The 144,150-nt window shown below is 38.4% G+C and overlaps 2 protein-coding genes and 2 pseudogenes across 3 annotated transcripts; 3 read left to right on the top strand and 1 right to left on the bottom strand.

Moving 5' to 3' along the window:
- Nucleotides 1-7,782: 7,782 nt before the first annotated feature.
- Nucleotides 7,783-10,033, top strand: LOC117092226 (annotated as a pseudogene).
- Nucleotides 10,034-34,875: 24,842 nt separating this feature from the next.
- On the top strand, nucleotides 34,876-81,548 carry LOC117092223 (guanylate-binding protein 7). The gene is made up of 11 exons (XM_033225513.1): nucleotides 34,876-34,986; nucleotides 38,995-39,203; nucleotides 47,994-48,121; nucleotides 60,562-60,671; nucleotides 60,875-61,071; nucleotides 62,758-63,003; nucleotides 63,750-64,030; nucleotides 65,550-65,762; nucleotides 71,924-72,026; nucleotides 79,066-79,259; nucleotides 80,111-81,548. The coding sequence occupies exons 2-11, from the start codon at nucleotides 39,014-39,016 to the stop codon at nucleotides 80,327-80,329; spliced, it is 1,881 nt and encodes a 626-aa protein (XP_033081404.1). The 5' UTR covers nucleotides 34,876-34,986; nucleotides 38,995-39,013; the 3' UTR covers nucleotides 80,330-81,548.
- On the bottom strand, nucleotides 43,366-44,765 carry LOC117092224 (annotated as a pseudogene). The gene has a single exon (XR_004440674.1). The product of XR_004440674.1 is annotated as an isocitrate dehydrogenase [NAD] subunit alpha, mitochondrial-like (transcript).
- Nucleotides 81,549-84,754: 3,206 nt separating the features above from the next.
- Nucleotides 84,755-112,329, top strand: GBP2 (guanylate binding protein 2). Its single transcript, XM_033225506.1, is given in 13 exon segments — nucleotides 84,755-85,032; nucleotides 88,911-89,117; nucleotides 89,634-89,761; nucleotides 90,607-90,716; nucleotides 93,136-93,210; nucleotides 93,212-93,330; nucleotides 93,669-93,911; nucleotides 96,617-96,724; nucleotides 96,727-96,896; nucleotides 98,237-98,449; nucleotides 109,247-109,349; nucleotides 109,643-109,836; nucleotides 111,262-112,329. Coding segments are annotated over 12 exon segments (1,770 nt in total). The 5' UTR covers nucleotides 84,755-85,032; nucleotides 88,911-88,927; the 3' UTR covers nucleotides 111,379-112,329.
- The last annotated feature ends 31,821 nt before the right edge of the window (nucleotides 112,330-144,150 follow it).

Here is a 144,150-nt window from a genome sequence, read left to right as displayed (position 1 = left end):
TAATGAGTGGCAGACAGCTAGGCCTGAATGACTGACATAATTCTGTAGATGGCCAATGCAGTGGACCAGCCATAGGGTTAAATGGGAAGGAGAGAAAACAATCAAGTGAAATAAATGCTGTCTACCAGGAGGTTGAGAGGTAGCCCCGATACAGTGTCACGTCCATAGCCTTGATCTGAGCTAATTTCAGACCCTGAACTCAGCTGGAGTGGAGGGCAGTACCCCAGGAAAAGGACACTGCAACTCCAGACCCAAATGAATGATAATGATTTCCCAAGTTCTCCCCCTAGGAAACCTCTGGAGCCATTTACTGGATACCCATATACTAGGGAAATACAAACACTCAAATATTTCAAGGACCCTTGGAATCCGGATCCAAGTTGCCCATGGTACCCAGATCATGGAAAGTCATCATAAAATAGCTGTTAAAATAGGAAGTTAGGGCCTCCAGGTTATACATATAGTCTTGGCCCACATGAACTTATTGCAATATAGTATTTGTTTCAAATTAAAAGGTAAGGTTTGTTTGAAGACAGATACCTTGTTTATTTTTCTGTCCATCCCCTTGGGAGTATGTTCAGGCATAGGATGTGCTAAATAAGCTTCTTTTATAAAAACAATAGGATGGTGCATGCATGATTATTTTCAATTGGCAAAATCTCATGAACTTCCCAGAGATCAGTGGTAATAAGTTGTTTGAATTCTCGACACCAGGTTAAGGTCTCTGAGGTGATTTAAAGGCTACGAGGCCAGGTGCAGTGGCTCACGCCTATAATCTCAGCAACTTGGGAGGCTGAAGCAGGCAGATCGCTTGAGGTCAGGAGTTTGAGACCAGCCTGGCCAACATGGTGAAACCCTGTCTCTACTAAAAATACAAAAATTAACCATGTGTGGTGGCACATGCCTGTAATCCCAGCTACACAGAAGGCTGAGGCAGGAGAATCATTTGAACCTGGGAGACAGAGGTTGCTGTGAGCCGAGATCATGCCATTGCACTCCAGCCTAGGCAACAGAACCTGGGTGACAGAGTGAGGCTCTGTCTCAAAAAATAATATGCAATACAATACAATACAATAAAAGCTATGAGAAGAAAAGAAATTTTCCTGGTACAGTGTACTCTCGAACTCATGTCTTACAGTCTCTGTGAAACTGGGCCAAAGACTGAATTTTTTTTTCTGTGCTTTATGCAGTGACTCAGACAAATCTATGAGCTCACACAAATCTGTAACTTCATGTATCACAGTCTCTATAAAACTGTATCAAAGAATTTTTCTCTCTGCTTTATAGAGTGATTCACCCAGATCTGTAAAGAAATGAAGACAATTTTAGAGCTTTCAATATCTGATATTTCACATCAGGTCAAATCTGATACTTTCAAAACTGGATAGATCTATTTCGGTTAGCTTTGATGCTTGCAATAAGAATCTCATTTAACGTTATCTAAGGACTATAGTTCAAGAAGACTAAGACACTATTCAGTCGGGGCACAATAAGAACACCTTATAAGCACCACTCATCCTTTTTTTCTGAGCATGCTTTTGACATGTTTCAATGATTCAGAGACATTCTAGTGAATCCCATTTTGACAGCAAAGTGGGATCAAGAGACCCCAAGGCCATCCTCAGGATCAATGACTGTTTAGAAGACATGGAACTCAGAGATACATCCCATCAGTATCCAATTTATTGAGAGTTTTTAGCATGAAGGGCTGTTGAATTTTGTCATAGGCCTTTTCTGCATCTGTTGAGATAATCATGTGGTTTTTGTCTTTGGTTCTGTTTATGCTGGATTACGTTTATTGATTTGTGTATGTTGAACCAGTCTTACATCCCAGGTATGAAGCCCACTTGATTGTGGTGAATAAGTTTTTTGATGTGCTGCTGGATTCGGTTTGCCAGTATCTTATTGAGGATATTCACATCAATGTTCATCAGGGATATTGGTCTAAAATTCTCTTTTTTTATTGTATCTCTGCCAGGCTTTGGTATCAGGATGATGCTGTCCTCATAAAATGAGTTAGGGAGGACTCTCTCTTTTTCTGTTGATTGGAACCCACAGCCAATATCATACTGAATGGGCAAAAATTGGAAGAATTCCCTTTGAAATCTGGCACAAGACAGGGATGCTCTCTCTCACAACTCCTATTCAACATAGTGTTGGAAGTTCTGGCCAGGGCAATCAGGCAGGAGAAAGAAATAAATGGTGTTCAGTTAAGAAAAGAGGAAGTCAAATTGTATCTGTTTGCAGATAACCTGATTGTATATTTAGAAAACCCCAACGTCTCAGCCCAAAATCTCCTTAAGCTGATAAACAACTTCAGCAAACTCTCAAGATATAAAATCAAAGTGCAGAAATCACAAGCATTCTTATACACCAATAAGAGACAAACAGAGAGCTAAATCATGAGTGTACTCCCATTCACAATTGCTTCAAAGACAATAAAATACCTAGGAATCCAACTTACAAGGGATGTGAAGGACCTTTTCAAGTAGAACTACAAGCCACTGCTCAATGAAATAACAGAGGACACAAACAAATGGAAGAACATTCCATGCTCATGGATAGGAAGAATCAATATCATGAAAAAGGCCATACTGCCCAAGGTCATTTATAGATTCAATGCCATTCCCATCAGGCTACCAATGACTTTCTTCCCAGAATTGGAAAAAACTACTTTAAAGTTCATATGGAACCAAAAAAGAGCCCACATTGCCAAGACAATCCTAAGCAAAAAGAACAAAGCTGGAAGCATCATGCTACCTGATGTCAAACTATACTACAAGGCTACAGTAATCAAAACAGCATGGTACTGGTACCAAAACAGAGATATAGACCAATGGAACAGAACAGAGCCCTCAGAAATAATACCACATATCAACAACCATCTGATCTTTGACAAACCTGACAAAAACCAGAAATGGGGAAAGGATTCCTTATTTAAAAACTGGTGCTGGGAAAATTGGCTAGCCATACGTAGAAAGCTGAAATTGGATCTCTTCCTTACACCTTATACAAAAATTAATTCAAGATGGATTAAAGACTTAAATGTCAGACCTAAAACCATAAAAACCCTAGAAGAAAACCTAGGCTATACCATTCAGGACATAGGCATGGGCAAGGGCTTCATGTCTAAAACACCAAAAGCAATGGCAACAAAAGAAAAAATTGACAAATGGGATCTAATTAAACTAAAGAGCTTCTGCACAGCAAAAGAAGCTACCATCAGAGTGAACAGGCAACCTACAGAATGGAAGAAAATTTTTGCGATCTACTTATCTGACATACGGCTAATATCCAGAATCTACAAAGAACTAAAACAAACTTACAGGAAAAAAACAAACAACCCTATCAAAAAGTAGGTGAAGGATATGAATAGACACTTCTCAAAAGAAGACATTTATGCAGCCAACAGACACATTAAAAAATGCTCATCATCACTAGCTATCAGAGAAATGCAAATCAAAACCACAATGAGATATCATCTCACACCAGTTAGAATGGCGATCAGTAAAAAGTCAGGAAACAACAGGTACTGGAGAGGATGTGGAGAAATAGGAACGCTTTTACACTGCTGGTGGGACTATAAACTAGTTCAACCATTGTGGAAGGCAGTGTGGCAATTCATCAAGAATCTAGAACTAGAAATACCATTTGCCAGAAATCCCATTACTGGGTATATACCCAAAGGATTATAAATCATGCTGCTGTAAAGACACATGCACATGTATGTTTATTGCAGCACTATTCACAATAGCAAAGACTTGGAACCAACCCAAATGTCCATCATTGATAGACTGGATTAAGAAAATGTGGCACATCTATATCATGGAATACTATGCAGCCATATAAAAGGATGAGTTCATGTCCTTTGTAGGAACATAGATGAAGCTGGAAACCATCATTCTCAGCAAACTATCGCAAGAACAGAAAAACAAACACTGCATGTTCTCACTCATAGGTGGGAATTGAACAATGATTACACCTGGGCACAGGAAGGGGAACATCACACACCGGGGCCTGTCTGGGGTCGGGGAAGGGGGAGGGATAGCATTAGTAGATATACCTAATGTTAATGACGAGTTAATGGGTGCAGCACACCAACATGGCACACATATACATATGTAACAAACCTGCACGTTGTACACATGTACCCTAGAACTTAAAGTACAATTTAAAAATATTAAAAAATGAAGACATGGAACTCAGAAATAATGAAGACATGCTCACAGTTACAACTCATTACATTGAACAGCTACAAATTGAAACCAGCAAAAACAAAAGGGACATGGACCAGAGTCTAACACCAAGCATAGGCTTGCATTTGTGTTCTCCCTTGAGAGTTGCACAGACATTATCTAATTCTCCCACAAATAATGTTTGACACATGTCAACCAGGGATGGTCACACAAATTTAGTGTTTTTATTAGAGGGCAGTCATGTAGGAATGGAGTGCTCATGTGGCTGATCTTATTTGTTCAGACTCCTGCCTCTTCAGAGGTCAAACTGGTATGGTATACCTATCATAAGACTTCTACCATAAATCACATTTTTAGCATAAAGTACCCGGTATGGCCCAAGCCCTCAACATGTCCAAACATTTATTATAAGGCTGGTTGTTCTAAGGGCCTACCCTTTATGTCCCAGGAACCAGTTGAGGGCCAGACCTTTCTTACAGAATTAACCTTTTATTAGATAGTGTTAAAGAACGAAGAAGGTGATAACATGAGAAATACAAAATAAAGATTTGTATTGTCTTACTGGAAGAATATGTCTATTTTTTTCTTGACTTTTTAAAGTATAAATATTCTTTCTCTGAAAGATGTAACTAGGCTCTAGCAAAATATGCTGTAAGTATATGTTTTTGAAAGTAGTTTATTTTATTTCATTGTTATTCTGTGCTTAGCAACTTCCAATCTGATTACAGTTGACCCTTGAACAACGTGGGTTTGAACTTTGAGTTCACTATTCATGGATTTTTTTCAACTAAACACAGTATGAAAATACACTGTTTGAGGAATGTGAAACCCACATATATGGAGGGCCATCTTTTGGTATACACGAATTCTGCAGGGCCACTGCTGGACTTGGGTATGCAAGGATTTTGCATGGATTATCCACAGTGGTCCTAGAACCAATTCTCTATGTATACTGGGGGATGACTGTAGTTATTTTTCTTGATATAGAACGGAAAAAGTATTTAATAAGGAATATATGTATATGAGACTTAAGAAGTTATAACACTGATTGCAACCTGGATATGGTACAAATTTCATGGTACTAATTGGCCTAAAATCACTTGATCCAACACTGGGCCCAAATTTCCTTAATGTGTTCAAACTCTATCTGCTGGAGTTTCTCAAGGAATCATAACCCATGAAAATAAATTATCAATCACCTTTCAACAACCAGAAATCAGCACTGAAACAGGCTTTGATCAATCTTAAAAATTGACATCAAATTTTTAGGTTGATTCCCACCTCCCATTGAATTTTCTACCACCAAGGTCATGCTCTGTCACCTAGAATCAGTTTTAAGACATCCATCAGATAGTCAACTCTGGTAGTGGGGCATTGAACACAAAATGGGCATTACAGCACAAACTCCCATACAATTCAAACTAAGCTAAAAAGAAATTCCAAACTCAGTGGAGTTCTCTCCTCCACTCTAAGTGAGGATCGTGCCCTGGTTAGCTTTGTTAGTTCAACCACATAGATAGACCTTATCTAAGGAAAGATAAGCACTCTGTCTCACGATTTCCAAATATCACTTAGAAACAAGTTTTATGAACTTCTCTTTGGCCTTGTATCCTCTTATCTCCAATCTTGATTTTGAGTTATAGGAAAGAGGAACAGTCTTAGTTGCCACTCCTGTAAAATCAATAAATCATGGTGGTTCAGGTCCTAGAAGGATGCCACAGCTTCTCCTGAGCCTGGTGAGTGATGGTGCTCATGGTGTTGTGACACAGTGTCCACTCGAAAGCACTATCAGTGCAAAAATCCACAAGTCGTTCCTGCAATCAATCTAGAAAGTATATGGCAGCAAGAGATTTAGGCGTCTACTCTTCATTCATTCATTTGTTCACTTGCTATTTCAGCTAGGCTATATACACCTAGATAATGGGACAAAAAAACACATATTTTTGAAGACAGTCTTAAGTTCAAACTTCAGATGTGGATAAGTATTTCTTTAGCAAATTTTTATCAGTTATGGGCTGTATTGAGGATAAAAATGCTATGAATTAAACCCAACAAGTTTATTGTTCATCCACTAAATGCCAGGCACTGCGTTTTATTTTATGTATGATTCAATATACCAGTCTCCGCCCTCACAAAGATGACTTTCTGGTGAGGGAAATAAACAAGTAAAAACATAAATGCAACCAGGGTGATAATGTTTGCCAGAAAAGTTATGAAAAGCTACAATGTAAAAGAAAATGTGGTAATTCCAATAAAGAGGAACAAGTACTCTGTGAGTTCAGAACAGGAAGAGACTATGACCATAAAAAACAGACCTAGGCTTAAAATAACTGGTCTTTTAAAAAGTTATACAAGGTGTACTTGTAGAGGTAAAGGGACCATTCAAGTGGAAAGACCAGCATAAGCCAAGTCAGATATGTTAGAAAGTGTAGGTCTTACTAAAGGTACTGTAGAATTATTCCATTTGACTGAAGCACTGAATAGGTGTGTTGAAATGAAAGATGAGACTGGAAATGAGATTAGGGCTTGACAAGAAGGGACTTGAAGATCAGGAAACTAGAATTAGACATCTTCAAACCATACCAGAATTCTAGATTTGGCTTATAGTTTTACTGCCATCAAGAGTTTATAATTTGGTATAATTTGGGGGTTTTGGGATCAGATTCTTAACAGATTCTATCTGGAAGATTGGAAATAATTTATATTTTGAGGAAAAATCATATCCCCAGATCCCTTTGTATTATTCCTAAAGTAACCAATTTAAATTAAAAAACAAACAAAAGTAGGACTTATTTCAACAAAATCAATTTATTTTAACATTGGGAAATTATATGGGTGTTTTCCGAGATTATTATTGAAAATTCAAACGGGATTAATCCATTTTCAAAAAGTATAGGTAACCAAAGATTTATTTATGAACTGCTTTCAATTTATATTTAGAATAATGTACAAGAAAGATAAATGGTTCATTGCAAATAATGCTATAAAATTATCCCATGTACAATTTTTTCAATGAGTCAATTTTATAATATCAGACAAACAAAAGCTGAAGGATTTCATCAATAACAGACCTGTCTTACAAGAAATGCTAAAGGGACTCCTTCAATCTGAAAGAAAAGAACATTAATGAGCAATTTAAAAAAGTCAACTGACGGTACAAAACTCACTGGTGGTAGCAAGTACACAAGGAAAAAAAAGAATATTATAGCACCATAATTGTGGTGTGTAAACTCCTCATATCGCAAGTAGGAAGACTAAAAGATAAACCTATCTAAAATAATAACTATAACAACTTTTCAAGCCATACACAGTATAATAATAAATAGAAGCAACAAAAATTTGAAAAGCATGGAGATGAAATTAAAGTGTAGAATTTTTAGTCATTTTATCTTTGCTTGTTTGTTATTTGTTTGTTTATGCAGTCAGGGTTGTCATCAGTTTGAAATAATAGGTTATAAAATATTATTTGCAAACCTCATTGTAACCTCAAATCAAAAAACATACAACAGATACACAAAGAATAAAAAGCAAGAAATTAAAACATACCACCAGAAAAAATCACCTTTGCTAAAAGGAAGACAGGAAAGAAAAGAAGACCACAAAACTACTAGAAAACACATAAAATAGCAAGATTAAGTCCTTACTTATCAATGATTACATTGAATGTGAATGGACGAAACTCTCCAATCAAAAGACATAGAGTGATCCTCCACTGATCAGGCCTCCAAGCACATTCCCCAGGCCCCTATCCAGGTCTTCATCTCTCCTATTCCTGCCACTGCCACCTCCACCCTTCAAGAATGAGTTAACTAGGAACATGTCTCCTCACATCCAGAGGTCTGGCAGTCAGTTCTTCAGCAGAGGCAGAAGAGGTGGCAGAGTGGCCATGTGCTTCCTAGGTGGAGTCATTATCTCCATCATGGAGATGGCTACACAGCACAGCCTAGAGCCCCTGCCTCCACACACACATTGCTCCAACACTGAGGCCAACAAGAGTGCGAAGGTCCATCATTTCTGGAGAGTCTTTGCCCAGTTGGCTGGAGATGGCATCAAGGTCAGTGGCGCAGAACTGATGAATATTCTCAACAAGGTTGTTATCAGTAGGACTGAACTGAAGACTCATGGTTTTGGCATTGATACATGTCAAAGCATGGTGGCCATGATGGATAGTGACATCACAGGCAAGCTGGACTTTGAGGAATTCAAGTACTTGTGGAACAACATCAAAAGGTGACAGACAATATACAAGCAGTTTGATGTTGACTGATCTGGAACCGTTTGCAGCAGTGAACTTGCAGGGGCCTTTGGGGCAGCAGGGTTCCACCTGAATGAACAACTACAACATAATATTCTGACACTACTTGGATGAAGGAGGGAACATGGATTTTGACAACTTTATCAGCTGCTTGATCACATTCTTCTCTTTAGCATGTGTATCATTCTCAAGAATAGACAGTATGTTAGGCCACAAAGCAGTCTAAAAAATTGAAATTATAAATAGAAATGAATAATAAGGTGATCATTGAAAACCATACCTATATCAAAAAAGTAGAAAAATGTCAAGTAAACAACATAATAATGTATCTTAAAAAACTAGAAAAGTAAAAGCAAACCAAATCCAAAACTAGTAGACTTAAAGAAATAAGAAAGATCAGAGCAGAAATAAATGAAGTGAAAATTAAAAAAATACAAAGAACTAACAAAACAAAGTTGATTTCTTGAAAGATACAATTGACAAACCATTAGTCTCAGAAAAACAGAGAGAAGATGCAAATAAATGAAATCAGACATGAAAAAAGAGACATGACAATGGACACCACAGAAATTCAAAAGATCATTAGAGACTACTATGAGGAGCTATATGCTAATAGCTTGGAAAGCCTAGAACAAATGTATAAATTCCGAGACAAATACAATCTACCAAGATGAAGAAATCCAAAATCCAAATAAGTCAATAATAAGTAATGAGATTTAAGCCATAATAAAAAATCTCCCAGCAAATAAACCCTGGCATTCAATAGCTTCACTGCTTAATTTTACCAAACATTAAAAGAAAAACTAATACCATTCCTACTCAAACTATTCCAAAAAAAAAATAGAAGAAATCGGAATACTTCAAATTCATTCTACAAGGCTGGTATTGTGACACATCATGATACCAGATGACATCAAAAAATAGAAATAGAAACATACATCAAAAATAGAAAACTACAGGCCAATATCCCTGATGTATACATATTTTTAATTTTTATTTTTAATTTTTGTCAGTACTAAGTAGTTGTATATATTTGTGGGGAACATGAGATACTTTAATACAGGCATGCAATGTGTAATAATCACATCATTGTAAATGCAGTATCCATCCCTCAAGCATTTGTCCTCTGTTGCAAACAATCCAATTACATTCTTTTAGTTATTTTAAAATGTACAATTAAAATATTATTGACTATAGTCTCCATCTGTGCTATAAAAAACTAGGCCTTATTCATCTTTTGTAACTACTTTTTCTACCCATTAATGATCTGGGCGATGTGGAAAAGGTAAGGCAAAGTGTCATAGACAGATTCTTTCCATTCTGGATTTTCTCCTAATCTCTTCATGATCCTTGTAATTTAACTGCTGTGATCTATTTGTGAAACTTAGAAATCCAACAAGTGAGAAAAACTTTGGCCTGTTTGAATCACACTTTTCGGTAAGATTAGATATCATGGTATATTAGGTAAAACACCCTTTTATTTCTTGGCACTGTGGTGAATGATTTGATTTGATTTGATAAGAACTTGTCAAGCAGCTCAGTTCCAACAGGAGTTAGAAATTCTGTGTTTATTTTTCAGCTTTAGTGAAGTAAAACTGACAAATAAAACTGTATATAATTAAGGTGTGCAGCTTGATGTTTTGATATATGTATACATTGTGAAATGATCGCCACAATGAAGCCAATAATATAGCCATCACCTCACATAGTTACTATTTTTTTTTCTGTTCTTTTTTTTTTTTTTTTTTGAGGTGGGATGAGAACACTTAAGATCTATCCTCTTAGCAAAATACAAGGTCACAATTAATAAAATATTGTTAATTATAGTCACTGCTGTACAGTACATCTCCAGAGTTTGCCTTGCATAACTGAAATTTCTTTCTTTTTCTTTCCCTTCCTTCCTTCCTTCCTTCCTTCCTTCCTTCCTTCCTTCCTTCCTTCCTTCCTTCCTTCCTTTCTTTTTCTTTCTTTCTTTCGAGATGAAGTCTCACTCTGTCACCCAGGCTGGAGTACAGTGGCGTGATCTTGACTCACTGCAATCTCCACCTCCCGGGTTCCTGCCATTCTTCTGCCTCAGTCTCCCGAGTAGCTGGGACTACAGGCACCCGCCACCATGCCCGGCTAACTTTTTTTTTTGTATTTTTATTAGAGACAGAGTTTCACCGTCTTAGTCAGGATGGTCTCAGTCTCCTGACCTTGTGATCTGCCTGCCTCGGCCTCCGAAAGTGCTGGGATTTCAGACGTGAGTCACCACACCCGGCATGAAATTATGTACTCTTTAACCAACATCTCTCCGTTTCTTTCACCTCCAGCCCCTGGCAACCACACTATTCTACTCTCTGTTGCTATGAGTTTGACTATTTGTTTGGCTATTTTAGATTCTACAAATAAGTGAGATCATGCAGTATTTGTTTTTCTGTGTCTGGCTTATTTCACTTAGGACAATAACCTCAGTGTTCATCCATGTTGTTGCAAATGGCAGGATTTCCTTCTTTTTTTAGGATTGAATGTATGTGTGTGTGTATATATATATTCAAGCACACAACATTCTATATATAGAGAGAATCTATATATACACACACATATATATAAATGTATGAATATATATAGATATATAAAATGCATGTGTAGGTATACATATGTATATATGTGCATACAAACACACTTTATGTATCTATCTATATATATACACTTTTTTGCATTTATCCATTGATGGGGATTTAGGTAGTTTCCATTATCTTGGTTATTGTTAATAATGCTACAATTAATATGGATATGTTTAAATATCTGTACTTTCATATTTAAATATAAGTATGAAATTTTACAATTATTTAAATTTAAATGTGAAAGTACGGATATCTCTTTGAAAATACTGATTTCATTTCATTTGGATTTATAAATAGAAGATTTCTGAATCACATGGTAGTTCTATTTTTAAATTTTTAGGAAACCTCCATACTGATTTCATAGTGGCTGCACCAATTTACATTGCAAAAATTACATTCCAAAAAACAACATACAAAAGTTATCTTTTAAAAATATTCTTGTTGGCCAGGCACAGTGGCTCACTCCTGTAATCCCAGCAATTTGAGAGGCCAAGGTGGGTGGATCACCTGAGGTTAGGAGTTCAAGACCAGTCTGGCCAACATGACAAAACCCAATCTTTACTAAAAATACAAAAATTAGGCCGGGCGTGGTGGCTCAAGCCTGTAATCCCAGCACTTTGGGAGGCCGAGACGGGTGGATCACGCGGTCAGGAGTTCGAGACCATCCTGGCTAACACGGTGAAACCCCGTCTCTACTAAAAAAAATACAAAAAGCTAGCCGGGTGAGGTGGCTGGCACCTGTAGTCCCAGCTACTCGGGAGGCTGAGGCGGGAGAATGGCGTAAACCCGGGAGGCAGAGCTTGCAGTGAGCTGAGATCTGGCCACTGCACTCCAGCCTGGGCGACAGAGCGAGACTCCGTCTAAAAAAAAAAAAAAAAAAATACAAAAATTAGCTGGGCATGATGGTGCGTGCTTGTAATCCCAGCTATTCGGTAAACTGAGGCAGGAGAATCTGTAGAACCCGGGAGGTGGAGGGTGCAATGAGTTGAAATCACACCACTGCACTCCAGCCTGGGTAACAGAGCAAGACTCCATCTAAAAAAAAAAAAATCTTGTCAACAATTGTTATCTTTGGGGGGGTGGAGCAAGATGGCCGAATACGAACAGCTCCAGTCTCCAGCTCCCAGTGCCAGCGACACAGAAGATGGGTGATTTCTGCATTTTCAACTAGGTACTATGTTCATCTCACTAGGGAGTGCCAGACAATCAGTGCTGGTCAGCTGCTGCAGCCCGACCAGCGAGAGCTGAAGCAGGGTGAGGCATCACCTCACCTGGGAAGTGCAAGGGGGAAGGGAATCCCTTTTCCTAGCCAGGGGGAACTGAGACACACAACACCTGGAAAATCGGGTTACTCCCACCCCAATACTGTGCTTTACCAAGGGTCTTAGCAAACGGCACACGGGGAGATTATATCCCACACCTGGCCCGGAGGGTCCCACGTGGAGCCTCCCTCATTGCTAGCACAGCAGCCTGTGATCTAAGGGCAAGGCAGCAGCGAGGCTGGGGGAGGGGCGCCTGCCATTGCTGAGGCTTAAGTAGGTAAACAAAGCCACTGGGAAGCTCGAACTGGGTGGAGCCCACAGCAGCTCAAGGAGGCCTGCCTGACTCTGTAGACTCCACCTCTGGGGACAGGGCACAGCTAAACCAAAAAAAAAAAAAAAAAAAAATGCAGCAGAAACCTCTGCAGACGCGAACAACCCTGTCTGACAGCTTTGAAGAGAGCAGTGGATCTCCCAACACAGAGGTTGAGATCTGAGAACAGACAGACTGCCTGCTCAAGTGGGTCCCTGACCCCTGAGTAGCCTAACTGGGAGACATCCCCCACCAGGGGCAGACCGACACCCCACACCTCACACGGCAGGGTACACCCCTGAGATGAAGCTTCCAAAGCAAGAATCAGACAGGTACACTCGCTGTTCAGCAATATTCTATCTTCTGCAGCCTCTGCTGCTGATACCCAGGCAAACAGGGTCTGGAGTGGACATCAAGCAATCTCCAACAGACCTACAGCAGAGGGTCCTGACTGTTAGAAGGAAAACTAACAAAGAGGAAGGACATCCACACCAAAACCCCATCAGTACGTCACCGTCATCAAAGACCAAAGGCAGATAAAACCACAAAGATGGGGAAAAAGCAGGGCAGAAAAGCTGGAAATACAAAAAATAAGAGCGCATCTCCCCCTCCAAAGGAACGCAGCTCATCACCAGCAATGGATCAAAGCTGGACAGAGAAGGACTTTGACGAGTTGAGAGAAGAAGTCTTCAGTCCACCAAACTTCTCAGAGCTAAAGGAGGAATTATGTACCCAGCACAAAGAAACTAAAAATCTTGGAAAAAGAATGGAAGAATGGATAACTAGAATAATCAATGCAGAGAAGGCCATAAACGAACTGACAGAGATAAAAACCATGACACGAGAAATATGTGACAAATGCACAAGCTTCAGTAACCGACTCGATCAGCTGGAAGAAAGAGTATCAGCGAATGAGGATCAAATGAATGAAATGAAGTGAGAAGAGAAGTCTAAAGAAAAAAGAGGAAAAAGAAATGAACAAAGCCTTCAAGAAGTATGGGATTATGTGAAAAGACCAAATCTACGTCTGATTGGGGTGCCTGAAAGTGAGGGGGAAAATGGAATCAAGTTGGAAAACACTCTTCAGGATATCATCCAGGAGAACTTCCCCAACTTAGTATGGCAGGCCAACGTTCAAATTCAGGAAATACAGAGAATGCCACAAAGATACTCCTTGAGAAGAGCAACTCCAAGACACATAACTGTGAGGTTCACCAAAGTTGAAATGAAGGAAAAAATGTTAAGGGCAGCCAGAGAGAAAGGTCAGGTTATCCACAAAGGGAAGCCCATCAGACTAACAGGAGATCTCTCGGCAGAAACTCTCCAAGCCAGAAGAGAGTGGGGGCCAATATTCAACATTCTTAAAGAAAAGAATTTTCAACCCAGAATTTCATCTCCAGCCAAACTAAGTTTCATAAGTGAAGGAGAAATAAAATCCTTTACAGATAAGCAAATGCTTAGAGATTTTGTCACCACCAGGCCTGCCTTACAAGAGACCCTGAAGGAAGCACTAAACATGGAAAGGAACAACCAGTACCAGCCATTGCAAAAACATGCCAAAATGTAAAGACCATTGATGCTAGGGAGAAACTGCACCAACTAACGTGCAAAATAACCAGTTAATATCATAATGACAGGATCAAGTTCACACATAACAATATTAACCTTAAATGTAAATGGACTAAATGCTCCAATTAAAAGACACAGACTGGCAAACTGGATAAGTCAGGACCCATCAGTTTGCTGTATTCAGGAGACCCATCTCACGTGCAGAGACACACACAGGCTCAAAATAAAGGGATGGAGGAAGATCTACCAAGCAAATGGAGAACAAAAGAAAGCAAGGGTTGCAATCCTAGTCTCTGATAAAACAGACTTTAAACCATCAAAGATCAAAAGAGACAAAGAAGGCCATTACATCATGGTAAAGGGATCAATTCAACAGGAAGAGCTAACTATCCTAAATATATATGCATCCAATACAGGAGCACCCACATTCATAAAGCAAGTCCTTAGAGACTTACAAAGAGACTTAGACTCCAATACACTAATAATGGGAGACTTCAACACCCCATTGTCAACATTAGACAGATCAAGGAGACAGAAAGTTAACAAGGATATCCAGGAATTGAACTCATCTCTGCACCAAGCAGACCTAATAGACATCTACAGAACTCTCCACCCCAAATCAACAGAATATACATTCTTCTCAGCACCACATCACACTTATTCCAAAATTGACCACATAATTGGAAGTAAAGCACTCCTCAGCAAATGTACAAGAAGAGAAATTATAACAAACTGTCTCTCTGACCACAGTGCAATCAAACTAGAACTCAGGACTAAGAAAATCAATCAAAACCACTCAACTACATGGAAACTGAACAACCTGCTCCTGAATGACTACTGGGTACATAATGAAATGAAGGCAGAAATAAAGATGTTCTTTGAAACCAATGAGAACAAAGATACAACATACCAGAATCTCCGGGACACATTTAAAGCAGTGTGTAGAGGGAAATTTATAGCACTGAATGCCCACAAGAGAAAGCAGGAAAGATCTAAAATTGACACCCTAACATCACAATTAAAAGAACTAGAGAACCAAGAGCAAACACATTCAAAAGCTAGCAGAAGGCAAGAAATAACTAAGATCAGAGCAGAACTGAAGGAGGTAGAGACACAAAAAATCCTCCAAAAAATCAATGAATCTGGGAGTTGGGTTTTTGAAAAGATCAACAAAATTGATAGACTGCTAGCAAGACTAATAAAGAAGAAAAGAGAGAAGAATCAAATAGACGCAATAAAAAATGATAAAGGGGATATCACCACCAACCCCACAGAAATACAAACTACCATCAGAGAATAATATAAACACCTCTATGCAAATAAACTAGAAAATCTAGAAGAAATGGATAATTTCCTGGACACTTACACTCTCCCAAGACTAAACGAGGAAGAAGTTGAATCCCTGAATAGACCAACAGCAGGCTCTGAAATTGAAGCAATAATTAATAGCCTACCAACCAAAACAAGTCCAGGACCAGATGGATTCACAGCTGAATTCTACCAGAGGTACAAGGAGGAGCTGGTACCATTCCTTCTGAAGCTATTCTAATCAATAGAAAAAGAGGAAATCCTTCCTAACTCATTTTATGACGCCAACATCATCCTGATACCAAAGCCTGGCAGAGACACAACAGAAAAAGAGAATTTTAGACCAATATCCCTGATGAACATCGATGCTAAAATCCTCAATAAAATACTGGCAAACCGAATCCAGCAGCACATCAAAAAGCTTATCCACCATGATCAAGCGGGCTTCATCCCTGGGATGCAAGGCTGGTTCAACATACACATATCAATAAACGTTATCCAGCATATAAACAGAACCAAAGACAAAAACCACATCATTATCTCAATAGATGCAGAAAAGGCCTTTGACAAAACTCAACAGCCCTTCATGCCAGAAACTCTCAATAAATTCGGTATTGATGGAACATATCTCAAAATAATAAGAGCTATTTATGACAAACCCACAGCCAATATCATACTGAATGGGCAAAAACTGGAAGCATTCCCTTTGAAAACTGGCACAAGACAGGGATGCCCTCTCTCACCACTCCTATTCAACATAGTGTTGGAAGTTCTGGCTAGGGCAATCAGGCAAGAGAAAGAAATAAAGGGTATTCAGCTAGGAAAAGAAGAAGTCAAATTGTCCCTGTTTGCAGATGACATGATTGTATATTTAGAAAACCCCATCATCTCAGCCCAAAATCTCCTTAAGCTGATAAGCAACTTCAGCAAAGTCTCAGGATACAAAATCAATGTGCAAAAATCACAAGCATTGTTATACACCAGTAACAGACAAACAGAGAGCCAAATCAGGAATGAACTCCCATTCACAATTGCTTCAAAGAGAATAAAATACCTAGGAATCCAACTTACAAGGGATGTGAAGGACCTCTTCAAGGAGAACTACAAACCACTGCTCAGTGAAATAAAAGAGGACACAAACAAATGGAAGAACATACCATGCTCATGGATAGGAACAATCAATATCGTGAAAATGGCCATACTGCCCAAGGTTATTTATAGATTCAATGCCATCCCCATCAAGCAACCAATGAGTTTCTTCATAGAATTGGAAAAAACTGCTTAAAAGTTCATATGGAACCAAAAAAGAGCCCACACTGCCAACACAATCCTGAGCCAAAAGAACAAAGCTGGAGGCATATGCTACCTGACTTCAAACTATACTACAAGGCTACAGTAACCAAAACAGCATGGTACTGGTACCAAAACAGAGATATAGACCAATGGAACAGAACAGAGTCCTCAGAAATAATACTAGACATCTACAGCCATCTGATCTTTGACAAACCTGAGAAAAACAAGAAATGAGGAAAGGATTCCCTATTTAATAAATAGTGCTGGGAAAATTGGCTATCCATAAGTAGAAAGCTGAAACTGGATCCTTTCCTTACTCCTTATATGAAAATTAATTCAAGATGAATTAGAAACTTAAATGTTAGACCTAAAATCATAAAAACCCTAGAAGAAAACCTAGGTAATACCATTCAGGACATAGGCATGGGCAAGGACTTCATGTCTAAAACACCAAAAGCAATGGCAACAAAAGCCAAAATTGACAAATGGGATCTAATTAAACTGAAGAGCTTTTGCACAGCAAAAGAAACTACCATCAGAGTGAACAGGCAACCTACAGAATGGGAGAAAAGTTTTGCAATCTACTCATCTGACAAAGGGCTAATATCCAGAACCTACAAAGAACTCAAACAAATTTGCAAGAAAAAAACAAACAATCCCATCAAAAAGTGGGCAAAGGATATGAACAGACATTTTTCAAAAGAAGACATTCATACAGCCAACAGACACATGAAAAAATGCTCATCATCACTGGTCATCAGAGAAATGCAAATCAAAACCACAATGAGATACCATCTCACACCAGTTAGAATGGCAATCATTAAAAAGTCAGGAAACAACAGGTACTGGAGAGGATGTGGAGAAATAGGAACACTTTTACACTGTTGGTGGGATTGTAAACTAGTTCAACCATTATGGAAAACAGTATGGCGATTCCTCAAGGATCTAGAACTAGAAGTACCATATGACCCAGCCATCCCATTACTGGGTATATACCCAAAGGATTATAAATCATGCTGCTGTAAAGACACATGCACATGTATGTTTATTGCAGCACTATTCACAATAGCAAAGACTTGGAATCAACCCAAATGTCCATCAGTGACAGACTGGATTAAGAAAATGTGGCACATATACACCATGGAATACTATGCAGCCATAAAAAAAGGATGAATTTGTGTCCTTTGTAGGGACATGGATGCAGCTGGAAACCATGATTCTCAGCAAACTATCGCAAGAACAGAAAACCAAACACTGCATGTTCTCACTCATAGGTGGGAACTGAACAATGAGATCACTTCGACTCGGGAAGGGGAACATCATACACCCGGGCCTATCATGGGGAGGGGGGAGGGGGGAGGGATTGCATTGGGAGTTATACCTGATGTAAATGACGAGTTGATGGGTGCTGACGAGTTGATGGGTGCAGCACACCAACATGGCACAAGTATACATATGTAACAAACCTGCACGTTATGCACATTTACCCTAAAACTTAAAGTATAATAATAATAATAAAAAAGACTAAAAGCTTCAACTATGAAAATGTTAGTCAAATATCGACAATTTTTGAAATCAGGTTTTAAGGAATATTCTGTTATTTAAACTTTTCTCACGTGTTTCCCCTACATAGTGGTTCCTCACTACATTGTTTCATACATGACCTTTTAAAATCTGTAATTTGAACTTGCTTTTGGATAACTTTTGAATTAGACAAAATTATTCTTTTTCTCACTAATAACATAACCCTTTCTGGTACATTTTGTATACAGAATTATATCTTAACTAGAATTCTTATCCTTAGTAACCTAAAACTTTACTGAAATCCTAAAAAGCAAGAAATCCTGAACTATCAGATATGGGCATTTAGAGATAAGAACAATTCCACAATTTTAGAAACGTATTTCCTCATATCACAACCTTAGTTGGAAATTACCCATATATTAAATGAGCATCAAAAATAACTTTAAGATTTTAATTTACACAAAAAGTTTACCTAAAACATTTATGCCATTCGTTGTACTCAATTCTTTCACTTTTAACAAGGGAGACATGAGACATCAATCAACATAAGTCAAATGAACCTTGGTTCAGTCCAGAAAAGTGGGACAACTCAAAGTGGGGAGAGGGCTTAGGGGCTTCCAGGTCACAGGTAGGTGGAAGACAAAGGGTTCATTCTTTCGAGTTCCTGATTAGCCTTTCCAAAGAAGGCAATCAGATATGCATTTATCTCAGTGAGCAAAGGGATGACTTTGAATAGAATGGGAGGAAGGTTTGGCCTAAGCATTCCCAGCTTGAATTTTCCCTTCAGCTGGGTGATTTTGGGGGCCCAAGATATTTTCCTTTCATAAATTACTCTTATTCATCAAAAGGAAGCATACAAACCAAGATCATCTTGTATTAGCTGTGTTTATAGTTTTATAACCTTCTATGCCAAGCACTGACATCCCAAAATATCTAGCAAAGACATACATAAAATCCAGACAAAATGTCTGCTAGCAATTCTAAAGGCATTTCTATTTTGATTCTACCAATAATTTTAAAGCCAACTTGTTCAGTAAAGGTTTAAGTATAAATCACATGAACTTGAAAATTGCTTAGACTTGTTTATTTAATTTATGTGTGCTCTTTTACTTATAAGCTAATTTGGTAGACACATATAACAATAAATGTACATACAAATAAACACATCTAGACATGTATACACACACATAAATGAAGATCCAATAGCTTGGAACCTTAGTATTGAGAGAGCAATATAAGCTTACTGGTTTTACTTTGTTTGCCCCAATAGATAATCCAATGAAGGCTGTGAACCAAAATTTTGGGTAAAGCAGTTTCCATGGCAGTTTGATTTTTAGGGGTCAAACCTACCTGGACTCCAAAGAGCACTGGGGCCAAACAGCACCAAAAGAGAGCATCATACATTAATCAGGTCCCCTGCTTAGAACAGCAGCACAAAGGCCTGGATACATGCAACGCCATCTCACTTTCCCATTCAACAGTAAACTCCAGACTCCAAACAATATTGGGCCAAACAGTATTGCAACTCCAAGAGAAAATTCTAAAGAGGGCTTAGTACTAGAACTCAGAACCTCTGCAGAGAGTGTCCCCTTTGGAAAGGCTGAGATGTGGGGGATTCCCAGTGTAAAAAGTAAAGTAGAGGTTCTTCTTCAAAGACTTTCCTCCCCATCTAATTAGGAATAAATAGTAACTTCTCTTAGAAGCAAAATTTATTCAAAGATCTGTGCTCCTAAATATTTCCCCTGGCATGCTTATACTGGTCCAAGCTAGCACTAGGTGGTAGCCTGTTCCTCTTCTTTATTTAAAAGTGTTTTTACCTTTCTCAGCATTCCACAAGTTACGTCCTCCTTCCTTTGTTCTCCCCTACCTTTGCCTCTTTTAAAAAGTTCTAAGTTGCTAACCAATCGGGACACTGGAATGTGAGGTCCTGTTCCATCCAATGGAAACCGGTCACAGCCGTAGAGTGGATGCGTCAAGGTATAAATGACCCTGTCTCCTTTGTTCGGTGTACTCTTGTGGTAAAACTGCTGGCAAGTGTACCCTTTCTGCAGGAAGTAAAAATGGCCTTACTAAACAAATTAAATTTATGTTCAAGTGCTATTTCTTTACGGCACTGGGGAACAAGGATTTCAAACACCAGGGTGTCCCCCTGTGGGGTTCAATCTTAGAGTGTCAGTTGTCTCTGACCTTAGGTGGGCACCAGGGCCACGTGCATGTTTTCCCTCCAGGTGCAATGGCCTACTAGGAGCTTTATAAGGATAGCCATGAACTGTAATGATAGGAATTGGAGGTTGGGTGGGCTTCTTTAGTCCTTAGCTAGTACAGTAGGGGAAGGGAAGAATTTAGCATAGGAAAAGAAGGTTTAAGTCACCTGAAACATGTGTGAGTTTGCTCCAAGCTGCACCACATGTAGGGATCAGGGACCACAACTGGAAAAGATAAAAAAGAGTCCTTCCCCCTTCCAGGCAGGGCAATTAGCCCCGTTGACTCCTTGGCCTTCAGGCAACACTGGAGAGTGACCCCCAGCCAGTTGCCCACAACTTCCAAGGAGCTGCTAGGAAGCAGCTGCTGAAAGACTGAAAGACTGAAAAAAAAAGAGGGGGGAAAAAAAAGGAAAAAGACTCCGGTCACGTAAGTGAATCTGGAGGTGGTGGTTAGGTGCTTCCACATGGAAACCCCTTAGTTTCACTGGTCACGGCAGAAACTTGCAGTTGCCTTCACGTTTAGGTGCTGCCCACCAAGGTTCCTGAGTTGGAAAGAAAAACAGAGAGAGACTGAGACAGATGGAGAGAGAGAGAGCAATGCATAGGCGCCTTCCAACCCAAACCACTAGAATAAGTCTTGCAGCTGAGCCAGTCACCAAATAGCCATTGGTACTACTCAGAGGAATGCCCTAACACTGCCCATCTGGGTGGTCTGGGAAAGGGCAATGGGGGGCAAGAGAGAACCCTTCTTTTCCATTAATTCTCTCCAACACACGACCAGCAATGGAGATATGAAACAGTGACTAGAAAATGCTGGCATGAAATTATAGCTGTTTATACATCAGGATGGCAGCATATTGGAAAATGTTCAGTGCCACCAAGTGAAAATAGCACTCAGGCAAAAGTTTTCTCAGCAAGGCAATTTACTTCTATAGAAGGGTGTGTCTCATGGATGGAGCAATGGCGAGAACACACCATACAAGGGAGGGGAAGTGGTTCTTATCCTAACACAGCTAGACCCTACTGCTATGTCTTCCCCCTATTGGTTAGGGTTGAACTGCACAGCCTAAGCTAATTCTGATTGGCTATTTTAAAGAGAGCAGGGGTATGAGCCAGAGTGGCAGGGTGAGTAGTTTTGGTAGGAAGGATGGTTACAGAGCAGGTGACTAAGGATGCCTAAGGATGGAACAGATGACTAAGGATGCCTAAGGACAGAACAGTTGACTGAGCATGCCTAAGGACAGAACAGGTGACTAAGGATGCCTAAGGACAGAACAAGTGATAGAGGCTAAGAGAGGGTTGTTTACTGGAACTAGGGGCAAGGAAGGTAAAGAACAAAGAAGTTAAACTTTAAAATGGAGAACAAAGAACAGGGAAGCTGACATGTTAGTTCTTTAAAGAGGAACTCAGAACTCGTACTTAACAATTTTTCTCCCTCTTGAATTTTAAAGGAAGTTAACAGGCTAAACTCTGAAGAGGAATTTACTGTATCCTACAATCAGGAGTGAGAAGAAGGACAATAAAAGCAGAGAAAATGATTCTCCATCCACTTTGATGTTCAAGCATAAGTTGTCATCTCTTGAAATAAAGTTATATACATCCAAAATAAGGCACCAGGCAAAAGGCCTCTCACATACTTAAAAATTACTAAATAATTGGTTAATTGCTGAATTTCTCAGACTTTGTCTGAAGAAGAAATTAATGAAATCAACTATAACCTAATAGTAGTAGTAGTAATATAAATTTTAAAATCCTCCTAAAGTTGCTGCAAACTGTGACCCCCTTTTCCCTTACACTCAAGTTAAAAGAGAATACTAACAGCCTGTCTTCTCTCTGTGGTCAGTGGACCTTATCTATACTCCCCAACTCCACATTCCTCAAAGTTTATTCCTCAAAAGCCCAGCGAGTTCCTACTTACCTCCTGCATGGCTGCAGGGTCACAAGACTGATAAGTTTAGGTTGCAAGACATATTTCTCTCAAGATGTAAGAAATGTTTAATGCTGCCTTTGTTTCTTGCTTCTGTAACTCACTTCCCACCTCATGTAGTCCCTGCTTTAAGATGTTTAAAAGTAGGAAAAGCCCTTTGTTTGGGGCTCAGACTTTCTGGACCTATGTCCAGCTGAGTCAGTGATCACCTTCATGTAATAAAGTCTCCTGAACATTTTTTGGTCTCTTCAGTCTTTGATTGTCCCACAACATTTCTGGGGGCCCATTCAGGATTCGGGATTGGAGACAGCAGATTTTCTGTCTCCTTTGCCTGGGGGTTAGAGCCCCAGGACAGGGGAGACCTGGGGTCCTTGGCACCACTGGGAGAGTTTCAGCCCAAAAGGAGAATGGCCCTCCTGTGTTCCAGAGCCTTCCACCAACAGTGCAAATGGAACCAGTGGAAAGGGTTGCAAGACAGTCACGGGAGCTGTGTGCAGATATCTGAACGGCAATAAGGTTTGGGCCCTAAGGCAAGACCTGTCCCAAAAGGATGGAAGAGGAGCCTGATCACCTCCCAGGGCATGATGACTAGTCCGATCTGAGGGGGTTGGGACAATGGGAGAGGCCCGTTGATTCGGATGAAACTCACACCCTAACCAACACCAGATGCAGGCAGGGCTCGCAAGTCAGTCAGAAAGGAAAACCATTTTGGGGACGGGGGAGGTGTGTGAAAGTGTGTGAAAGAGACGGCCTCAGGAGAGACCAGTGTGGGGAATGGCGTGGGGAGGCACAGATCTCTTAGTGTGTACTGTGTGCTGTGAGGTGAGTGTGGGAAATACCAGACCTAGGACACTGCATACAGCCTATAGGACTAGTTCCATGACTGCATCTAACTGTGACAGGAATTAAGGCACACTCCTGGCTAAGCAGTGTCTGAACCTCCGGTGATAGGATCCAGTCTGGTGATCCAAGAGTGAAAGTGTGAGTGAAAGTGTGCCATGAGGGAGGAAATGGGAGGAAAAGGGTCAAAGCCTACTCCACTGGAGTGCATGCTGAAAAACTTTAAAAAAGGTTTTAATGGTGATTATGGGGTTAAGCTAACTCTACAGAAACTGAGAACCCTTTGTGAGATAAACTGGCCATCTTTTAATGTAGGGTGCCTGGCTATGGGGACAATAGACAGGGAGATAATTGGCCAAGTGTTTTGGGTGGTCAACAGGCTTGGAGAACAGCCCAGGCACTCAGGTCAGTTTCTATATATCGACTCCTAATTAAGTGTAATTCAGACCCACTCTAAGTGACTGCAGACCAGTATTGAGACCTACCATAAGACTCTAATGGCCCATACAAAACCATAGAAAGAGACTGCAAGGCATCAGAAAAAGAAAAGGAGTCACAGGAAAAGAAGAGGAAAAACATGTCCTACAGGCTTCACCTGTTAGGTGAAGAGTTAGAAAGTCCACCCCTCTATGCACCAATTTATCCATCCCTGGAAAGCCTTAGACAGGAAACTGCCCCAGCTGCTTCTGGAGGTTCAGACTCAGAAGAAAGCACCCCTCAGGTAACACCATGCAGAGAGGAGCCAGAGCCCTTTCCTGGAAAGCCAAGGGGATAACTCCAGGGGTTGAGGTCAGCTGCCTTAGGTCAGGCCATGCCCGAGCAATGCTGATGCCCCTCCAAGAAACACAGGGACAAATTTACTTGAATGCACAGAATGAAGTCCAAGGAGGAGAACCGCTTGTCGTTTATCAGCCCTTCTCTACTACTGATTTCTTAAACTGGAGACAACATACTCCCTCCTATACAGAGAAGTCTCAGGCTCTTAGAGATCTAATGCAGTCCATTTTCCTCTCACAATCCTACCTGGGCTGATTGCAAACAATTTCTGTCATTATTTAATATGGAAGAGTGCTGTAGAGTTATATAAACCACTCTCCAGTGGCTGGAGAACAATGTGTCTGCAGGCACAGGAGATATCAGGCAGTATGCACAACAAGACCTCTTGATAGAGGCTGACCCAGGCTGGGGCCCTAACTGGGCTCAAGGGCTACAAAGTTTGCAGCGGTATCGAGAGGCACTCCTAAATGGAATAAAAGCTGGAGGGAAAAAGGCCACCAATATTGAAAAGGTCTCAGAGGTCTGCCAGAAGCCAGATGAAAGTACCAGTGAATTTTATGAAAGGTTCTGTGAGGCTTATCAGCTTCACATGCCATTTGACCCAGAGGCTGCAGGTAATCAGTGTAAGATTAATGCAGCATTTGTAAGCCAGGTGCAAGGGAACATAAAGTGAAAGCTTCAGAAGATAGAAGGTTTTGAAGGAATGAATATTACCCCGCTTATCCAGGTGGCTACTAAGGTGTTTGTAAATCAGGATGATGAGGCCAAGAGAGAAGCTAGACGCAGAGCTAAGGAAAAGGCAGACTTGCTGGAGGCGGCCTTAGTTGGAAGAGAAACTGGTTTTGTAAGAGGACATGGTTGTGGTCACGATCATGGTAGAGGACAAACTAGGCAACCAGGAAGCTAAGCCAGGATAAAAGGGCTGACCTAGGCTTGAGAAAGATCAATGTGCAAGATGCAAGCGGATAGGACACTGGGAGAATGAATGCCAAATTGTCCGGTGCCCTTGTTAGGAAGAGACTTGCTCCAGATATTGCAAGTACAAATCTCCTTTTTACCAAAAGGGGACATGACTCTAAACCTAGGTCAAAGAAAAGCCATAATAATGATCCTTACTGTCCCAACAACAGAGGAATGGTAATAATTTGGGTGCCCCACATGGTCATCACCCTGAAGGAGCAGAGGGGGCATCACTGGCTTTCTAACCCTAGGATGTTAAGTTATCAAGGACTTTTGTGTGAAAACCCATGCATAACCTTGGAGACTGTGAATACTCTAAATCCAGTCACACTGTTGCCAATAGAATGGGTGGAGCATGGAAAGCCCCTGTTGTGCAGCCCAGGGTATCACTGTTGTGTGGAAACAGTGGATGAGGATTTTTTTTTTGTTTTTTGTTTTTTGTTTTCTGAGACAGAGTCTCGCTCTGTCGCCCAGGCTGGAGTGCAGTGGCAGGATCTCAGCTCACTGCAAGCTCCGCCTCCCGGGTTTACGCCATTCTCCTGCCTCAGCCTCCTGAGTAGCTGGGACTACAGGCGCCTGCCACCTCGCCCGGCTAGTTTTTTGTATTTTTAGTAGAGACGGGGTTTCACCGTGTTAGCCAGGATGGTCTCGATCTCCTGACCTCGTGATTCGCCCGTCTCGGCCTCCCAAAGTGCCGGGATTACAGGCTTGAGCCACCGCGCCTGGCCACGGATGAGGTTTTATCAATCTGAAAAGACTTAAAGGACCAGCCCTTAAAAGATCCAGTTGTTGAATACTTTACTGATGGCAGCAGCTTCATATCTGAAGGTGTCAGCTGGGCTGGATATGCAGTGGTAACACTAAACTCAGTAGCCGAAGCCCACCCTCTGCCAGTTGGAACTTCAGCCCAAAGGGCTGAGATAATAGCTCTCACTAGAGCATTGATCTTGGCCGAAAGAAAGTCAGGAAACATCTATACTGACTCAAAGTATGCTTTTGCCAATTTGCATGCCCATGGAGCCATATATAAGGGAAGAGGATTATTAACTACTGAAGGAAAAGAAATCAAAAATAAAAAGGAAATAGAGCAGCTCTTAGAAGCCATATGGGCTCCAAAAGAAGCAGCAGTCATCCATTGCAAAGGGCATCAAAGAGGAGGAGGTGACGAGGCTGGAGGAAACAGAAAGATGGACAAAGAAGCCAAAAGAGCTGCAACAACAGAGGTAACTAAGAAGGAAGAGGAAACACTTACCATGCTCTTACAGGAGCTTCCCCTTACAGAACCCCCTAACTACTCCTCTAATGAAAAGGCTTGGTTTGAGCAGGAGAGTGGAAGTTACCAGAAAGGAGGTTGGTGGAAGTTCTCAGATGGCAGGCTTGCCATCCCAGAAGCAAAAGCCCCCCGGTTCATAAAGCAGTTTCAAGGAAAGCATATATGAAAAACTGCATTAGACACTCTTGTAGGATGGCATTTCTATGTGCCACGACTAACTGCCATCACTTGAGCCGTTTGTGAGCAATGTTTAACTTGTGCCCAAAACAATCCATGGCAGGGGCCAATACAGCCCCAAGGGATTCAAGAAACTGGAGCTACACCCTGTGAAAACCTGCCTGTGGACTCTACTGAGCTGCCTCAAGCTGGAGACTACCGGTACATGCTAGTGTTTGTCTGCACTTCCTCAGGGTGAGTCGAGGCATTTCCCACCAGGACAGAGAAAGCTCAGGAAGTAACCAGGATCTTGCTAAAGGACATTATTCCTAGATTTGGACTGCCTCTAACTTTAGGATCAGACAATGGCCCAGCATTTGTGGCAGAAATAGTACAACAGCTAATGCAGATGTCAAAAATCAAATGGAAACTGCATACAGCTTATCACTCACAGAGTTCTGGAAAAGTTGAAAGAATGAACTGGACACTCAAACAGCTGTTGAAGAAGTCTTGCCAAGAAACTCATCTAAGGTGGGATCAGGTGCTGCCCATGGTCCTTCTCCGAGTCAGGTGCACCCCTAATAACTTAACTGGTTATTCGCCCAACGAGATAGTGTTCGGCCTACCACCCCCCATCAGAACTCAGATAAAAGGAGATTTCAAAGAAATTGGGGAATTAACCTTAAGAAGGCAAATACAAGCCTTAGGTGAGGCCATGCAGGAAATACAAGGAGGGGTAAGAGAAAGAATACCTGTTAGCCTCACAGATGCAGTACATCCCTTCCAATCTGGAGACTCTGTCTGGGCCAAACGATGGAACCCAACCACTTTAGGGCCTTTATGGGATGGTCCCCATATTGTGATCTTGTCTACCCCCACTGCTGTTAAAGTTGCAGGTATCACACCTTGGATTCATCATGGCCAGCTGAAACCAGCAGCAGCTGCCGCCCAGCACCAGTGGACCAGTCAATAAAACCCAGACCACCTGACACAGCTGATCCTGCAGCAAAACCAAGCCACTACTGACAAGGACAACTGCCCTGCTCTCACCACACCGGAGCCTGGTTGGTCCACGCACAGCTGAAGCTTGAGGAAACATCGAGCCCTGCTCCAGTCACACAACGGGAAGCTGACTAGTCTACACATGGCCGAAGCCTGAGGAAGTCAATGATAGATAAGTAAATGTGGATTGAATTTACAAACGTAGTTATACTCTTATTTGTACTGAATTTTGCTGTCATGTTATCTTTGCAAATATTGCCAAGCTTGTTGCCCAAAAGGGTGCCCATACATAGTCTAAGTTAAATCATATTAGTAATATTAAAGCCACTGACACTTTCACCTGTGGTTATAAAGGGGGACCAGGAAGACTGTCTTCATTATATGATAGAAGCCTGGTCTGGAAAATGTGTGACTAAAACTCTGTTATACCAGATCTACTATGAGTGTACAAGGACTCATATAGGAACTTGTGTCTACCATCAGACTAGTTATTCAGTCTGTGATCCTGGCAATGGGCAGCCCCAAGTATGTTATGACCTAGAGTTCTTATCTAGTGACTTCTGGTTTCAAGTCCAAATTGGTGAACCCCTAATGCCATCATATACAAACCCTACAAAAACCAGGGTCTGTAAACTTGTAAACAAAACAAAATTTCCCTTACTCGCATAAAGGGCCTGTGTCCATATATTTTGATGCCTACAAAGCTGCACATCTCAGTAAACTAAATAATATTGGATCATCTGTAAAAATCTAAGACAAAAAGAGTAAGCAGCAGAGCCACCAAGGACAGACATACCACCACCCGAATAATGGCTCTGCAAAGGTACCCACCAGTATCCCAAAATGAGTACACACCCACTCAAGAAGAAATAGCTAACTGTGGTGCTCTTTACTAATCTACATTTTTGTCGAGCACCAAAAGCGGGGAATGAAGGAATTAATGAAATCAAATATAACCTAATAGTAGCGGTAATATAAAATTTAAAATCCTCCTAAAGTTACTGCAAAGTTTGACCCCCCCCTCCATCCCTTACACTCAAGTTAAAAGAGAATATTCACAACCTGTCTTCTCTTTGTGGTCGGTGGACCTTATCTATACTCCCCAACTCCACATTCCTCAAAGACCCAGCCAGTTCCTGCTTACCTCCTGCATGGCTGGAGGGTCACAAGACTGGTAAGTTTAGATTGCAAGACATGCTTCTCTCAAGATGTAAGAAATGTTGTAATGCTGCCTTTGTTTTTTGCTCTGTAACTTGCTTCCTGCCTCTTGTAGTTCCCACCTTAAGATGTTTAAAAGTAGGAAAAGCCCTTTGTTCAGGACTCAGACTTTCTGGATGTGTGCCTGGCTGAGCTAGTGATCACCTTAATTTAATAAACTCTCCTGAGCCTTTTTCAGTCTCTCCAGTCTTTGATTGTCCCATAACATGTCTATAGCCTACCTCAGTAGTGCTATCTTCTCACTTGTTAGGCTGAGCTTGACAATCTCTCACAGACTCTATTTCTTATGAAAACTCTTCAGGGTTAGAGTAGAAGTTAGGAGTGGAACCTTGTTAGAAGTACACAGGAAAATAGGGCATCTCTCCAAGAATACTAGGGTGAACCATGAAAATTAGAGACAGGTCTTAGTTAATTTAGAAAGTTTATTTTGTCAAGGTTGAGGATGTGCACCCATGACACTGCCTCAGGAGGTCCTGACAACATGTGTCCTGGGTGATCAGAGAACAGTTTGGTTTTTTTGTTTGTTTGTTTGTTTGTTTGAGACGGAGTCTATTCTAGGGAGACATGAAACAGTGATCAGCATATGTAAGATGAACATTGGTTTGTTCTGGAAAACAGGACAACCCAAAATGGGGAGAGGGCTTCCAGATCATAGGTAGATAAGAGACAAATCGTTGCATTCTTTTAAGTTTCTCATTAGCCTCACCAATGGAGGCAATCAGGTACGGATTTATCTCAGTGAGCAGGGGGTGACTCTGAATAGAATGGGAGGCAGGTTTGCCTTAAGCACTTCCTAGCTTGACTTTTCCTTTTAGCTTAGTGATTTGGGGCCCAAGATATTTTCCTTTCACACTAGAAATAGTTCACAAAAACAAAAAGCTGAGGAGACAGTGTTGCTTGGTCTCCTTTGGCCTCCTTAGTCAGATGAAATTGTGTCACATGTATGTACATCTAAGTGGCATCATTGTCTAGATAAAGAGAAAGGAGAACAGTTGCCTCTCTTGTGAGAGAGAGAGGCACCCAAGTGGGAATTCCAACCCACAGCAGAGTGCAGCAGATTTTATAGACAGGCTTGAGGAGGTGGTGTCTGATTTACATAGGGACCACAGATTGCCTGGACCAGCTGTGATGTTTATATAACATGCCCGGAAGGCTGGCTACCTCACCCTAATCTTATTATGCAAATGGACTTTGCATTTGGCCGGAGCCTCGTTATCTGATTCTTACTGTACATGTGACTGGCAAAGAGAAGAAAGAATAGAGCCACACTTTGAACATACCTAGTCCCAGGTTCTTGGCACAACTGCTGATATTCACCTGTGCAAGCTTCTAGTTTGCTGGTATATGTTTGCTGCTCAATTATAAAGGTTGCTCTTTGTTAGAAAAGAAAATGATTTGGGGGCTACTTTTCATTAAAAGGAAAACCTTACCAACGATGCCTGTACCCTCACTACCTGCCTAAATAATTTATTCTTTACTCCTATATCACATTAAATATAAAGAGAAAGTAAAAACATTTAAGCGATGTGTCTGCTCCCAAGGGAAGTTCCCTGTCTGTGAAGCAAACACACCCCAAGGTGGACGCAGCGAGGTCCTATAGCCTAGCAGGTAGCCCAGAGACACGATCCTCTCTGGAGTGAAGGAAACTGGGCAGCAGCTCCAGTCCCTGAAATACAGCACAACTAGGATGAGCTATCACGGCTTTGACATACCTTTCGCCATATTCATAAAAGCAAACTGTGACTAGTTTTCTTTTTCTAAACTATAACTGCCCAGTGGGTTCACTTTGCCCGCTGCTTAGACAGAGCCGATTTATCAAGACAGGGGAATTGCAATGAAGAAAGAGTCATTCACACAGAGCCAGCTGTGCGTGAGATCCAAGTTTTATTATTACTCAAATCAGTCTCCCCAAGCATTAGGGGATCAGGGTTCTTAAAGATAATTTGGTGACTAGCAGCTTGGGAAGTGGGGAGTACTGATTGTTCAGGTTGGAGATGGAATCATAGGGGATCGAAGTCCATTTTTCTTGCTGGTTTCTGTTCCTGGGTGGGGTGGCAGAACTGGTTCAGCCAGATTACTGGTCTGGGTGGTGTGAGCTGCTTGGGCCAGATTACTGGTCTAGGTGGTGTCAACTGATTCATCAAGTATGGGGTCTGCAAAATATCTCAAGCACTTGTCTTAGATTTTGCAATAGGAGCAATTTGGGGAGGTTCAGACTCTCGGAGCCAGAGGCTGCATGGCCCCTAAACTATAGTTTCTAATCTTGTAGCTAATTTATTGGTCCTGCAAAGGCAGACTGGTTCCCAGGCAAGAGGGGGTTTTTTCAGGAAAAGGCTGTTGCCAATTTTGTTTCAGAGTCAAACCATGAACTGAATTCCTTCCCAAAGTTAGTTTGGCCTAGGTCCCAAGATGAACAAGGACAAGTTAAAGGGTAGAAGCAAGATGGGGTCAGTTAGGTCTGATTTCTTTCACTGTCATACTTTCCTCGGTTATAATTTTGGAAAGGTGATTTCAAAGCAACCCTATACTTTAAGCCCCATGACTTCACTATTGTATGAATCCTATGTCAACAAAAAACCCTTTGTTTTTAATACAGAAAAAAAAAAAAATACTTCCTGTGCTAAATCAGTAAATCACAAAATGTTTATTTCAGACTAGGGCAATTCACATAGTCATTAACCACCTCATGCAGCTGTATCAAACGCCTTTGATTTCTGTCCACATCAAAAGAATAAGATTTTCATTTTAAGTACCCTTTCCTACCTGACTTGCCTTAATATAAATACTTCAATTGTATACAATTAAACACTAATGTATGAGAGACTTTGTGTGTAGTCATTTCTTGTTAAATACCTGTCTTACAAATAAATGACCAATGGATTACAATACTGAATACCTAGCAGAAAATGATTATTTAAATAAGTGATCTTATTTTTCAACAGGAAAGTACTTTCTTGATGTGTATATGTTTTCCTGGGATGATAATTTAGTCATTGAAAAAAGTCACAATATGCTGGAAAGTATAAAAATAAAACATAACTTCTAATCTCATCAATGAGTTAGAAATACTGCTAAATTTACAGTAGATATCCTACTACTAGGCTTTTGTTCTTTGTCATTGATTTCTAGGTTTTTAATAAATAGAATTATATGCACCATGAATTGAATTAATCAACATATTTAAATTTATCTATAGGTAACAACTTTAGTTCTTCTGGAAATGGGTATGTAGGGAAAGTAGTAAATTTAATTCTTTCATATTGTTGGTGAAATAAAAGTTGTACCAAAAATGTTGTCTCCACAAAAATTTAGAAAAAATGGAACACTGTTTTATTATTAACAAGAACCAAATACGTGCAGATAGGTATTCCGCAAATGACTGCAAAATCAGGTTGAAAGTTTACGGTATTTATACATACTGACACATAAGATCTCTTTATACTGCACTATTTTATTTTCCTTTTTGTTGTTTGTTGTTGTTGTTGAGAGGAAGTTTCACTCTGTTGCCAAGGATGGGGTGTAGTGGCGCGATCTGGGCTCACTGCAACTTCCGCCTCCCAGGTTGAAACGATGATCCTGCCTCAGCTTCTCAAGTAGCTGGGATTACAGGCGTGAGCCACCAGACCCAAACCTGTGCGAGCATTTCTTACTTACACATTAAAATTACATATCAAATGTATATAAAATGCAGATGTAGTGTCTTTTCTTATTCATGTTTTATAAAATAGCTTTTTGAGACAGACTCTCACTCTATCACCCAGGCTGAAGTGCAGTGGTGCTATCTTGGCTCACTGCAACCTCTGCCTCCCAGGTTCAAGTGATTTTCCTGCCTCAGCTTCCCTAGTAGCTGGGAGTACAGGCATGTACCACTACGCCTGGCTTTTTTTTTTTTTTTTTTGTATTTTTGTAGAGTCGGGGTTTCACTGTGTTGACCAGGCTGGTCTCAAGCTCCTGACCTCAAGTGATCCGCCCACCTCAGTCTCCCAAAGTGCTGGGATTACAGGTGTGAGCCACCTCGCCCAGCATTTACACTGCACTGTTTTTAGCTGGTTTATATAACATGTTTCCTTAGGATCAACGCCATCCTGTTTTCCCATGACAGAACTGACAACATAATTTGCTGTTACATTCTGAACTTTGCTATACCTTCCGTGTATTCATCCTATGCTCACCTTGGAAATGTGGTAGCTATTTGCTTATCTGAAAGAAAATTAACATTTATCTCCCTTGGAAGAAATGGCTACAGACAGGATAGGCACGGGGCTTAAGCTCCCAAAGTGTCAGGAAGCCTGGATCTCTGTCTTTCTGGATATTTCCATTTCAAAAGACATGGAGTCCAGACTCCTGAAGACATCTCTGGGTTGTAAAGCTGGCAATGATATTTAACCTCTAGAAAGCTCTATTTATATCTAAAGGTTAAAGAAAGGACTCTGGCCCACTAGTCTCCAAAGAAACACTCTAAAAACAAGTTGGGGTCTGGCATGGTGGCTCACGCCTGTAATCCCAACACTTTGGGAGGCCGAGGCAGGTGGATCACCTGAGATTGGGAGTTCAAGACCAGCCTGACCAACATAGAGATACCCTATCTCTACTAAAAATACAAAATTAGCTGGGCGTGGTGGCTCATGCCTGTAATCCTAGCTACTCAGGAGGCTGAGGCTTGAGAATCACTTGAACCCGGGAGATGGAGTTTGCAGTGAGCCAAGATCGTGCTATTGCACTCCAGCCTGGGCAACAAGAGAGAAAAATCCATCTCAAAAAACAAGTTGGGAAAGTGGAATCTTTTTTTCTTATAAATTTATATACCCTTAAATTATACATAATTCACAAAGATTCAATTTTGCCTGGGGCTATTTTTTGTTTGCCTGATATAAACAATAGATTTTATTGCTTAGAAAAAGCAGGTGATTTCCTAGCATTAGCTCTGTTTTGAAATAACCTGCCTTACTTTCACTTTCAATCTCATCAATATTCACACACACAAACACACACACACACACACACACACACACACACACATACAGGTCTTACTCTCTGCTCTCCATTTCTCTCTCTTTCTTCCCCTTTTCCCACCTTCCTCTCTTTTAGAGACAATATACCATAGAGAATCAATGTGATTTTAATCAAACGGATTTTCAAGTTTGAATCTCACTCAATTACTTGCTACCTCGGTGTGTAGCTCAATGGCTTTAGTTAGACATATTAATTACCAATTTTCTGATTATTTTTCCCCCTTGGACAATGGGGATAATAAACACCCTTTATCTTGAGGCATTTTGATATTTAAAATGGTATGTGTAAAGAATATGGCCTAGAATGGAGCTGATGAGGAGAAAACATTGTTACTGTACACTAAGCAAACACAGAGGTATTTTAATGAAGTGATTGACAGGAAGACTTCTTGAGCCCAAATCTTATTTAGTAGCTCTATAATTGTAACAAATTATTAAATCTCTCTTTTTAAATTGTGGTAAAAGTATTCATGATAAGAGTACAATGGGATAATCTATGTAAACAAAATGGGTACTGTCTTCATTATTATTAAATGTTAAGTGCCAAGACCTGAGTTAGGTGCTAATAATTCAAACATGTATAAGACGTGGACATTCCCTCAGAGCACTTACAGTCCTCATTTCTAAATGCAAATAATGAGGTCCATTTTATTTTATTTTGTTGAGACGGAGTCTCGCTCTGTCGCCCAGGCTGGAGTGCAGTGGCCGGATCTCAGCTCACTGCAAGCTCCGCCTCCCAGGTTTACGCCATTCTCCTGCCTCAGCCTCCCATGAGGTCCATTTTAAAAGAGTCTAATATTCAAGCGAATTGAACCTAAATAATATTATATTAAGCTTTCTCATTCCTGCACTTCTCAACGTGGCCCACAAACATGAGATGAATGTCATTATTTTAAATGATTCAATGAAGTTTTTTTTTAATAATTGCAAGCTGTCTCTAAGATCTCTTCCAATAATAAAATCGGAAGATTCTGTTTGAGAAATTATGTCAAATCCTCTCACTAGTGCAGCTGTCAGCAATTTCTTTTATCGTTGCTAAATCACAGACTGTCATATTACTCTGTTTATTTGCAGAGGTTGCGTTGCTTTTTACACGTATAAATACAGGTCTCTAGAAAGTCTGGAAAGCCCCATGACATTGGAGAGGTAAGGTAAAAGTCCAAAGTTCCAGCAAGAAAAAAAAAGAGGGAGAAAGCAGTGCAGCCAAATTCAGAACTAAAAAGAAGAGAATAAAGACTCTTAACTTTCTCACTGAAACTGCCTTCCTACCAACTCCAGAGGATCTCTACTCTGGGTAAGACTAGGACTTATAAGGATTTTGTGATTTATAAGGATCCATTAGTTTTCTCTAAGTTGACCATCCCCAAGATATGCAGCAGTTGAGCCAAATGCAGGATACAAGTCTAGATGAAATCCTGGCCTTAGGTGACTGCATGTACCTTAGTATGCTCTAATTCCTGCCGTGTCAAATTAGGCTTCAGTAGAGGTGGAACAGATATTCAGAGAAGTTGATGTTCTAAGATTGTTATTTCTTTTCTGGCACCATCTTGAATTACCGTTATCTTTAAATATCTGCCTAATAGACTCTGTCACTTTCTTTATTACCAACATTTATAGCTATAGGTAAATGAAGGTAGTTAACTTGGGATCTGCAAAAAGAGGAAACACATTATTATAATGGAGGAGCTTATAACATCTTTATGCCACCACCTTTTCTGAGCCAATGATTGATTGATTCCTATTTTATGGTAGCATAGTACATGCTGTGGAATTGGACAGACCCATACTGTGTTTTCACTCATCTTCCATAGATACCCAGTCTTTTTAGTTTCTGGTTTGCCCTTCTTGCTTGCCAGCAGATCCTGTAGGACATTGCTGTAAGAGGAAATGGGTCATGATCACAGAAAAATAAACGGCGTTTTTGCCATCTTCTGCTGAAGCGATGGGAAGCCAGATAATTTAATAGAAGCCTCCAGTGGAACAAGTCAGAAGTAACCAGCTCTATAGTGGAAGCAAACCACTCTTTATTATAGGATAAAAATGAAAACTATAGTATCTATCGTCTATATTTGCTTGTATCTTAAGGAGATTATATATTTTGCATCATGATCACATAAGTTATAAGGATTGAGATATTCAACTTAAAAACATAAAATGAAAGCATTACTAGAAGAAGGCTGTTCACTCCTTTTAACTTTACAAAATTATCAAAATATTTAATTTATCAAGTCCCAGATAAAGATAGCAAGATTACAATTGTGCACATGCTACTCTCTATACGGCAGAGATCAGACAAAAAACAAGCCATGGTTTTTCAAAGAATGTTTCCTGGTGTGACTTCATTACATGAAATAATTAAAAACAATATGCAGACTGATATACATGGAGGTAATAAAGAATCAATCTTAAAATGCAGAGAATTCAAAATCTGGTAACATGTTTGAGTCAAAAATCAACAGATAAGTGTCAGGTGCGCACTATCAGGCTTGCATGAATAACGTGTGAATGCTGATGCACAGTGAAAGGAGGAAATCATTGGGTAACCTGAGTCCCACAGTCTGATCAGACCCTGCCCACAGAGGGGCTTGGAAGAAATCAGGACCAAGGATGGGTTAGAATGGTATCTATGTTTCAAAATATGTAGATATGTGTGACACAATGTTCCCTAGATGAAAATTACTATTACTATACACATGAGTTCAGTGAGCTCAGCTTTGCTCAATCCAAAGATCTAAATGTGAACGTGAAAAGCTTCCAAAGGAAATTTTGTAATTAAGTCAGAAGAGTAAGCGGGGCACCTCGGAAAAATTCCATTTTCTGGAAAATGACATACAAGATGAGCTGGTGGGAATGCAACCTTTTACAACCTTCTGTAGAGGAACTGGGCAATATCTACAAAATTATATACTCTCATCTTTTGACCAAGCAGTCCTGTTGGTAGAAATCTATCCTGAAATTACTCCTGTAACAATATAAAAATACACATGCATAAAGTTAGCAGAGTTATTCATTGCAGCATTGTTTGTAATTGCAAAATATTTGAGACAATCTAAATGCCCATACATTGAAGAGTGATTGAATAAACTGGGGTATAATCCACATAAAGGAGTAGATACATGTTAAAAGGATTTTCAAAGCTTTCTATGAACAGATGTGGAGGGATTTCCAAATTTCTATATGATATGATCTTCATGTTAGAAAATGTGAAAAAGAAAATATGCACATTCTCATTTGTGGAAAGAAAATCCAAGAAGGGTAAACCAGAAACCAACAAGAGTGAGTATCTACGGAGGATGGTTTGGAATGTGGTAGAAAGAATAGAAGACCAGTGCAATGGGAGTGTAGTGGTAAGATGAAGGAAAAGTGACACTCCTCTGACTGTAACTTTTTGAAAAGCTCTGAATTTAAGAACCATGTTGTTTCACAAACTCAGAAAATAAATCATACTTAAAATCAACCAAGAGACCAAGATGTGAGGGAGGCCAAAATGAAACAGAAACAGTAACAAATATAACTAACTGTTTTACAAACGAAGAATTTAACCATACTGAAGAAGGTGGAGAAGGAAAAAATGAACCTAAGCAACTTCGAAGTGCAATGTTTTGCATGTATATATAAGGCTAAAGACCAAAAGAACTGTACACTAATAATTTTCTGTAGTAAGTAAATTTATTTTTCCACAGACTTATTATCAATTTTGATACCACTATATGAATATACTAGGATTGAGCAAGGAAACAAATGTATTACATATTAGGAGACCAAAGTCTAGCTTATTTAGAGAAAATAGTTTAAAAAGGAAAGTCAAAAGCTTGAATGAGCTCAGATGTGTTGGATTGGAACTGGAAATATCAACAGAATCTCAAGCTTTATGATAGAAATGTACAAACAAAAATAAATATAGATGCGTGCTAGTATACATATATATATTTCTCATATTTGCCCCTGAGTGGGTCTAGAAATAATTAACACACCTAGAGAGATATCTTGGTGTCAAAATACCATTATCCAATGAAAGAAACCAAAGATACTGGGAGAAATGGTGGATTCTAGGGATAAAGCAGGAAAAATGCAGATATGTTTTCTAGAATACATTGTGAAGCCAAAAAGAAAAGAAACACTGAAAATATGATGGAAGCATGTGAAAAAGAAAAAGAAAAGAAAATGGATCCAGCTTGAAGAAACTCTCAATGATGAAATCTAGGACAAGTTGAGTAACAAAATAAATATTGATTGTAAAGTATTGAAACCCTCAGAGTAAAACTAATATCTCTGAGTCTGCATTGATACAAGTAAATGATTAAATGAGCAAACAAAATAAATAAAGAAGGAACAGCCCTTGCTCATGTTAGAACTCCAGTTAATAGACATAGAAAGAATGACTAGAATAGAAAATCTATTTAGTCAAACACCACAAAAAGAATCATCAATAAAAACTAAAAGTAGTGGCTGAGAAAACAACAACAACAACAACAAAATATGATGAGATTGTATTTGCATAGTCTCCGACTGTTTCTCAAAATGGAAACTTTTTAGTGACAAAGTGGCACATAACTCTTTACTGTGGAGAAATCTGAAATCTGGCAGCAAGCACTTTAACCAAGTGATCAAAGTGAAGGTCACAGCACCAGAAAAAGTCATGTCAACATCATGAATCCCTTAATACAAGACTCTGAAAATGGCAGAACATCACTTCTGTGACATTTGCAAAAAAAAAAAAAAAAATGCATAACTTCAATCAATGAGGAAACATCAGAAAATTCCAAAGTGAAAGATATTCCTCAAAATCAAAGGCCAGTACTATTCTAAAATGTCAAAGACATGAAAGACAAAAAAAGAATAAGGAACTATCAAAGATGCAAGAACACTACAGAAACATAATGACTAAATGCAATGAGGGATCCTGGATTGGATCGTGAAGCAGAAGGACATTAGTGGGAAACTGGTGAAATGTCAATAAGGAGTGTAAATTAGTTATCATTGTATCAATGTTAAAATCCTGGTTTCAGTAATTGCATCATGGTTATGTAAAATATTAACATTAGGAGAAGCCAGGGAAATGGTATATGGGCACTCTTCATACCTATCATGCATCTTTTCTATAAGTCTGTTTCAAAATTAAATTATTTTAAAAGGCAGTCAGTGGCCCAGTCCATAGGACAGCCTTAAAGGGCCACAGGTCTTCTTAGAAATGCACAAGAAACAATGTTCAAGAATAATAAACAAAAATTTATGCCCTATCGTAGAATTCAGCTCAATTGACTGACCAGACATTACTTTCTGCTTCATTTTTTCCTTGCAGACAAAGGAACAGTCCGAACATGGCATCAGAGATCCACATGCCAGGCCCAGTATGCCTCATTGAAAACACTAAAGGGCATCTGGTGGTGAATCCAGAAGCTCTGGAGATCCTGTCTGCCATTACACAGCCTGTAGCAGTAGTGGCAATTGTGGGCCTCTACCGCACAGGCAAATCCTACCTGATGAACAAGCTGGCTGGGAAGAACAAAGGTGAGTGGCACCAGCAAAGCATGGATGAGCCCCATCTGTCCAGTTACACAGTCAGTATCCAGTTTGAAGATGGGATGAAAGAAAGTTAGTGTTGGGGATAAATATTGATAGCTAACTTTGAATTCATCGGCGAACTCTTTGCATTCACTCTGGAGGATTGGAGTCAACTGACTCTTCCCACTTTGCCTTTATCTTCACATTTCACATATAAATAAGGTATTAATAAAAAAAGCATTATTAAATATTTACTAAAATATTTATGTAGTAATAGCAAGTTTCCACAGAACTTTAAGATAAAATGAATGCTTCAATACATATTGGATATTCTAATTTCTCTATTTTTTTGTAATTAAGGTCACTATTGGTTATAATTTATCTCTTTTACATGAGGCTGTAGTGTCAGGGACTCAGTGTGGCTTATAAAGCACCAAGTTACCAGTCAGAAGCCTGATGTTAAAGTGTAGTTTGTATGTCTTTCTAACTAAGCCAATCAGTTACTATTTCTACTCTTCATTTTCATCATTCAGGAAATGAATGATTTGACTACCATATCTTGAGTTCCTCTGTCAACTCAAAATAACAACAGATAGTCACTCTCCAAAGAAATGCATATATTCGGATTTGTAAATTCTGGAAATGCATATAACAAATCATAAGTTCATCTGGAAATGTTAAGGCAGTGAGAAACTTTTAAAGGCAAAAATGAGACATATATGCCAGTTGATGTAAAATGAGAGTTCACTGGTTTACAGGATCATATTGCAGGTGAGGACATGTGCATTGGCTGCTGCTTGAGAGAGTTTTATGGAGAGAACCCTGACTGCAGGGACCCTGATGGCAGCAAGTAAGGCCACTTGCAAGATTGTGGTTAGGACTGGCTATTGCTGGAAGTACAGAAGTAGCCTTTGATGCAAGGCTGTAGTTTGACAATGTCCTAATGGCAATTTCCACCACAAGAAAGTATACATGAAAGCCCTTCCTTCATGAACTCCTGACTCCATTTTGTTAGGGTTTGGCATAAGTGACTCCATTTTGCTTCTGACAACTTTTGCAGTTCCCCTTTGACCAAGATCTTTCTCTGAAAGCATCTCTGATCAATCATCCTGTAGTTATGTATTATGTGTTCCTCAGTGCTTGGATGCACTTGATTTGGTTGGTTTGTTCCCAAATCGGTCCCAAGTGATTGGTGACTGGGAGTCAGTTTCAAAACACTTTTAGCCACCTTTGAGCAACAAGGATGTTTGGAAGGAGTGGGTTTCAGGCTAATTCTACCTGGAATTTATTATGAACTCAATTTTTTCAATTCCACATTTTCGGCATATCCTTTAAGTGCTGAGCCAGCATTATTATCTTAGGAGTGTCATTTCTGCAGAAGTCAGACAGGTAACATGTACAAAGCTTAAAGAAAATAATGCAAAGCAAAACCAACAGGAGCATAACAAATTCATTTTGGATGATGGTTCTGAACCAAGAGCTCAATTAAACAAATTAAAAGACCATGTGGGACTGGGTAAGATTTGTTATAGGCATTGAGTCTTTTATATAGTTCGGTTAGTGATTCTATTATTTAGTATCTCATGACTTGGTTAAATTAAAGGCGAGAGTGCTAACTCTGTAAAAAGGGGTCACTGGTACAATTTGAACAAAAAGTTGTGTTAAGAATATTGCCAAAGTTATTCACTACATGGAAGAAAGCATCTCTTAGATCATGTAAAGATTTGGGATTGGCATGACAGATCCAACATTCCATCAAGTACCCACAGAAGCTGATGATTATGAAATTATAACTATGGCATTATCCTGTCAAATGAAAAAGAAGGCACAAGCAAAGAAAATTTAAGAAGGATAATAGTCTCATTTTTGTAAGTATTGTTCTATCATTCTTAGAAAAAGCTGTCCACGGCATGAAACCATCAACTTCTCATACTGGTTTACACACTAAATGTCTTTGGGTATGGCATTGAGTGGTTTGGTGAACTTTCTGTGTGGCCTAAACATGAGACATGAGACTCATCCCTTGAAATTTACATTGAGTTGTGTAGCTTTAGTGTATAGAGCTTCAGGAACAGAGCAGATTTTTATTTTAGCAATTCCAGGCCAGAAAATTGGGTTGGACGAAACTAGAAGAATTGAAAATTTAGTCCAGGTTGTAGATAAATAACAATACATTCAAAAGCAATGCACAGGGCTGCAATCTAATAGCAGATGAAGTATAGTTTTCCTTTCTTAATCATAAATTTTCTCCTCTAGTCATTCCAGTTTTTACCAAGATAAGGCTTCTTTGTTTGCAGAATAAATTTAACCTCATCAAACAAAGCCTGATTATACAAGTACAGCAAGAATCGTCAAGAGACTCTTTTATGTTTGCTTTGTTGACCCTTTAAGCCAATTAAATAGAGCCCTTTCACATATCTTGTAAGCCAATTAAATAGAGCTCTTTCACATCTCTTGGAAGAAAATTATCACAAACACAAAACATGCAAACATAAGTACACACACAAGCAAAGATCACAGAGTTTTCCACAAAGGACAGCTAAATCCAAACTATTTTTCTGAAAAAATAGAATAAGTTAAGGTTACTTGCTCAAATGGCTAACCTTTGAGATTTTTCATTTGACTTTAACTGTTAATTCTGTGGAGGCTGTGGACTAAATTTGGGGTAAACTGCAGTTTCCACAACAGTTTTTTTTTTTTTTTTTTTTAATTTGGGGCTGAGTTTTACTCTTGTTGCCCAGGCTGGAGTGCAATGGTGCGATCTCGGCTCATGGCAACCTCCGCCTCCCGGGTTCAAGCGATTCTCCTGCCTGGGATTACAGGACCCCGCCACCACGCCCGGCTAATTTTTTGTGTATGTGTTTTAGTAGAGACAGAGTTTCTCCATGTTGGTCAGGCTCCTCTTGAACTCCCGATCTCGGGTGATCTGCCCGCCTCAGCCTCCCAAAATGCCGGGATTACAGGTGTGAGCCACCACCTAATGTTATACAAGGGCCAAAGGAGGCCATGAGTTGTCTTTGGTTGTGGGCCAGAGAGTAACTGTTCGTGAAAATAGTGAGCGTATGAAGATTTAAGAAAATCATGCTGCAGTGGAGGATAAGGGAGAGGAAGGCAGGAAGGGAAAGGAGATGCCTGAGGGTCAAAAGCTGAGCCCAAGCCTAAGCCCAACCTCAAGCCCCAGCATGGCACAATTTTGTGAATTAACTCAGGCTGAGTTGCCTCCAATCTTTGGAATGTCATCTTATACTGGTAATGCTGAGGCAGAGGGCAGTAATTGGTGCTTTGGGATAGGAAAAGGGACAGTTGCTGAAATACAAACTTAATAGCATCCCAAGTTCCTCAATTGCAGCCAAAATAACATGTGTTCAGGCCTTTCGGTAGTATCACCCCCAAAACTACCAGCTGTAGTGTGGTCCATTCCCAGACAGCAACATGCAAGAATAAGTTTACAATACACTCAGCCCTTCTGGCTTAAAATCAGGGTCTCAGAGGCTGTGACAACTCATGATGCTGAAAATGCCTCCAATGAAAATGAAGTACTAGCTCTCTGCTTCATTAAAAGCTCTTGGAAAGAATATTAAATCTCAAGACAGCAAAATAATTGAATGCACAATACATTTTTTGTGTCTTTGTATCCAATATATTACCTTGTCTTATTAATAAAAATTATATCTCTCGTTACATATTTCTTGGATGTGAAGTTTTTATTCATACTCAGTAATTTCTGTGAAGGACAAATCTGTCTTTATTTTCAATTTCATTTAGAAATACACCACATTCACTCTTTTTGATGTGAACTTTCCTAGGAAATTTCTCTTGTGCCCATTTAGTTTTATAAGAGCGTCATTTTGTGCCATTACATCAATATCCTGTTTTATTTCCATTACGTTTTTCAAAAACCAAAGAAAACAAGGTTTTTCTTTAAAAGTTTGACATTTTCTCTTGTTAATTCTGTGTCCTGATATTTACAGCTGAAGGGAAACTATTTTAACTTAAGTGTAAGATGGTTTAGAATAACAAATGATTCGGGAGGCTGAGGCAGGAGAATGGCATAAACCCGAGAGGCGGAGCTTGCAGTGAACTGAGATCCAGCCACAGCACTCCAGCCTGGGTGACAGAGCAAGACTCTGTCTCAAAAAAAAAAAAAAAAAAAAAAACAATAGCAAATGATACAGTCCACTCAGAGTTTACAAAAAAAACATTTACCAGGTAGACACTTAATAAACAAAATAAGCACTTGGAGAAAGTTCTTTGAAAACAGACCTAGAGATATCCACCTGCATGCATCTTTTGCACAGATTTTGTTAAGAAAAGGCTAGATCTAAAAATGTATTGTCAAGAAACAAGTAAACCAAAGCGTACATACGTAGGTATTCTAAACAGAGGTTTATGTGGGGTCCATTTAGAGTGACTGATCCAAATACCAGTTGTAGAAGCGTTAATCTAAATCTTTTACTTGGCGACAGATTTCCTCTGTGAAGTCTGAGCATTTTGCATTGCCTCCCAAATCTTTTGTCAAGCTCTTTCCATCCTTAATCTTAGCAAAACACGCGGCCTCAATTCTTGCAGCATGGTCAAAAAGTCCCATGTGGCGCAACATCAACACAGAACTGAGCAGGAGGGCTGTGGGATTCGCCATGTCCTTGCCTGCAATGTCTACAGCCGTCCCATGAATGGACTCAAAAATTGCAACCCCATTGGCTCCAATGTTGCCACTTGGTGTCACACCAAGACCTCCAATCAATCCTGCACACAGGTCACTAAGGATGTCTCCATACAAATTTGGTATAACAAGAACATCAAACTGGGAAGGATCTTGTACCATATTCAAACATACTGTATCAAGGTACATCTCATTAAATTTAATATCTTTACAGTTTTCTGCAACTTCCCTGCATTTTTGTAGAAAAAGCCCATCTAACATCCGCATGATGTTGGCTTTGTGCACCGCCGGGACGTTGTTCCGGTGGTTGTTCCGGGCATACTCAAAGGCAAACTCAGCAGTGGGCTTGCTCGCCCCCTCGGTGATGGGCTTGATACTCTGCACAACTCCATCAACGATCACATGCTCAATTCCACTGTATTCTCCTTCTGTGTTCTCTCGAATGGTCACAACATTTACATCGGTGTAAGGGGTTTTATAGCCTTCGATAGACACACATGGTCGGACATTTGTGTAAAGGTCAAATGTTTTGCATAGAGGTAAATTCATAGATGGGTGACCCTCTGCTATTGGGGTCTTCAAAGGGCCTTTCAAGCTCATCTTGTTCTTATCCATGGACTCTTAAGCCTCCGAAGGGATCATCCATTTTCCTCCAGGTCCTTGAATGGCAGTGACGTTCCGCTCCTCCCACTGAATAGGTGCTTAGGCAGCATCAAAAATCTTCATAACTGCAGCTGAAATTTCTGGGCCAATATCATCCCCTGGAATTAAAGTTACTGACTGAACAACACCAGTAAAACCTTTGGTCACCTGTTTTGGGTTGTGGAATGCCCCCAGCAGCGGAGAGACCTTGGAGATCCACGCGGGCCCAGCCATCACTTCCCCTCCTGGCTCCACAGAGACCGACCCCTTCCAATTTTAAATGCTCTTCTTAAAATGCAGTTCTTGAAAGTTCATCTGGAATGTTCCACAGGCCATTGTAATTCTAAATTACTTTTGGTGTAATTTCCCATCAATTGAGAAGTGTACATGAGATGGACCATAAATACAGCTGGCTAGAGTCCCAGAAGAAAGATTATTCTGGCATGCCTTTTAATTTGGCTTTCTTATTTTGCTTCTCATTAATCTCTGAAGAGAAAAAAATAAAATCCTGTGAATCTGGTTGGGAATGTCAGAAGTTTGGACTGGTGTTTTGTTTTACAATGTACCCGGTCCAGGGTATTTGTTTTAGTTGGTGGACAATCATTGCCTTTGTTGTCCAACCCATGACCACATTTTCCCTGTTGCATGGAAATTTTCGTAAGTGTGGCAGAGGCTCTAATGGTAACCTTGCCTATCCGTGGCCTGTTTACCTTCACACAAAATACTTCACCTTCAGAGACTGGAGTCCCTCATTAATGATGGCACTGCCTTAACTGGTTTAAATTGGTCAACCCATGCCTACTGTTTGGTACATTTATTTTTGCTCTTGGCAGATGTTCAGAAGTAAGAAAAGACTCAATTCACCAAAATTTTAAATCAGGCAGGCAGACCAAACAAAATATTAAACCAGGCATGCAGAAGTAAAAAAAAAAAAAAAGACTCACCAGAAGGACAATGTTCTTATCTCATGAAAGGCTTGCCAGAAAAGACAAAGTCGTTTTTAGGCTAAGAAGGGATTCAAGGCTTTTTATTGAGGTGACCTTATCCAAATAAGATCCTGAACCAGACAAAAAGAAGGGATTTTAACCCAAGGGGAGACTCAACATGGTACAAAAGGTCAGATGTGGAAACGAAGAGATCAAAGGGCTCAACAAGTGAATACCACTCACGGTTTCAGGGCCTGCTGATCTTTCCAAGATGAGCTCCCTTTAGATCCTACTTCTGATGCCAGATTACATCAAGCTAAAGTAACAACAGAGAAAGTAGCTCTCCAAAGAAATGAGTTTATTTAAGAATGAGCAAGGGACCATATGCATACCAAATTCAGGTATGCACACTCTAATAAATCATAGTTTGGTTGAGACAGTGGGAAACTTTAAAGATAAAAAGGAGAAGTACACGTAGGGTGTTTTGAAACAAAAGTTTATTTGTTTACAGGAGCTTACTCACAGGACTTAATATGTGTACTGGCTGTTGCTAAGAGAGAGTCTTCACAGAAGGGACCCTGATCACAGGGACTCTGATGGCAAGTTAGACCACTTGAAGTTTACAGTTAAGACTGGCTATTACTGGAAAGATGTCCTCAGAATATTAGCCTTTGTTGCGAGGTTGTGGATTGGCAACATCTTCAGTGGCAGTTCCCATCACAGGAAAGTGTGCGTGAGAGCTTTTCCTTCATGGTCTGCTGACTTCATTGCATTCAAGTTTGGCATTTTGATGCTGACAACTTTCACACTTTCAGCCTTTAAAATTCTAGAACTCTTTTACTAGTCCAAGGTATACCTTTTTAATTCCTGCAGTATTCTAATACCTCATGGATTTTCTTAAATATTTTGCTGATTTTTGTCATCATCCATCTGAAACACTTCAGTGGGTTCCATTACTAACAAATCTGGTCTACTTGGCTACATACTCAGGTGTTCAAATCACAGATTCCTCAACTAAATTTCAAGATTTTATTCTCACTACTCCACTCCTGGAAACCATTTCAACAGACTATACTAGAGTGGATGCTTTATACTGTCCTTTCCATGTCAGAATCTCCTCCATTTGGATATCCTTCTGTTCATGTGGCATCAGCATAAGGAAAAAGAGTCACTACATGAAGACGAGCTCAGCACTTGGACCTCTTGTCTCAGCCCTCTCCCTAATTTTACTTGTGAATGCATGCTTTTTTCTTCCTCTTGAGCGTTGCATAAAAATACACAGGTGTCTTAGTCTGTGTCTGCCACTAGGACAAAATACATTACACAGGGTAATTTATAAATAATAAAAACTAATTTCTCACAGATCTGGAGGTTGGGAAGTCCAAGATTAAGGCACAAGGCGATTCAATATCTAGTGAGGGCTTGTTACTCACAAAGGGGGTTTCCCACTGTTCCCAAATGGCAGAAGGGGCAGAAGGAACAATGAAATTCCCTCAAGATCTTTTTATATATATATAAGTGCAGGGATATATGTGCAGAACATGCAAGTTTGCTACATAGGTATACACGTGCCATGTTGGTTTGCTGCACCCATCAACCCATCATCTACATTAGGCATTTCTTCTAATGCTATCCCTCCCCTAGCCCCCATCCCCCAACAGACCCTGGCGTGTGATGTTCCCCTCCCTGTGTCCATGTGTTCCCATTGTTCGACCCCCACTTATGAGTGAGAACATGTGGTGTTTGGTCTTCTGTTCCTGTGTTAGTTTGCTGAGAATGATGGTTTCCAGCTTCAGCCATGTCCCTGCAAAGGACAGGAACTCATCCCTCAAGGCCTTTTATAAGGGCATTAACTTTATTACTGAGGACATGACCTTTCATGACTTAATCACTTCTGACTTTTTTTTTTTTTTTTTTTTTATGAGACGGAGTCTCACTCTGTTGCCAGGCTGGAGTGCAGTGGCGCAATCTCGGCTCACTACAATCTCTCCGCCTCCTGGGTTCAAGTGATCCCCTGGCCTCAGCCTCCCAAGTAGCTGGGACTACAGGCGTGTACCACCATGGCCGGCTAATTTTCTGTGTTTTAGTAGAGACAAAGTTTCACCATGTTGGCCAGGATGGTCTCTATCTCCTGACTTCGTGATTTATCTGCCTCGAACTCCCAAAGTGTTGGGATTACAGGTCTGAGCCATTGCACCCACCCCACTTCTGACTTCTTAATATCATCACCTTGGGGTTTGGTTTCAGACTTCACTGAAGTTCCAACATATGAATGGGGGATTGGAGGGATTAACATTCAGACCATAGTAACAGGTTAATAGAGTTTACATTAATTCTGTAATATAACTTATTTGAGCCTATGGTTAGATATGAAGTGAATAGGGGACCCAAGTACCTTCTGAGAAAGTCATTTATATAAATAAAGAGTTGATTGATTTCTTTGTTGAAATGGAGGCAACCCATTTCCCCTGCCGGAAACTTACATTCCTATACGTTTAACTGGTTTAGGCCTTGTCTGCCTGGATTCTGCTGTCACTATATGTTGTTTCTCCTCTTCCCTTGAAGGCTTCCCTCTGGGCTGCACAGTGAAGTCTGAAACCAAAGGCATCTGGATGTGGTGTGTGCCCCACCCCTCTAAGCCAAACCACACCCTGGTCCTTCTGGACACGGAGGGCCTGGGTGATATGGAAAAGGTAAGACAGAGCCATAGAGAAATCTTCTTTACCCTTTGATTCTCTTTCTATGTTTTTATGCATAACATCAATCCAACTTCTGTGGCCTATTCCTGAATCACAAATCTGATTATGGATACAAAGCTAAATTTCATTTCTGGGAACTTACTTTCTGAGTAAGCTCAAATATTTTGGAGTATTAGTGATAGATCTTCTTATTTTTAACAGTTGGATGAATTATAAAATTTAATAAATACTTACTGCATAGCAGAAGGCTAGGGCTGTGTGCTAAATACAGAATCCTGAATTTCAAAGCTCTATGCTAATCAGTGAACCAGGTAAATGCTCAGAGCCTAGTGGCGAAGACAACATTGTGATCATTTAGAGTGCTTAGATGCTGGAAGTAAGGGCCTAACCCAATGATACAATTTAGGAGAAAGCTTCCTAGAAGAAGCTGTCACCAGTGGGATTAATGGGTGCTACTAGTTAGGGTGTGTGGGGTTCGTAGGTTTGAAGGTAGAAATCAGGAAGATAGAGTTTCACTGAAATAATCTATTTTTAAATGCATAGAAAAGCACCAGCTAGCCTGGCGCAGTGGCTCACCCCTGTAATCCTAGCACTTGGGGAGGCCGAGGCAGGTGGATCATCTGAGGTCAGAAGTTCGAGACCAGCCTGGGCAACATGGTGAAACCCTATCACTACTAAAAATGCAAAAATTAGCCCAGCGTGGAGGTGGGTGCCTGTAATCCCAGCTATTCAGGAGGCTGAGGCAGGAGAATTACTTGGACCCGGGAGGTGGAGGTTACAGTGAACTGAGATCATGCCACTGCACTCCAGCCTGAGTGACAGAGTGAGACTCCGTCTCAAATAAAAAAGAAAAGAAAAAGAAAAGAAAACCACCAGCTATACCAGGAACATTTATAAAAATTTTTGCCCAATTTACAGGGGTAGGCAGTGTAGTCGTCACTGACTTCTAGAAGAGCGTGAGCTAGCCCCACACAAAAATTTGCAAATTGGATAATTCTAGATAATTTTGCTTTATAGCATTAGGTGCAGTCTTTTCCTTTATTTATATTAGTCTGAGTATAAATTGAAAACAGAATTAGTCAGAAACGACAGAGGGATGTTGCCACTGACCCCACATAAATACAATATTATGAAAACCTCCATGCACATAAATTAGACAATCTACACAAAATGGACAAATTTGTTGACAAATACACCCTCTCAAGACTTAACTAGGAAGAAATTGAATCCCTGAATAGACAAATGATGAACTCTGAAATTGAGGCATTAATATATAGCCTACCTACCAAAAAAAAAAGCCCAGAAACAGATGGATTCATAGCTGAATTTATCAGATGTACAAAGAAAAGCTGGTACCATTCCTACTGAAAATATTCCAAAGAATTGAGGAGGAGGCACTCCTCCCTAACTCATTCTATGGGGCCAGCATCATCCTGATACCAAAACCTGGAGAGATACAACAACAAAAGAAGAAAACTTCAGGCCAATATCCTTGATGAACATCAACGCAAAAATGCTCAACAAAATACAGGTAAACTAAATCCAGCAACACATCAAAAAGCTTATCCACCATGACCAAGTAGGCTTTATCCCTGGAATGCAAGAATGGATCAAGATATGTAAATCAATAAATGTGATTCATCCCATAAACAGAAATAAAGGCAAAAAACTACACAATTATCTCAATAGATGCAGAAAATGCTTTCAATAAAATTCAAAGTCCATTCATGGTAAAAACTCTCAATAGCCTAGGTATTGAAGGAACATAGCTCAAAATGATAAGAGCCATATATGACAAACCCACAGTCAACATCATACTAAATGGGCAAAAGCTGGAAGCATTCCTCTTGAAAACCAGCACAAGACAAGGATGCCCTCTTTCACCACTCCTGTTCAACACAGTATTGGAAGCCTTGGCCAGGGCAATCAGGCAAGAGAAAGAAAGAAAGGGCATCCAAATAGGAAAAGAGGAAGTCAAACTATCCCTGTTTGCCAACGACATGATTTTATGTCTAGAAAACCCCACACTGCCAGCCCAAAAGCTTCTTAAGCTGATAAACAACTTCAGCAAAGTCTCAGGATACAAAATCAATATGCAAAAGTAACTAACATTCCTATACACCAACCACAGTCAAGCTGAAAGCCAAATCAGGAACAAACTGCCATTCATAATTTCTACTTAGGAATACAGCTAACTAGGGAGGTAAAAAATCTTTCCAAGGAGAACCACAAACCACTGCTCCAAGAAATCAGAGATGACACAAATAAAAGGAAAAACATTCCTTTCTCATGGAAAGAATCAATGTTGTTAAAATGACCATACTGCCCAAAAGCAATTTATAGATTCAATGCTATTCCTATTAAACTACCATTGAGATTATTCACAGAATTAGAAAAAAACTGTTTTTAAAAAATTCATATGGAACCGAAAAAGAACTCAGGCAAAAAATAGCCAAGGCAATTCTAAGCAAAAAGAACAAAGCTGGAGGCATCATGCTACCTGACATCCAACTATACTACAGGGCTACAGTAACCAAAATACATGGAACCAGTACAAAAACAGATACATACCAATGGAACAGAACAGATAACCCAGAATTTAAGACTGAACACCTACAACTATCTGATTTTTGACAAACCTGGAAAAAAAAGAAAAAAACCACCAAGCAATGGGGAAAGGATTCCCTATTCAATAAATGGTGCTGGGATAACAGGCTAGCCATATGCAAAAGATTGAAATTGGACCCCTTCCTTAGACCATATACAAAAGTTAGCTCAAGATGGATTAAAGACTTAAATATACAACCCAAAACTATATAAACCTTGGAAAACCACCTTGACCATATCATTCAAGACATAGACATGGGCAAAGATGTCATGATGAAGATGCCAAAAAAGCAATTGTAACAAAAGCAAAAATTGACAAATGGGAACTAACTAAACTAAAGAGCTTCTGCACGGCAAAAGAAACCATCAACCGAGTACACAGACAACCTAAAGAATGGGAGAAAATGTTTGCAAACTCTGCATCTGACAAAGGTCTAATATCCAGCATCTTTAAGGAACTTAAACAAATTTACAAAAATAAAAATAAAAAGTGGGCAAAGGACATAAACACTTTTCAAAAGAAGACATATATGCAGCCAACAATCATATGAAAAAAAGCTTAACATCACTGACCATTGGAGAAATGCAAATCAAAACCACAATACTATCATGATCACACCAGTCAGAATGGCTACTATCAAAAAGTCAAAAAATAACAGATGCTGGCTAGGTTGTAGAGAAATAGGAACACTTCTCCATTGTTGGTGGGAGTGTAAATTAGTTAAACCATCGTTGGAGACAGTGTGGCAACTCCTCAAAGACCTAAAGACAGAAGTACCATTTGACCCAGCAATGCCGTTACTGGATATGTACCCAAAGGACTATAAATTGCTCTATTATAAAGACACATGCACGTGAATGTTCGTTATGGTGCAATAACAAAGACATGGCATCAACCTAAAGTCCCATAAATGATAGACTAGATAAAGAAAATGTGGTACATATACACTATGGAATACTATGCAACCATAAAAGAAGAACAAGATCATTTGCAGGGTATGGATGGAGCCAGAGGCCATTATCCTTAGCAAAGAGATGCAGAAACAGAAAACCAAATACCACATATTCTCACTTATAAGTGGGAGCTAAATGATGAGAACATATGGACACATAGAGGGAAACAACACACATTGGAGCCTATCAGAAGGTGGACAATGGGAGGAGGGAAAAGATCAGGAAAAATAACTAATAGGTACTTGGCTAAATACCTGAGTGATGAAATAATATATGCAACAAACCTCCATGACACAAGTTTACCTATGTAACAAACCCCTGTTTTGCAGTATGAAAGCCGAAACAAACTAATTCTATTTTTTTCAAAATAAATTTTTTAAGTGTTCTTTTTAAGCATTTGGAAAGGAAAGAAAGAAGCCTTTATTGTGACCAAATTAATTCTTTTTTATCCCCTCAATTTCTAATTTTATTTATTTACTAAATACATATAGCACTATGTGCCAGGCACTGTTCTAAGCACTCTATAAATAATAACTTGTTTAATCATACAATGACCCTATAAAACATGTGCTATTATTATCCCTACCTGTCATATGAGGACACTGAGTAGAGAGAGGTCGAGTAACTTGCCCATGGTCACACAGCTGCCAATGGTCAAGCTGGAATTTCAGCCAGGCATCCCATCTGTGAAATCTGTGTTCTTCACTTTGCTTCCTCCCTAAGTGAAAATTAATCTCATTTTAAAATCTTCACAGATGAGGAAGTTAAGTTACATTTTTTTCATTTTTTTTTTTTGTTGTTGTTATACCTTAAGTTCTAGGGTACATGTGCACAACATGCAGGTTTGTTACATATGTATACATGTGCCATGTTGGTGTGCTGCACGCATTAACATGTCATTTACATTATAACTCCTAATGCTATCCATCCCCCCCTCCCCCCATCCCATGACAGGCCCCAGTGTGTGATGTTCCCCACCCTGTGTCCAAGTATTCTCATTGTTCAATTCCCACCTATGAGCGAGAACATACAGTGTTTGGTTTTCTGTCCTTGCAATAGTTTGCTGAGAATGATGGTTTCCAGCTCCATCCATGTCCCTGAAAAGGACATGAACTCATCCTTTTTTATGGCCGCATAGTATTCCATGGTATATATGTGCCACATTTTCTTAATCCAGTCTATCATTAGTGGACACTTGGGTTGGTTCCAAGTCTTTGCTGTTGTGAATAGTGCCGCAATGAACATATGTGTGCATGTGTCTTTATAGCAGCATGATTTATAATACTTTGGGTATATACCCAGTAATGGGATGGCTGGGTCAAATGGTACTTCTAGTTCTAGATCCTTGAGGAATTGCCACACTGTCTTCCACAATGGCTGAACTAGTTTACAGTCCCACCAAGGGTGTAAAAGTGTTCTTATTTCTCCACATCCTCTCTAGCACCTGTTGTTTCCTGACTTTTTAATGATCAACATTCTAACTGGTGTGAGATGGTATCTCATTGTGGTTTTGATTTGCATTTGTCTGATGGCCAGTGATGGTGAGCATTTTTTCATGTGTCTGTTGGTTGCATAAATGTCTTCTTTTGAGAAGTGTCTGTTCATATCCTTTGAACACTTTTTGATGAAGTTGTTTGATTTTTTTCTTGTAAATTTATTTAAGTTCTTTGTAGGTTCTGGATATTAGCCCTTTGTCAGATGGGTAGATTGCCCAAATTTTCTCCCATTCTGTAGGTTGCCTGTTCACTCTGATGGTAGTTTCTTTTGCTGTGCAGAAGCTCTTTAGTTTAATTAGATCTCATTTGTCTATTTTGGCTTTTGTTGCTCTTGCTTTTGGTGTTTTAGTCATGAAGTCCTTGCCCATGCCTATGTCCTGAATGGTATTGCCTAGGTTTTTTTCTAGGTTTTTTATGGTTTTAGGTCTACCATTTAAGTCTTTAATCCATCTTGAATTAATTTTTGTATAGGGTGTAAGGAAGGGATCCAGTTTCAGCTTTCTACATATGGCTAGCCAGTTTCCCAGCACCATTTATTAAATAGGGAATCCTTTCCCCATTTCCTGTTTTTGTCAGGTTTGTCAAATATCAGATGGTTGTAGACATCTGGTGTTATTTCTGAGGGTTCTGTTCTGTTCCATTGGTCTGTATCTCTGTTTTGGTACCAGTACTATGCTGTTTTGATTACTGTAGTGTTGCAGTATAGTTTGAAGTCAGGTAGCGTGATGCCTCCAACTTTGTTCTTTTTGCTTAGGATTGTCTTGGCAATGTGGGCTCTTTTTTTGGTTCCAAATGAACTTTAAAGCAGTTTTTTCCAATTCTGTGAAGAAAGTCATTGGTAGCTTGATGGGGATGGCATTGAATCTGTAAATTATCTTGGGCAGTAGGGTCATTTTCACGATATTGATTCTTCCAATCCATGAGCATGGAACCTTAAGTTCTAGGGTACATGTGCACAACATGCAGGTTTGTTACATATGTATACATGTGCCATGTTGGTGTGCTGCACGCATTAACATGTCATTTACATTATAACTCCTAATGCTATCCATCCCCCCTCCCCCCATCCCATGACAGGCCCCGGTGTGTGATGTTCCCCACCCTGTGTCCAAGTATTCTCATTGTTCAATTCCCACCTATGAGCGAGAACATACAGTGTTTGGTTTTCTGTCCTTGCAATAGTTTGCTGAGAATGATGGTTTCCAGCTCCATCCATGTCCCTGAAAAGGACATGAACTCATCCTTTTTTATGGCCACATAGTATTCCATGGTGTATATGTGCCACATTTTCTTAATCCAGTCTATCATTAGTGGACACTTGGGTTGGTTCCAAGTCTTTGCTGTTGTGAATAGTGCCGTTCTTTTTTGTTTTTGTCCTCTTTTATTTCATTGAGCAGTAGTTTGTAGTTCTCCTTGAAGAGGTCCTTCACATGCCTTGTAAGTTGGATTCCTAGGTATTTTATTCTCTTTGAAGCAATTGTGAATGGGAGTTCACTCATGATTTGGCTCTCTGTTTGTCTGTTATTGGTGTATAGGAATGTTTGTAATTTTTGCAGATTGATTTTGTATCCTGAGACTTTCCTGAAGTCGCTTATCAGCTTAAGGAGATTTTGGGCTGAGATGATGGGGTTTTCTAAATACACAATCATGTCATCTGCAAACAGGGAAAATTTGACTTCATCTTTTCCTAATTGAATACCCTTTATTTCTTTCTCCTGCCTGATTGCGCTGACCAGAACTTCCAACACTATGTTGAATAGGAGTGGTGAGAAAGGGCATCCCTGACTTGTGCTGATTTTCAAAGGGAATGCTTCCAGTTTTTGCTCATTGAGTATGATATTGGCTGTGGTTTTGTCATAAATAGTTCTTATTATGTTGAGACACATCCCATCAATACATAGTTTACTGAGAGTTTTTAGCATGAAGGGCTGTTGAATTTTGTCAAAGGCCTTTTCTGAATCTATTGAAATAATCATGTGGTTTTTGTCTTTGGTTCTGTTTACATGATAGATTACATTTATTGATTTGCATATGGTGAACCCATCTTGCACCCCAGGGATGAAGTCAATTTGATTGTGGTTGATAATGCTTTTTGATGTGCTATTGGAGTCAGTTTGCCAGTATTTTATTGAGGATTTCTGCATCAATGTACATCAGGGATATTGATCTAAAATACTCTTTTTTTATTCTGTCTCTGCTAGGCTTTGGTATCAAGATGATGCTGGCCTCATAAAATGAGTTAGGGAGGATTCCCTGTTTCTCTATTGATTGGAATAGTTTCAGAAGGAATGACACCAGCTCCTGTTTCTACCTCTGGTAGAATTCTGCTATGAATCCATCTGGTCCTGGACTGTTTTCGGTTGGTAGGCTATTAATTATTGCCTCAATTTCAGAGCCTGTTATTGGTCTATTTGGAGATTCAACTTCTTCTTGGTTTAGTCTTGGGAGGGTGCATGTGTCCAGGAATTTATCCATTTCTTCTAGATTTTCTAGTTTATTTGCATAGAGGTGTTTATAGTATTCTCTGATGGTTGTTCGTATTTCTGTGGGATTGCTAGTGATATCCCCTTTATCATTTTTTATTGCATCTATTTGATTCTTCTGTCTTTTCTTCTTTATGAGTCTTGCTAGTGGTCTACCAATTTTGTTGATCTTTTCTAGAAACCAACTTCTAGATTCATTGATTTTTTGAAGGGTTTTTTTGTGTCTCTATCTCCTTCAGTTCTGCTCTGATCTTAGTTACTTCTTGCCTTCTGCTAGCTTTTGAATGTCTTTGCTCTTGCTTCATTAGTTCTTTTAATTGTGATGTTAGAGTGTCAATTTTAGATCTTTCCTGCTTTCTCTTGTGGGCATTTTGTGCAACAAATTTCCCTCTACACACTGCTTTCAATATGTCCCAGAGATTGTGCTCCGTTGTGTCTTTGTTCTCATTGGTTTCAAAGAACATCTTTATTTCTGCCTTCATTCCGTTATGTACCCAGTAGTCATTCTGGAACCACTTGTTCAGTTTCCAGGTAGCTGAGCAGTTTCGAGTGAGTTTCTTAATCCTGAGTTCTAGTATGATTGCACTGTGGTCAGAGAGACAGTTTGTTATAATTTCTGTTCTTTTACATTTGCTGAGTAGAGCTTTACTTCCAATTATGTGGTCAATTTTGGAATAAGTGTGATGTGGTGCTGAGAAGAATGTATATTCTGTTGATTTGGGGTAGAGAGTTCTGTAGATGTCTATTAGGTCTGCTTGGTGCAGAGCTGAGTTCAATTCCTGGATATCCTTGTTAACTTTCTGTCTTGTGGATCTGTCTAATGTTGACAGTGGGGTCTTAAAGTCTGCCATTATTATTGTGTAGGAGTCTAAGTCTCTTTGTAGGTCCCTGAGGACTTGCTTTATGAATCTAAGTGCTCCTGTATTGGGTGTATATGCATTTAGGATAGTTAGCTCTTCTTGTTGAATTGATTCTTTTACCATTATGTAATGGCCTTCTTTGTCTCTTTTGATCTTTGTTGGTTTAAAGTCTTTTTATCAGAGACTAGGATTGCAACCCCTGCTGTTTTTTGTTTTCCATTTGCTTGGTAGATCTTCCTCCATCCCTTTATCTTGAGCCTACGTGTGTCTGTGCACATGAGATGGGTCTCTTGAATACAGCACACTCATGGGTCTTGAGCCTATGTGTGTCTGTGCACATGAGATGAGTCTCTTGAATACAGCACACTGATGGGTCTTATCTCTTTATCCAATATGCCAGTCTATGTCTTTTAATTGGAGCATTCAGGCCATTTACATTTAAGGTTAATATTGTTATGTGTGAATTTGATCCTGACATTATGATGTTAGCTGGTTATTTTGCTTGTTAGTTGATGCGGTTTCATGTTAGCATCAATGGTCTTTACAATTTGGCATGTTTTTGCAGTGGCTAGTACCAGTTGTTCCTTTCCATGTTTAGTGCTTCTTTCAGGAGTTCTTGTAAGGCAGGCCTGGTGGTGGCAAAATCTCTCAGTATTTGCTTGTCTATAAAGGATTTTATTTCTCCTTCACTTATGAAGCTTAGTTTGGCTGGAGATGAAACTCTGGGTTGAAATTCTTTTCTTTTCTTTAAGGATATTGAATATTGGCCCCCACTCTCTTCTGGCTTGTAGAGTTTCTGCTGAGAGATCCACTGATGGGCTTCTCTTTGTGGGTACCGTGACCTTTCTCTCTGGCTGCCCTTAACATTTTTTCCTTCGTTTCAACTTTGCTGAATCTGACGATTATGTGTCTTGGAGTTGCTCTTCTCAAGGAGTATGTTTGTGGCATTCTCTGTATTTCCTAAATTTGAATGTTGGCCTTTCTTGCTAGGTTGGGGAAGTTCTCCTGAATAATATCCTGAAGAGTGTTTTCCAACTTGGTTCCATTCTCCCTATCACTTTCAAGTACACCAATCAGACATAGATTTGGTCTTTTCATATAGTCCCATATTTCTTGGAGGCTTTGTTCATTTCTTTTTACTCTTTTTTTCTCTAAGTTTCTCTTCTCGCTTCATTTCATTCATTTGATCTTCAATCAATGATACCCTTTCTTTCACTTGATCAAATCAGCTACTGAAGCTTGTGCATGCATCACATAGTTCTTATGCCATGGTTTTCAGCTCCATCAGGTCCTTTAAGGTCATCTCTACACAATTTATTCTCATTAGCCAGTTGTCTAATCTTTTTTCAAGGTTTTTAGCTCCTTTGCGATGGGTTTGAACATCCTCCTTTAGCTCAGAGAAGTTTTTTTATTACCGATCGTCTGAAACCTTCTTCTCTCAACTCATCAAAGTCGTTCTCCATCCAACTTTGTTCCATTGCTGACGAGGAGCTGTGTTTCTTTGGAGGAGAAGAGGTGCTCTGATTTTTAGAATTTTCAGTTTTTCTGCTCTGGTTTCTCCCCATCTTTGTGGTTTTATCTACCTTTGGTCTTTGATGATGGTGACGTACAGATGGGGTTTTGGTGTGCATGTCCTTTCTGTTTGTTAGTTTTCCTTCTAACAGTCAGGACCTTCCACTGCAGGTCTGTTGGAGTTTGCTGGAGGTCCACTCCAGACCCTGTTTGCCTGGGTATCACCAGGGGAGGCTGTAGAACAGCAAATATTGCAGAATGGCAAATGTTGCTGCCTGATCCTTCCTCTGGAAGCTTTTTCAGAGGGGCAGCCAGCTGTATGAGGTGTCAGTCAGCCCCTACTGGGAGGTCTCTCCCAGTTAGGCTACTTGGTGGTCAAAAACCCACTTGACGAGGCAGTCTGTCCATTCTCAGAGCTCACACTCCGTGCTGGGAGAACCAGTACTCTCTTCAAAGCTGTCAGACAGGGATGTTTTCTCAATTTTCCTTTTTTAAACTTTTATTAAGTTTTGTGGTATTTCATTAAGTTCAGGGGCACCACTGAACTTAAAATAAAATATTTTAACTTATTTATTTTATTTTATTTTATTTTATTAAGTTTGGGGATAAGCCTGAACTTAAATTAAAAGTTAAAAAGAAGAAAAAAAAAAGAAAAGAGAGGCCAGATGCATTGGCTCACGCCTGTAATCCCAGCACTCTGAGAGGCCAAGGTGGGTGGATCACCTGAGGTCAAGAGTCCAAGACCAGCCTGGCTAACATGGTGAAATCCCATCTCTACTGAAAATACAAAAATTAGCCAGGCATGATGGCAGGTGCCTGTGATCCCAGCTACTTCGGAGGCTGAGGTGGAAGAATCACTTGAACCTGGGAGATGGAGGTTGCAGTGATTGCACCATTGCACTGCAGTCTGGGCAACAGAGCAAGACTCTATTTCAAAAAAAAGAAAATAGAATTAGTGTGGTTTGGCTTTCATACTGCAAAAATTACAAATGTGTGTGGGGTCTCATTTAGAAATAGTGAATTTAAAGATACAGTTCTAAAGTTATCAATCATCATTTCAGTGTACAACAAAGATGAAATATTGATTTGAAATAGATTGTAAGGTGCATAAACTTTTTTATTTGCAAAAGTATGACTGTTCAAGGAACCAAAACATACAAATATATACATGCTTGATGGGAGTAAAATTACTTGTTGGCCTTGGAATTTGTGGATTTGGTCAGCATTTAATTCTATTTAAGGGACCTTCATGTCTTGCCCTGAATAGTATTTCTAGCCTTGTCTTCTCCACATACCTATTCACTCATTCAATTGAATTAAATAACTGTAATACCATTATATGATCATATCCTAACATTTTTGACTTGGATTTTGTTGGGTCTTTCACCTTTTTAATTCTTTCATTTCCGCAAGTCCTCATTTTATGTACTCCTTAACGTCCAGCTCTTTTCAACCTACTGCCATCTAATTCTAGTTAGACATAGTAACTTCTTGCTCGAACTCACAGAGCATTTGTTTCTCTTTATTTTCCTTCCTTCCCACCTCCCATTTTTTAGATTGTTGTTTGTTTTATTTTTTACATTATGACTTTCGTTCCACTCCCGGCAGAAATTATCATCTTGGTTGCACTTTTATGTTGACAATGCTATCTGCCACTCCTGAAAGTCATCTTCTTGTGATTATGGAACTTTGCATCCACAAAACCAAAGGCAGTGTCTGCATTTTGTACATAGCTGAACAATTTTTGGTGAATTTGATTGATTATCATTTGCATTCCTAATATAGCCATGATTGAGAAAATCTGCCAAAGGATTATTGTTCACTAATTACTACATACTTACTATGCTTTAGGCACTGCATCAAATATTTTACACATTGACCATGTCAACTGCTACTTTTAATATCTAAAGAAAGTGACATCCTGAGAAGATCAATATAAATGGCAAAAATACAGTTTGACTTTAACATGACCTTCAAAATTCATATTACATGCCTTACTATTCAGTTATATATACTACAGCTGAAATAGTGAATGGACAACCAAATGAATGAATTAATAAGTGAATAAATTAAAAGGAGACTCTTAAGTCCTAACAGTAATGTGCTTTCAAGTGTCACAAATAATATCAGATCAAGTTTGGAAAAATTTAAATTTATTGTATACAAAAAGTGGAGAGCATCATTCAGGAGACTTCAAACCAAGATGTTCTCCTTATAATAGTTACAGCACAATTGATAAAGCATAAAGGAAGAAATATATTTACTTATCATGTGATTGGCTATTATACATTAACAATATTTTTAGGGAAAATAGAGATGCTTAAGCTGCTTTTTCTATAGCTGATTTATTTAATTTCACTGAATCATGCTGACAAGCATATAAAGCTTACATTTGTGTTTCCTTTAGACACAGCATTTTGGGAAAACTGGAATGACTTCAGTTTTGGTTACATGGATACAAATAGTTGACCTTGAGATGTATCTAAACTGTGGCTTCCTTTTTTCTATTTCTTTAACACTAGAGTGACCCTAAGAATGACTCTTGGATCTTTGCCCTGGCTGTGCTTCTAAGCAGCAGCTTTGTCTACAACAGCATGAACACCATCAACCACCAGGCCCTGGAGCAGCTGCAGTATCCTTCCCGGAAGTGAAGAGCAGGTTTTATGGAGTTTAGGGGAATGGAAACGGATACTGTGTCTTCTTTGCTGTGACTCAGTTGTCCTGGTTGAGTAAGAAAAGACACAGTGCAAAAGGGAACGTGTATAAAACTTGTTTCTAAGTGAGATGTGGAAACAATGGTGTAGGGTGCCACTCCTTCCTTAGCTGAGATCCCAGCTATGTGACTGAACTAACAGAGCTAATCAGGGCGAAATCCTGCCCCAAACCTGATGAAGTTGAGGACTCCAGCGAGTTTGTGAGTTTCTTTCCAGACTTTATTTGGACTGTTCGGGATTTTACCCTGGAACTGAAGTTAGATGGACACCCCATCACAGAAGATGAGTACTTGGAGAATGCCTTGAAGCTGATTCCAGGTATCAGAGCATGGCCTAGATGGCAGAAGGTTCAGTAGTGGGTGGGCTCAACTAGGACCTGCTCTTCAACTTACACAAATTTTTATATTGGACCTGATTGAGGCCCTTGCTTATGGTGGTTGGTGATTGACAAGTGATTATGATTTTTGTGGTTATTTTTACTTGAAATTTCCCAGAGGCTGAGGTTCAAATTCATTGAGGAAATTTAAAACTCAAAGTTCTATCAAATGATTTTAGACCAATAAGTACTATGAAAAATATGTCAAGGATTACAATTAATATTATCACATCCTAAGACTCATATATTTGTGTTACTTATTAACTTCAAGTTCTCTTCCTATTCTATTTGGAGAAAATTACCTAATAAGTTTGGAAGCTCGTAAATGCAGAATCACAAGAAGTCAAATGATCAAATTTTGGAAATACATCTCACTCGGTCTATTTTATTAGCCTGGATAGTTATATCCTTTAGAGAAAAAGGAGAGTCATACAGATTAATGATTCAGGAAATTAAAAAAAAAATGCACTGACATGTGCTTCCAATAGGACTGTCAAACCCTTTATTTTACTGTTTTCATAACATCACCTACTTCATTCTACAGTCTCATATAATACGTTGTCAACCTAATATACGTTTGTTAAATAGACTATATTTAGCAGAGTGGATACCTGCTAGCACCTACAATCAATATCCATGTTTGTTCATTTGTTCATCCTTTCAACAAATATTTGTTTTGAATAACTGATACATGCCACAGAATCCCTCTGCAAGACAATGTTAGACCTAATATAATCTGACCTGAGTATTTTCTGTCTCTTTCCGACATTTTCCCCAGCCACATCTTGTCCTTGTTCCTAGCATTACTTTATTTTTAAGCCCTACATTTCATTTCTGACACGGGGACAGTAAGATTGAGAAAGTCCATGATGCTCTGTAATATTAGCCAGAAACAGGAAGAAAAATATGACAGGACCTCTTTTCTATATGGATTCTATTTTAAAACGTCAAATACATAGAAACAGAGAGTAGAACAGTGGTTACCAGGGCACGGTGAGGAAGGAAATGAGGACATGTGGGTGAAAGGTACAAACTTGAAGTAATATAGGGTGGAAAAGTCTAGGGATCTAATATACTGCAGGAGAACTATCCTTAACGATATTGTATTTTACATTTAAAATTTACAGAGATTAGATTTTAGGTACCTTTACCACAAAAAAAACCGATGAAAAGTATGGAAGGTAATGGATATCTAATTTGCTTACTTAGTAGTAGTTTCACTATGTACACGCACATCGAAACTTCATGTTATAACACCTTAAATATATATAATTTTTAAGGAAAGTACTTCTTATCATATTTTAGTTAATCATAATTCAGCAAACATTTAAAAAATCATCTACGAGACATCATACAGCAGCTGAGGAAACCAACCATAAATTCCTTCACTTGAGGTGGATGCCTTCCCTTCCTTTCCAGAAGTACCTTTCTGACTCTGCTTTGTGCAGACATTGACTTTTCATACCTTAAGTAGATTAGCATAAGTTTGGTTGCATGAGAGGTTTTGTTGCATAGATTCACAGACATGAGAGACTGTAGTGGTTGATGCAAGGAACTTTGGAAATGAAAATCTTCAGGCTCGCTTAAAAGCTGTTCTTCAGTAGTCACTTTTTTCACTAATTCTGCAGGCAAGAATCCCCAAATCCAAAATTCTAACAAGCCCAGGGAGTGGATCAGGCATTTCTTTCCAAAACGGAAGTGCTTTGTCTTTGACCGGCCAACAAATGACAAAAAACTCTTACTCCATGTTGAAGAAGTACCGGAAGACCAACTGGATAGTAATTTTCAGGTGCAATCAGAAAACTTCTGTTCTTATATCCTCACCCATGCAAAGACCAAGACCCTGAGGGAAGGAATCCTTGTCACTGGAAACCGTGAGTCTATTTCCCTATATGGGTGTTTATTGAGGCCTACTGTATCTCAAAAACTAGTAAACTAAGCTTATAAGCACGAACAACTGGTAAGGAAATAACATCTGTGTTATGAGGTGTGGGATAAGTGAAGGATATTTTTCTCAGTGAGGGTATAAAAGATGTATTGTGAATTTACACAAAACAGAAAGTAAGTATCTGCAAGCCTAATGAGATTTTGAGATACAAAATTCAGCAAAATCTTATAAACAAAGCTGGCTTCATGAACATGTTACCTGTGCAGTCTTTTAGTGCTCTGTACAGAAAAGAGCTTCTCACAGGGTTTAACGTTCTGGCACTCTCTTAAGTGTTTTTATAAAGGCACCTGTGTTTACATTCAGAATCATGATCCACAAATGATATAATTTACTTTGCTGAATAAATGTTTTTAAATTTTTACTTAAGCAGAAAAGTATTCTTTTTCAAGAAACCCTTGCTCCATATTGTTTGTGATTAGTAATTAACTTTGTAATGTGGTGAGCTGGAGAACAAAATAGAAAGAATAAATAGGAACAACAGTGATGTTATTGTAAGAAAGTGGCTTTGTAAAAAGTAGTAGTAGTAGTAATAGTAGAATTAAAAGAAGGAGAAGGAGGGAAAATTCATGTTCAATGGAATTTTTTGTGATTTTTAGAATGCTGATATATACCACTTGTAAAACAATGAGTGAAAACTTTCTATCTATTCCCTAAATTTCCTAAATCATTCAGGGCTGGGGATGCTGGTGGAGACCTACCTGGATGCCATCAACAGTGGAGCAGTTCCTTGTCTGGAGAATGCAATGGCAGCTCTGGCCCAGCGTGAGAACTCAGCGGCCGTGCAGAGGGCAGCTGACCACTACAGCCAGCGGATGGCCCAGCAAGTGAGATTCCCAACAGATACGCTCCAGGACCTGCTGGACGTGCACACGGCCTGTGAGAGGGAAGCCATTGCAGTCTTCATGGAGCACTCCTTCAAGGATAAAAACCAGGAATTTCAGAAGAAGCTCGTGGTAATCTTCGTTTTTTTTTTTCCTGATTACTGCCTTTCTGGAATGATACTTATAGCCCACCTTTTTAATGCCATGGTTCATCTCTTTCTCATGGTAAAGGGAGCTTGGATTATTTTATGTGACTGAATTTAATGGGCTACAGTTTTTGATTTTTCTAAAATATGGGAAATTTATTAATTTTCTATCATATATAAGAAATTATGATTGTAGCCCATTTAACAACACATTTATACAACATACTAACTACAGTTAATAACAATGTATTGCATTCTTGAAAATTACTAAGAGAATAGTATTTAGAATGACAAATATTTGAGCTAATATATATGTTACTTAGTTTTAGTAATTTCGTAATCTATACAAGTTAAACAGAATTCTTAACTTGTACAGATTATGTTACATTCCATGTTACATTTCAAAATAACATGATGCAAGCATTATACATATACAATTTTTTTTTTAATTTTATAAAAAGGTAAAATAAAGAAGCACTTCCCTGACTCTGAGTGTGAAAAAATGCCTAAGCTCACAGCTCTGTAAGTCAGAAGTTCCTTTTAGGGCATCTGTGTGCTCCCCTCAGTGTGTCACAAGCTGAAAACAAGGTGTTGATTGAGCTTACTTCTTACCTGTATGCTCAGGTGAACCTCTCTCCATCTTCAAGTCAGCAATGATGCATCAAATGTTTCTCTTGCTTCTAATCTCTCTGGCTTCCTCTTCTGCCTCAAGGTAAACAAAAAAGCTCTGCTTTCAAAGAGCTCATGTGATATGGTAATTCTTAAATACTTTTTTGAGTATACTCAGTACTACTTGAATATTCTCCATTTCTAAAAGTCAACAGATATCATATAATGTTACCTAAACACTGGAGTACACTCCATCATATTAATAAGCCCAGGGACTATGGAGAGTGTGGAAACTTCGGAGGGGAAATCCTGGCGGATATCTTAAATCTGCCGTTGGCACTGTTATTGAATAGCCTTCTTTCAGTCTGTCTATTACCAGTCCACAAGTGACAGAAATCTCTTAGTACATATTGAGAAAACCCAGATGCAATCATAACTTACAAATGTAAGCAAAAAATAATAATGTTCCCATATCTTCACATGCTAAGATCCCTTTTGGAGTTCCAAGCTCTGTTCAGAGTACAATCAAGTCATTACTGGGATGTGATTATACCAGAAGGGTTGATTTTCTGTGTACACATTTTATCCGTAGCAATCCATGCTCTCTAAGGACACTACTACTGCCACAACTGAATTGTTCCTTGCTTATTTTTTATAGTTAGATCACCGTTAATCATACTTTTGCTGAAGGAAAGATAGAGTTCATGAACTTTCCACAGGCCATGCAGAGAACTGATCCAAAATGGAATTAAAACAAGTCTTCTGACTCTTGGTCTACACCATATCTCAGTCCACTCTGAGGCCATCAGACTACTTCTTCCAAGAGGATCACAGTTGGACCTTCCCTTCTAACAGCTTCTTTCTAACTGTTTTTTTCCCCTACACTTTTCTGGCAGGACACCATGGAGAAAAAGAAGGAAGACTTTGTGCTACAGAATGAAGAGGCATCTGCCAAATATTGCCAGGCTGAGCTTAAGCGGCTTTCAGAGCTCTTGATGGAAAGTATTTCAAGAGGAACTTTCTTTGTTCCTGGAGGGCACGATATCTACTTAGAAGCAAAAAGGAAGATTGAACAGGACTATACACTAGTGCCCAGAAAAGGAATTAAGGTGAGGAATAAGGGGAGAATGGATGACAGAGGATAGTCAGAGGGTCCTTGTTGCCCCTTCTGAAAATCTAAGAACACAGCACCATTTATGGACAAAAAGTGAAGCATGGAAATACCTTGATGTTTTAAATCTTAAAATCCACAATTATTTAGCTACTCTTACTAAAACAGAACTATTTTTTTCCCAAAGAGGATTTAGAATCAGAAGTCCAGGTGAAACAAACCATTTCTTTTATTTATCAAATAAAGTGATAGTTTTTGTGCTAAATACAGAAAATACACTATGAAAGGAAGAGCTTTGTTTTCAGAATTTTATGGTCTTACACAAGATGGACAAATTAATACTCAATTGGATATGGAGTGTTTATGCTTATCATACTGGTATACATTGATAGTGATGATGATGATGGTGATGATCAACAGAAAGGTTCATAGACATTGAGCATTCATTTTGTGTATCAGGTATTGTTTTAGGTGATTTTGTTGGATTATCAATTTCATTCTCAGAATAATGTAAATTAGTTACTACTATCTCCCATATAGGCAATTGAGAAACGTTAATGCATGGAGAGGCTAATAAAGTTCCTAAGATGACACAGTCAGTAAGTGGTGGAGCTGATGGGCTGATCTATGTACTTAAAAGCCATTGGAAACTCATGATTTTTCTTTTTGAGGAAACTGTCCTGTGTTCTATGATGACTATACTAATTCACGTTCCTCCCAACGGTGTCTAAGGGTTCCCTTTTCTCTCTCCTTGCCAGTGCTTGTTATCTTTTGACTTTTTGATAATCATCATTCTGTGTGAGGTGATACCTCATTATGGTTTTCATTTGCATTTCTCTGAAGTTTAGTGATGCAGAACATGCTTTCACATACTTGATGGTCATTTAAATGTCTTCTTTTGAGGAATGTCTGTTCAGGTCTTTTGCTCATTTTTTTAAAATCAGTTTTGTTGTATTTCATTTTATTGTGTTGCTATTGAGTTATATGAGCTCCGTATATATTTTGGATATTACGCACTTATCAGATATATGGTTTGCAAATATGTTCTATTCTGTATGTTGTCTTTTCTTTTTTTCTTTCTTTTTTTTATTGAGTGGTAACTTAGTTTGATGTAGTCCCACTAGTTTCTTTTAGCACTTGTTGCCTGTGCTATTGGTGTGAAATCCAAAAATATCATTGCCAAGACCAGTGTCTAGGAGTATTTCCTGGGTTTTCTCTTAAGAGTTTTACAGTCTTTGGTCTTATGTTTAAATCTTTAACCAATTTTTAGTTGACATTTGTGTGTAGTACAAGGGTCCAATTTTCCTACCACCATTCCACCATTTATTAAAGATACTCCCTTTTTCTCTTGGTGTACTCTTGGCACATGTTTTTTAAAGTCTTTGCCTGTAAACGTGTAGGTTTGTTTTCTGGCTCTCTATTCTGTTCCACGGAGTTAGATGTCTGTTTTTATGCCAGCATTATGCTACTTGATACCTTTGTAGTAGATTTTGGAGTCAGACAGTATGATGCCTTTGGCTCTGTTTTTCTTGCTTTGGCTATTTGGGGTCTTTTATGGTTCCATATGAATTTTATAATTGGTTTTCTTACTGCTGTGGAAAAAACAGCGTTGGAATTTTTTTTTTTTTTTTTTTTTGAGGCGGTGTCTCGCTCTGTCGCCCGGACTGGAGTGCAGTGGCCGGATCTCAGCTCACTGCAAGCTCCGCCTCCCGGGTTCACGCCATTCTCCTGCCTCAGCCTCCCGAGCAGCTGGGACTACAGGCGCCCGCCACCTCGCCCGGCTAGTTTTTTGTATTTTTAGTAGAGACGGGGTTTCACCGTGTTAGCCAGGATGGTCTCGATCTCCTGACCTCGTGATCCGCCCGTCTCGGCCTCCCAAAGTGCTGGGATTACAGGCTTGAGCCACCGCGCCCGGCCCAGCGTTGGAATTTTGATAGATATTGTGTAAATCTGTAGATTTTTTAGATAGTATGAACATTTAACAATATTAATTTTTCCAATCAGTATACATGGAATATCTCTCGATTTACTTTATGTCTTCTTCAGTTAATTTCATCAGCATTTTATGATTTTCAGTGTACAGATCTTTCACCTCTTTGGTTACATTTACTCCTAAGCACTTTATTATTTCGATGCTATTATAAATGTGATTGTTTTCTTATTTTTTCATATAGTTTGTTCTTAGTGCATAGAAATGCAGCTGAATTTGTATGTTAATTTTGTATCCTCCAACTTTACTGAATGTATTAGTTTAACAGCTATTGGTGGATTTCTGGTTCTATTTCCAAAGGAACTAAAGTCACTATCTCAAAGAGATATTTTCACTCCCATGTTCATTGCAGCATAATTCATGATAGCCAAGACATGAAAACAACCTGTGTCCATCCAGAAATGAGCAAGTGAAGAAAATGTGATATATATGCTTATCTATATGTAAATATAGATATATAAAATAAAGTATTATTCAGCCTTAAAAAGAAAGAAATCTTACCACTGGTGACAACATGAATGAACTTGGAGGACATTATGCTTAGTGAAATCAGCCATTCTTAGAAAGACAAATACTGCATGACGCACCTTCGTGTGAAATTATTTAAAAAGAGTGAAAGTTGGCTGGGCATAGTGGTTCAGGCCTCTAATCCCAGCACTTTGGGAGACTGAAGCAGGTGGATCACAAGGTCAGGAGATTAAGTCCATCCAGGCCAACATGGTGAAACCCTGTCTCTACTAAAAATAAAAAAATTAGCCTGGCATGGTGGTGCATGCCTGTAGTCCCAGCTACTCGGGAGGCTGAGGCAGGAGAATCACTTGAATCCAGGAGGTGGAGGTTGAAGTGAACTGAGATCACTCCACTGCACTCCAGCTTGGTGACAGAGTGAGACTCTGTCAAAAAAAAAAAAAAAAGTGAAAGTCACAGTAGAATGGGTGGTTACCAGGGGGAGAGGGGTGGGAGGAAAGAGGAGATAGTGGGCAGTAGGTACAACCATTCAGTTATAAGATGAATAAGTTATGGATGCCTAGTGTATAGCCTGGTGACTATAGTTAATGTACTGTATACTTGAAATTTTCTGAGAGAGTAGGTCCCTTGTGTTCCCACCACACACATACAAAAATAGATAACTACATGAGGTGCAAATATATTAGCTTGATAATGGTAACCATTTCATAATGTATACATATACCAAAATATTGTGCTGTTCCTCTTAAACATAATTTTTATTTATCAATCAACTTCAAAAAACTTGTAAAACAAAATTAGAAATTAGTCTATATTATTAAAAAAGGAAAAAATAGCAGATACTGGTGAGGTTGTAGAGAAAAGGGAATGCTTATACACTGCTGGTGGGATTGTAAATTGTAAATTCCCCTGTGGGAAGCAGTTTAGAGATTTCTTAAAGAACTAAAAATAGAATTATTATTATTATTATTCAACCCAGCAATCCTATTACTAGGTATACGCCCAAAGGAAAATAAAACATTCTACCAAAAAGACACCTGCACTCATATTTTATCACAGCAGTATTCACAATAGCAAAGACACAGAATCATCCTATGTGCCCATCAACAGTGGACTGGATTTTAACAATGCGGTGCATATACACCTTGAGACACTATGTAGCCATAAAAAGAATGAAATCATGTCCTTTGCAGAAAAATGGTTGCATCTGGAGGCCATTATATTAAGTGAATTAATGCAGAAACAGAAAACCAAATACTGCATGTTCTCACTTGTAAGTGGGAGCTAAACGATGAATACACATGTACATAGAGATGGGAACAATATACACTGGGGAATACAAGAGAGAGGAGGCAAGGGGTACTATGTTTACTATCTGGGTGACTGTTTTGACTGAAGCCCAAACCTCAGTATCATGCAATATAGTCATGTAACAAACCTGCATGTGAACCCCATTGATTTGAGTTGGGTTATTTATCCCCACTGAAATCTCATATTGAATTGTAATCCCCAATGCTGGAAGTGAGGCCTCGTGGGAGGTGTTTGGATCATGGGAGCAGATCCTACATGGCTTGCTGCTGTCTGCGTGATAGTGAGTTCTCTGGAGGTCTGGTCATTTAAAATGTGTAGCACCTCCCCCAACCACTATCTCTCGCTCTCTCTTGCTCCTGCTTTTGTCATGTGACATGCAAGCTCCTGCTTCACCTTCCACCAGGAGTAAAAGCTTCCTGAAGCCTTACCAGAAGCCTTTCCTGTAAAGCCTGCAGAACTATGAGCCCATTAAACCTCTTTGCTTTATAAATTGCCCCTGAACTTAAAATAAAAGTTAAATAAAAAAAAAATTAAATGTAGATCCTAACTCTAAACCTAAATCATTATTGCTCACTCACCCTACAACAGTAGTGTCCAAAAAACTATTTTAAATACAGATCAGATGAAAATAAATAGCTACTTGTAATCCTCCTTGGAAAGATATGTATATCAAATCTGGGTATGATTTTTTACTCCATAAGTCCCTACTAGTTAAAGAGAAAAAAGGGCTAAATTCTGAACTGCAATGTCTTTTGCATTCTCAGAACCAAGCCTAGTACAGGTCAGGTAATTTCACTTATCTGAGTTTCAATTTCCTCACAAAATGAAAAGAAGGTGACTGTTTAATATTTAAAAAGTCAAAATTCCAAGTGTTGACAAGAATATGAAGCAACTGGAATTCTCACACATTGCTAATGAGGTATTAATCAGAGCATCAATTTGGAAAACTGTTTGGTTTCAGTTGCTAAAGTTGAAAAACAAATACCGAATGACCCAGCAAATCCATTCCTAGATATATACATTCACTTCAAAGATTGGGACAGAAATGGTCACAACAGCACCATTCACAATAGCACCAAACTGAAATTTTACCCTAATGTCCATCAACAATAGAACAAGTAAACTAGTGTATTCACATAATGGCATACTATATCACAATGAAAATGAATAAGCTACAATCACACAATAAGAAAAAAAATAAATTGCCCAGTCTCAGGTATTTGTAGTAATGCAAGAATGGCCTAACACACCCATGAATCTGATTTTTTTTTTTTTTTTTGAAAGAAGGAAACAAGGAAAATAACCATCAAAAAATGCCTAGGTCCTTCCTTCTGTGATGTGCCCCACCCACCCAAATTTCAGTCACTAATCACATGTTGGCTGAGGTATTTATGCCTTTTTTTCCTTCCCATGTGTGACTGTTAAGTCTATGCAGTGTTGTATTTTCCGTGATTGATAATTTCCCATTTTGGACAGCCATGTTACTGCCTTAAAGTTTCAAATTCCTAAAGTTTCTCAGGCCAGGTACAATGTCTCACACCTATAATCCCAACGCTTTGGGAGGCCAAGGCAGGAGGATTGTTTAAGACCAGGAGCAACATCACAAGACTTCCATCTCTACAAAAATAAAAAATAAAATTAGTACACATCTGCAGTCCCAGCTACACATGAGGCTGAGGCAGCAGCATTCAGCCCAGGAGTTCAAGGTTGAAGTCATAGTACTACTGAACTTACCCTTGGGTGACAGAGTGAGACTGTCTCAAAAAAGAAAAAAAAGTTTCTCAACTGTTTAATTTTCCATTATATTCACCGCTACTCCTGTAAATAGACCAAATAGTTACCTGTTCGGTCTTTTTAAGGTTTTAACTTTTTAAGTTAAATTTGAATACACTGTTTACTTTTAGTGAACTATTATCAACATTCTTAACAGTGATCAAAAGTAAATTAATTAATTAATTAATAATTAGACTAGAAAAGCTTCCAGCGAGATAAGAGCTATTAGGTAAAGTATCAATAGATATTACTCTAATTTGAAAAGGGTAGGCAGGCTTTCAGGCAGAAGAAAAAAGAAAGCAAATAATGCAAACTATGGAGGATATGGGTTTGTAGAACTGCATAGAAATCTGGTTGTCTGAGGTGGGTGGTGAGCAGCATCCCTGGGAAAAGAGGCTGGACAGGCATGAGGGAGGCTGCTGCACAGGGTTTTCATGTTTCAACAAAGAGCTTGGACGTTTTGTTGTGGCTGTGGAAAGAAAGAAACCACTGTGGAATCTTAAGAATAATGTGAAGTTTACAAGGTTAGATTTGTGGCTTTGTTGAACAATAATTTCCTTATCACAAGACAAGATTTCTGCTGCCTGACAGGTCTTTGCTCCTTCTTGATTCTTCAGGCAAACGAGGTCCTCCAGAGCTTCCTGCAGTCACAGGTGATTATAGAGGAATCCATCCTGCAGTCAGACAAAGCCCTCACTGCTGGAGAGAAGGCCATAGCAGGTACAGGGACAGGGCTCAGCTTTCAGGCAAATGGGTAGGTTCTTGCAATACCCTCTTGATGTTCAGAAAAAAAGGATTTTCCTTCTACCAGGAGCTTTTTTGTCATAGGAACACATGCTCTGCTAAAACTGAAAATAACAAGGCGAGTTGGGATTGAACATTCAGCCACTCAGTTTCTTCCCACAACATTCTTAAACATGCTCTTGCTGACATGGCTAGTGGGAGAATTCAGAGATTCTCAATTCCCCACCTTGGTGCTTTTTACAAAGTCAGTTTGGCCTCTGAACTCAGGAGAATAGAACTCGGACAAGACTGTTACTTCCATTTTTTTTTTTTTTCTTTCCAACTTTTATTTTAGGTCCAGAGGGTAAACAAGTAGGTTTGTTACATGGGTAAATTGTGTGTCATGGGGATTTGTTGTACAGATTATTTCACCACCCAGGTAATGAGCACAGTACCCAATAGGTAGTTTTCCAATCTTCACCCTCTTCCCATCCTCCACAAGTAGGTCCTGGTGTCTATTGGGCTCTTTGTGTCCGTGTGTACTCAATATTTAGTTCCCACTCATAAGTAAGAACATGTGGTATTTGGTTTTCTAGTCCTGCATTAATTCTCTTAGGGTATTGACCTCCAGCTGCATCCACAGTGCCGCAAAGAACATGATTTCATTCATTTTATGGCTGTGTAGTATTCTAAGGCATATATGTACAACATTTTCATTATCCAGTCCACTACTGATGAACATTTAGGTTGATTCCACATCTTTGCTATTGCAAATAGTGTAGTGATGAACATGCGCATGCATGTGTCTTTATGGTAGAATGATTTATTTTCCTTTGGGTATATACCTAGTAATGGGATTGCTGGGTCAAATGATAGTTTTGTTTTAAGTTCTTTGAGAACTCTCCAAACTGCTTTCCATAGCAGCTGAACTAATTTACAATCCCACCAGCAGTGTATAAGAATTCCCTTTTCTTGGCAACCATGCCAGCATCTGTTATTTTTTGACTTTTTAATAACAGCCCTTCTGACTGGTATGAGATTATATCTCATGTGGTTTCTATTTGCATTTTTCTAATGATTTATGATGTTGAGCATTTTTTCATATGCTTGCTGGCCATGTGTATGTCTTCTTTGGATAAATGTCTGTTAATGTCCATTGCCTGTTTTCTAATGGGGTTGTTTGCTTTTTTCTCAATTTCTTTAACTTCCTTATAGATTTTGGATATTAGATTTTTGTCGGATGCACAGTTTGCAGATATTTTCTCCCATTCTGTAGGCTGTCTGTTTACTCTGTTGATAGTTTCCTTTGTTGTGCATGAGCTCTTTAGTTGAATTAGGTCCCACTTGTTAATTTTTTGTTTGGTTGCTGTGGCTTTTGAGGTTTTCATCATGAAATCTTTGCCAGTGCCTATGTACAGAATGGTATTTCCTAGGTTTTCTTTTGGGGGTTTTATAGTTTTAAATTTTACATTTACATCTTTAACTCATGTCGAGTTGATTTTTGTATATAGTGAGAAGACGGGGTCCAGTTTCAATCTTCTGCATATGGCTCGCCAGTTAACCCAGCACCATTTATTGAGTAGGGCATTCTTTCTCCATTGCTTTTTTTGTTAGCTTTACCAAAGATCACATAGCTTTCTCCATTGCTTTTTTTGTTAGCTTTACCAAAGATCACATAGCTTTACCAAAGATCACATAGTTGTAGGTGTGTGGTATTATTTCTGCTTTCCTTTTCCATTATTTCTGCTTTCCTTTTCCATTTGTTTATGTGTCTGTTTTGTTTTGTTTTGTTTTTTGACCAGCACCATGCTATTTTGGTTATTGTAGTCTTGTAATATAGTTTAAAGTCAGGTCGTGTGATGTCTCTGGCTTTGTTCTTTTTGGTTATGAGTGCCTTGGCTACTCGGTTTTTTTTGTTGTTGTTGTTGTTCCACGTGGATGTTAGAATAGTTTTTACTAATTCTATTTTTTAAAAAGTCATGGATAGTTTGATAGGAATAGCATTGAATATGTAAATCACTTTGGGCAGTATGACTATTTTAACAGCATTGATTCTTCCTATCCATATGCATGGAATGTTTTTCCATTTGTTTGTGCAGTCTCAGATTTCTTTAAGCAGTGTTTTATAATTCTCTTTGTAGAGATGTTTCACCTGCCTGATTAAATCTAGGTATTTTATTCTTGGTTATTCACAATAGCTATTGTGAATAGGATTGTGTTCTTGGTTTGACTTTCAACTTGGACATTATTGGTGTGGAGAAATGCTACTGATTTTTGTACATTGGTTCTTTTATCCTGAAACATTGCTGAAGTTTATCAGATGGAGGAGCCTTTGGGCAGAAAGTATGGAGTTTTCTAAGTATAGAATTATATTGTCTACGAAAAGAGATAGTTTGACTTCCTCTCTTCCTATTGGATAACTTTTTTTTTCCCCTTTGCCTGATTTCTCTGATTAGGACTTCCAGTACCATGTTGAATAGGAGTTGTGAGAGTGGGCATCCTTGTCCTTTTTTGGTTCTCTAGTGAAATATTTCCAACTTTTTCACATTCAGTATGATGTTGGCTGTGGGTTTTTCATAGATGGCTCTTATTATTTTGAGGTATGTTCCTTTGAGGCCCAGTTTGTTGAGATATTTTAACATGAAATATTGAATTTTATCAAAAGCCTTTTCTGTGACCACTGAGATGATCATGTGATTTTTGTTCTGAGTCCTGTTTGTGTGAGGAATCAATTTATTGATTAGCGTATGCTGAATCAACCTTGCATTCCAGGAATAAAGCCTAATTGACAGTGGTGGATTTGCTTTTTAATGTGCTGCTGGATTTGGTTTGCTAGTATTTTGTTGAAGATTTTTTCATCCATGTTCATCAGGAATATTGTTCTGCATTTTTCTTTTTTTGTTGTGTCTCTGCCAGGTTTTTAAAATCAGAATGATGCTGGCCTCATAGAATGTATTAGGAAAGATTCCCCCCTCCCCATTTTTTGGAATAGTTTAGTAGAATTGGGACCAGCTCTTCTTTCTATGTCTGGTGGAATTGACTATGAATCTGTCTGGTCTAGTACTTTTTCTGCTTGGTAGGCTTTTTAATACTGACTCAATTTTGGAACTTGTTATTAGACTATTCCAGGTTTCAATTTCCTCCTGGTTCACTTTTGGGAGGTTGTATGTTTCCAGGAATTTATCCATTTCTTCTAGGTTTCTTGGTTAGTGTTGGTTAGTGTGCATAGTGGTGTTCATAATCGTCTCTGGGGATTTTTTGTATTTCTGTGGAGTTGGTAGCAATGTCCCTTTTGTCATTTTTTTATTGTGTTTATTTGGATCTTCTCTTGTTTTGTTCTTTATTAGTCTAACTAGAAGTATATCCATCTTATTTATTCTTCCAGAGAACCATTGTTTTCCTTGATCTTTTGTATGGTTTTTCTTGTCTCCATTTTGTTCACTTCAAGTCTGATTTTGGTTATTTCTTGTCTTCTGCTAGCTTTGTGCTTGGTTCACTTTTGTTTTTCTAGCTCCTCGAGGTGTAATGTTAGATTGTTAATTTGAGATATTTCTAACTTTCTGCTGTAGTTGTTTAGTGCTATTAACATTCCTCTTAACACTGCTGTAGTGGTGTCTCAAAGATTCTGGCAGTTGTATCTTTGTTTTCATTAATTTCAAAAAATTTATTTCTGCCTTAAATTCACTGTTTACCCCAAAATCATTCAGAAGCATATTGTCTAATTTTCATGTAATTATATATGGCTTTGAGAGATATTCTTTGTATTGATTTCTATTTTTACTGCATTGTGGTCTGAGAGCATTGGTATGATTTGGGTATTTTTTTAAATTTGTTAAGAATTGCTTTATGGCAGAGCAAGGGGTCAATTTTAGAGTATGTGCCATGTGCAGATGAGATGAATGTATATTCTGTTATTGTTGGGCGGAGTGTTTTGTAGATGTCTGTTAGGTCCATTTGGTCAAGTGTCAAGTTAGGTCCTGGATATCTTTGTTAGTTTTTTGCCTAAATGATCTGTCTAATATTGTCAGTGAAGTGTTGAAGACTCCAACTATTATTGTGTGGTTATCTAAGTCTCTTCATAGGTCTCTTTGAACTTGTTTTATGAATCTAGGATTCTCTAATATTTGGTGCCTACATATTTAGTATAATTAAGTCTTCTTGTTGAATTGAAACTTTTACAATTATGTAACGCCCATCTTTATCCTTTTTGGTCATTATTGGTTTGGAGTCTGTTTTGTCTGAAATAAGAATAGCAACCTCTGCTCTTTTTGTTTTCCATTTGCTTGATAGATTTTTCTTCATCCCTTTTCTTTGAGCCTATTGGTGTAATTGCATGTGAGATTGGTCTCTTGAACATAGAAGACAGTTGGGTCTTATTCCTTTATGCAACTTGCCACTCTGTGCCTTTTAACTGGGGTGGTTAGCCCTTTTACATTCAAAGTTAATATTGATATGTGTGGATTTGATCCACACTTGATTTTGTTGTTGTTCTATAGTGTCAATGATCCATGTACTGAAGTGTGCTTTTGTCGTGGCCGATAATGGTCTTTCATTTTCATGTTTAATGCTCTTTTCAGCAGCTTGTGTAAGGCAGGTCTGGTGGTAACAAATTCCCTTAGCATTTGCTTGTCTAAAAAGGATTTTTTTTTCTTATGAACCTTAGTTTGGCTGGATATGAAATTCTTCCTTGGAATTTTTTTCTGTAAAAATGCTGAATATAGGTCCCCAGTCTCTTCTGGCTTGTAGGGTATCTTCTGAAAGTTCCACTGTTAGCTTGATGGGATTCTCTTTGTAGAAGACCTGCCCCTTTTCTCAGGCTACCTTTAATTTTTTTTTTTTTTGTGCTGACCTTGGAAAATCTGATGACCATCTCACATGTGTTGGGGATGGTCATCTTGTATAGGATTTCACAGGGCTTCTCTGATTTCCTGAACTTGAATGTCAACCTCTCTAGTGAGATTGGGGAAATTTTCATGGGCATTATCCTCACATATGTTTTCCAAATTGCTTGCTATCTTTCCCTCTCTTTCATGGGTGCCAATGAGTCATAGGTTTGATCTCTTTACATAATATCAATATTATATTTCTCTGAGATTTTGTTTATTCTTTTTTATTCTTTATTTTTGTTTGATTAAGTTGATTTGAAAAATGCATTTTCGAGCTCTGAGATTTTTTTTTTTTTTTGAGATGGAGTCTCGCTCTGTCGCCCAGCTGGAGTGCAATGGTCGGATCTCAGCTCACTGCAAGCTCCGCCTCCCGGGTTTACGCCATTCTCCTGCCTCAGCCTCCCGAGTAGCTGGGACTACAGGCGCCCGCCACCTCGCCCAGCTAATGTTTTGTATTTTTTTAGTAGAGACGGAGTTTCACCGTGTTAGCCAGGATGGTCTTGATCTCCTGACCTCGTGATCTGCCCGTCTCGGCCTCCCAAAGTGCTGGGATTACGGGCTTGAGCCACCGCTCCGGGCCAGAGATTTTTTTTTATCTTGGTCTATTCTACATTTAATACTCTGATTCTATTATGAAATTCTTGTAGCATGTTTTTCAGCTCTATCAAATCAGTTTGGCTCTTTTTTAAAATGGCTATTTCAACTTTTAGCTCTTGAGTCATTTTACTGAATTCCTTCAATTCCTTGGACTGTATCTCAACTGTCTCCTGAATATCGATAATCTTCATTGCTACCCAGATTCCGAATTCCATGTCTACTATTTAAGCCATTTCAGTTTGATTAAGAACTATTGCTGAGGAGCTAGTGGACTCATTTGGAGGTAAAAGACCAGAGTTCTTTCACTGTTTCTTTCTCATCTGTGTGGGCTGATATTCCTTTAGTCTTTGAAGTGCCTGTTTCTATTATAGGTTTTTGGCTTTTATATTATTTTATTCTCTTGAAGATTCAACTGGTATAAGTTGGGTTCTTTTGACCAGGTTGTTTTTTTTCTGGATGATTTCAAGGGGCCAAGGCTCAGATCAGCACTCCTGGGCTGGGGGCTTGAACCTTAGTAGGCTGGGACCAGGCCCATGGCTTTGTTCTCTGGCCCCTCTAGGTTAAGAAACTGCTGTGCTGCAGGGGGCAACTTGTTCCTGGTTAACTGGCAACAACACGCCAATGAGGAGTGCTGGCAAAAGTACTTTCTCAGAGCAGTGGCAGCGGGGTCCAAGGTCATGGGTGAGCAGCAGCAGCAGCAGGGCAGTCGTGCTGCAGGTTCTGTGCACGTGCATTGGTGGTGGCACATTGACAGGGTCTGCACAGGTGTGTGTACCTGCAAAGTGGTGGTGAGAGGCTGCAAGCGGCTGTGTGCCAGCAAAACACTGGGGAAAGGGTGCATTGAGTGCACACTGGTGTGAGCCCATCTGCTGAAGCTCTATGATGGTTAGGTAGGGTATGTCAACAAAGAAGATATGGTGATGGCTGCTGGAAAGTGCTTCGGTTTGGCATCTGACATTGCACTTTAAGTGGATGCAGTTAGGCAGGGACCATGAGAGAGGCTAGCAGACTTGGAGATGCTCAGATCATACTGGACCCATCCCACAGGCAAGATAGCCCAGTTCTATCCAGGACCAATAGTTGGCAAAAGCCAAAGCCACATATTTGGGCATGGCAAGCCTTGGAGGATGGGAGTTCCTGGTTGTGCTCCACTGCAGCCATTCCTGTGCCAAATATCTAGGCTCCACACGGGCCAGAGTCCTGTCCCTACCAACTCTCCAAGCAGCTGTCTTTGCCAGCTCAAACATCTATGGGAGTTGTGGGGTCTCTTAAAGCTAGGATTCTAGAGGTCCCTGGTGAGAGTGGGCCACTTCACACCAATTTACCTCACCTGTGCAAGGTTCCCAGCTTCCTCTCCCTTCAGCCTTGGGTCTGCATCCTTCCTTCATCCACTCTCAATGCCTTCCTTCTGAAGTCCTGCTTGGAGTTTGTCAGTCTTCTCTATGGTCTGTTCTCTCAGTGGGAGAAGCTCTTCCTGACTCCATCTACTTAGCCATCATGGTTCTTCCACCTGACTGTTATTTTCTTCCCTCTGTAAAACCTCTGTGGAACAGCTAAGCAGGCTAAGAAGGAAGCAGCTGAGAAGGAACAGGAGCTGCTAAGACAAAAACAGAAGGAACAGCAGCAAATGATGGAGGCTCAAGAGAGAAGCTTCCAGGAAAACATAGCCCAACTTAAGAAGAAGATGGAGAGGGAAAGGGAAAACTATATGAAAGAGCTGAGAAAGATGCTGAATCATAAGCTGAAGGTGAGTCTGGATGAAGCTTGGCAGTGCTTGAGGCACAATACCAGTTCCTCAGATAGGGAAGGGCCAAAATTTTAAGCTCAGTCAAGATTCCAGAAGGAAACACAAAAGGTATATATTTTGCTTAAATTTCAAATACATGTGAATTCTACTGAAGTCTGTAAGTTTACAAGACTCCAGCACTTTCTGTCATGTTAGACTTTGGAGAGTACACATGACATCCCCCAGGGTGCTGGGCTGCTGTTTGTCGTGATTATAGGATGGTCTCACTGTGCCCCAATTAATTAGGACCTTAGTCCACCAGCCCTCAGGATTCTTGGCACAACCATCAAAAGGACCCAAAATAGATCCATCTGGATGAAAGTATCAGATTTGGCTTAATATGAAATGATACTGAATGATCTCAAATTGCTCCATTTGTTTCTGTATCTGCCTGACTCATCCTATACAACTAGAGTAAAATATATTCCTTGTCCCAACCTGGAACTTGACAACCTGTGTTTTATACAGGGTCAGCAGTCCCCATTATTTGCTAGATGAGCATGGCCTTGCTACATTGGTGAAAAGGGGAATCAATTAGAATTAAACCTGCATCCCCTCTTGAAGGGCATTCATTGTGCTGGAACAAAATTCCTCCCTACCTCCAGTGAGATGGTACTGAGGAAATGTCACAAAGGTGTAAATCATGGATACTCCCACTATTCAGGTCCAGTCATCTGAAATGTCAGACAAACCCATCAAAGAGTTTCTAAGATGTTAGAGAAATGGACATGTGTTTAATGAAATTGTTAAATACAAAACTCTGACTCTTAAAAATTGAGAATTTTCAAAAGTAGGCTCTTTTACTTTTATAGGTCCTAGAAGAACCACTTACTGAAGGATTCAAAGAGATATTTGATTCGTTAAATGAAGAGATTAATCGACTGAAAGAAGAGATTGAAGCAGCTGAAAATGAAGAGCCCTCAGTGTTTTCACAGATTCTTGATGTGGCTGGCAATATGTTTATTGCAGTGCTACCTGGGGCTGCTAAGTTAGTTGATTTAGGCATGAAAATTCTTAGCTCATTTATGTAACAGGCTGAGAAATCCTGGTAAGAAAATTATGAAATGAGGTTTATTTTGTTAAAATGGTGTAACACTGTTGCTCATTTTAAAAGTATATGTGTTATTGCAGTTTCATTTAAGAAAAGTTTAAAATTAAAAAGCAAATTTCAAAGAATATTATGGCCTGAAGTTCATAAAAACAAACTTAATTTTGACTGAAGTAATAATTAATAGAAATGGGGAACAAGTTAGGAGATAAAATTATCCTAGAAAAGATTTAAGTAAAGCAAAAAGACAAATGGTAAGATGAAGAAATTATTTTCAATTAATGTTATAGTCACAGAGATAATTTAAGTTATAATTAGCTCTTGTAAATCAGTGAGAAGAGAGTAACACCACATATTTTAAACAGGCAAAAATATGATAAAAATGTTTAATTTTACTGACAATAAAAGTTGTGCAAAGAAAAACTATGAGGTTCTTGCTTCAATTTATCATGGGCATGAAAGAACAGTTTGACAGGGCACTGAGCTGGCAAGGGTTTGAGGATATTGCCAGTGTCTCGTATTTGCTAGTAAGAGTGTGAACTGTTGGAATCATATATGAAATATTTAAGTGCACATACCTTTGATCTAGCATTTCCACATTTAGAAGTCTATCATATAGATTGATTTACTCAAATCAAAAATTTTATATATAATAGTATTTATGTTGTGGCATTGTTGTAATGCCAAAGGACTGAAAAAAACGTGAAAGTCCCTCTTTCAGGTACCAATAAGGGAAATCTTGGGAAATACTTGTAAAGGGATATTCTACAGCCACTAAAATGAAGAGAGAAGCTCTATTTGAACTAATATGAGGAGTCTCCAAGATGTATCATAAGTAAAAAAAAAAAAAAAAAATGATGCAGGAAACATGTATAATTACTACCACTGAATTTAGAAACTAATAAATGTGTGCATATATTCTTATCTCCTTCTGGAAAAATAGAAAATAATCTAGTATACATGGTCACAGCAGGGATGAACCTGAATGTTTGAGGTGAGAAATGAGAAGATAACTCATTTCACATCATATATTCTTCTGTGCCTTTATTTTTTTAATAAAAGTTGATTGCATTAATGTTATATTTATTGTCTTTGTTGAGTACTTTAGGTTAACAAATAGAGATTTCATTTAGTTCTTACTATAACCTTGAAGGACAAATGTTATCTTCAGTTTATGGATAATAAAAGGAAGATAGGAAGATTAATCTATTTGCCCAAGATCATCCGTTAGGTTGCCAAGTTATGACCTCAACTTGTATTTCATAACTCCAAATCCACTACATAGACTCTCTTATCAAGGACTGGAATAATCACTCTTAAACTGGGTTGTCAGACATATCAAAAGCGAAACAAAGATAATATTGTCAAGATGAACACAAATGTAATATACTTAGTTGAAAAAATTATATATTAAAGGATTTTATACTACTTATAAAGTCTTCTTTTCTTGCATTCCATATAGGGAGCTCCATTTAGTTATAAAGAATTGCTGCCGCAGCATGGATTTGATCTTTGATCTAATTTTTTCAAGATTTGGGGAGGCCAAGCAGTGATTGCAAATTCTTATGAAAATCTCTTGTTCTTTCCTCCAAAGCATCACAAAGTGAGAAAAACTCCTCTGATCTGTGCACTCCAGAAGTCTCTCACTCTTTTGGCAATATGGTTTTGTCCCTCTCTCTTGAGGCTTTCTATACATTTGTCCTCTTCATGCAGGAATCATTAACCAGGGTAACCTCAGCACCATAGTAAATTACATTCTATTGTAGCACCTCTACCAACACTGCGAGCACATAGCCTCCACCTCCATCCAGCCTCTCAGGGAGCCGAAAGTACTTTTTATATGCTAATCCACCAAAAAAAAATCATACTTTGTGATCTTCTGTGCCTTTAATATTTTATATGAATGTATTAAGGATATGTATTCAAACATGGATAAAAACAATTATTAAAACCAAAAAGAAAATAATAATGATTGGATGGGGGAGTTCCCGTGATAGGAAGAAGTGATTAATACCACTAGAAATAGCATAAGTCAGCTCAACAGGAAAAGCCGTCTCATCAGAACAAGGAACTAAAAAGGGCACAAGACATGCATCCTAATTTCGTTTTTATTATGACTTTTCAATAAAGATTTCAAAGTTTATTCCAAAGTATATTTTCAGATACAATGTCCCCTGGGATGTTTCTTGGAATGGTCTCTAAATGCCGTCCCACATTTATAAAGACGATGAAGTAGAAGGAAATTTTTTTTTCAACTCAACATTTTAGGAATTTGTTTTGGCTTTCTAGTTCTCAGTACTTGGATGAACTCAAATAAACTCCTTATAAGTCCATAAGCTGGGCATATTCTTTTGACTGAGGGCCTTTGCAAAAGGGGCAAAGATTTCTTAAAACCCTGCTTCCTCACCCTATATCTGTTATTTCTCGGCCTCTGCTCATCCTTAAAGTGTCCTACTTCCTAACTTTCCAAGGATGGATGAGATGCCCTTCTTGGTTTTGCCATGGCACCATCTTGTCACTCCTACCATTGAAGATGTTATATAATTGTAACATTGAAAATGCCTGTTTACCCTTGTCTACTACCTTTGATCTCAGATGCTAGGTCTTCTTCATCAACTTATCTTTATTTCCAAGCACAAAACCCACCACATAAGCTCAGGCGTGAGCTAAGTACATAAGCTACCCTCTAATATGGCCCCAATTTACCATATCCTCACTGTATTCCCAATTTCTAGAGCTCTCAAAATAAAGGACACAATTTTAAAAACTAGTGCAGAAGGGAGTCACTGAATTAGAAAGAACATGCACACTTGTCTGAATTTACTCTGTCCTCTCTGAGGAACTGGACAGCACATGGTTCCTGTTTCCTCAAGCTTCTCACCTACAATAATCACCCCGGAATGAAGTCACTGCCTTTGGCTCACAGGGCAATTACAATGTTCAGCATAGTGAAGGAAGGGAAACTTAGAAAAAAATGGGCTCCTCTAGCTAATAAACAAGTATTCATCTTTATTTACCTTAAACTATACATAATTCACAAAGATTCAGTTGTTCCTGGAGCTATTTTATGGTTCCCTGACATAAACAATAGATTTTATTGTTGAGAAGAGAAAAAGCAGCTGATTTCCTAGAATTACTTCTATTTTGAAATAACCCTGTTCTACTTTCACTTTCAATGTCACCAATATTCACACACACACACGATCCTACTCGCTTCTCTCACTATTTTTTTTTCTCTTTCTTTTAGAGACAGCGTGGAACAGAGATATAATGTGATATTAATTAAATTGATTTTTCAAGTTAGAATCTCACGTAACGTCTTGCTAGTTTGAAGTTGCTCAATGGCTTTAGTTAAACATTACTTTTTAATCTCTTTCTCTTTTTCCTCCTTGGACAAAGGGAATAACAAACACCCCATATTTTGAAGCAGAATTGTGTTGTTTAAATAATATATGTAAATAATCTGGCCTAGAAAGAAATTGATAAATAAGAAACGTTATTGTTGTTCACTCACCAAACACAGAGGTATTTTAGTGAAGTGGTTGATAGTATGGGTTTTAGAGGAAGACTTGGGTTCAAATCTTACTTGGTAGCTCTGTAATATTAACAAGTTGTTAAATTTCTTGGTAACATTGTCGTGAAATTATTCTAGAATGCAAGGGGGAATGGGTGCCGTGATTCAAACCTGTAATCCCAGCACTTTGGGAGGGCAAGGCAGGACAATCACTTGAGACCAGGAGTTGGAGATCAGCCTTACAACATAGTGAGACTTCATATCTACCCCCCCCACACACACACGTGCACACACACACACACACATACACAAGCTGGTATGATGTCTCATTGGTAGTCCCCCCTATCAAGAAGGCTGAGGCAAAAGGATAACTTAAGCCCAGAAGTTTGAGATTAGAGTGAACTATGATTATGTCATTGCACTCCAGCTTGGACAACACAGAAAGAACTTGTCTCTAAAAAATAAACAAATACAAAATAGGAATAAAATGGTCTGATTTTTATAAAGAAGTTATCACTGTGTCTATATCAAGTGTGCAATACATTATTTATTATTTATTAAACGTTAAGTGTCAGGACCTGGGTTAGGTGCTGATAATTCAAAAGTATGTAAGACATGGATATTCCCTCAGGGCACTAAACAGTGCTCAAGCTAATATTCAAGGTAATTGGACCGAAGAAAATATTATATGAGGCTTTCTCATCCACATGCTTCTCAAACTGGCCCACAAACATGAGATAAATAGCACTATTTTAAATGACCCAATGAAGGGGTTTTTAAAACTTAGTATTGCAAGCAGTCTCCAAGATCTTTCCCAATAATAAAATGGGAAGTTCCTGGTTGAGAAATCATGACAAACCCTCTTACTAGCACAGCTGTCAACAATTCTTTTTATGGTGAATGAGTCACTGCTTTAGTTGATACTTTCGGTTTCATATTAGTCCATTTCTTTGCAGAGGTTACCTCTTTTTCTTGTCTCCCCTCAGGTCTCTGAAGAAAACCTGGGAAGCACCAGGACATTGGAGGGGTAAAGTAAAAGTCCACAGTTACTGTGAGAGAAAAAAGAGGGAGAAAGCAGTGCAGCCAAGCTCAGAAGAAAAGAGAGGAAGAAAAGAATTCGACTTTCACATTGAAAAAGCCTTCTTTCCAACGCTAAAGGATCTCTGACTAGGGCAGGGCAGGGGTGGGACAATATTTTACCAGGGTTCATCAGTTTTATCTAAACTGACCATTCCCACGATAGGCCACAGCTGAGCCGGCTGTGGGACACAAGTCCACATAAAATCCTGGCCCTATCAAGTGGCTGCATGTTCCTTAGTGCCCTGTGCTCCTGCTGTGAACTAGACTCCAGCAGAGGTGGAGCCTACATAGAGAGATGGGGATGTTTTTAAATTGTTATTTCTTTCTTGACACCATCTTAAACTAACTTTATTATTATTAGCATCTGCTTAATAAAGTTAGGGCTCCATCACATTCATTATTGCCACTTTTATAGCTCTAGGTAAATGCAGGTAGGCAACTCGGGATCTGCAAAGAGAGGGAACAAGTTATTATAACTAGGGAGCTTATACAATCTTTGTGTAGTTACTTTTCTGAGCCAGTCATTGATTGATTTCCATTTTAAGGTGGTATACATCATGCTATAAAATGAAACAGAAGTCTTGCCAGAAGTCTCTGTGGGCCATTGCTGTAACAGAAAATGGGTCCTGATCACAGAAAAATAAATAGTTTTTTTGCCATTGTCCCCTGAAGAGATGGGAAACAGATAATTAAATATAAGCCTTCATCAGAGCAAGTCAGAAGTAATCAACTCCATGTTATAAACAAAGCACTGTTTATTATAGAAGAAGGAAAGCTGTATTGCTTACAGTCTATGATTGCACATTAAAGAAATTATAAATTTTATAGCATGATCATTTTAAGTAACAGAGATTAAGATATTCAAGGCAAAAACACAAATTAAGATTTACTACAGGAAGGCTTTTTGCTCATTTTAAATTTACAAAACTGTCAAATTATGAAGGCCTGGTTAAACAGGCTTTGCGTACAATTGTGTATATACTACTCTACATGAAGCAGACGTCAGAAAAAACAAGCCCTGGTTCATCAGAGAATGTTTCCTGATGCTGGCTTCATTACCTGAAATAATTGAAAGCAATATGCAAACTGATATACATGCAGGTAATAAAGAATCAATCTTAAAACACAGACAGGTTAAAATCTGGTAACATAATTGAGTAAAAAATCAACAGATTTTCTACATGTTAGATTTGAGATATCAAGCTTGAGTGAATAACAGGTGAATGCTGATTCACAGCAAATATTAAGAACCAGTGATGTCCTGCTGTAGCTCAAAGGGCTTCCTGCATAGTGATAGGAAGAAGCCATTGGGTAACCTGAGTCCCACAGTCTAACCAAACCCTGTCCACAGAGGGGCTTTGAAGAAATCAGGACCAAGGTTGGGTTAGAATGGTATCTGTGTTTCAAAGTGTGGAGATATGTATGACACAATATTCCCCAGGTAAAAGTTCCTATTACTGTATACATGAGCTCAGCAAGCTCAGCTTTGCTCAGTCCAAAGATCTAAACATGAATGTGAAAAGTTTCCAAAGAAAATTTTGTAATTAAGTCAGAAAATGTGACATATCTAGAAAAAAATTCATTTTCTGAACAATGAGATACAAGATGATCTAGTGAGAATTCAACTTTGGTACATCCTTCTGGAGAGGAACTTGGCAATATCTAACGAAATACAATGCTCTTACCTTTTGACCCAGCAATCTCACTTATAGGACACTATCTTAAAGTTACTCCTATAGCAATATAAAAATACACACTCACAAAATTAGCAGAGGTTTTCATTGCAGCACTGTTTGTAATTGCTAAATATTAGAAACAATTTAAATGTCTATACCTAAAAGAATGGTTGAATAAACTGTGGTATGTCCACATAAATGGAGTAGATGCCTGTGAAAAGAATTGAGAAATCTTCCTATGAACTGATATGAAGAGATTCCCATATTTCTATATGATGTGATCTTTATGTTAGAAAATGTGAATAAGAAAATATACATGTCTATGCTCATTAGTGAAAAGAATGTCCAAGAAAGGTAAACTAGAAACTAACAAGACTGGATATCTATGGAGGATAAGTGGGCATGAAGTTGAAAGAATAGAAAGACAACTGGAATGGGATGAAGGAAAGTGACACTTCTTTGACTACAGCTTGTTGTAAAGCTCTGACTTTCAGCACTATGATATTTCGTATATTCAAAATAAATACATACTTAAAATCAACCAACAAATGAACCTAACTGGTTTACAAATAAATAATTTAACCACACCAAAGAGAACAGAGAAGGAAAAGGTAGTCTAAGCAACTTTGGAATATAGTGTTTTGACTGTATGGGTAAGACCAAAGACAAGAAGAATTGTTAACTAATGCACTCTAGTTAGCAAATTTATCATTTGAAGACTTATGAGTTAGCAACTTTAAAACCAATTATATGTACTAGAATTGAGCAAATAACGGAATTTATTATGTATAATGACATACTCAGAGAAAATGTTTTAAAAGCAAAGGGAAAAGCATGAATACATTTTGTTTTGTTGAATTAGAATTAGAAATATCAGAAGAAACTCAAGCTTATATATAGAAATGGAAAGATGAGAAATAAATGTAGATGTGTGTATTCATGTGCCAGTATACAAACATAAATTTCTTAACTTTCCCCCTGAGAGGGCCTAGAAGTCATGACTACACCTAGTGTGATAATCTTGGTGTCTATGTACCATTATCCAATGAAAGCAACCAGAGCCCTTGGGAGAAATGGTCGATTCTAAGGCTGAATCAGAAACAATATTAGATAAGCCTGGCATGTATTGTAATGCCAGAAGGGAAGAAGCACTGAAAATGTGATGGAAGCATGTCCAAAGAACCTGGGCTCTAGCTTGAAGGAGCTCTTAGTGAACTAAACTGGTACAAGTTGAGCAATGAGATAAATAGTGATAGTAAAGTGTTACCCATATGATAAAATAACTGTCTATAGGTCTACACTGATACAACTAAATAATTAAATAAGTAAATAAAATAAATAGAGGAGAAAGGGCAGTTCTTGCTCACATTAGAACTCTAATAAATGTAGAAGGAATGATGAGAATAGAAAATTACCTTTAGTCAAACATCACAGTAAGTTATAAGCAAGAAATATCAATGGATGCTAAAAATAGTGACTGAAAAAATTATGAAAGTATGATGAAACTTTATTTGCATAGTCTTCAAACTGTCTCTCCAAATGGTACTGTTTAGTGACAAAATGGTACATAATACTTTGTGGTAGAGAAATCTGGCAGAGAACACCTTAACCAAGTGATCAAAGTGAAGGTCACAGCACCAGAAAAAGTCATGTCAACATCATGAATCCCTTAATACAAGACACTGAAAATGGCAGAACATCACTTCTGTGACATTTGCAAAAAAAAAAAATGCCTAACTTCAATCTAATAATAAGGAAACATCAAAAAACCCAAACTGAGGAATATTCTACAAAATCATAGGCCCATCAACTTCTAAAATGTCAAAGACATGAAAGACAAGGACAGGATAAGGAACCATCAAAGATGCAAGGAAAATACAGAAACATAATGACTAAATGCAATGAGGAATCCTGGACTGGATCATGGAGCAGAAGGACATTAGTGGGAAACTGGTGGAATGTGAATAAGGAGTGTAGATTAGTTATCATTGTATCAATGTTAAAATCCTTGTTCTACGGTTATGTAAAATTTTAACATTAGAGGAAATGATATATGCGAACTTTCCATACCCGTTGTACATCTTTTCTGTAAGTCTATTTCAAAATAAAGTTATTTTTAAAGAAAGCCAGTGGACCAATTTGTAAGACAGCCTTAAAGAGAAACCGGGCTTTAAAAAATGTATATGAAAAAAAGTTCAAGCCTAGAAAACAAAAATTTAATCCATATTGTAAAGTTCAGTATAGCTAGCTACCTAAAAATTGCATTCCATTTCATCTTTTTCCTTGCACACAAGGGAACAACGCCCTGGACATGGCTCCAGAGATTGACTTGCCGGGCCCAATGAGCCTCATTGATAACACTAAAGGGCAGCTGGTGGTGAATCCAGAAGCTCTGAAGATCCTATCTGCAATTACGCAGCCTGTGGTGGTGGTGGCGATTGTGGGCCTCTATCGCACAGGCAAATCCGACCTGATGAACAAGCTGGCTGGGAAGAAAAACGGTGAGTGACACCAGCAAAGCTCTAAGCCCCTTCTGTCCATACACACTGAGAACATCCAGCCTAGGGATGTGAGAATAGAAAGTTAGAGACGAGAATGAATGTTGAAAGCTAACTTTCAGTCCATTAATGGGCTCTTTACACTGACTTTGGAGGATTACAGTCAACTGACTCTTTCTTCCCACTTTACTTTTATTTTATACTTAGAGTATAAGTGTCCCTTTCTGGAAGGAATACAATGTTAATAAAGAAAATTAACTTCTATAATAATGACTTATAAAACGTTTATTAAAGTGCTCATGTAGTGACAGCAAGCTTTCAATGAACTTTAAGAAAAAATGAATGTTTCAATGTGTATTAGCTATCTAATTTTCCTATTTCCAGGATTGTAATTAAGATTCATGCCAGTTGTATTTTCTTTTATCTCCTTTAACTTCAATTATGTTAACTTTTATCTCAATTTCCAGAAACACCTACTAACTAATCTCTTTTCCCTTTTATCCTCTCCTTCTTTTGCAGGCTTCTCTCTGGGCTCCACAGTGAAGGCTCACTGCAAGGGAATCTGGATGTGGTGTGTGCCTCATCCCAAGAAGCCAGAACACACCCTAGTTCTGCTCGACACTGAGGGCCTGGGAGATATAGAGAAGGTAAAAGAAATAAATATTTTAAAAATTTCACTTAGGTAGATTAAAATCTACATAAACCAGGTCAGGTCAATAACCCTCTTTGCACTATCACTCCTACTCCTGGATTTAGGACTCTAGTTCATTACATTAATATATTATTTTTTAAATGTATGTAGTATAAGCATTCAGAGTGCACAGTAAGTTCAATTTATTAATTATGGGTAAACCTATGAAATAATGGCTAATGATGTTTTCAGTCATTTTCTTTCATATTATAGTAAAACGTTTTGGTGAGGCTGCTGAAGGTGCTTGTAAACTTCAGTAGACATTTTACAAACACGTCTGACTTTTTACAGCGGGATCCCATAAAGGTAGTAAAAACATTCACATCCACAAGAGCACCAGTAGAAAGAGAAGCAAAGTGTAAAATCTAATAACATCTTTGTTCATTAAGGATAATATATTACTACTCATAAATCTTAGACATAGACAGTTCTTATTAGAGGAGCTTATTTTAACTACTGTGTAAAAAATGTCTACCATGATGTGCCATGGAAATGGAATAGGGTCATAAACTAAGTTTAGGATATCAGTTTGAATTTTAGTAGCGGATCAAAATAGCTTCTGCTACCAAGTGCTCATGTGTTTCCCACTGACACATACATTTATATATAATACCTTAAATTATACCTCATAAATAAAATTTATTCTACAGGTGGAAAAAAAATACTACATAAGGAAGTGAGTTACCTAAGTTTTCACAACTAATGAGAGACAGAGTTGGAGTTCAGTCAGTCTTCAGCTATCTGAATTGATTATACATTCTGCTAGTCACTCTTCTGTGTGGCTTCTACAATGACTTACAGGGTGACAATGAGAATGACTCCTGGATCTTCGCCCTGGCTGTCCTCCTGAGCAGCACCTTTGTGTACAATAGCATGGGAACCATCAACCAGCAGGCCATGGACCAACTTCAGTATCCTTTTTTGTGGTACAGAATAGCACTAAACCTAGAAAATAACAGCTTGATTTTTTCACCAAGTACAGAGGCAGACAGGTACTGAAGAATTCATAAGTCCTCTCTTTAATAAATCTCATTATGCTGAACATCTCATTCTATCTCAATCTCCACCAGAACTTCAAGTCTTCCCAGTTACATGTATCCTTAGACACTCAGACACCCAAGACTCTATGTCTTCTATCTGAATTAATCTCCTATCCCTGTCCAAACCCTCAATGTCCTCTAGAACTCATGGTCTCACTTTTGCAACTCTCTATATTCTTATCATCTGCTCTAAGTGTTGCCTTCTAACTGATACCTAGCTATACACTATAGATACTATTTCTCCTACAGACCTCTCCAGTGGTCTTATGTGATGACTAATTTTTATCCCATACCTTGCATCGTAAGTGTAAGAGATGAGTTAGGTATCCTCCTTGCTCCATATTAGAGTTATGGACACTTTCTCATTCCTTTACCATTAAAAAGAGACTCTTCTTTGATACATATGCCCTCAGACTACACCACTATGCTTTGTTGCAATTATCTAGCAATGTTCCAATAAATACATCCTTCATTCATTAAAGATTTTAGCTCCTGGTGTCTTTTTAGAGACTAGCAACCAATAGACAACTACTTAACACGCTGGTGTACTCAGTTCCATCACCTTATTGGAACTCTCCACTCTTATTGTTATTCTCCACTCTCACACATTACTTAACCTAGTTCATTATCAATGACCTCACCATTTCCATTAGCTTAGTTTTAAGCATTATACTGAATTAGATTTCATCAAGATAACCTTCATATTCCTATATGTAATGCACAGTTCTCACCTCATTTGATCTTCCAATCCTCCATAAGCCTTTTTTTTCTCTAGGAGCGTTTCATAAATTTGATCCCTTCCACCTTTCTGAAATGCTTGTTTCACTTGGAATTGGTTCCTATTAGAATACCACAGTTTCCTAATTTTTCACCTTCCTAATTTTTCAGATTACTTTACTCCATACTCTTTCTCCTTTTAGCCTCTAAATATTATAACTCTTAAGTTCTTGTGCCTCTTTTCTTTTTCTACTTTCAGTGCCCAGATGATCACATCCAGCTTCAAGGCTTTCAGTAGCACCAATATGTTAATCACCATCAAATCTGTATTCCCAAGCGTGAGCAAATTCAAACTTTTGTATCCAGCTTCTGATGCAACATCTCCATTCAGATGTGTAAGAGACATCCTGAGCCTAAAATATACAGAACAAAACTTCATTTTCCTGTCCAAAATAATTCCTTCCCAGTCTTTCCAATCACAATAAATTCCCACATCATTCATAGAAGTGCTCAGATCCAAAGCTTAGGAATCATCTTGGATGATTCCCTTTCTTATGTTTTGGAAATGATTAATCATCAAATTCCTTCAGCTCCACTATTAAAGTTATTTCTCTAGACTAGCCAATTCTCACTACTTCCTCCATGATAACTCTAAGTTTCCATTACCTCTCGTCTTGGTTATCTTTTCAACTAGCTAATTGTTTTTTGTTTCAGTTTTGTTTGTTTGTTTGTTTGATTTTGCATATGCACTTGACTCACAGATGCAATGCCAGCCAGTATGATTTTAAAAAAAATACCATACTATATCCTCTCTTCACTTAAAACCCACCAATGCCTTCCCATTAACTTTCTATTAAATTTCAAACTTCTTACTTTGGTTTACAGAGCTTGCACATCCCAACCTCTACTTATTTTAACCTTCTGCCCTACCACACTGGATTTCTTGATATATGTTTCACACACTCAGTGATTTCCTATCTAAGGGGCTTGCAGGGTCTGTGATCTCTGTCTGCAATGTTTCTCCAATGGATTTGTACATGACTGGTTTCTTCAATTCATTCAGATCATTGCTCAACTACAATGTCAGAGATAATTTACCTGGAAAACTACATAAACCAGCACCACATGCAGATACACAGTTATTCTCTGCCTTCCTTATTGGTAGATTTGGGAGACACCAGAGTGTTAGATGAGTGTCTTTTGGTTGCTAGTTTCTAAAAATACACTAGGAGCTAGTTGCCCAGTTTATTTTCCTTCAAGACAATTGTTATCAATACCTGCTAATTTATTATATTTTTGTTTACATGTTCATTGTTTGTCTCCATCATTAGAATGTAAGCGCTCTAATGGTAGCATTGTCTCATTCATTACAGCATTTTTAGTCCCTAGGACAGTGCTTGGTTCACAGTAGGTGCTCAATAAATGTTTGTGAGTGAATGACTTCTGTAAATAAATGTTTGTGAATGAATGAATGAGCTAATAAAAAGAAACCAAATTATTTTAGGTAAGCATTAGGATAAAATGTAGTATAAAAAGTGGCATTTTCTGTAGTTTTCTTAATTTAGCATCTCAGCTATGTGACAGAGCTGACAGATCGAATCAAGGCAAACTCTTCACCTGATAACAATTCTGTAGAAGACTCAGCTGACTGTGAGTTTTTTTCCAGCATTTGTGTGGACTCTCAGAGATTTCACCTTGGAACCGGAAGTAGATGGAGAATCCATCACTGCCGATGACTACCTGGAGCTTTCGCTAAAGCTAAGAAAAGGTTACTGGGTCTGATGGTTGGGTAATAAATAGAGAGCAAATAATGTCAAAATAACCATTTCTGTGTTGTGCTAAAAATTAAAATTTTGAACTGTATTTTCCTGACTGTTCTGCTAGAGGAAATGGAGACATTGCTTGACTATATCAGTTGGAATCAATTTTAAATTGCATTACCTACCTCTTCTTGGAGACTTTCCTTTCTCTACCCCTTTAACTTTTTATTTTTTCTTCCTAATTAACTTCCTCCTTACATAGGCTTTGTGAAAATTATAAAATTGAAAGATCATATTTGAAGTAATTAATGTGAAGTTTTACCACCTCTAATTTTCATTCCTGTAGGTACTGATAAAAAAAGTAAAAGCTTTAATGATCCTCGGTTGTGCATCCGAAAGTTCTTCCCCAACAGGAAGTGCTTCATCTTCGATTGGCCCGCTCAGAAGAAGTATCTTGCTCGCCTGGAGCAGCTAAAGGAGGAAGAGCTGAACCCTGATTTCACAGAACAAGTTGCAGAATTTTGTTCCTACATCCTCAGCCATTCCAATGTCAAGACTCTTTCAGGTGGCATTCCAGTCAATGGGCCTCGTGAGTCACTCTCTCTACCCGCTTCCTACCTGGACTTTCTCCTTCTGCCCATTGTAGAGGATAAAATGGAAAGCATAAGGGTCACTTCTGACAAATGCATAGTCTATTGATAGCAAGGAAAATACACCATGAAAATCATAATATAAATTTTACATGAAAACTAAAACTATAGTATCTCATATTCCTTGCAAGGAGAAAAAAAGAAAATAACTAGAATTGAATTCTGCTATGGTAAACTTCTCCACCAGCTTCTCAGCTCCCTCTTTATCAAATAAACATCCAGGATATATATACTGAGCAACAAAGATAAAAGCAAATACTGTATCTGTATGTAAGTGAGACTTTGCTATTAACTGCAGTACAATTCTCTTGTTCAGCAATTCTAAAATATTTAGGGAATGTCTGTAATGTAATGTACCAACCACTGGGTATAATGATGGATAAAAGAAATGTGACTTTTATCCTCATTCCAGCATAATAGGAGCGAAAGATACTTTTGTAAAAAGTAAAAAAAAAAAAAAAAAAAAAAGTATAATGCTAAATAGTGATTAACACAATGCATAAAAATAATAGGCTGCTATGAAAGAGTAAAGGGAGAGAGAGACAGGGAGATATAATTTAGAGTGTGAGAGAATGCTTGTCTGTGAAAGTCACATGTAAGATGAGAATTTAAAAACGACTGAGTTGGCAGGGCACTGTGACTAATGCCTGTAATCCCAGCACTTTGGGAGGCTGAGGTGGGTGAATCACTTTGGGCTCAGGAGTTTGAGACCAACCTGGGCAAAATGGTGAAACCCTGTCTCCACTAAAAACACAAAAATTAATCAGGAATAGTGGCTCATACATGTAATCCCAGCTACTCAGGTGACTGAGTCTGAAGGATCAATTGAGCCTGGGAGGCAGAGGTTGCAGTGAGCCGAGACTGCACCACTGCACTGCATCCTGGGAGACAGAGTGAGGCTCCATCTCAAATACATATATACACTTTATATGTATATAAAATAAATGATTAGGAGCTAATCAAAGCACATAGAGGAATAGCTTTACAGCAAATAATGTAATATGGAAACGCCCAGGGCAGGAAAGAACTTTGCAACTTCAAGAAAATAGAACACAGGAGGCTCATGCCTGTAATCCCAGCACTTTGGGAGACCAAGGTGGGAGAATTCCTTGAGCCTAGGAGTTTACGACCAGCCTGGGCAAAATAGCAAGACCTCATCATTATGAAAAAATTAAAAATCAGCCAAGTGCAGTGGTACTTGCCTGGAGTCCTGGCTACTCAGAAGGCTGAGGCAGGAGGGCCCAGTGTGAGCACAGGAGTTCAAGGCTATGGTTAGCTATGATCATGCCCTGCACTTCAGCTTGGGTGACAGGACAGAATTCCATCTCAATTTTTTAAATGAAAATAGAAGAAAGACAGGTGATTGGAACAAGAGTAGACTGAATAAGAGTGGTGTCCTAATTGGAGAGGTATAAAGGGGTCAGGTCTTGAAAGGACTGGCAGAGGACTTTGAGGAGATTAGAGGTTGTCTAAGCTCTAGGGAAGATCTTGAAGAATTTTTGGCAGTGAGGTAAGGTTATCTAATTTATGTTTATACATATCTTTTGGAATATTTTGTAGATAATTTGTTGGAGTGGTGAAAGGGAGGGAATGAGAGATGGATGCTATTTGCAGTGGTTGAGCAATAAATGGACATTGAGTGAGTCTCAGATTGTGGCAGTGAAAATGGTAAAAATGGACAAGATCCAAACATACTTTGAATATTAAATCCAAAAGACCCATTGATAGAGGGAATATGGATTTATGAGGGGAATAAGAAGGAAATGCCAAGCCTGTCTCCAGAGTTTCGAGTTTAGCAATTGCTTGAATGGCTGTGTTATTTAGTGAGATAGTAGTATCAGGAGGAGAAATAGTTTTTCAGAGTGGATGAAGTTTTTATATTTAGATTATTTAATATTGAGTTTCTTCTGATTTATGCAGTAAAGGATATAAAATAGGCATTAAAAATAAGGTACAAAACTTACTTTTAATCCAAAGCCTAAAAGAAATGTCAAAGCAGGAAACGAAATACACCAGCCATCTATACATACGGTACTTAAAACTACAGAGAGATGAGAAGGTCCAGGATTGAGTCAAAAAGAATCAGCTCTTATTGTGTGACCAACCACTCCAGTTTGCCTAAGATGAGGTTTTCCTGGCATGTGAGACTTTCATTGCTACACCCAGCAAAGCCCTGGCAAACTCAGTGAGTTGATTACCCTATCTGTAGTTCTGACGAGAGAATATCTAAGAAGACATGTTTACCTTAAGCCAGACAACAGACTAGTGGGCTGCACCGCTAAAATTAATAAAAATAAAAAGGCTAAGTTTTCTCATTGACTTTTTTCATAAATTAGGAGTGAAGAGAGAAAGGGAATAGAGGGAGAGGTGAGAGAAAAGAAAGGTAAGAAAACACATTGATGTATTATTTCAGCCCCAAAATATCCTAACTTATTCATTTCAGTATCTTCCTTTTGGGTGAAGGAAAAAGGAAAGAGCAACTTCAATTTCCTCTGTGACTCGGGTTAACAAATTATTCCATTACTATTCTTTAGCCAAAACTTATGTAAAACTATTATTTGTGAAACTCACTTGAAAAGCACACAAAATACTCTGTCCCACCAACTGATAGTCACATTTTTTAAAAAAAAATTCCCTTTTGCAGGTCTAGAGAGCCTGGTGCTGACCTATGTCAATGCCATCAGCAGTGGGGATCTGCCCTGCATGGAGAACGCAGTCCTGGCCTTGGCCCAGATAGAGAACTCAGCTGCAGTGGAAAGGCTATTGCCCACTATGAACAGCAGATGGGCCAGAAGGTGCAGCTGCCCACGGAAACCCTCCAGGAGCTGCTGGACCTGCACAGAGACAGTGAGAGAGAGGCCATTGAAGTCTTCATGAAGAACTCTTTCAAGGATGTGGACCAAACGTTCCAGAGGAAATTAGGGGTATATTTGGTGTTCTAGGTCATGAGAGGCAGAAAAATATGGGCCCTTCTTGGGAAAATAATTCTTTCTAGACCCCAAAATAGTTACACTCAGTTATGTGTACATATTTGAAATAATTATTAAAAGACAGACCTTTAAAAAAATGACAGCTAATTTTTTACAAAAATTTGCTTTTGTTAGTTTTTCCTATCTGGGTCCCATATTTTAAGAAAGTAAGTAGATTGTACAACTGCATTATTAAAGACTATTTTAACTTATTGTGTCCTTTTAAATTAAAAATTGCATTGCTTCTATGTTCCCTGATAATTATCAGTGGGGACTAAATTATTTTTAAATAACCCTAATAATTTGTTGTTTTTTTTAAATGTGAGCCAATGGTAAAATATTCAGAAAGCCAAAAAAGAGAAATTAATTATATAAGTTGTATTAGAGACATTTTTTAAAAATTTAAAACAGCTTTTAATGTCTGCCTCATTCCAAGTGAACAGAGTATTTTTGCATGCAGAATGGCCACTTGACAAGTGGAAGCCCTTTCCCTAGCTAGGAAGGCGCCATCTTATAAATGATACGTTGCTACATTCGGAGGTTCTGGTGAAGCTAGATAGCCGATGTCAGCAACTGTCACCCTTCCAACCTAAGGAGAAAAGAGAAAGCTTCGTAGTTAAGTTATCTTGAGTGCTTTAATGTAGATAAATGTGCTGTTCTATGAGACTTTCTAAATACTGAAAATACCTATGGTACAATCTTCACTACTTTCATTAGCCCTATGTTGAGAAAATACACAAAAATATTCTCATATTAAAGAATGTACTAAATAATCAGGTACTCCTTACTGAGCACTTCTAAAAAGTCCCTGGGCTTAATAGTTTACATCACCTCATATAACCCTGAAGAGAAATCTATGCGATGGGTATTGCTCCTCTGCTATACAGACAAGGAATCCTCAGTTCACAAAGATTGAGTGTCACAAGCCACAGTGTAGTGGATCTGGGAACTCCAGGCAGGCTGCCTGACTCCAGTGTTTGTGCTCAGAACTATTCCTGAAATGAGAGACTTGGAAAGATAAAAGTTTCATATGAAATGTGTATGTGCTTTGAGAATCATTCTCTGAAGCAGGAAAACTAGGAGAAAGGAGCTTTAGGAAATCACAAGCAGAGAAGCAGATCAGTTTCTGCAATAAGCACAACTTAGGGATATTCTAGGATCTAACAGCAAGGTGAGGAGCATGGCTCTATTTAGAGGCCACAATTTCTGCAGGAGAAGCATTTTTCAGTCTCTACATAGTTAACATCCTCCTCATGGCTTTACTGAAACATCTATGCTGTTTTGTCACTTTTCAGGCCCAGTTGGAAGCAAGGCGAGATGACTTTTGTAAGCAGAATTCGAAAGCATCATCAGATTGTTGCATGGCTTTACTTCAGGATATATTTGGCCCTTTAGAAGAAGATGTCAAGCAGGGAACATTTTCTAAGCCAGGAGGTTACCGTCTCTTTATTCAGAAGCAGCAGGAGCTGAAGAATAAGTACTACCAGGTGCCAAGGAAGGGGATACAGGTAATCGACACAGTGGGTACCATTTCTTGGAACTCGCTGAGGGGATGATTTTAAAGCCCACTGGGAAGAAGGTAAATGGCACTGCGACTGGTGTCTAGGGGCTCTGCCTTTCATTTTTCCATTTACTGATTCATTCACTAAGAGAGCCCACCATAATAGGAATTCCTCCTCAGAAGCACAGATGTAGCCCTCAAAAAAGGTTTATTAAACTGATTCATTTATTTATTCATCTAGTCCTTCAACAATTATTTATTTTGACCTAACTGTATGCCAGGAACTTGTCAAGTTGCTGGAGATACAGCAGTTAAAAACAGACCAATCTCTGTCAAAGTACACACAGGCAATTATCAAATTATAGCTTATAAACAAATAATAATAACAGTTAACATTTATGTTGCACTTACTGTGTTCCAGGAACTGTGCTGAGAGCCTAATTCATTTAATACTCAGAGCAATTCTATAAAATATGTGTTACTAATATCCCAAATTTGTATTTTTTTTTTTTTACTTTTGTGGGTATATAGTGGGTGTATATAATGACGGGTACATGAGATGTTTTGATACAAGTATGAAATGCACAATAATCACAGCATGGAAAACGGGGTATTTGTCGACTCAGGTATTTATCCTTTGTGTTACAAACAATCCAGTTATACTTTTTTAGTTATCTTAAAGTGTACAATTAAATTATTATTGACAAAAGAGTGACAAAAATTATTAGTCACCTTTTTGTGCCACCAAATTTTATGCTATCAAGTATGTTGTGCTATACTTGATTTTATTCATTCTTTCTACTTGTTTTTACCCGTTAACCATCCCCACCTCCCTCCCCACACCATCCCACTACCCTTGTCAGTCTCTGACAACCATCCTTCTACTCTCTGTCTTCATGAATTCAATTGTTTTGATTTTCAAATCCTACAAATAAGTGAGAACGTGAGATGGTTTTCTTTCTGTGCCTGGCTTATTTCATTTAGCATAATGACTTCCAGTTCCATGTTCTTGCAAATAACAGGATCTTATTTTTGTTTATCAGTTTTAATAGTTTTCTTGGTGTGGAATCTTTAGATTTTTCCAAATATAAGATATCATCTGCAATAAAGAATAGTTTGTCTTCTTTATTTCCAATTTGGATGCCCTTTCTTTCTTTCTCTTTACTGATTGCTCTCGCTAGTACTTCCAATAGTGTGGCAAATAACAGTGGTAAATGTGGGCATCTTTGTTGTATTCCAGATGTTAGAGGAAAGTATTTTTGTTGTTCTTCCCATTCAGTGTGATAATAGCTGTGAGACTGTCATATATGGATTTTATTATGTTGAGGTATGTTCCACCTATACCCAGTTTTTTAAAACTTTTTATTAATGAAAGGATATTGAATTTTATCAAATGCTTTTTCAGCATCAATTGAAAAGATCATATGGTTTTTGTCCATTCTGTTGATAGAATTTAACACATTGATTGATTTGCATATGTTGAGCACCCCAGGGATGAATCCCACTTGGTCATGATGAGTGATCCTTTTAATGTATTGTTGAATTTGGTTTGCTAGTACTTTACTGAGGATTTTTGCATCAATTTTCATTAGAGATATTGTAGAGTTTTTAAAATTATTTCATTTCAATAGGTTTTTGGGGAACAGGTTACATGAATAAGTTCTTTAGTGGTGATTTCTGAGATTTTGGTGTACACTGTACCCAACGTGTAGTCTTTTATCCCTCGCCCCGCCTCCCACCCTTTCCCACAAGTCTCCAAAGTCCATTGTATCATTCTTATGCCTTTGTGGCCTCATATAATAGCTTATCTCCAATTTATGTGTGAGAACATAGGATGTTTGGTTTTCCATTCCTGAGTTACTTCACTTAGAATAATAGTCTCCAATTGTATCCAGGTTGCTATGGATGTCATTGTTTTTTTCCTTTTTATGGCTGAGTAGTATTCCATAGTGTGTGTATGTGTGTGTACCATATGTTTTATATATATACACAAAACAATTTTTTATCCACTCATTAATTGATGGGCATTTGGGCTCATTCCATATTTTTACAATTGTGAATCGTGCTGCTATAAACATGCATGTGTGTGCAAGTATCTTTTATGTGTAATGACTTATTTTCCTCTGGGTAGATACCCAGTGGTGGGATTGCTGGATCAAATGGTAATTCTACTTTTACTTATTTAAGATTTGTCTTTGTATGATTTTGGTACCAGGGTAATACTGTCTTCGTAGAATGAGTTTGGAAGTATTCTCTCCTCTATTTTTCAGAATGATTTGAGTAGGATTGATATTAGTTCTTCTTCATATGTTTGGTAGAAATCAGCAGTGAAGCCATCAGGTTCTGTGCTTTTTCTGTACTGGAAAACGTTTTGTTATGATGTCAATATCGTTACTTGTTAGTGGTCTGTTCAGGTTTTGAATTTCTTCAAGATTCAATCTTGGTAGAGTGTATGTTGCTAGAAATGTATCCATTTATTCTAGATTTTCCAATTTATTGGAATATAGTTGCTCATTGTAATTGCTAGTGATGCTTTGAGTTTTTTTGGTATCAGTCATAATGTCTTCTTTTTCATCTCTGATTTTATTTATTGGACCTTCTCTCTTCTTTTATTAGTCTGGCTAAAAGTTTGTCAATTTTGTCTAACTTTTTGAAAGAACCAAAACACTTTTCAAAAAACTTTTGTTTCATTGATCTTCTGTATTGTTTTTTCATTTCAATTTCATTTATTTCTGCTCTAATCTTTATTATTTATTTTCTTCTACTAACTTTGGGTTTGATTGGCTCTTGCTTTTCTAGTTATTTAAGATGCATTATTAGCTTGTTTATTTGAAGTTTTTCTTTTTTATGTTGGCAATTATAGTCACAATCTTCCTCTTAGTACTCCTTTTGCTATATTCCATAGGTTTAGGTATGTTGAATTTCCATTAGCATTTGTTTTAGGAAATTTTTCAATTTTCTTCTTAATTTCTTCATTTACCCACTGGTCATTCTGGAACATATGGTTTAATTTCCATGTGCTTGTATACTTTTCAAAATTCCACTTATTATTGATTTCTAGTTTTATTTCATTGTGGTCAGAGAAGATGCTTGATATCATTTCAATTTTTCTGAACGTTGTAAGACTTGTTTTATGACCTAACATATGGGATATCCTTGAGAATCATTCATGTGCTGAGGAAAATAATGAGCATTCTGCAGCCACTAGATGAAATGTTCTGTAAATATCTAGTAGGTCCATTTGGTCTATAGTGCAGATTAAATTCAATGTTTTCTTGTTGATTTTCTGTTTGGAAGATCTATCCAATATTGAAAGTGGGGTGTTGAAGTCTCCAGGTATTATTGTATTGGAGTCTCTTTCCTTAGCTCTAATGATATTTCCTTTATATATCTGGGTCCTGCAGTATTGGGTGCACATACATTTAAATTTGTCATATCTTCGTTCTGAATTGACCTTTCTATCATTATACAGTGACTTTCTTTGTCTCTTCTTATGGTTTTTGTCCTGTAATCTATTTTGTCTAAATGTGACTGAATACTCCTGCTACTTTTGGTTTCCATTGGCATAGAATATCTTTTTCCATTCTTTTATTTTCAGTCTATGTATGTCTTTATAGGTGAGGTAGGCAACAAATCATTGGATCTTTGTTTTTTTTAATCCATTCAGCCAGTCTGTGTCTTTTGATTGGAGAGTTTAGTCTATTTACATTCAACATTACTATTGATAAGTAATGTTTTGTTATTTGTTTTCTGGTTGTTTTGTGGTCTTCTCCTCCTTGTTTTATTCCTTCCTGTCTTCCTTTTAGTGAAATTGATTTTCTCTGCTGATTGATTTAGTTTCTCGCTTTTTATTTTTTGTGTATCTGTTGTATGTGTTTTGGTTTGAGGTCACCAGGAGGCTTGCAAATACCATCTTATAGCCCATTTTTTTAAGCTGATAACAAGTTAACACTATTTGTGTAAACAAACAAACAAGCAAAAAATGAATTAAAATTCTACACTTAAACTTCATACCTCCACTTTGTAACTTTGTTTTCTATTTATATTTTATTGTATTGTATATATTTTAAAAGGTATATTAATTATTAATTTTGATTGGTTTATCCCTTAGTTTTTTTACTCAGGATAAAAGGAATTTACATGCCACAGTTACGGTGTTATATTATTCTGTGTACTTACTATTATCAATGAGTCTTGACTTTCAGATGTTTTCTTATTGCTTGTTAATGTCCTTTTCTTATGACTGAAGTACTCCCTTTTGCATTTCTTGTAGGACAGGTCTGGTGTCAATGAAATCACTCAGCTTTCGTTTCTGTAGGAAAGTCTTTATTTCTCCTTCATGTTTGAAGCATATTTTCACCTGCTATACCATTCTAGGGTAAAAGGATTTTTTCCCTCAGCACTTGAAATATGTCATGCCATCTGTCCTGGCCTGTAAGTTTTCCACTGAAAACTCTGTTGCCAAACATATTAGAGCTCCATTGTACGTTATTTGTCCCTTTTCTCTTCTACTTTTAGGAACCTTTCTTTATCCTTGACCTTTGGGTGTTTTATTGTTAAATGCCTTGAGGTTAAACCCTTCTTTGGATTAAATCTACTTTATATTCTATATCCTTCTTGTACTTGGATATTGATATCTTTCTCTAGGTTTGAGAAATTCTCTGTTATTATTCCTTTGAAAAACTTTCTACCTTTATCTCTTTCTCTACCTTCTCTTCAAGGTCAATAACTCTTAGATTAGTCCTTTCAAGGCTATTGTCTAGATCCTATAGGTGTGCTTCATTTTTTTATTTTTCTTTTGTATCCTCTAAAAATAGCCTGCCTTCAAGTTCACTAATTCTTTCTTCTGCTTGATGAATTCTGCTATTAAAAGACTGATGCATTCTTCACTATGCTGATTGCATTTTTCAGCTCTAGAATTTCTACTTGGTTCTTTTAAACTATTTCAATCTCTTTTTAAAATTTATCTGATAGAATTCTGAATTTCTTCTCTGTGTTATCTTGAATTTCTTTGAGTTTTCTCAAAACAACTGATATGGTTTGACTGTATCCCCACTCAAATCTCATCTTGAATTGTAACCCATATTCCCCTGTGTTGTGGGAGGGAACTGGTGGGAGATAATTGAATCATGAGGGCAGTTTCCCCCCATACTGTTCTTGTGGTCAGGAATAAGTCTCACGAGATCTGATAGTTTTAGAAGGAAAAACCCTTCTGCTTGGCTCTCATTCTCCCTTGTCTGCCACCATGTAAGACGTGTCTTTCACTTTCTGGCATGATTATGAGGCCTCCCCAGCCACATGAAACCGTGAGTCCATTACATTTCCTTTATAAATTACCCAGTCTTAGGTATGTCTTTATCAGCAGTGTGAAAAGAGACTAATACAGTAAATTGGTATAAGTTGAGTGGGGCACTGCTGTGAAGATACCCAAAAATGTGGAAGCAACTTTAGAACTGGGTAACAGGCAGAGGTTGGAACAGTTTGAAGGCTCAGAAGAAGACAGGAAAATGTGGGAAAGTTTGGAACTTCCTAGAGACTTGTTAAATGGCTTTGACCAAAATGCTGACAGTGAAATCCAGGCTGAGGCAGTCTCAGATTGAGATGAGGAATTCATTGGGAACTGGAGCAAAGGTGACTCTTGTTACGCTTTACCAAAGAGACTGGCGGCATTTTGTCCCTGCCCTAGAGATTTGTGGAATTTTGAACATGAGAGAGGTGATTTAGAGTATCTGATGGAAGAAATTTCTAAGCATCAAAGCATTTAAGAGGTGACTTGGGTGCTGTTGAAAGCATTCCATTTTAAAAAAGAAGCAGAGCATAAAAGTTCAGAAAATTTGCAGCCTGACAATGCAATAGAAAAGAAAAACCATTTTCTGAAGAGAAATTCAAGCCAGCTGCAGAAATTTGCATAAGTAACAAGGAGCTGAATGTTAATCACCAAGGCAATGGGGAAAATGTCTCCAGGGAATGTCCGAGGTCTTCATGGCAGCCTCTCCCATCACAAGCCAAGTGGCCTAGGAGGGAAAAATGGTCTTGTGGGCCAGGCCCATGGCCTCTCTACTATGTGTAGTCTAGGGACTTGGTGCCCTGTGTCCCAGCCACTCCAGCCGTGGCTAAAAGGGGCCAAGGTACAGTTCCAGCCATGGCTTCAGAGGGTACAAGCCCCAGCCTTGGCAGCTTCCACATGGTGTTGAGCCTGCAAGTGCACAGAAGTCAAGAATTGAGGTTTGGGAATCTCCACCTCTATTTCAGAAGAAGTGTGAAAATGGCTGGATGTCAAGGAAGAAGTTTGCTGCAGGGGTGGGCCCCACATGGAGAACTTCTGCTAGGGCAGTGCAGAAGGGAGATGTGGGGTTGAAGCCCTGACAGAGAGGCCCCACTGATGCACTGCCTAGTGGAGCTGTGAGAAGAGGGCCACCATTCTCCAGACCCCAGAATGGTAGACCCACCAACAACTTGCATCATGTACCTGGAAGAGCTGCACATACTCAATGCCATTCCATGAAATCAGCCAGGAAGGGGCTATACCCCACAAAGCCACAGAGGTGGAGCTCCCCAAGACTGTGGGAATCTGCCTCTTTCATCAATGTGAAATGGATATGAGACATAGAGTCAAAGGAGATCATTTTGGAACTTTAAGATTTGACTGCCTTGCTGGATTTTGGACTTGCATGGGGCCGTTAGGCTCTTTGTTTTGGCCAATTTCTGCCCTTTGGAATGGGTATATTTATCCAATGCCTGTAACTCCCATTGTATCTACAAAGTGGTTAACTTGGTTTTGATTTGACAGGCTCATAGGCAGAAGGGACTTGCCTTGTCTCAGATGAGACTTTGGACTGTGGACTTTAAAGTTAATGCTGAAATGAGTTAAGGCTTTGGGGGACTGTTGGGAAGGCATGATTGGCTTTGCAATGTGAGGACATGAGATTCGGGAGGGACCAGGGGCGGAATGATATGGTTTGGCTGTTTCCCCACCCGAATCTTATCTTCAGTTATAGCTCCCATAATTCCTATGTGCTGTGGGAGGGATCTGGTGGGAGGGACCAGGGGCAGAATGATATGGTTTGGCAGTGTCCCCACCCAAATCTCATCTTGAATTGTAGCTCCCATAATTCTCATGTGTTGTGGGAGGGACCTGGTGGGAGATCATTAAATCATAGGGGTAGTTTTCCCCATACTGTTCTTGTGGTAGTGAATAAGTCTCATGAGACCTGATGGTTTTATAAGGGGGGAAACCCCTTTCACTTGGCTCTCATTCTCCCTTGTCTGCCACCATGTAAGACATGCCATTCACCTTCTACCATGATTATGAGACCTCCCCAGCCACATGGAACTGTGAATCCGTTAAACCTCTTTTCCTTTATAAATTACCTACGTCTCAGTGTGAGAATGGACTAATACAACAACTATTTTGAATTATCTGCCTGAAAGGTGACATATCTGTTTCTCCAGAATTTGTCCCTGATGCCTTATGTAGTCCATTTGGAGAGGTCATGTTCCTGGATGGTCTTGATACTTGTTCATCTGTGTCTGGTCATTGAAGAGTTAGGTATTTATTGTAATCTTCACAGTCTGTGCTTATTTGTACCTGTCCTTTGGGGAAGGCTTTCCAGATATTCAGAAGGACTTAGGTATCATGATCTAAGCTGTATCTGCTATGGGGGTGCCCCAAGTCCAGTAACACTGTGATTCTTACAGATTCATAGAGATACTGCCTTGATGGTCTTGGGCAAGATCCAGAATTCTCTGGTGTATTAGGCAGAGTCTTGTTCTCTTCTCTTACTTTCTCCCAAACAAATGAAGTCTTTCTCTCTCTGTTCTGAGCCAAATGGAGCTCAGTGTGAAGTGACACAGGCACCCCTTTGGTCACCACAACTAGCACTGTGCTAGGTCAGACCTGAAGCCAGCACAACACTGGGTCCTTCCTGAGGTCTGCTATCATAACTCCCTGACCGCCACTTACGTTCACTCAAGAGCCTGCGACTCTACAATCGGCAGGTAGCAAAGCCAGCCAGGCCTGTGTCCTTCCCTTCAGGGCAGTGAGTTTCCTCAGGCTCCTGGCATGTCCAGAGATGTCATCCAGGAGCCAAGGACCACAGTCAAAAACCTTAGAAATCTACCTGGTGTCCTATTGTACTGCAGCTGAGTTGGCACTCAAGCCACAAGACACAGTCCTTGCCACTCTTCCCTCTCCTTTCCAAAGGCAGCGCAGAGCCTCACCCCATGGCCACAGCCACCACAGGCCCATGGGGAGTACTGTCAGACTACCACCAATATTGTCTTAAGACCCAAGGGCTTTTTCATCAGCTTGTGGTGAAAACTGCCTGACCTGGGACTCTCTTCAGAACAGAGGGCTCCTCTCTGGCTCAGAGCAGGTCCAGAAATACCATCCAAGATTAAAGTCCTAGAATCAGGTACCCTGAGAGCCTGCCTGGTGCTCTATCCCCCATGCAGATGAGCTGCTACCTAAAGTGCAAGACACTGTCCTCCATACTTTTCCCTCCACTTTTCTCAAGCAGAAGGAGTCTTGCCCCATAGCCACTATGGCTGAGAATGTGCTTCAGTCTCACCTGAAGCAGCAAGTCTCAGAGTCTCTCTCAAGGCCCTCAACATATTACCTGGGTATTGCTGCTGGTTATTCAGGGTGCAAAGGCTCTTCAATTAGTAGGTGATGGATCCTGCCAGGACTGGATCCTTCTCTTCAAGGTAGCAGATTACCCTTGGCTTAGGGTGTGTCTAGAAATGTCATCCAGGAGGGCCTGGAACAGGGGCCTTGTGACTCCGACTGACACCCTGTCCTGCTGTGGCTGAGCTGGTGTGCAAGATGCAAGACAAAGTCCTTCCCACTCTTTTCTTTCCTCTCCTCAAGAGGAAGGAAAGGTTCTCTTTTGGAGCCACAAGCTTTGCAGCTCGGGGTCAGGGAAGTGCAAGGACTTACCAATATCACACAAATAATGAATGATACGGCTTGGATGCAAGTGCAGGTAGCAGAATCTATTCTCTTAGCAATTCTTCTATGCTCTTAGCAATTCTTCTATGGTGGTACACTCAGGTTACATCAGTTAGAATTAGCTTTGGCTATATGTTACTCAAAATGAAAAACAACGGTGGCTTTAAAAGGTAGAAGTTTCTTTCTCTCTTGTATGTATGTGAGAAATCAGGAAGAGAGAGCTGAATGCTGCTATGATGACTTCACATTCATCTAGATCCCTTGTTCTGCTTCAGCCCCTTAGCATATGGCCTCGATCTTCAAAGTCAATTTCTGCTCTAAGATGGCTCATAGAAATTCAGCCTTTGGTTCCACATTATAGATGGGGTAAAAAAGGAAAAACAAAAGAGTAAAAGGGCTGTGAGTCAACTTTCTTTAAAGAGATTTTCAAGATGTACTATATAACACTTCTGAGTATATGTTATCGGCCAGAATTTAGTCTGGCCATATGGGCACCTCAGCTATAAGGGAGGTTGAGTAGAAAAGAGAGTATTGGCCTGGTGCAGTGGCTCACACCTGTATTCCCAGCACTTCGGGAGGCCGAGGTGGGTAGATCACCTGAGGTCAGGAGTTCAAGACCAGCCTGGCCAACATGGTGAAACCCCACCTCTACTAAAAAAATACAAAAATTAGCCAGGCATGGTGGTGCACACCTGTAATTCCAGCTACTCAGGAGGCTGAGGCAGGAGAATCACTTGAACCCGGAAGGCAGAGGTTGCAGTGAGCCGTGATCACAACATTGCACTCCAGCCCAGGTGATAGAGCGAGACTCCGTCTCAAAAAGAATAAAAAGAGAAAAAGAAAAGAAAAGACAGTATTTTATCACGACCTGCCCAGCAGGAAAAAAAAAAAAAATCACAGTCTGTTACAAAGTACACAGAGGAGAATAGAAATTTAGAACAATTCTAGCAGTCCCTGTCACAGTGACAAAAAGCACTCTGAAGAAAAAGCAGGATACAGGTATAGAAGAGGAAGGAAAAGTGCACCAATTTTATGTGTATGTTCTCACTGAAGGCCTCTCAGATGAGGTCAAGTTTCAGCAGAATCTTCAAAGAAGTTAGAGTGAGCCAAATGGACTCTAGGAAAAAAGAACTTCCAATAACAGAAATGATCCAGATAAATAAATTGGCTTGTGTCCTAGGAATAGCAAGAAAGCTAATGTGCTGCCTGGTGGTGAACCAAGGAGCGACTGGTGACAGATATGTTCAGAGGAGTGGTCAGATACCAGAAGCCAGACAGGGGAGTATGTTGAAGTCCAGTGAAAGAAGTTTGAAACATTTTTTGATGAACTAGAAAGTTAATAGAGGGCTTTGAGTATACGAGTGGTAAGATTTTTCTTTAAATAATATAGCAAAACTCTGGCTGCTCTGAGGAGAACGGACTGTAGGGAAAAAAGATTGGAAGCAGAGAGACCAGAAACTTTAACAATTGTCCAGGCTGGAGGTGATGCTGTCTTGGACTAGGGTGTTCGGATGAAGCAGGTGACAAGTGATGGGTTCTGGCTGTATTTTGAAGCTAAAGCTAACATAATTTGCAGATGATTGTTTACAGGATATGTGAGACAAGAAAGATATCCAGGATACAGTTAGATGAACAGAGTTATTAATTACTAAAATTGGGGTGATTGGGAAGGAATAAGTTTAAAGGGAGATCCAGAGTTGCATTTCAGACCTACTAAATCTGAAATACTATTGGAATTATAAAGTGAATTGTTGAATGAGTGCTAAAATTAAATTGAATTAACAGATGTATTGCAGGGTTTTGCTCTGACCCATCATCACTCTTTCTTCATTCTACCTTTCTCTGTATAACCAGGCCGAAGAGGTGCTGAAAAAATACTTGGAGTCCAAGGAGGATGTGGCTGATGCACTTCTACAGACTGACCAGTCACTCTCAGAAAAGGAAAAAGCGATTGAAGGTGAGAACAGCTGAAAACACTCTACATGGTTGGAAAGCCCTCAAAATGTTAGTTAGCAATATTAGTCCACCTGAAATTATTATTGTAGAGAAAGGATGGCAAGTATCATTCATAGTTTTATGAGAGTTTTCTTAACTAATCTGTATGATCATTGGTTTTCTGGTTACCCAGGGCAAAATTACGAGAAGTTTTATCAATGATGTAAGGATAAGACAAACAAAAAAGAGGGAAAGGAAAAGGGAACACCTACAATTGAATATTCATATATTTTTCTGTTTATTTTTCTTCCACAGTGGAACGTATAAAGGCTGAATCTGCAGAAGCTGCAAAGAAAATGTTGGAGGAAATACAAAAGAAGAATGAGCAGATGATGGAACAGAAAGATAAGAGTTATCAGGAACATGTGAAACAACTGACTGAGAAGATGGAGAGGGACAGGGCCCAGTTAATGGCAGAGCAAGAGAAGATCCTCGCTCTTAAATTTCAGGTATTCAATTGCATCATCTCAATTTTCTCTTCTAGTGCCCCCTATTGAAAACGAAGTGTAAGGCTGAGAACCTAATGCCTCCTAAAAAACTTTCTAGCCCAGACACTACTACATTTTCATTCCCCAGCTGTTTTTATGCCAGTCATCTCTGGTTAGTAAAGACTGTTTACTTGCAGGCTACAATCACATGGAATTCTTTATTATGCTATCACCAACAAATATTGCTAGGCACTGCGCAAGTATTTTACATTATGTGATCAAATTTTCCTCTAATGGCAGAGGAACTATTAGTTTCTCATTTGCTAAATGAAGTAATTATAATTTCATGAGCAATAAGTAACTTTTCTGCATCAGAGTACCTGGAGAAATATCTAGCCCGTCTTTCCTACTGAGAGGGATCCATAGGGATTTTGTTTCTGTCATGCCTGCTATGACTTCATGTCTGGAAGCACTGTTATGAGTAGAAAGATTCCCTAACCAGGTCAGGTGCAGTGGCTCACACCTGTAATCCTAACACTTAGGGGTGCTGAGGGGGGCGGATCACCTCAGCTCGGGAGTTCAAGACCAGCCTGACCAACATGGAGAAACCCCATCTCTATTAAAAATACAAAATTAGCTGGGCATGGTGGCACCTGCCTGTAATCCCAGCTACGCAGGAGGCTGAGGCAGGAGAATCGCTTGAACCCAGGAGACGGAGGCTGTTGTGAGCCGAGATGGCGCCATTGCACTCCAGCTTGGGCAACAAGAGTGAAATTCCATCTCAAAAGAAAAAGAAAGAAAGAACGATTCCCTAACCATCTACCCACTTAAGCACACTGGTTAAGTGCCGATGGTGCCAATACTTTCTTCTTCTCTGGGCTCTTTTCCACATTTGTGTTTGCCCAGAAATACCCTATGGGCCACTGTAAGCCCTGATCTCCTCAGTTTATTTCTGTTACCTCTGAATTTTGGAGACTGGTACTAAATTCCATGATCAAACACTTGACCTACTCTTGAGTTATGTAGTAACCTACCAATTGGAAATCACCTATTTTTCATAACTTCCTAGATATATATTTAAGAGTCCATACTGTATAGATCAGAAATGAACAACAACAACAAAAAAGAACAAGAGAAAGTTACGGTTTTTCCAAAAGACTGTGTTGCACGTGTGTGAAGGGTGAAGGGACCGAGGAATGAAATGCTGGGTCACTAATATTTTAGAAACTGTAGGACAACAACATTTTTGAAGCTAAAAATTCATAGAAAAATTATTGCAGATATAGGAGACTCAGAAGAGAGCGATAGAATGGAAACTAAGGGAAGAAAGCATTTCAAAAGCAAGTGTCAAAAATTCTTGAAGGATCAATATAAGTACCAAAAGGGAAACGAATTTGGTGGAAATGTGTTAGGCTGGATAGACTTAGCCTCCACTTTCCCTTTTAGGAACAGGAACGCCTTCTCAAGGAGGGATTCAAGAATGAGAGCCAGAGACTTCAGAAGGAGATACGGGATATCCAGATGAGAAGTAAATCACGGGAACTAATGTGTCACATACTCTAAAAGTACAAGGAACAAAATTTGCCTGTCCAGCTCCCTCTCCTCAAGAAACAAGTTGAATGAGCAACTTCAGAGTGTCAAACAACTGCCATTAAACTTAACTCAAAATCATTATGCATACATTTTTCTTGAACCATGAAGATTGCAAAGTAAAGGTTAAGTATGAGGTCAATGTTTTACCTACAGAGCAATTCAACTCATGCTTATTTATAGTACTAACTTTGCATAGGATCTTTAAATCCTATATTTGAAATCATATCCAAGGACTCGAGAGAGATATTGTGTAACTGGGATGCATTTTCCAATGAGATATCAAGCAGTTTCTGTTCCAGGCAGATTTTTTTTCTCTCCTAGGTACCACCCTTCTGTATATTCAGTCCCATGCTCTTATTTGGGGATTTACTATGGTCCTAGGATAGGGCTGAAGTGTGGTGAATATGATGAAAATCTGATGAGACCAAACAAGCCATGGGGCACAGTTGAGCATCACTCCTGCCAAGTGGTCTTTGTGTGGCATGCTGGCTGCAAATAAAGGAGATCTGGGACACTTAACTAGGCTTTAAAGTACAGAGAGTGCACAGTTCTCATTTGGGTGGAGGCTGCGTGATCTGTGGGCACTGGCAGAGAAAGTGGTTGCCTCTGTGCAGAATGCATATATGAGTAGAGGCTCCACCTTCTCTGTCCATATAAACCCTCTAGGTAATTACTGCCCCATTCTCAGGCCACCTAGATCTCTCTTCTCCAGTTTCCCTTTCTTAGTCTTTTCCCTTTCCTGAAGTTAGAAAATAACTTCTACACACAAAAGGAAAGCTTTAACTCAAACTCAAATTGCTTTCCATTCTTCTGAGGACCAGGACTATAATCCTATAAAGCCTAAAATTTGACTTCATTTTTCTCTCTGCCCCTCTGCTATGACATTATATCCTCAAAAGTACTCAGGGTAAATGCCTTGCTGGGGAAAAATAAATGACAGATCAAAAAATCAAGAATAATTCATTAATACAAAACATTATCCTACTATAGTTGTTTCAGGATGTGTATTATTCAGAGTTCTTCATAGCAAATAACAATCTGCTCAGCAATTTAAGTAAAAAGTAATTTAATTTTTAAGATCATTAGGTTGCACACAGATACTCCAGAATTGTGAGGGAACCATACTCTACAGCTGTTCCACCAAGGATAATACTACCATTGTAAAGGCATCTCACGGGAAACAACACAGCTACCATGACCCAGCACCATGACCTCCGGATGAAATGCTGGAACCTTCTGCAGTGTCAGCTATGAGTAAATGGATGCCGCCATCTTCACATTTTCAGTAAACAAACACTCCCCTACCCCATGAAAAGTTGCATCTTTGAGTTGCTCACATCTCCAGCTAAGCCCCACAAAAGTCAACCTGCAGGGAAGAATCTAAATCATATGCCCACCCATGGGAAAGTCTGAGAATTAGAGTATTTTTGTCTTCTACTTTTAGAGGAAGAAATTAATAATGTAGGAAATTTTCCTCTATGTTTAAATCAACCAGTTTTTCCACGTAGATGTATGGAGATAAATCTTACAATAGGAATAACATAAGACTAGCATTAGTATTTTTTGCATACATCAGATACACACTTTTCTCATCTTTTTCTCTTTGTCATTATTTTTCAATGTTCTTTTAATTTTTCCACTGTCATTTCATGTCATGCACTTTGTTAATATTCTTTAAGATATTCTTAGTTTTCAACAATGATACTTAAGAAAGCCTTAATAGGACTATAGAATAGGTACTGCCTATTCCCCAACCATGGGAACACAATATAACATATTAGTTCATTTGTATTTAAGATTTGTCTTGTTTATGCCTCAATTTAGTTATTGTTTTTACATTTTAAACAGTTAATATTTTGTATCTAGTTCTGTGCAAGCAAAAAGCAACTTTATTCTTTCTTATAATTCCTCTTTTATGTAATCATAACATTTTTTTCCTGTTTGTTCATTAGTCACTCTCAGATAAATGAATAGTCTCTTTTTCTAAATAAAAATAAATACCATTTGACCTAAATTTTTAAATCTCTCTCTCTGAGAGAATTGATTTAAAGTTTCTCCCCTTGTATCTTGCTCCCCCTCAGATCCCACTCAGTCACACAGCCAAGGCCTGATTCAGCCTTACAGGCACACAGTGAAAAAGGAGTATGGCTTTGTATTTTCATTTCCAACTCTACCTCCCACTGCATACGCTAGCTCATGTTTATGATACCTTCAAGTTGTAACACTAGAGTGCAGGGAATTAAGGAAAAGAAATCTTACATGATACATAACTGATCTGATGTCGGCACCTTCTGGTGGTGGCTTAAGTCCTTAAGGATGATTTGGGTTCTTTGCTGATCCCCCCTGCCAGGACCTCCCAATAGCATGTCCTTATTGTAGTCCACTTCTGATTCCTTTCCTCAAATTCTCTCTTCTCGAGATCCACTCATTCAATATATTGTTGATGTTGAGATCAATGCACCTTGACATGTTGACATCTTGGGCTGGAATATGACCCAAGTCCAGAACACCTCAGTGATTCTACCCTGGAGAAAAACTCATGCGCACCAGTTTAGCCATACACTGTAGGAACAGGATGCCCCCAACTCTCTTTTCTTTCCTACTTTGCCACAAACCATTCCACCCCAGACTATCACTTTTAGATGGTTTTAAGCAGGAATTGGGCACCAGTACTAGTGTCTCCAAACCCCAAAGAGCACATATCAGCTTTTCAAAAGGATCTTTAAGCACCCAATGCTACTTAGCTTGTAAAGATAGTAAGAAAGCAGCACCTCTCATTGCCCTATGGGGAAAATGAGCAGCGATAAAGAGAGGGTGGATATCACTGCACACCAATAACTCTCTCAAAAGAATTCTCTGCTGCTAAGCTATTGTGATCAGTCTCTTTAGCTCATCTTACATGCCCCAGATGCAACTTGGTGTAAGACTTACACAATCTCTCAGTACTATTCTTTTAGAAAATGAATATGAAACTTTCAGAATTGGAGGGGAAAGGTAGAGATAGATAGTTCCAGATAATTCTAGTCCACTCTCTTTTCTAGTCTACTTTGAAGAACAAGGAGCAGTTATTAAACATAATTTAACCTTCTTTTTTTTAACAAAGTGAGTTGTCATTTGAACCAAGTATCAGAACCTTATAGCATTATGAGCTGTCATAAAATGTGGTTAAAAGTCTTAGTAGTATATTTGCTGTAAAATGAGGATGATAATACTTACATCAACAAGCTTGTACTGAGGAATACATTAAATTTCATAAATAATACCTACAAAAAATTTTAACACAATGTCTGCCACATAATCAGCACTAAATATAATATACTTTTTTTTTTTTTTGAGACAAAGTCTCACTCTGTCACCCAGGCTGGAGTGTAGTGGCACGATCTCAGTTCACTGCAACTTCTGCCTCCAAGGTTGAAGCGATTCTCCTGCCTCTGCCTCCCAAGTGGCTGGGATTACAGGCACACACCACCATGTCCAGATAATTTTTGTATTTTTAGTAGAGATGGGGTTTCCCCATGTTGGCCAGCCTGGTCTGGAACTCCTGACCTCAAGTGATCTGCCTGCCACAGCCTCCCAAAGCACTGGAGTACAGGCATGAGCCACTGCACCCAGCCTGAATGCAATATACTTTTTATTATAACACTAACCGGGGCTTCAATGCTGCAATGAAACTTATGTGTTATAAGGTGAAAGTATGATTTTAAAATTATGTAAAAATATATTTCATCTCAGTAATATTTATAAACTTATGAAAACAACATATCATTTTCCACCTCAATTTGGTTAATATTAAAAAGCCTTATTCCACCTGTTTTGGGAGATGGTGAACGCATGGAAGCAAATTTGTTAATATATCTCAAAAGCCTTTAATAAGAACAATATCTCTGACCTTCATGCCCCACTCCCAGTTTCATTCTTTCAATCAAAATACATATGGAAGGCTACATCCTTATATCTGGCTTTGGTGCTAGATACTCACCAGTATATAAGACACGTCCTTTCCTTCACTTGCTGCATCCCTAAGTGACTAACCTGTTCCAATATGAGTGTGTCAAATATTTGAGGAAGTTAGACTTAATATGATTCCTCCTCATCCTTGGCTTTTCAAAATGTCACTCAAACCTGATGTAAGTGAGATTATATTTCACATGATATGATGGGTTTTTAAAAACAACAACAACAACAACAAAAGGTATCTAAGATTTCTTCCAAAAATAAAATTTGAAGATGCTAACGCAACCACTAGTACAGTGCCCAGAAAATTCTTTATAGTTTTAATTCACTGCTTTCCATTCAGGACTTTCAGGTTCTATTACAGAGGTTGCTTGTTATCTTTCCTTCTAATTATCTGTTCTCTGAAGGTAACTTGGAAAGCTCCAGGACACTGTAGGGGTGAAATAAAAACACAAAGATTCTGCCAGATATAAGGTCAAGATCCTTATCTGGGATATGTATCAAATATAATGAAGAAGACAAAATTGCATCTTGAGCAGACACAACTTGATTATGAATAGAAGTGTTCTCTGCAACCTTAAAAAATAGTCCTTTTGGAGCACATTTAATATTGCAGTTCCATTTGCAAAGTAAATATCTTCCTATTAAGTGTGCAGGGGTGATATCACAAGATAGGAAGGAATGTTTTTGCAGTCAAACCCCAATAGTTACAGTTAAGGGCTGAGATACAGAGAAAATCTGTGGAGTATTTGAAATACCACCTGTGTAATACGCTTACTCCAAAGAAAAGGCTGAGCAAAGATGGCAGGGTTTAATGCAGAAAGAGTAGCAACCTTATTTACCAGGAATTGATGAAGTTGACCATCTATATTAGTATTGTATTTACTGTGAGTGTTTAGCATAAGGCAGAATATTAGATGGTTTTTCTTTGTCTGGTTTTTGTGAGAACATTGATTGATCGGAATTAGGTATTTTTCTGTCTTTGTTTTTCTCTTGTAAGATGGGACAATCTTCTTTCCTGTGTCCTATTAACAATATCCAAACATGTCCTTGTCAATAAGTCACTTGTTATAAAATGGGTAACCTAGCTGTTGGATTAGTAGTGCTACAAGTTTATTTTGGAATCTGCTTCATTTTTGTTCTAAAGTCCTTTCAAAATGCTGTGCCAAGTATTGTACTGCAGATAAAGGGGCTATTTCCATTCTAATTAGTTTTCAAATTTGGTCTTCAATTTCAGGCTTAACTCCATTGGCGAAATGAGATGAAAGAGTAGCTATTACATTAACATCTTCCTTAGCTTACAAATGTTGGAGGGTATTTTCTAGTCTATTCTGAAAATCTCCTATAGTCTCATCAGTTTGCATGACTGAATTATGGTCCAATTAATTTTTGCTGGAAATGTTTCAGGTCTGGCTTTTAGGAGACTTCAACCTACTCTTAGAGCCTTTAAAAAATATATATTTTTTTGACCGTCAGATTTATTGTGGAAAGAAGGATTCTGTAGCTCCCTTTCCAGGAAAGTATAACCAGCTTTTGTCATCCAGGATTTAGCATTTCAGATTTCAACCAACATCACTACAAGTTGATACAGGTCACACATAGGTCAGTGTGTTAGACTGCTAGTGAGACAGTCACGTGGGAGGGGGTCCTGGAGAAACTCCAATCAGCCTGCCCACTGAGGTGGAGCCTCGGGAAATTCAGGACGTTTGCAGCAGGGAAGAGCCCTAGCCTGGCCCCTCCTCTTCCTGGGTGGAACCTGAGATTCAAAGTGCCTGGTGGGAAGCCCTCTAGCAGAGGGACTCTGGCCTTGCGAGAATCCCCGTTTCCCCTCTTTTTTTCCTTTTCACCCAATAAAACCCTGCTTCACTCACCCTTTAAACCGCCTGGAAGCCTAAATTTTCATGTCCATGGGATGGACAAGAACCCCGTCTTTGGCTGAACTCAGGAAAAGTCCTGCAACACTAGAGCTGTCAGAAAAAAATGCCATGTACTGGGTGGCTTAAACAACAGAAATTTATTTTCTCACAGTTTTAGAGGATGGAAAGTGTTCTCTCCTTGGGTTGCAGATGGCTGCCTACTTACTGTGTCCTCACCTGGCTTTTCCTCTCTGCTTTATCACAGACAAGAAGAGAAAGATCTCTTCTTCTTCTAATAAGGTTATTAATTCCATCAGGGGGTCCTTACCTTCATAAGCTAATTTAACCCTAATTACATCCCAAAGAGCCCATCTCCAAATACTGTCACACTGGAAATTAGGGCTTCAACAGTTGAGTTTGGGGGAACATAAACATTCCATCTATAACAATCAGGTAACCCTGAGTCATGTTCACCCAAAAGAATTCTAAATTCTTCTATGAATATTTGCCAGTCTTATTTGAGATTAGGGAAATCTTTTATTAGAGTTCTTAATTCAGCTTAATTCAGTACAAGATTTAAACTTTATAGGTCCCTTCATACCTGGATCATGAGAAGAAAGTATCTTTAGAAGTATCCACCAAAATAAGGCTGTTGAGACAAATAATTTGATAAAAGTTTATTGGAAGACAAATATGAGGATAAATCCTGGAAGGCACACCAACATAGTTGGGAGTGTTCCAGAATCTGTTACAAGTTGGAATGCTTTTATAGGAACATATAGGAAAGTTTAGAAGAAGGGAAGAGGACTCTTCATGTTAATATTTTTTACTCAGGGACAGGATGTTGCCATGAATTACAAGACCTCCCCAACGCGAGTACCTTTGGAAGCCTGTTTACTGTTAAACTGTCAAATGTGACCTGTATCAGAGGTCCTTGGCATTTGGGGATTTCAGGAGAGTTGTTGGGAAAAGCTAGAGGTCTGAGTAAGAGGAGGAAGGAGAATAAGAAGGCGTTGAAGCAGAGAAATCAGAAATATAAGGGGGAATAGAGAAAGCTGCATACAGGGAGGTAGATGTAGGCAAGGAAGAGAAGGATTTACTAATAAAATTAGTCATTTGTTACTTCTTAATATTTTTCAAACTGCTCATTGGCTTTGACCAATGAATTTGTTAGTGAAGCATATTTTTATTCAGAATTGCATTTGGAGACTGCTGCATTTCAACCAAAAGTGCTAACCATTGGGCTAGAGAAATTGTATCCTCTTTCTTTTTGAAGGTGCCTCTAAAATGAAGTTTTATTCGAGACAAATATTCCTCAGGGTGGTTTCTGAAGGACTAAGTCATCTTTGGTGCTAAAAATTCCCCACCTCTACAAGCCTACATATCACTCATTTTTCTCCTCGGCTTCCTTAAATGACAAGAGCTAAGCCCTTTGGAGAGCTGGCAACAGGGATCCCTTTCATGTGTGTTGCTCACTTGCCTTCCTCAGGCTACAAGCCTATTAAATGTTGCCTGATAAAAATTTCTGTTTGGTACAGTGTTAATTTCTATTTACAAAAGAGCCAAAAAATCAGGGTCCAAGCTGCTGTAACAAGATGACTTCGTGAGACCGGTGACAGTCTGTAAGACGGTAATGCCTGTGTACCTTATGTCTGCTGCCTCCAACCTGAAAGCTGACCCTCTCCAAATATAGACCCAGTAATCTGTGCTCTCCAGCAGGAAGAACACTAGGAAAAAAAAAAAAAAAGTTATCTGCATGAAATCTGAGCTCTTAGAACAAAAATGTAAATGGAAGGAGATACTGATCTGGTTTTATTGGTAACTGACCCACAGCAAGATTTGTCCTAATGGATGCCAGTTCCGCGAGGACTGAAAACTCATCACTCTGTGAGGCCAGAAAAGTTCAATACACTAGAATGGTGGACTATCTGTAAGATAACAGAGAATTGAACTGAACGGTAATGCCATGCCAAAAATTATGCAAATTTAATTCATTTAAAAATACTACATATGCAGATGGAACTCTACATGACAGAATCTGCCTTAGGCTCCCGGTTGAAGGCATTCTGTTATAGAACAACAATATCTAGTTTAAAAAATTCACTGGAAAGGTTCAATCAAATATAAATTAAAAATTTTTAAATACATCTATAAACTGATCATAAAATGTGAATTTGAATAGAAACATAGAAAAACTGCCAATACTCAAAAAAGGGTTTAGAATAAATGGAGCAACACACCACGATCTAAAGTGAAAGCAAAGAAGTAAAAATATTAAATATCTATTGATCAATTTATATTGGCCTACTGTATCCAATACAATGCCAATGAAAATTTTGTAGGAACGTCACAATATGATCCTAGTTTCCATTCAAAAATGGAAGGATGAGCCAAAACAATGTGCATTGGTCTGTTTTCATGCTGCTGATAAAGACATACCCAAGACTGGGCAAATTTACGAAAGAAAGAGGTTTAATTGGACTTATAATTCCACGTGGCTGGGGAAGCCTCACAGTCATGGCAGAAGGCAAGAATGAGCAACTCATACCTTACATGGATGGTGTCAGGCAAAGAGAACTTGTGCAGGGCAACTCCCATTTTTAAAACCATCGGATTTCATGAGACCCATTTACTGTCACAAGAACAACATGGGAAAGACCTGCCCCCATAATTCAATCATCTCCCACCAGGTCCCTCCCACAATACATGGAAATTATGGGAGCTACAAGATGAGATTTGGGTGGGGACACAGAGCCAAACCATATCACAATGTATTGGAAAAAATTATAGTACCAGATAACACAATAAAATGTAAATTATAATCATTTTAAAGTATAGCACTGAGTATAATAAAAATCAGCAGACAATGGGACTAAATGGATGGTCCAGAAAATATTTCAAGACAAATAAGAACAACTATCTAGCCATTATAAAAAAAAAATCTATTATACATACCTGACATTAAAATAAGTTCTTTAAATTTTTTAATCAAAAAAATCTTATCTTATTGTAAATTGACAAAGTATAATTGTACATATTTATAAAGTGCTAAGTAATGTTATGTTCATGATATGATGTGGAATAATTAAATTAATTAACATTTTTGTGGTGAGAACATTTGAAATTTACTCATCTAGCAAGTTTGAAATATGCAATATACCATTATTGACCATATTCACCATGCAGTGCAACAAATTAAAAACACACACACACACACACCACACACACACACACACACAAAACCTAATTGCTCCTGTCCAAATTAAACTCTTTATCCTTTAACCATCATCTCTCTGTTTCTCCCACCATTACATTCTGGTAACCACCATTCTACTTTCTGCTTCTATTAATTCAATTGTTTCAGAGTCCACATACAGGTGGGAATGTGTGATATTTGTCATTCTTTGCTTGGCTTATTTTGCCAAGTTCCATCCATGTTGTCTCAAATGGCAGAAATGACTTGTTTTTAAGGTTGGATAATATTCTGTTGTGTATATATACCACATTTGCTTTATCCATCCATCTGTTGATAGGCACTTAGGTAGATTCCACAACTTGGCTACTGTGAATAAATACTGCAATGAACATGGAAGTGCAGACATCTCTTCAATGTACTGATTTCAATTTCTTTAGATATAGACTCAAAAGTGGGATTGCTGCACCATATGGTAATTGTGTTTTTTTATTTTTTTTAAGAAACATCCACATCATTTTTGTAATGGCTGTACTAATTTGCATTCCCACCAATAGTGTATCAGGGTTCCCTTTACTCCATATCATCACCAACAATTGTTATCTTTCATCTTTTTGATAATAGCCATTCTGACAGGTGTGAGGTGATATCTTATTGTGGTTTTGATTTGCATTTTTCTGTTGATTAGTGATGGTGAGCATTATTTCATGTATCTATTGGCCATATGTATGTCTTCTTTTGAGAAATGTCTATTTAGGTCCCTTGCCCATTTTTAAAATTGAGTTATTTATTTTCTTGCTAGTGAATTGTTTGATTGCCTTATATGTTTTGGGTACTAAGCTGTTATCAGATACATGCTTTCCAAATATTTCCTCTCAATCCATAGGTTGTTTGTTCACCCTGTTCGTTGTTTCACTTGATGTATAGAAGCTTTTAGTTTGATGTAGTCTTATTTGTCTATTTTTGTTTTTGTTGCCTGAATTTTCTGGGTAAAATAAAAAAATCATTGTTCTAATGAATGTCATATCATTTGTCCCACATGTTTTCTTCTAGTCATTTTTCAACTTCAGGTTTTATATTTAAGTCTTTACTCCTTTTAAGTTCATTGTTAGATAGTGTGAGATAAGGGTCCAATTTTGTTCCTCTGCATGTGGATATTCAGCTTTCCCAACACTCTTTATTGAAGAAACTTTTCTTTTTCAACTGTGTATTCCCATCACCTTTGTTGAAAATCAATTGACTGTACATGGGTGGGTTCATTCCTGGATCCTCTATTCTGTTCCATTGAGCAAAGTGTCTATTTTTAGGCCAGTATCATACTGTTTTAATAACAATAGCTTTGTAGTATAGTTTGAAATCAGGTAGTATGATGCCTCCAGATTTGTTTCTTATAATCATGATTTCCTTGGCTATTTGGGAGCTTTTGTAACTCAGTGTAAATTTTAGGATTTTTTTCTATTTTTGTGAAATAGACATTGGAATTTTGATAAGAATTGCAATGAACCCATACATTGCTTTGGGTAGCAATCTGGACATTTTAAACATATTAATTCTTCCAATCCATGAATATGGAGTATCTTTCCATTTATTTATGTCTTCAATTTCTTTTATCAACATTTTTTAAGGTTTTAGTGTACAAGTCTTTCACCTCCTTTGTTAAATTTATTTCTAAGTATTTTGTTTTATTTTATTTTATTTTTGTAGCTATCATAAGTGAGATGGTTTTCTTGGTTTCTTTTTTAGATAGTTTGATGATAATATATAGAAATGCTACCTAATTCTTGGATGTTGATTTTGTATTCTGAAACTTTAATGTATTTATTTATTACTTCTGATAGTTTCTTGCTGAAGTTTTTGGGGTTATATATACATAGAATAATTAGCAAACAGCAAAAATCTCACTTTATTCTTTCCTATTTTGATGCTTTTTATTTCTTTCTCTTTCCTAATTGCTCTAGCAAGGTCGTCCAATACTGTGTTGAATACAAATGGTGAGAATAAGCATCCTTGTTTTGTGCAAGATCTCAGATAAAAGGCTTTTAATTTTTCATCCTTCAGTATAATGTAAGCTACAGGATTATGGTATACTAATATGTTCTTTATTGTATCGAAATACAACTTTGTTGAGAATTTCATTATGAAAGGAAGCTGAATTTTATCAAATACTTTTTCTGCATTTAATAAAATGATCATATGGCTTTTGTCTTTCATTGTGTTGATAAGATGTATCACATTTATTGTTTTGCATACATGGAACCATCTTTACTTCTCAGGGATAAATCCCACTTGGTCGTGTTGAGTGATACTTTTAATGTGTTGTTGAATTTGGTTTGTTTATATTGTGTTGAGGACTTTTGCGTGTGTATTCATCAAAGATATTGGCCTATAATTTTCTTCTCTTGTAATATCCTTATTCAACTGTGGTATCAGGGTAATGCTGGATTTGTAAAAAGAGTTTAAAAGTATTCCCTTCCCTTCAATATTTTGGAAGAGTTTGAGAAGAATTAGTATTAATTCTTCTTTAAATGTTTGGTAGATTGCAACAGTAAAGACATCACATCCTAGGCTTTTCTTTGATGGGAGACTTATTATTACTGATTCAATATCCTTACGTGTTATTGCTCTATTAAGGTTTTCTATTTCTTCATAATTCAATCTTGGTAGGTTGCATGTGTCTAGAAATGTATCCATTTCTCCTAGGTTATCCACTTTTTTGGCATATAGTTGTTCATGGTAGTCTTTTCTGATCATTTGTATTTCTGTACTATGAGTTGTAATGTCTCCTCTTTCATTGTGATTTTGAGTTCTCTCTTCTTTTTAGTATAAATATTTGTGGATTTTCTTTATCTTCTTTAAAAGCCAATTCTTAGTTTTATTGATCTTTTATATTGTTTTTCTAGTTTCTATTTTATTTATTTCTGCCTGGTCTTTATTAATTCCCTCAGCTAACTTTGGGCTTAGTTTATTCTGCTTTTCTACTTTCTGGTGGAGTAACATTGAGTTGTTTATTATAGATCTTTTTTTAATATAGTTTCTGTTTCTACAAACTTTTCTGTTAGAACTATTTTTGCTGGATTCTATAAGGTTTAATATGTTGTGTTTCTATTTTTATTCATCTCAAGATATTTTTAAATTTCTCTTTTAATTTGATCATTGACCCATTGATTGTTCAAGAGCATGTTGTTTGATTTCCATGTATTTGGGAATTTTCTGAAATTATTCCTGTTATTGACTTCTAGTTTTATACCATTGTTGTCAGAAAAGATACTTGGTATGATTTAAAATTTCTTAAATTTGTTAAGACTTGTTTTGTAGCCTAATGTGTGATCTATTTTAGAGATGACCCATGTGTGATTGCGAAGAATATGTGTTATGTTGCTGTTGGGTGGAATGTTCTGTATATGTTTATTAAGTTAACTTGGTCTAAAGTATTATTCAAGTCCAATGTTTCCATATTAATTTTCTGTTTGGATGATTTGTCCATTGTTGAAAGTGGAGCACTAAAGTCCTCTACTGTTATTGTATTGCAATCTTTCTCTACCTTCAGATCATTTAATATTTGCTTTATACATTTAGATGCTTTGATGTTGAGTGAATATATAGTTGACCCTTCAACAATACAAGGGCTAGGGACACCTTCTCACCACACAATCAAAAATCTATGTATAACTTTTGACTTCCCCAAAACTTAACTACTAATATCCTACTATTGACCAGAAGCCTTACCAATAATATAAACAAATGATTTACACATATTTTATATATGTATTATATGCTGTATTCTTATAATGAAATAAGCTAGAGAAAACAAAATGTTATTAAGAAAATCATAAGAAGGGTGGACATAGTGGCTTATGCCTATTATTCTAATACTTTGGGAAGCCAGGATGGGAGGATCTCTTGAAACCAGGAGTTCAACACTAGCCTGGCCAACAAAGCAAGACTCCTTCTCTACAAAGAAAAAAAATAACTGGATACAAAGGTGTGTGCCGGTAGTCCTAGCTACTTGGGAGGCTGAGGTAGGAGGATCACTTGAGTCCAGGAGTTCACGGCTGCAGTGAGCTGATTATGTCACTGTACTCCAGCCTCGGGAATGGTAAGACCCTGTCTCTTAAATCTTTTTAAGAAAATAATAAAGAAGAAAAAATTTATTTACTGTTCGTTAAGTAGAAGTGGATAATAATAAAGATCTCCATCATTACTGGAAATACTTTTATGTTTCTTTCTTCCTCTCTTGCTGTCTTTCTTTGAGTCTTCATGAATTTATGTAGTAGTATGTATCGAATCATTTCTGTTTTTGTTTTGTGCATCTACTATAGACTTTTGCTTTGTGATTACTATGAATATAAAACATTTAACTTATAACAGTCTATTTCAAGCTGATAACAACTTTGATTTCATGCAACAACTCTAATTTTACTCACCCCACCATACACACATTTTGTTTTGGATGTCAGAATTTCCATCATTTTGTAATATGTATCCCTTGATAATTTATTTTAGCTATAGATGTTATTAATAGTTTTGTTTAAAAATAGCTCACATGCTTCTCCTAAGTAAGAAGGTGGGCATCTTTTCTCTTGCGTGAGACCATGGGGAAGACTTTTTGGCTGAGTGGAACCACTGTTTGGCCTCCTGAGTTAAGCAAAACTAGCTGTTATTCTTCACCAAAATGCACAGAAGAGGGTGTCTCCCTGCCTAGGCAGGTCTTCAGGATCCGCTCTGATAACAGGCTTGAAGAGGAGCCATCTAGGGACTCGAGCCAGTTTGAACTTCCCACTGGGCTTCTGAAAGCAACCAGATCAGGTTTGTGCATGGGCTACACTGGTTCCCGATAACTCCAACTGGGCATCACAGCTGGCAGAAACACAGAGGTACACCAAAGACTGCAAGCTGGTCACTGTGATCTTCCCACCGTGCTTCTGAAAGCAAGCAGCTCAGCTTTATGCATGGGCTATGCTGGTGGCTGATATCTCCAATTGGGCATCACAGCTGGCAGGAACACAGAGGTACCACCAAAGACTGCTACTCTCAGTGTTTTCCATGTGGTTAGACTGGAGCGAACTTCTTGGAAAAACTCTCGGAATGCTAGGGAAGCTGACGGACCACCTCCAATTTCCTTTTTCCTCTGTAAAAACCATGGACCCAGGCCGGACGCGGTAGCTCACTCCTGTAATCCCAGCACTTTGGGAAGCCGAGGTGGGCAGATGACGAGGTCAGGACATCGAGACCATCCTGGCTAACACGGTGAAACCCCATCTCTACCAAAAATACAAAAAATTAGCCGGGCGTGGTGGCGGGCGCCTGTGGTCCCAGCTACTCGGGAGGCTGAGGCAGGAGAATGGCGTGAACCCGGGAGGCGGAGCTTGCAGTGAGCCGAGATCGCAACACTGCACTCCAGCCTGGGCGACAGAGGGAGACTCCGTCTCAAAAAAAATAAAATAAAATGGACCCAAGGAATCCCCTCTTTGTGGTATTGTGCTGACGTGAGGTAATAGGAGGGGCAGCATGGTCAAAGTGAGACCATTTTTCTTACCCTTCGAATTCAGTTTTATGGACCCTCGGGTGTTTTAGGCTTGTTTCTAAGTACTGTACTGGGACTTTCACAAACATCTTGCAGTCTATGGTTAGTTGCTTCTTGAAATTTCCGAAGGAGAGAGTGAAGCCTGAAATATATTTCATCATCTCGCTGATCTCATTTCTTAAAATAAATTCTCGATGAATAAAAGTTTCCGTGATTACTGGGTATATACCCAAAGGATTATAAATCAATCTACTATAAAGACACATGCACACGTACATTTATTGCAGCACTATTTACAATAGCAAGGATTTGGAACCAACCCAAATGTCCATCAATGATAAACTGGATAAAGAAAATGTGGCACATATACACAATGGAATACTTGATAGGTACAGCAAACCACCATGGCACATGTATACTTATGTAACAAACCTGCAGGTTCTGCACATGTATTCCAGAACTTAAAGTAAAAAGAAAGAAAACACCAAAAAAGTAGCTTTCTTTAGTTCAAGGGGATTAAGTAGAAATGTGTTTTCAGTTTCATTCGCTCTAGTGGTAGACATTAAGTCTCCTTCTTGGAATTAAATGTCTTATGAATGTGTAAAGACAGAAAAAATATTTTTGGTGAACATTTTCTTGAATAACTTTGTGTTTCTAATGAGATAATCTGTATGTTATCTTTAAACCACTTAAAAGTATCTTTGGGCTGAAAAAGGAAGACAGACAAAGATCTGTTTCAGTTCTGAAATTCTATGATATTACACTTCAAGCTTTTTTGTTAAATAGCCTTAAGAGCCCTTAACACACATTTTTTTTTCCCTAAAGTCAATGGAGATGTCATATCTTTTATCCATTAAGGATCTTTTAAATTATCCACTAGTTATCCAATACCAAACTTTATGATAATTGTCAGTAACCAATTCACTATCAATTTTAGACATATACAATGTGACAAGACATGAAGTAAAACTCTTCTCCCAGGACTTATAACCTGCCTTTGAAGGCAAACACTGAAGGGTACCCTAAATTTCTTTTGTAAAAAGTAATAATATTGGAATATTCACACAAAGTCACTACTTTAAAGACAAAAAAAAAATTAGCGTGGTCTATAAATTATGTAGGTTTGTTAAAATAAATATTGCTGCCGTAGAAAGAAGGTGGGATCACTAGTGGAAACAAGGGTGAGAAAGAACAGTGGAGAAAGAAGAGAGAAATCTGCATTCAAAAATCAATTCTACAACCTACTAGTTGCCTCACCTCAGAAAGTTACTTACCTTTTAAGCATCATTCTTCTCATATATTTGTTGTGAGAATGATGAAAAAATATATGAAAAACACTTATTATGACTGGGTTCTTTTACCTTAACACTGAAATAAACAGACTCTTAATACAGAATTTTTAAAAATAGTGTCCGTGGTATAGAAATGGCTTAGGATTGAACAGAAAGACAAGCAACACCTGTCCTAAAGCAAGATGCTATCATCTTGAATTCCTTTGAACTCTCCATTCCAGTCACAGCTGGGATGAGAGGAGATATTGAGAAGATGAGTCAGTGTATCAGATGCATCTGACACAGTTCACCCCTCCGGTACTCTGATCACTGTGCCCACCCTACATTAAATTCAGTCTACCAAGTCCTGAAGTTCATAACCAGCTACAGTTCTACAAAAAACTTAATACACAGGAGTTGGTGGCACACACCGCAGTTTGCTCCTGCAAGTACAATCAAAGGCAGAATTGACATTCATCATATCCCTCCCCTACCACTTATTTTATATTTCCTTCCCTTTGTCATCACAAGAAGTAGACATCTCATTTAAACTATTTTAACAACATTAATCTTATTTCTTCTAACTATATTTTTGTACCCAGATTTCAAAAAACTAAAAGAGTGAAATTGTAATATTTCTAATACAAAGAAATGATAAATGCTTGAGGTGAAGGATATCCCAATTATCTTGATTTGATCATTGCATATTTTATTTTTATAACAAAATATCACATGTGACCCATAAATGCATACTATTATGTATCCAGAAAGAATAGAAATTAAGAAAATGCACATTGATGTGTGTATATAATACACTCTTCTTCAAGACAAACCTAAAAAGAAAATATAACTTGAAAATACCTTAGTATTTAACATTTTGAGTACTATGAGGTCAGCTTATTCCCTTATAAAAGAGGAGTAAGCGCCATATAGCACATTCTGTTTATTTACTGATGTTTTTAAAGAGTGCACACATCTTTAATGCTTACTTTTCATAATAGCTATATTGTCATAGCACAGAGTCAGACTAATCCCACAAAGTCTGTTCAGTGGCATATTATGATCAACTCGAATTTGTTTCACTTTGTTGAATATAGTCAGGAAAATAATTTTAGTTAGAAAAAAATATTTCAAGATTCTTTGTAACAACATTGGCTTATACGAACCAATGATCAGTATTTATCCAATCTGGTACAAAATCTAATCAGGAAGTAGTTTTTAGAATCTGCTTTATTTATTTAACATTTCACTTTCTATGTGCCTATATCTATTTCAATTAAATCTTCATAATTTATTTTGGATACAACTGTCATATTTATTTTCACACATTGCCATTTTTCCAAGTACTCACGAGAGAATGGATCAAATTCAGCAAACAGTTTGATGATTCTCATAAGATTTTTATTATTTAAAGAGTGCCAGTTGAGGCAAGGTGCCAAGGTGGCCGAATAGGAAGAGCACCGGTCTGCAGCTCCCAGTGAGACCAACGCAGAAGGCAGGTGATTTCTGCATTTCAACGGAGGTACCCAGTTCATCTCATTGAGACTGGTTAGGCAGTGGATCCAACCAACTGAGGGCAAACAGAAGCAGAGTGGGGCGTCGCCACACCTGGGAAGTGCAAGAAGCCAGGGAGCTCCCAGCTGCAGCCAAGGGAACCATGCAAAGAGCGGGGAACTGATAACCCATGGACACATTTATTAACATTCCTTCCTCCTCTGGATGACAGGGCCCACGAGTATCTGTAAGCTCAGGCATCCAAACACTGTTATTAACATAAACCTCAACCGAGGGTTCCAACCATGTGACAGCCCTAATCAAATATAGTATGGATGATCAGTTAATTTGATCATCCATACTAATCAAATGTTTAATTTGTTACAGCAAACTGTAAGAAAAAGAAATTTCCCATTTTGTATTACTCATATTCTAGCACACCCTAATTTACCATGGCCTTTAGCTAAAGCAAATGAACAAGCTGACTTGCTGCTATCACCTGCATTCATGGAAGCACAAGAACTTCATGCCTTGACTCGTGTAAATGCAACAGGATTAAAAAATAAATTTGATATCACACGAAAACAGGCAAAAAATATTGTACAACACTGCACCCAGTCAGATTCTACACCTGCCCACTCAGGAGGCAGGAGTTAATCCCAGAGGTCTAAGTCCTAATGTGTTATGGCAAATGGATGTCACGCATGTGCCTTCGTTTGGAAAAATTGTCCTTTGTCCATGTGACAGTTGATACTTATTCACATTTCACATGGGCAACCCGCCAGACAGGAGAAAGTACTTCCCATGTTAAAAGACATTTACTACCTTGTTTTGCTGACATGGGAGTTCCAAAACAAAATAAAATAAAATAAAATGGACAATGGGCCAGAATACTGTAGTAAAGCATTTCAAAAATTTTTAAATCAGTGAAAAATTACACATACAACAGGAATTCCCTGTAATTCCCAAAGACAGGCCATAATTGAAAGAACTAATAGAACACTCAAAGCTCAATTAGTTAAACAAAAAAAAGGAAAAGACAGCAGGAGTATAATAAACACTCCCCAGATGCAACTTAATCTAGTATTCTATACTTTAAACTTCTTAAACATTTATAGAAATCAGACCATTACCCCTGCAGAACAACATCTTACTGGTAAAACGAACAGCCCACAAGAATGAAAACTGATTTGGTAGAAAGATAATACAAATAAAACATGGGAAATAGGGAAGGTGATAACATGGGGGAGAGGTTTTGCTTTTATTTCCCCAGGAAAAAAAGAGCTTCCAGTTTAGATACCTACAACTTACAGATAAAGTTGTCAGCCACCAAGAAAGCAGAGTCACCGACTTGGGCACAATTAAAGAAGCTGACACAGTTAGCTGAAAAAAGCCTAAAGAACACAAGGGTAACGCAAACTCCAGAGAATATGCTGCTTGCAGCCTTGATGATTGTGTCAATGGTGGTAAGTCTCCCCCAGCCTGCAGGAGCAACTGCAGCTAATTATACCTGTTAGGCATATGTCCCCTTCCCACCTTTAATTAGGCCTGTCACATGGTTGGAAACCCCGGTTGAGGTTTACGATAATAGTAGTGTTTGGATGCCTGAGCCTACAGATACTCGTGGGCCCTCTCACCTGGGAAGGAATGTTAATAAATGTGTCCATGGGTTATCAGTTCCCCGCTCTTTGCATAGGGCCGGCTATCGGTTGCCTAAAAGGCTACTGACAACATTGGCTAGTTAAGATTCCAGGTCATAATCAAAGACCAGTATCCTGTCATTTATTTTCTGGATGAAGCCCAGATCATTCACAAAATTTGGTTCAATTGGAAGAGTTTAGGCCCAGAAAACAGAGGAGTCAACAACCTCAATATTGGTCAAAGGATTTAGAAATATTGATTTGGAAGGATTACATGGCTGATCACGCTGTGGTACTGCAAAATAATTCCTATGAAACTGTTTTTGATTGGGCCCCTAAGGTGACCTTTGCAGTTAATTGTACCAATCAGAATGATAGATGCAAGACAGGACTAAACCAAGAACTATACTATCAAAGAGATGACAACATTTACACTGAAAAACTGCTCATTTTCCCATAATTTGGACCAATTTTGGTATGGCCAGCCCACATCCAAAAATGATAAACCCAATCATAGACACTAAACGTCCCGAATTATGAAAGTTAATGATGGCCTAATCTCATATTCAGGTTTGGAAAAAAATATTATATGAATGGAGAAGGTGGGAGACATCAATTTATGTATCAATTTTCTTCCAAACAAACAATACCCATTGAGAGTTGTGTCAAGCCTCCTTTTATGTTAATGGTCAGAAATATTAATATTTGACCTAATTATCAAACCATTACTGTCAAAACTGTCGCCTTTTCACCTGTATTGGTTGCACATTTGGTGTAAAAACATCTGTGTTGCTGGTGAGGGCTAGAGAAGGAGTTTGGATACTGGTTTCCCTCGATAGACCTTGGGAGGTCTCTCCTTCCATTCATATCGTCACAGAAATGTTAAGGGAGTGCTTACCAAAACAAAAAGATTTATTTTTACCCTTATAACGGTCATTATGGGTCTTATTACAGTCAAAGGTACTGCTGTGGCTGCTGGAATTGCTTTACACTCCTCTGCTCAAACTGCGGAATATGTACATGATTGGCAAAAAAAAAATTCCTCAAAATTGTGGAGTTCTCAGATCAAAATAGTTCAAAAATTGGCAAACCAAATTAATGATCTTAAACTATGATTTGGATGAGAGCTAGGCTCACAAGCTTGGAATATCTTTTTCAGTTACAGTGTGTCTGGAATATGACAGATTTTTGTATTACACTCCAAGCCTATAATGAGTCTGAGCATCACTGGGACATGGTTAGATGCCATCTACAAGGAAGAGAAGATAATCTTACTTTAGACATTTCAAAATTAAAAGAACAAATTTGTGAGGCATCAAAAGCCCATTTAAATTTGGTGCCAGGAACTGAGGCAATCACGAAAGCTGCTGATGGTCTTGAAACCCCTTTTTGTTATTTTAATTATACTTTAAGTTCTAGGGTACATGTGCACACTGTGCAAGATTGTTACATAGGTATACATATGCCATGTTGGTGTGCTGCACCCGTTAACTCGTCATTTACATTAGGTATATCTACTAATGCTATCCCCTCCCCTTCCCCCCACCCCACAACAGGCCCCGGTGTGTGATGTTCCCTACGCTGTGTCCAAGTGTTCTCATTGTTCAATTCTGACCTATGAGTGAAAACATGCGGCGTTTGGTTTTCTGTCCTTGCCATAGTTTGCTCAGAATGATGATTTCCAGCTTCATCCATGTCCCTACAAAGGACACGAACTCATTCTTTTTTATGGCTGCATAGTATTCCATGGTGTATATGTGCCACGTTTTCTTAATCCAGTCCATCATTGATGGACATTTGGGTTGGTTCCAAGTATTTGCTATTGTGAATAGTGCCACAATAAACATACGCGTGCATGTGTCTTTATAGCAGCATGATTCACAATCTTCTGGTTATATATCCAGTAAGGGGATGGCTGGGTCAAATGGTATTTCTTGTTCTAGATTCTTGATGAATCACCACACTGTCTTCCACAATGGTTGAACTAGTTTACACTCCCATCAACAGTGTAAAAGTGTTCCTATTTCTCCACATCCTCTCCAGCACCTGTTGTTTCCTGACTTTTTAATGATCGCCATTCTAACTGGTGTGAGATGGTATCTCATTGTGGTTTTGATTCACATTTCTCTGATGACTAGTGATGATGAGCATTTCTTCATGTGTCTGTTGGCTGCATAAATGTCTTCTTTTGAGAAGTGTCTGTTCATATCCTTCACCTACTTTTTGATGGGGTTGTTTGTTTTTTCTTGTAAGTCTGAGTTCCTTGTAGATTCTGGATATTAGCCATTTGCAGACGAGTAGATTGCAAAAATTTTCTCCCATTCTGTAGGCTGCCTGTTCACTCTGATGGTAGTTTCTTTTGCTGTGCAGAAGCTCTTTAGTTTAATTAGATCCCATTTGTCAATTTTGTCTTTTGTTGCCATTGCTTTTGGTGTTTTAGTCATGAAGTCCTTGCCCATGCCTATGTCCTGAATGATATTGCCTAGGTTTTCTTCTAGGGTTTTTATGGTTTTAGGTCTACCATTTAAGTCTTTAATCCATCTTGAATTAATTTTTGTGTAGGCTGTAAGGAAGGGATCCAATTTCAGCTTTCTACATATGGCTAGCCAATTTTCCCAGCACCATTTATTAAATAAGGAATCCTTTCCCCATTTCTTTTTTTTCTTTTTTTTTTTTTTTTTTGTCAGGTTTGTCAAAGATCAGATGGTTGTAGATGGGTGGTATTATTTCTGAGGGCCCTGTTCTGTTCCATTGGTCTATATCTCTGTTTTGGTACCAGTACCATGCTGTTTTGGTTACTGTAGCCTTGTGGTATAGTTTGAAGTCAGGTAGTGTGATGTTTCCAGCTTTGTTCTTTTGACTTAGGATTGTTTTGGCAATGCCGGCTCTTTTTTGGTTCCATATGAACTTTAAAGTAGTTTTATCCAATTCTGTGAAGAAAGTCATTGACAGCTTGATGGGGATGGCATTGAATCTATAAATTACCTTGGGCAGTAGGGCCATTTTCACAATATTGATTCTTCCTATCCATGAGCATGGAATGTTCTTCCATCTGTTTGTGTCTTCTTTTACATCGTTGATCAGTGGTTTGCAGTTCTCCTTGAAGAGGTCCTTCACATCCCTTGTAAGTTCAATTCCTAGATATTTTATTCTCTTTGAAGCAATTGTGAATGGGAGTTCACTCATGATTTGGCTCTCTGTTTGTCTGTTATTGGTGTACAGGAATGCTTGTGATTTTTGCACGTTGATTTTGTATCCTGAGACTTTGCTGAAGTTGCTTATCAGCTTAAGGAGATTTTGGTCTGAGACGATGGGGTTTTCTAAATATACGACCATGTCATCTGCAAACAGGGACAATTTGACTTCCTCTTTTCCTAATTGAATACCCTGCATTTCTTTCTCCTGCCTGATTGCCCTGGACAGAGCTTCCAACACTATGTTTAATAGGAGTGGTGAGAAAGGACATCCCTGTCTTGTGCCACTTTTCTAGGGGAATGCTTCCAGTTTTTGGCCATTCAGTATGATACTGGCTGTGGGTTTGTCATACATAGCTCTTACTATTTTGAGATAGATCCCATCAATACCTAGTTTATTGAGAATTTTTATCATGAAGGGCTGTTGAATTTTGTCGAAGACCCTTTCTGCATCTATTGAGATAATCGTGTGGTTTTTGTCATTGGTTCTATTTATATCCTGGATTATGTTTATCAATTTGTGTATGTTGAACCAGCCTAGCATCCCAGGGATGAAGCTGACTTGATCTTGGCAGATAAACTTTTTGATGTGCTGCTGGATTCGGTTTGCCTCTATTTTACTGAGGATTTTTGCATCAATGTTCATCAGCAATATTGGTCTAAAATTCTCTTTTTTGTTGTATCTCTGCCAGGCTTTGGTATCAGGATGATGCTGGCCTCATAAAATGAGTTAGGGAGGATTCCCTCTTTTCCTATTGATTGGAATAGTTTCAGAAGGAATGGTACCACCTCTGCTTTGTACCTCTGGTAGAATTTGGTTATGAATCCATCTGGTCCTAGACTTTTTTTTTTTTTTGGTTGATAGGCTATTAATTATTGCCTCAATTTCAGAGCCTGTTATTGGTCTATTCAGGAATTTAACTTCTTCCAGGTTTAGTCTCGGGAGGGTGTATGTGTCCAATATTTTATCCATTTCTTCTAGATTTTCTAGTTTATTTGCGTAGAGGTGTTTATAGTATTCTCTGATGGTAGTTTGTATTTCTGTGGGATTGGTGGTGTTATCCCCTTTATCATTTTTCATTGCATCTATTTGATTCTTCTCTCTTTTCTTCTTTATGAATCTTGCTAGCAGTCTATCAATTTTGTTGATCTTTTCCAAAAACCAGTTTCTGGATTCACTGATTTTTTGAAGGGTTTTTTTGTGTCTATCTCCTTCAGTTCTGCTCTGATCTTAGTTACTTTTTGCCTTCTGCTAGCTTTTGAATGTGTTTGCTCTTGCTTCTCTAGTTCTTTCAATTGTGATGTTAGGGTGTCAATTTTCAATCTTTCCTGCTTTCTCTTGTGGGCATTTAGTACAACAAATTTCCCTCTACACACTGCTTTAAATGTGTCCCAGAGATTCTGGTATGTTGTATCTTTGTTCTCATTGGTTTCAAAGAACATCTTTATTTCTGCCTTCATTTCCTTATGTACCCAGTAGTTATTCAGGAGAAAGTGGTTCAGTTTCCTTGTAGTTGAGCAGTTTTGAGTGAGTTTCTTTATCCTGAGTTCTAGTTTGATTACACTGTGGTCTGAGAGACACTTTATTATAATTTATATTCTTTTACATTTCTTGGGGAGTGCTTTGCTTCCAACTATGTGGTCAATATTGGAAAAAGTACAATGTGGTGCTGAGAAGAATGTGTATTCTGTTGATTTGGGGTGGAGAGTTCTGTAGATGTCTATTATGTCAGCTTGGTGCAGAGCTGAGTTCAATTCTTGGATATCCTTGTTAACTTTCTGTCTTGTGGATCTGTCTAATGTTGACAGTGGGATTTTAAAGTCTCCCATTATTATTGTGTAGGAGTCTAAGTCTCTCTGTAGGTCTCTAAGGATTTGCTTTATGAATCTGGGTGCTCCTGTGTTAGGTGCATATATATTTAGGATAGTTAGCTCTTCTTGCTGAATTAATCCCTTTACCATTACGTAATGGCCTTCTTTGTCTCTTTTGATCTTTATTGGTTTAAAGTCTGTTTTATCAGAGACTAGGATTGCAACCCCTGCTTGGTAAATCTTCCTCCATCCCTTTATTTCAAGCCTATGTGTGTCTCTGCACGTGAGATGGGTCTCCTGAATACAGCACACTGATGAGTCTTGACTCCTTATCGAATTTGCCAGTCTGTGTCTTTTAATTGGAGGATTTAGCCCATTTACATTTAAGGTTAATATTGTTATGTGTGAATTTGATCCTGTCGTTATGATGTTAGCTGGTTATTTTGCTCATTATTTGATGCAGCTTCTTCCTAGCATTGATGGTCTTTACAATTTGGCATGTTTTTGCAGGGGCTGGTACTGGTTGTTTCTTTCCATGTTTAGTACTTCCTTCAGAAGCTCTTGTAAGGCAGGCCTGGTGGTGACAAAATCCCTCAGCATTTGTTTGTCTGTAAAGGATTTTATTTCTCCTACACTTGCGAAGCTTAGTTTGGCCAAATATGAAATTCTGGGTTCAAAATCTTTTCTTGAAGAATGTTGAATATTGGCCCCCACTGTCTTCTGGATCTTCTGCCGAGAGATCCACTGTTAGTCTAATGGGCTTCCCTTTGTGGGTAACCTGACCTGTCTCTGGCTGCCCTTAACATTTTTTCCTTCATTTCAACTTTGGTGAATCTGACAATTATGTGTCTTTGAGTTGCTCTTCTTGAGCAGTATCTTTGTGGTGGTCTCTTTATTTCCTGAATTTGAATGTTGGCCTGCCTTGCTAGGTTGGGGAAGTTCTCCTGGATAATATCCTGAAGAGTGTTTTCCAACTTAGTTCCATTCTCCCTGTCACTTTCAGGTATACCAATCTGACATAGATTTGGTCTTTTCACATAGTACCATATTTCTTGGAGGCTTTGTTCGTTTATTTTTTCTCTAAACTTCTCTTCTTGCTTCATTTCATTCATTTGATCTTCAATCACGGATACCTTTCTTCCACTTGATCAAATCAGCTACTGAAACTTGTGCATGCGTCACGTAGTTCTTGTGCCATGGTTTTCAGCTCCATCAGGTCATTGAAGGTCTTCTCTATGCTGTTTATTCTAATTAGCCATTCAATTCAATGCCAGACAAAATTTCAGTGAGGATTTTGGAGAAATTGGCCACCCATTCTAAAATGTATACAGAAATGCAAGGCCAAAAACAATCAAGAAAATTTTGAAATAGAAGAGCCAGAGTAGTTAAGATAGGATGGCATTAGTGGAAACATAGACTATTAGGTCAATGCAACAACTTACTGGAGAGCCTGGAAACAGACTTAAGCATGTATGGAGAGATAATTGCAACTACAAGTAAAGATCATCTCAATAAATGGTGGCGGCCAACGTAATTTTCATATGAGAAAGAAATAAAAACTGATTCCTACTTCCCATCAATCACAAAAATCAATTCCTGGTGGAGTGTAGATCACAATAGCAAAACAAAAGAATTTTTTGGAAACTATCCATGTTTATGTTTATGTTATGAAAATATCAAAGCATATGTTTACACTTTCCAGATTAGGATATTGGACAAAAGATACTAATAAAAAACAAAAGGTGAGCCATTTAACTATATTAAAATTAGATCTCCTGTTTATGGAAAGACACTATTAACAGATCAAAAGACATACCAAAGATTAGAAATACATTAGCTAGATAGAGATAATCTCAAATTCATAATATATGAAGCCATCTCCAAATAAAGAAACAAAGAAAACACAAAATCCATTAGAAAAGCAAGCAAGAATCTCAAAATAGGCAAGTCAAAGGCAGGACATCTAAATAAGCAAATAACATGAAAATATGGTTACCCTCCCTCATTAATTATCAGTGATTAGAAATATTCTTTTAAAACTAAACCTACAATTAAAACTAGATATACACCAGAATGACACTGCTGGTAAAGGCAAAAATTGGAACAATCATATTGAAAAACTTTTTATATTCTGGCCAGGTGTGGTGGCTCATGTCTGTAATCCCAATGCTTTGGGAAGCCAAGGCTAGTGGATTGCTTAAGACCAGAAACTCATAAGCAGCCTGGGCAACATCGTGAGATCCTGTCTCTACAAAATTTAAAAAATAAATAATTAACCAATAGTCCCAATCTTCTGTAACCTATGATCATGCCACTGCATTCCAGCCTGGGTCTGGGTGACAGAGACTTTGTCTCTGAAAAAAAAAAAGGCAAAAAGTTGATATTTGATATAATCTACATGAAATGAAAAATGCATATCATATACTTGAATAACTTCAGTCCTAGGTATAGGAAGTAAAATATTATCAGAGAACCGAACAGCTTAGATGAAATTAAATCAGAATGTTGAGCCAAAGCAATTCAATATAAAATAAAATATAAAATATCCTGTTTAATTCAATTTATATAAAGACAAAAAAAAAAAACAGATAATGGTCCTAACACCATCGGGTCAGATAAAAGTTTCTGCATTGGTTATCTGTGAGCTGCATGAAAAATTGCAAATCAGAAAATTTGAAAACTTAGGCACTTGAAATATCAAATCAAAGTTTCTGAAGATCATAAGAGTCCAGATGTGGTTTAGCTGTGTCCTCTGCTTCAGGTCATCTCACAGGCTACAATCAAGGTGACAGCAATACCACATCCTGAAATTTTTTTTACTTAGTTTGGAGTTTATAATTTACTATGATAAATATAAATTTTTTAATCTCTACATAATAAATGGAAAATTTTGTCCTTGAACCTATTTCAGAAACCACCAAAACCAGCTGTTCAGCATGATCTGTTATCATCTTGGCATCACTATGCCAGTCTAATGCTAGGTGGTACAGTTTGCAGAAACCCACTTCCAATACTTTGTATGTATACAGGTTAGTTTAGTGAGCAAGGGAACTCTCAGGAGATTTGAAAGGCAGAAGCAGAGCCAATGGCATTATTCTTGGGTAGTTATGGCTTCATACACATTAGGTTCAGATATGCAGCTCGGCAGATAGACATATCCAGTTCCACTTGGGCAGTCAGATGGACCTTGGGACATCTCCACAAGCTCCAGCTTTCCTACCTCCAGCGGTGCTGCAGGCTGAGGTGCTTAGTGACTGTTTATCCCACCAAATGTCTCCTTATCAGACCTTCACACCCCAGTTCTTCCATGTCATGCTCGTCTTACATTCTCAAAATTCCTACGTTGAACACATTCTTTCCATAATGATTGATGGTGGCTTTGTTTCCTTGACCAAATCCAGATTGATCCCCCAGTATTACATAAGGATAAAATTCAAATAGAGAATGATTCCAACATTTATGAAAGTGTTCACTGTTCTGCGCCCCTACACTTTTCCGACAGTACAAGCACTGGACAAAAACAGATGAGTCATTTGACTAGAAGATGATGTCTATAAAGCCATGTTCTGACAATATTGATTTAGACCATTTTTATTCTACATAGATACACAATACTATGTAAGTTCTTTGTATATCCTGTCATCGTGAACAGACATTTTATAAATGTGTATGAAATATCAAAACAGGCCAGGCACAGTGCTCATTCCTGTAATCCCAGAAGTTTGGGAGGATGAGGCAGGCAGATTGCTTGAGTCCAAGAGTTTGAGATCAGCCTGGACTACATGGTGAAACTCCATCTCCACAAAAAAATGCAAAAAAAAAAAAAAAAAAAAAAAAGGCTGGGTGTAGTAACACGCAGCTGTGGTCCCAGCTACTAGGGAGCCTGAGGCAGGAGGATCACTTGAGCCCAGCTGCAGTGAGCCGTGGTTGCACCATTGTACTTTAGCCTGGGCAACAGAGTGAGACCCTGTCTCAAAGAAAAAAAAATCAAAACAGAAATTAGGTGACGTATTAATGATGACAACATAAAAGATCACACATTCACACATTATAACAAATTTTATGCTCTGAAAACATTTTTAGAAAGAGCATATATTTACATATGTTTGGGAAATGTGTCTTGATATTAAATAATTAATTGAAAGTGCTACATTTTCAATGTTCAAAATGGGCTAAGACTTTTATGTACCTTATCTTATATCAGTCTCACTAAACTATATGAATTGGATATTGATGTGCTCAATGAGAAGACGACGAAGTAAGTCATGGAGTGCTCACAAAGCTGAGGAGTGGCAAAGTTGCTTTCCATTTGTGATATGACAGCACCTCCCTCTAGTGGTGACACCATGCTTTTCCTCCATATTCCTGATGTGACAAAGCTCAAAGTCACAGATTTGATGCCCTTTACTCTTATTTTTTGCTCCCAAATCATTTATCCTCTTTCTTTAGCTTTTTCTTACAGTATGAACACTAGACAAAAACAGTTAAGTCATTTGCCTAGTATATTGTGTCAATAAATCATGGTCTGACAACATTTATTTTTATTTATTTTCCAACTTTTAAGTTCAGGGGTACATGTGCAAAGCAAGCATTATGTAGGTAAATTGCATGTCACAGGGATTTGGTGTATAAATGATTTCATCACCCAGGTAATCAGCATAGTACTTGATAGGTAGTTTTCAACCCTCACTCTCCTCCCTCAACCCTCAAGAAGGCCCTGGTGCCTGGTGTTCCTTTCTTTGTGTCCTTATGTAATAAATGTTTAGCTCCAACTTATAAGCGAGAACTTGTGGTATTTGGATGTATGTTCCTGTGTTAGTTTGTTTAGGATAATGAACTCCATCTATGTTGCTGCAAAGGACACAATCTCAATCTTTTTATGGCTGCATAGTATTCTGACAATACTTATTTAGACCATATTTATTTTATACAGATACAAAATGCTATGTAATTTATTTTATGTCCTCTCATCCTGAATAGATATTTTATAGATATATGTGAAATATCAAAAGAGACATTAGGCAAAGTACTAATGATACCAACATAAAAGATAACATTATTACATATTTTGTGCTCTGAAAACATTTTCAGAAGGAGCATACATTTAAATATTAAGTTTGGGAAATGTGTTTTAACACTTAATTGAAAGTGTCACTAAATTTTCAAAGTTCAAAATGAGCCTTTAATAATGTGTTAAGACTTTTACGTACATTATCCCAATTCAGCCTCGCAAAACAATATGAATTAGGCATTGATGTGCTTATTGAGAAGACGATGAAATGAGGCATAGAGAACTCACAAAGCTGATGACTGGCAGAGTTGCTTTCCATATGCAATATGCCAGCACCTTTCTCAAGTGTTGACACCATGCTTTTCCTCCATATTCCTAATTTGACAGAGCTCGAAGTGACAGATTCAATGCCCTTCTTCCTCTTCATTGTTGCTTCCTGGATAACTTACCCTCTTTCTTTAGCTCCTCAACCAGAAAACCACAAAACAACAACAAAACAAACACACGAAGTGAAGCACATGTCATCAGGCTGTACTACTCAAAACTCCCTTGCGCCAGGCATCCTGGATCTCCCAAGCCCTTTATTCACTGAATATTTTAACAGCTGACCCTTTCTCTCCTTACCACTACTCTTGTTGATCTTTGGACCCTTTCAGATATGGTAGACAAGCATCTCCCCAGCCTGTCAGTTCCTTGACCTCCTAATAGCTGAAAGTCTTTTCTATCATCTCACCTCAGCCTGAAACTTTGCCTTACCAGTAACTAAACCTCTTCCATAATCTCAATATCAAGCGTCCCACACAATCAGTCCCTCTCATGACAGCCTGCTCCATGCTGATAGGTCGAACGGTCAATTCTCCATTCTCATTTTATTTTATGTCTCAGCAATATGACAAAGATAATCATCCCCCATCTTCCTAGATTCTTGTGAACTTTAGAAACTATGAGACAATAAATGTTTCCGTTCACTACATTTGGAGGATATTTCTTATGCAATATCAGAAAATTAATATAGAAACGTTTACTTGACTTGGAAGAGCATAGATTGTTATGGTCTGCTTTTTTTTTTTTTTTAGACAGAATCTCACCCTGTCACCCAGGCTGGAATGCAATGGTACAATCTCGGCTCACTGCAACCTTCGCCTCCCAGATTCAAGCGATTCTCCTGCCTCAGCCTCCCAAGTAGCTGGAATTACAGGCACATGCCCCCACGCCCGGCTAATTTTTTGTATCTTTAGTAGAGATGGGGTTTCACCACATTGGCCAGGCTGGTCTCGAACTCATGACATCGTGATCCGTCCGCCTCGGCCTCCCAAAGTGCTGGAACTACAGGCATGAACTACAGGCTATTGTCTGCTTTTTGTCTTTATATAAACTGAAACATACACGATGTTTTGCTTTATAATTGACTTCCTAATATTATGTATTAAAATATATGTGAAAGCTTTTGGGTTCTGTAATAATATTTCACTAAAGATACTTAGGAATGGAAGTATTCAATATATAGTATGCATTTTTCCACCTCATAGTACATAATATCAAATAGATTTTTAATATGATTGTCACAATTTATACTCTTATCAGCAATATTAAGACTCCCCAATGCTCCATATTCTTGCCAACATTTGGATATATCAGCCTTTTGGATTATAGTCATTCTAGTGGGTACATGTAGATTTCATTCACAGTTTAATTTGATTTTCCTTGAGAATAAAAGACAATTACGGAAGTTGAATGTCTGTTCATGTTTGCTGTTCATTAGAATATCCTGTTTTGGATGAACTTATTTAAGACTTTTACTTCTATTTTTTTGTTGATTTGAAGACTGCATTACATATGCTAATTATATGTATATGATATGTTTTTAATCTTTGATTTGCCTTTCAATCTCTTAATTATGTCTTTGTCAATTCTCAATGTTAATGTAGTTAAACATATTGACTTTTTTGTTTACACTTAATATTATAGTTCTATATCATGTTTCCCAATCTGGAGAAATAATGTCATTGACTTTTTTTTTCCCTAAAACTTTGATTGTTTTATCTTCCACGTTTAGATCTATAATCCACTTGGAATTGACTTGTTTTTAATGTCAGGAGGGTAAGAACAAGGTTTTATTTCTTTCTAACATGTGTATAGAAGGCCTAACACCATTTATTGAGAAGATTGTTCTTTCACTATCATTACCATAAATCAACTCACTATACGTATAAGTCTGGCGATTACATTGAATATATAGATATATTTGTGGAAAAATTAGACTCATAAAAGAGTCTTCCAATCCATAATCATGACATGTTCCACCATTTATTAGCCCTTTTTATTCTCTCAGAAATATTCCATAGTTTTCAGTGTATAGTCCTTGGCATATTGCGTTATATTTATTTCTATATTTTGTTAGATAAGTAAATTACTTTGAAGCATAAATACACATATAGGAAAGTGGACACATCATAAATATACAGCTCTGTGGGTTTGAACAAACTAAATATATTCAGAATGCCAGCATCCAAAGAAAATTCAGAATATAACAGTTGCCATGAAGCCCTCTTCATGCTCTACCACTTCCTCCTACACCCATCAAGACTACTATCCTGCTTTGGTACTTTAGGCAAACGGAATCTTAGAGTACATATTTCTTAGTATCCAATATCTTTTACTCCATAGTAAACATGTAAGATCGGTAGTTTTGTGTTTAGCTGTTGGTTAATTATTCTCATTGCTCTATAATATTTATTATATGAATATATCATGAATTATTTATCACTCAACTCTTGATGAACATTTGAGTACTTTCACTTTTATGTCTAACTCTGGTGTCTGCAGTTACACAGTTTTCCATTATATTCCTATGTCATTTGGTGGTTTTCCAGGGCCAGCTGAGATGATGCTGCATCACTGACGAATCCTTTCCAATAGGACTTTCCCAACCATAATGAAGAACCTCTCAGTTTGGGGTTGGCAGTTTAACATAAGATAGAATTGGATACGGTGCCTCGTCTACCCTCACTCCCAAATGTAAGACAATTGAGAAAGCACATTTAAGTATAGTAGATTTAGTTAAAGATGTAAGTGTTGGAAGTTTTCTTCCTAAAATTTCTCTGCCCATCATAATTTTGAGGGTAACCACAACCCTTCACTCCACAATAGCCCAGCCGACTTCTACCTTGCTAGTTTCAATCTGTCCTCTCCCATATTCTATCCTCTTCCCTCTGCTCACTACCCTGTTTTTCAAAACCAACAAAATTTTTTAACAAAGCAATTTGACAGTCATTTTTTCTTGCTTAGGTATCTGCTGATACTTAAATTCTTGGAGCTACGCCTCTTCTCCAATAGGCATTTCAAATTTGTTTCCAAAAACATACATTTCTCTCTGTATCAGGAATTTTGGAGCCTGACATTAATATTAAACAATGAACCTTATTTTTTACATTTTTATAATACATTATCCAAATAGCCATTCTGCTACAAGTGAAAAGGAAATTCTACGGAAAACCTAAGGGAGTTCCACATAGTGCGCAGACACCATTGCTTTGGAAACTTTGTGGCAAAATAGGTCACAACAGAGGCATGAGCTTAAATCAAATTAGGCATTTTGAGAGCCCTGAGTTTTAGGTGAATTTTTAGCAGAGCATCAGCTGCACATGCCATGAAATGCCCTGGCAGTTGAAACAGAGGTAGCCCCAGTGGAAGAATGTTGGGTCTGAAGGCAACTTCAGGTACAGGGGTTTATTTAATCCTCAGCAGATGGCTCTTATGAAGAGTTCTATAGATTTATATTTTTAAAGATAAA

Source organism: Trachypithecus francoisi, unplaced genomic scaffold (genome assembly GCF_009764315.1).
Source record: "Trachypithecus francoisi isolate TF-2019V2 unplaced genomic scaffold, Tfra_2.0 Lachesis_group12, whole genome shotgun sequence".
Classification (NCBI taxonomy): domain Eukaryota; kingdom Metazoa; phylum Chordata; class Mammalia; order Primates; family Cercopithecidae; genus Trachypithecus; species Trachypithecus francoisi.
The sequence above is the reverse complement of the archived record's forward strand: the minus strand, read 5'-3'. Positions and strand labels throughout refer to the sequence as shown.

Coding starts and splice junctions, on each gene's coding strand:
- LOC117092223 (XM_033225513.1), top strand. CDS start 39,014: ATGGCATCAGAGATCCACATGCCAGGCCCAGTATGCCTCATTGAAAAC. Junction 60,672..60,874: donor CAGGCCCTGGAGCAGCTGCA/GTATCCTTCCCG, acceptor CTGAGATCCCAG/CTATGTGACTGAACTAACAG. Junction 72,027..79,065: donor TGGAGAGAAGGCCATAGCAG/GTACAGGGACAG, acceptor TCTGTGGAACAG/CTAAGCAGGCTAAGAAGGAA.